This window comes from Cajanus cajan, chromosome 11 (genome assembly GCF_000230855.2).
Source record: "Cajanus cajan strain Asha chromosome 11, NIPB_CcT2T_4, whole genome shotgun sequence".
Classification (NCBI taxonomy): domain Eukaryota; kingdom Viridiplantae; phylum Streptophyta; class Magnoliopsida; order Fabales; family Fabaceae; genus Cajanus; species Cajanus cajan.
In genome coordinates this window covers 9,410,665-9,542,451 of record NC_138527.1, presented here as the reverse complement: position 1 = coordinate 9,542,451, position 131,787 = coordinate 9,410,665, and the positions used below count along the sequence as shown (strand labels likewise).

General features: G+C 34.7%; 6 protein-coding genes across 6 annotated transcripts; all 6 read right to left on the bottom strand.

Annotated features, from left to right (window-relative positions):
• Nucleotides 1-21,248: 21,248 nt before the first annotated feature.
• On the bottom strand, nt 21,249-24,673 carry LOC145953351 (heparanase-like protein 2). The gene is made up of 9 exons (XM_083067289.1): nt 24,670-24,673; nt 23,842-23,987; nt 23,696-23,732; nt 23,286-23,440; nt 23,069-23,138; nt 22,612-22,845; nt 22,284-22,473; nt 22,062-22,187; nt 21,249-21,594 (listed from the first exon to the last, which is right to left on the bottom strand). Exons 1-9 carry the CDS (start codon nt 24,671-24,673, stop codon nt 21,249-21,251), a joined length of 1,308 nt encoding a protein of 435 aa, XP_082923415.1.
• A 19,532-nt stretch (nt 24,674-44,205) lies between these two features.
• Nucleotides 44,206-45,579, bottom strand: LOC145953350 (galactokinase-like). The gene is made up of 2 exons (XM_083067288.1): nt 45,201-45,579; nt 44,206-44,457 (listed from the first exon to the last, which is right to left on the bottom strand). The coding sequence occupies exons 1-2, from the start codon at nt 45,478-45,480 to the stop codon at nt 44,207-44,209; spliced, it is 531 nt and encodes a 176-aa protein (XP_082923414.1). The 5' UTR covers nt 45,481-45,579; the 3' UTR covers nt 44,206.
• Nucleotides 45,580-51,099: 5,520 nt separating this feature from the next.
• On the bottom strand, nt 51,100-54,976 carry LOC145949229 (heparanase-like protein 2). The gene is made up of 9 exons (XM_083067064.1): nt 53,866-54,976; nt 53,720-53,756; nt 53,283-53,463; nt 53,007-53,161; nt 52,637-52,868; nt 52,307-52,498; nt 52,085-52,210; nt 51,774-51,873; nt 51,100-51,499 (listed from the first exon to the last, which is right to left on the bottom strand). Exons 1-9 carry the CDS (start codon nt 54,067-54,069, stop codon nt 51,173-51,175), a joined length of 1,554 nt encoding a protein of 517 aa, XP_082923190.1. The 5' UTR covers nt 54,070-54,976; the 3' UTR covers nt 51,100-51,172.
• Nucleotides 54,977-56,485: 1,509 nt separating this feature from the next.
• LOC145953349 (galactokinase-like) lies at nt 56,486-58,371 on the bottom strand. The gene is made up of 4 exons (XM_083067287.1): nt 58,359-58,371; nt 58,024-58,233; nt 57,166-57,248; nt 56,486-56,554 (listed from the first exon to the last, which is right to left on the bottom strand). Exons 1-4 carry the CDS (start codon nt 58,369-58,371, stop codon nt 56,486-56,488), a joined length of 375 nt encoding a protein of 124 aa, XP_082923413.1.
• Nucleotides 58,372-75,945: 17,574 nt separating this feature from the next.
• On the bottom strand, nt 75,946-83,144 carry LOC145953348 (heparanase-like protein 2). The gene is made up of 14 exons (XM_083067286.1): nt 83,114-83,144; nt 82,797-83,006; nt 81,939-82,021; nt 81,275-81,327; nt 80,614-80,701; nt 79,261-79,264; nt 78,638-78,783; nt 78,492-78,528; nt 78,170-78,236; nt 77,780-77,934; nt 77,408-77,641; nt 77,080-77,269; nt 76,858-76,983; nt 75,946-76,291 (listed from the first exon to the last, which is right to left on the bottom strand). Exons 1-14 carry the CDS (start codon nt 83,142-83,144, stop codon nt 75,946-75,948), a joined length of 1,770 nt encoding a protein of 589 aa, XP_082923412.1.
• A 16,596-nt stretch (nt 83,145-99,740) lies between these two features.
• LOC145953347 (heparanase-like protein 2) lies at nt 99,741-106,938 on the bottom strand. Its single transcript, XM_083067285.1, has 12 exons — nt 106,926-106,938; nt 106,591-106,800; nt 105,733-105,815; nt 105,069-105,121; nt 102,849-102,903; nt 102,285-102,321; nt 101,849-102,029; nt 101,573-101,727; nt 101,201-101,434; nt 100,873-101,062; nt 100,651-100,776; nt 99,741-100,086 (listed from the first exon to the last, which is right to left on the bottom strand). Exons 1-12 carry the CDS (start codon nt 106,936-106,938, stop codon nt 99,741-99,743), a joined length of 1,683 nt encoding a protein of 560 aa, XP_082923411.1.
• Nucleotides 106,939-131,787: the final 24,849 nt, after the last annotated feature.

The following is a 131,787-nucleotide window of genomic DNA, read 5'->3' as shown; positions in this document are numbered from 1 at the left end:
ATATCACCCTAGGTGATCTGTCAACCCTCTGTGCTAGGACAGCCCCTAGTGCATAATTTGAAGCATCACACATCAGCTCAAAGGGAACTGTCCAGTCTGGTGCCTGAATGATAGGCGTGGTGGTCAAGGCTCTCTTGAGGCAATCAAATGCCTCCTTGCACCTGTCATCAAAATCAAATTCAATATCCTTCTGAAGCAATCTGGACAGTGGAAGGGCTTTCTTGCTGAAGTCCTTAATGAAGCGCCTGTAGAAACCTGCATGGCCAAGAAAAGATCGCACCTCTCGCACGCAAGAGGGGTAAGGCAATTATGCAATGATAGATATCTTTGCAGGGTCTACCTGAATGCCCCAACTAGAAATGATATGCCCTAAAACTATACCCTGTTCTACCATGAAATGACATTTCTCAAAATTAAGAACAAGGTTAGTCTCAATGCATCTATTCAGAACTCTATCCAAACTATCCAAACATGCATCAAAAGAGGATCCATAAACAGTAAAATCATCCATAAACACCTCTATGCAATTTTCCAGAAAATCACTAAAAATACTGAGCATGCACCGCTGGAATGTGCCAGGGGCATTGCATAGGCCAAAAGGCATCCTCCTATAGGCAAAAGTACCAAAAGGGCAGGTGAATGTGGTCTTTTCCTGATCCTCAGGAGCAATATGAATATGAAAATAACCAGAGAACCCATCAAGAAAACAGTAATGAGATTTACCTGCCAGACGTTCAAGCATCTGATCAATGAAGGGTAGAGGAAAATGATCCTTCCTTGTTGCTTGGTTGAGCCTCCGGTAGTCAATACAGACCCTCCAACTATTTTGCACTCTAGTGGGGATGAGCTCATCGCTCTCATTTTTCACAACAGTGAGGCCTGTCTTCTTGGGGACCACCTGGACCAAACTCACCCACTGACTATCTAATATAGGATAAATGATCCCAGCTTGAAGAAGCTTGGTCACCTCCTTCTTCACTACATCCAAAATGACGGGGTTGAGTCGCCTCTGGGGCTGTCTCACTGGTTTAGCTCCATCCTCCAGTAATATCCTGTGCATGCATGTGGATGGACTGATACCAGGAATGTCCGCCAGGGTCCAACCGATGGATTTCTTATGCTTTTTTAGAACCTGCAACAATTTCTCCTCTTGAACAGCATCAAGGGAGGTGGAAATGATCACTGGCAACTTCTCATTATCCTCCAAGTAAGCATACTTGAGGTTCTCTGGAAGAGGCTTCAACTCTGGTGTGGGTGCTGGCTGAACATCAGAAGGAACCAAAGAAGGGAGAAGTGGCTCCGCAGCCTGTACCTCAACCTGCAAGTCAGATTCTTTTGTACTTCCTGCAACATGGTTAGTGCATTCTGACTGTATAAAATCAAGAGCAAGAGGTATAGCACCCAAAGTGTAAAATTCAGATGCCTCATAATCAGTTTCACATTCAGATTGATATTCAGATTCGGACTCAGACTCAATGTATGGAAGACAACTATGCAAATCAAGTGAAAATGAATGCTTCTTAGCATGAGAAGAATCAAAATCATGAATATGCTCATCAACTAGATCATCAATCAATTCAGCACGAAAAACAGAATGAGCTTCAGAAGGAAATTTCATGGCATCCAAAATATTAAAATGAACAACAGTATCACCAAATTCCATAGACAAGGTGCCAACATAAACATCAATCTTAGTCCGGGCTGTTTTCAAAAATGGTCTACCCAAAATGATTGGGGCAGAACCATGGGAGAATCCCTCCTCCATATCAAGAACATAAAAATCAGCGGGAAAAATTAGTTCACCAACCCGAACCAAGACATCCTCTATAAAACCTGTGGGGTTGGCAACACTCCTATTGGCCAACTAAATGACCACACCCGTAGGTTGCAAAGTGCCAAGAGACAAAGAATTAAAAATAGACAGAGGCATGACATTAATTGAAGCTCCTAAATCAAGCATGGCATTTTCGAATTTATTGTTACCAATAATGCAAGGTACACAAAATGTACCTGGGTCCTTACACTTTTCAGGAATATGTGGAACAGATTTACCTATGAGTGCTGAGACATTTCTGCCCATGCTGATTCGCTCATTGCCCTTCAGCTTCCTCTTGTGGGTGCACAAGTCTTTCAGGAACTTAGCATACTTGGGAATTTGCTTGATGGCATCCAGCAAAGGTATGTTCACCTCCACCTTCCTGAAAGTCTCCAAGATCTCCTTATCCACCTCTTCCATCTTTTTGCTTGGAATTGATTTTGGTGGAAATGGAAGAGGGATAGGAGGCTGATGTAGATCATCACTATGTGCACTGGAAGAAGGTCCACCTGCATGAAAATTTTTGCTACTACCTGTATGGCCCTCTTTCTCAACTATAGGCTCAGGTGGGGGTACAACAGCTGTAGGTGGTGCTGGTATGTCAATTTGTTTGCCAGACCTCAAGGTGATGGCACTCACATTTTTCGGATTTTGCACAGTCTGTGAAGGCAACTTGTCTGAATTTTGAGACTGTGCCTGATTCAACTGAGTAGCCATCTGACCCATTTGATTTGTCAAACTCTGAATGGAAGCTCTTGTCTCTTGCTGGAACTGCATGTTTTGCAGAGTCATCTGCCTGACCAGCTCCTCCAATGAAGGCTCAGAAGTAGAAGGTTGAGGAGCTGGTGGTGCAGGAGCTTCATGTTGTCTCTGTTGGTGCTGTTGGATAGGAGGAGGTACATATCTGCTAGGACCAACATTGTTTTGGAAGGAAGGGGATGGCTGTTGGAACTGTTGTTGTTGTTGCTGCTGCTGCTGGTTAGACCATTTGAGATTAGGATGATTTCTCCAACCTGGATTGTACCTATTGCTGGAGAGGTCATAACTCTGCTGCTGTTGTTGCGCTGGTATGTTATTATAGATATTTGCAGCATAGGCTTGTGGGGCATCAGGGCCTGTAGAAGAGTCTTGCAAGGAGGGACAAGCATCTGTTGGATGATTCATTGAAGTGCAGATGCCACATACTTTTGCTGGTGGTGGAGCTGATTTTTGATTTGCAGCCAGTTGTGAAACCAAGGTGGTGAGAGCATCAATCTTAGTCTATAGCTTTTTGTGTTCAGTGGAATTTGGGGCTACCACATCATGCACACCCCTCACAACTATGGCATCACTCCTCATATTGAATTGTTGTGAGTTGGACGCCATTTTTTCAATCAACCCTCTAGTAGAAGCAGGTGTCATATCTCCTAAAGCTCCTCCACTAGCTGCATCAATCATGCTTCTATCCATCATTTTCAACCCCTCATAGAAATATTGCAATAATAGCTGCTCAGAAATTTGATGGTGAGGGCAGCTAGCACACAACCTCTTGAATCTTTCCCAGTACTCGTATAAGCTCTCCCCTGTGAGTTGCCTAATTCCAGATATGTCTTTCCGGATTGCAGTGGTCCTGGATGCAGGGAAGAATTTTTCGAGGAACACTCTCTTCAAGTCATCCCAGCCTGTTATTGAACTAGGAGCCAGATAGTACAACCAGTCCTTGGCAAGATCCTCCAATGAAAAAGGGAATGCCTTTAGGTAGATGTGATCTTCAGGGACATTAGGAGGCCTCATGGTGGAACAAACTATGTGGAACTCCTTGAGATGCTTGTGTGGATCCTCACCTGCACGACCATGAAACTTAGGCAACAAATGGATTAGTCCAGTTTTAAGCACAAAAAGAACATCTTCCTCAGGATATTGAATGCATAGACTCTCATATGTGAAATCAGGTGCAGCCATCTCCCTAAGAGTCCTCTCATGAGGTCCATTATGTTCACCCATGTTTTGTGGTTGACTTGAATCAAGTTCAGATGCAACACTTACACTAAGACTATCACTAACACTATCACTATGGCTATGACTAAAACTATCTAAAGATGGAATGATATGCTCTCTAATTAATCTATGGAATGTCCTATCAATCTCAGGATCAAATGGATGCAAAAAATCAGGACTACTCCTAGTCATGCACTACATGCAACACATGCATCAGGACACGTGAACAGTAGGGGTAAAAAGGGAATTTCCATGAAAACTCAGAAAAAATCCAATCTAATGCACCAATATCATCCTAAAATCATAAGACACTACCACAAAAATTTTGAAAACAAAATTCAAAACCTAACTATTTTAAAAAAAATATAAAAGTTTGGAAAAATAGTGAAATAAAACTTCAAAAATAAAAAAGAAATAGTAAATGACGTTTTTTTGAAGATCTGGCTGGGGCCACACAGCATAGCTGTGTGGGTTGGATAGATCTTTTTTTCTACAAAAAATGAAAAAAACGTTTGCCTAATTCCAAAACCAGAACGGCCCGTTCTGGTGTGCATTAATTACACCCAACGACCATAATTTTGGGAACGCCCCGTTCCAAGCCCGTTCCCATTTAGGGTTAATGGCATATTTAATAGTCCGGAACGGCCCATTCCATCTTGAGAACGGCCCGTTCTGGGCTATTAACTCACATTCAATTTGGTAGTTTGGAACGGCCCGTTCCAATTCCGGCACAGCCCATTCCAAGCTACTAAATCACCCCTATCTCCTTTATAAAATTACCAAAATACCCTCAATTAAAATAAATAAATAAAAAGTGAAATAAAAACTGGGATGTTACAATTCTCCCCTCCTTTAAGAAATTTCGTCCTCAAAATTACCTGAAGCAAATAAAAATGGATATGAAGCTTTCATCTTCTCCTCTAGCTCCCAAGTAGCACTTTCAGGTGTAGCTCTTCCCCAAATAACTTTTACCAAAGGAATTTCCTTTCCCCTAAGTTGCTTCACCATTCGATACTCGACTCTCACCGGGGTAGCTTCCACAGTTAGGTTCTCCTTAACCTCAAGATGATCCGACTCAATCACATGCGAAGGATCATAGATGTATTTCCGATGTTGGGAAATGTGGAAAACGTCATGGAAATTTGACAGATTAGGAGGCAAAGCAATTTGGTAGGCAACACTACCGACTCTTTTTAGAATTTGGAAAGGACCAATAAATCGAGGAGTAAGTTTTCTGGATTTCAATGCCCTGCCAACCCCAGTCCACGGAGTGACTTTCAAGAACACATGGTCACCTTCTTGAAATTCCAAGTCCTTCCTTCTCTTGTCAGCATAACTTTTCTGTCTACTCTGAGCTGTCCTCATCCTCTCTTGTATCAATCTAACCTTATCAGTGGTTTGTTGCACAATCTCAGGTCCTAAGATAACATTATCACCAGGCTCGCACCAACACAAAGGGGTCCTACATCTCCTACCATACAAGGCTTCATAAGGTGCCATACCTATACTAGAGTGGTAACTATTATTATAGGTAAACTCTATCAAAGGTAAAAGACTATCCCAACTACCCCCTTGGTCCAACACACAGGCTCTAAGTAAATCCTCTAAAGATTGAATAGTCCTCTCAGTCTGACCATCAGTTTGAGGATGGTAAGCTGAACTAAGTCTAAGTTGGGTCCCCAAAGCTTGTTGTAGGCTCTCCCAAAACCTAGAGGTAAATCTAGGGTCTCTGTCTGTCACTATACTAGATGGTATCCCATGCAATCTCACAATCTCATCAATATATAGTCCAGCCAATCTCTCAAGAGAATACCTAATGTTAATAGGTAAGAAATGTGCACTCTTAGTCAACCTATCAATTATAACCCAAATGGAATCATGCCCTCTCCTAGTCCTAGGCAAAGCAACTACAAAATTCATAGAAATGCTATCCCACTTCCACTCGGGTATACTCAAAAGCTGAAGTAGTCCTGAAGGTTTTTGATGTTCTATCTTAGCCTTCTGACACACTAAACAGGCACTCACAAATTCAGCTATATCTTTCTTCATCCTAGGCCACCAAAATATCTTTCTAAGGTCTTGATACATCTTATTTGCCCCTGGGTGAAAACTAAGCTTGCTCCTATGACCTTCCTCTAGGATCAAACGTCTAAGTGTAGGGTCACTAGGCACGCACACTCGGTCTTTAAATCTTAACACTCCATCTACACCCAAGGTAAATTCTCCTCCAACACCTTGTCCTATAGCATCACGTCTAGCCACTAGAAATGAATCCACTAACTGTGCTTCTCCAATTTCCCTCAACAACTCACTAGTCACCCGAGTCATACCTAATCTCACACTTCTGGGGGTCACCTCACAAGTCAAACTCAAGTCTCTAAATTGAGCCAAAAGGTCCATCTCTCTAATCATAAGAGAAGACAAATGCAAAGATTTCCTACTTAAAGCATCAACCACCACATTGGCTTTGCCCGGATGATAACTAAGATTAAAATCATAATCCTTAAGGAACTCTAACCATCTCCTTTGCCTCATATTTAATTCCTTTTGGTCAAATAAATACCTAAGACTCTTATGATCACTAAACACCTCAAATTTTGAACCATACAAATAATGTCTCCAAATCTTAAGTGTGAATACCACAGCTACTAATTCAAGATCATGGGTGGGGTAATTCTTCTCATGTATTTTCAATTGCCTAGATGCATAAGATACGACCTTTCCCTCTTGCATTAACACTCCACCCAAACCCATCTTAGAAGCGTCACAATAAACCACAAAAGTCTTACTAAGGTCAGGCAACACTAAAATAGGTGCACTAGTCAACTTCTCCTTAAGGGCTCGAAAACTATTCTCGCATTTACTATCCCATACAAACACAACTCCTTTCCTAGTTAAACTTGTCAAGGGTAATGCTAACTTAGAGAATCCCTCTATGAATCTTCTATAGTATCCAGCCAATCCAAGGAAACTCCTAATCTCACTAACTGACTTAGGTGTCTCCCACTTAAGCACCGCCTCAACTTTAGATGGATCTACTGCTATACCCCCACTTGAAATCACGTGTCCTAAGAAACTGATCACCTCCTCTAGCCAAAAGTCACACTTAGACAACTTAGCATAAAGTTGTCTCTCCTTGAGGGTTTGAAGTACTACCTTTAAGTGTTCCTCATGTTCCTCTTTAGTCTTGGAATAAACTAGTATGTCATCTATGAAGACAACCACAAATTTATCCAAGTACGGATGAAAAATTGGGTTCATGTAATCCATAAAAATTGCAGGAGCATTCGTTACACCAAAAGGCATTACTAGATACTCATAATGTCCATAACGAGTCCTAAATGCTGTCTCAGGTACATCCTCACCCTTAACTCTAATTTGATGGTACCCCGATCTAAGATCAATTTTACTAAATACACAAGCACCCACCAACTGGTCCATAAGATCATCTATCCTAGGCAATGGATATTTATTCTTAATGGTCACCTTGTTCAACTGGCGATAATCTACACACAATCTCATGCTACCATCCTTCTTCTTAACTAATAGTACGGGTGCTCCCCAAGGTGATACACTAGGCCTCACAAACCCCTTCTCTAACAAGCCTTCTATTTGTTTCTTAAGCTCCACTAACTCTACGGGTGACATCCTATAAGGTGCAATAGAAATAGGTCCTGCTCCTGGTACTAAGTCTATGGAAAATTCTACTTCTCTTCTAGGTGGTAAGCTAGACATATCATCAGAGAAGACATTCGAAAAGTCACATACAACAGGCAGTTCATTCACCAAAATATTACTCTTAGAATTCAAAGAAGCTAACAACATGTACACTTGAGCATCCTCTTGTAAAGATACCTTAACTTGGTTGGCAGTCAAATAATCCTTACTCACTTTTTCAACAGGCTCACCGAAGACAATAGATTTATCAGCACAATTCAAAAGGACATGATTGGAAGATAACCAGTCCATACCCAGAATAACATCTAGCTGACTTAGAGACAAACAAATTAAGTCAACCATGAAATCTCTACCCTGAATAATCAAAGGACATTTTAAACAGACATCAGAAGTAGACACTGAACCACTAGTTGGTGTCTCTACTATTAACTCAAAAGACAAGGAAGAAACATGAAATTTTAATTTGGACACACACGCATGTGATATAAAAGAGTGAGTCACACCAGAGTCATACAAAACAATTAGAGGAGTTCCATTGATGAAACACATACCCTGGATTAAGTCTTTGGATTGTGAAGCTTCAGCACCTCTCAAGGCAAATACCCTTCCTGTTGCTCGAGGTTTGCTAGCACTCCCTCCAACCTCTATTATCTTGTTCTTGGGGCAATCACGAGCTCTGTGTCCCTTCTCTTGACATTTGAAGCACGTTATTTCTCTAGGCAACGGACATTCATATGCCCTATGACCTGGCTTCCCACAATTGTAGCAGTTGTTGTGTGAAACAGAACCCACACTTCCTCCTCTAGAAGTTTGGCTAGCCATGGGAACTTGGCTTCTTTGTTGCACAGAACCTTGATTATTCACCTTAGAACTCGAATTCCCGGCAAACTTGGTGTAAGGTTTACCCTTACTAGATGACCCAAACTCATTATACCTCATGGGTCCTCCACTCTTATAATGAGTTACCCTAGCACGGTTATCCTCATCATATACTCGGCACTTGTTTACCAATTCGTGATAGTGAGTAATCCCTTGATAATTGAAAACTTGTTTAATCTCAGGGCGAAGACCACTCACAAACTTCACACATTTGTCCTCTTCATTGGCCACACCATCATACATAGGGTAGAATCTAACCAAGTCTTCAAACTTAGTCACATAATCAGCCACATAATCTTCTCCTTGCTTCAATTCAAGGAATTCCACCTGTTTCTTATGTCTCACATCTCGGGGAAAGTATTTCTCCAAGAATAGCCGCTTGAAATTTTCCTAGTTCACTTGGGTACCTACAGCTATCATTCTTTGTAAAGCACCTTGCCACTAGATGCCAGCCTCTCCAGAAAGCATGAAGGCAACCAAAGTTACCTTCTGTATCAAAGGACATCCCATAGCTTGGAATATCTTTTCAACTTCAAAAATCCAGTCAGTAGCTCCATCAGGATTATAACCCCCACAGAAGCTTGGTGGATTATTTCGCTGGAATCTCTCCAGCCAATCTATCTCTGGTTGTTGGTTCATATTACCAAGAGCCTGAGCCATCGCTTGCAAAGCATCAGCGATTGCACGGTCGTTCCTACCTCCTGCCATTACTTTTCTGATCACCAAAAAAGTTAACAATTATACTATAAGTAAACAATAAACTTAATCAATCATAACACTAACATATCAACAAATTCCACAATCAATCATTCCATCAATTATCTACCAAACAAGCATAGTAGACTGATAACTCACGGCCGATTGGATCGACCTGCTTTGATACCACTAAATGTGACACCCTTACTACCCCAACATATATAATGTAATAATAAAAAAACTTATAAATAATTTTATCAATTTCGATAAAAGGGTTCACATGAGAATCTTAAAAATTATCCTTCAATAACCACAATAACAAAAATGAAACGCAAGAGTTTTCAAATTATTTTCAAAAATAACATTTACAATAAAAACCTATGTTCTAAAAAAAATCCTTTGCCCCGATGTCACAATATCAGAGCATCCCAACAATTCAACCGTTGGCATTCTAGATACCACTCGTAGCCAGATCTTCCTCACCTAAAATGTCCACAAATCGCACGGTGAGAAAAGAAAACATCTATATATAGCACATAAGAAAACACGATATATTATCTCATTATAATTTAATATTCATAAATATTTCAACATATCGTATTTCAATCAATCATGCATTGTCATCACGCCATAATTCTCAATCACACCAATCATCACCAATCTTACACTTCACACTATGCCAAGGTCACGCTACCCATTTAACAATCTCGGGCCGTGCTCACCCCTGATATAACACTGTGCCAAGGTCACGTTATCCCTATTCTAGGGCCGTGCTCACCCCTGACATGTTAACCAAGGTCACGATACCCACGTAACAATCCAGAGCCGTGCTCACCCCTGATATAACATTGTGCCAAGGTCACGTTACCCCTAACCTAGGGCCGTGCTCACCCCTGGTCATAGGTGTGAAGAACCACAACCACATCTCATTCACATTCCACACAACATCTCATAGTTCAATTCCATACACATATCAAATAAGTCCAAAATAATGAGTTTCATACATATCAAGCAATTCACATTTAAATCATCAATTTTCTTTATCAAACAATGATATTCATAAATTAATATAATACTCAATAGAATTAGCAATTTAATATAATTTCAGCATAAATAGTAAAACCCCCCAATTGTTACAAAACTTAGCTCACAGGCACTTTTCTACAATTTCATTCTCTCTCCCGGATCATCATTCTTACAATTTAAATACATATTTCTAATCCTCAACACATACGGAATCTAATGGTATAATTAATTCCTCAAATAGAAATAATCCAATTTTTCCAAAACCTAACCTACAGGCACTTTTCTATAATTTCGTTCTCTCTCCTAGAGCATCATTTTTACAAACAAATCATATATTTGTTGTCCTAAATATATACAGAATCAAATAATGTCAATAATTCTTCAAACAGAAATAATTCTAAAATTACTCATAATCCTAAAGGGTTCTTCCTCTACCCAATTCCCTCATGTAACTCTATATATAAATAATTCCCTTTTCCCCCGTACCTGGATAAGAAGAAGCTGAATCTAGATATGTAGAAGCTGAATCTACACTAGATCTGGTTGATCTCCCTCGCTGGGTTCCCCTCGGTTTGAAGCAGAAAGTAGAGGAAAGAAGAGAGAGAGCAGAAGAAAAGAAATCAGAAATGAGAGGTGTGCTTTTTGGGAGTGGCAAACAGCTCTATTTATAGGTTTTTTACGCTAGAACGACCCGTTCCAAATCCGGAACGGCCCGTTCCGGACCCTTAAAAGATGGCTAAAAATCACATCCAGAACGGCCCGTTCCAAAACCAGAACGGCCCGTTCTGGTGTGCATTAATTACACCCAACGACCATAATTTTGGGAACGCCCCGTTCCAAGCCCGTTCCCATTTAGGGTTAATGGCATATTTAATAGTCCGGAACGGCCCGTTCCATCTTGAGAATGACCCGTTCTGGGCTATTAACTCACATTCAATTTGGTAGTTTGGAACGGCCCGTTCCAATTCCGGAACAGCCCGTTCCAAGCTACTAAATCACCCCTATCTCCTTTATAAAATTACCAAAATACCCTCAATTAAAATAAATAAATAAAAAGTGAAATAAAAAATGGGATGTTACATTGATCATATTATATGTTAGATACATCATGGAAGAGGGTGTAAAGAGTTTAGAAAAGTCATAGAATCTAATTTGGTCTTGAAGGGAAGTAGTAAAGTTAAGTTCAAAGAAGTTTGAACTTCCCTTAAGATCAAAAATAGAAAATAAGACACCATGAGATGTATCTAGTAAACAATATAAATCAAAGGTTGGGTGCTTTATTAGAACAACTAAAGTAAGAGAAGTCCTAAATAGACAATGGATGTCTACTTTGGGCACCACCAAAGTAGTAGCATAAGAAGTAGAACTAGGTGAAGTCCACTTCTTCTTCACTAGACTAAGAACTTGAGATCCTTTCTTTTCAAAATTATTTAGGTTGTGGATCTTAAGCTCTAAGTCCGTGGCAGCAATAGAAAAAGAGCTAAAATCTTTGTGAAAAAGAAAAGTCTTTTTGCAATCATTTTTAATAGAAAAGTGACTTTCCTTTATCCCAAGATTTTTGGAGGAGACACTATCCTCCTTACTCTTTTTCAAGAGTAGTGTCTCTTTACCATTGAGAAGGTAAAGAGGTTTTTCAACAAGAAGACATTTTTTAATAGAATGTTCTATTAAAAACTGACTTCTAGGAACAACTTCCTTGGAGGAGACACTACCCTCCAACTCTAGAACCTTCTTTTTCTTTTCCTCTTTTCTTTTTTTTGATTTCATAAATACTTGATCCTCCAACACTTGTGAAGGTGAAAGAGGAGTCAAGGTGTGTTTCTTGCCTAGGTGGACTAGGCGAATTTTGTTTGTAACACCATCATGAATGGCCTTCCTATCATGTTGCCAAGGCCTTCCAAGTAAAATGTGGCTTGCATCCATTGGAATTATATCACATAAAATTTCATCTTTATATTTTCCAATGGAGAAAGGAACATTTACTTGATCCTTAACTTCTATAGGTCCATCCTCATTAAGCCATTGAAGTTTATAAGATTTAGGATGGGCTATAGTAGTTAGGTTAAGCTTATCAACCAACCTTTGGCTTACAAAGTCATTACAAGATCCACTATCAACAACGAGAGAACAAGTTTTCTTAAAAATTTTGCATCTAGAATGGAAAAGGTTCTCTCTTTGTGATTGGTCTTGATCATTGGGTTGGTTGGTAAGTAACCTTTGAGCAATGAATAGGTCACCTTCACATGGTGCTTCCTCACTAGAACTAAGGCTTTCATATTCTTCATTTGAGAAGGATGAAGAAGATGAAGTGCTTTCCTCACTTAGGATCTCATTGCCCCTAATGATCATGGTCTTTTTTGTGGGGCATTGGGAAGCTATGTGTCCCCTCCCTAAGCACTTAAAGCACTTTATAGAACTAGTCCTAGTTTCATTGGAAGGTTTTTCTTTTTCTTTTTCTTTTAGTGGCCTTTCTTTTGAATAGGAGGGTTGACCCTCCTTCTTGAAGTCCTTTCTAGGGTATGAGGTAGATTCCTTCCTAAGGGTAGGCTTTCTCCTAATTTGTTGATCTACTCTCACACAAAGTTGAACTAGCTCATTTAGATCTCTATAGGGTAATAGTTCAACTTTATCCCTAATCCTTAGGTTTAGGCCACTTTGAAACCTAGCTATGGTGGTTCTTTCTTCCTTTCTAATGCCAGCCCTCATCATAAGCAACTCCATTTGTTGCCTATATTCCTCAACACTAAGGTTTCTTTGTTGGAGTCTTTGGAGCTTGTCCATCAACTCCCTCTCAAAATATGGAGGAATGTGCCTTCTCCTTAAGGCACTTATAAGCTCATTCCAATATTGAATTGGAGGCTCATGATGAGTTCTTCTTTCCCTTTCAAGGGAAGTCCACCAATACATGGCATACCCTTGAAAGCTTAGGGTAGCCATGGGAACCTTTCTCTCTTCACTCACATTGTGGCAAGTGAAGAGTTGTTCAACCTTCATCTCCCAATCTAGATAATCATTAACATTGTCTTTTCCATGGAAGGGAGGAAGGTCAAACCTAGGTTCTCTAGAAGATGTTGTTTCATGCCTAGGCCTATGTTTCCTAGGGGGTCTTTGATAGTAGCCATCATCATGGTGACTACTATAAAACCCTTCACTTGAGGATGAGTGAGTGTGTGAATGGTGACTATTGGACCTAGATGTTTCTTCTTCATGTTTATGCCTATGGGACCTAGAAGGCCCTTCACCATCATGTCTTTTGGGCTTAGAAGGCCCATGACCCTCATTGGCATGGGGTTTGCTAGTCTCACCCCCCACCACAAGCTTACTCAACAACTCTCTTATTGTCTCATTATTTTTTTCATTTTCTATCTCTTTTTTCCTAATATAATTCCTAAGTTCTCTAAGTTCATCTTTAGTGCTTTTATGACTCCTAGGAGAATGATGACCATGCACACTACTTTCATGAGAATGATCACTCATTTTTGCAAGAGAAAGGTTTTCACAAATCTTAAAGAATTTTGCAAAGTGAGTGATAAAGATTTTCACAAAAGATTTTTCTCTTTTTGGTACAACACTAAGTACTTGGAGGTCTAAGTATACAAGTTGCACTATCAAGGGAGGTGAGCTACAAGGAGCCACTTAATAACCAAGCCTTTTCAAGTGGAAATTACTAAACCCCCTTATACCTTTCTTACAAAACAAATTTTTCACACAAGCAAGTAAAGTAGTTGTGTGTGTGTGTGCACGAAACCCCTATTAGGCAAAGGAAGCCTTCTAAACGAGCTTAGAAATTAAAACAAGTAAAGGAAATCAAGTAAAGCATACACTAGTCGAATTGTCCTAGGGTGGAAGTCCAAGTGACACTTGAAGCCTTTTGGGACACTCCCACAAGTCCTAAACGTACTATGAAAGCAAGTAAACTAGGCGTATCCTAGTGGAAGCCCAAATGACACTTGAAGCCTTTGGGGACCCTTCCACAAGTACTAAACGTATCTAGGAATCTTTATTTGGAACTATTTAGGAAGTGGTGGGACTTAATCAAAGAGTTTTCCCAAACAACCACTCCTAAATGTAAGTTTGTTTTCAACAAAAGGAAGTTAAAAAGTAACCCAAGGGTAGGGTTAAGGAATTACAACAGGAAATTAATACAAATCAAAAGAAATTGGAGAGCCTCTTCAAAGGTCTTGAGGGCTGAGTTTGGAACAGCTTTTGCAACAAGTTTAGTGACCAAAATGTTTGAAAATGAGGATCTCCACAAATCCGTCACAACCTTCCAAATCTGTCTCTAATTCCCTTCCAAAATCCGTCTCCAATCTTCAACCTAAAATAAGAAAAATGTCTTGGCTGCAAAATGAACAAACAAGTGACCCTTTCCAAGGTGTTTCACTCAAGTAATATGTAACTCAATCTCCTTCAAGTGTTGACCCCTTTGAGATTAACCCAATATATCTCAATTAGCCCTTCCTTCCAAGTGTAATGGCTTGAAAAAGTATTATATCTCACCAAGGCTTAACAATCAATCAAGAGAGAGTAGAGGCCAAGAAATTAAAACTGAAAAGCACAATTAGAAAAGGCTACACTCTTGTAGGAATTTATGTGACAAAACAAAGAGAGCCAAGAAGACACAAAGCAACAATTAAAGGCTAATTTCAAAAGCTAGCACACAAAAGATTAATCCTAGGAATGACTCTAGAATTGATTACAAAAACCAAAACAAAATTTGTGGAATTGTTTTGAGTGTATAAAAGTCTTTTTCCAACCACTGGACAGCAAGCAAACCTCAAGAAAAATCACACAAAATTTCAAGGCCAAGTGCTACTAGTAATGTTTTGTTTTCACCTTTCTTTTTCTAGGTTTTTTCTCTTTTGTTTTCTTTTATTTTTCTTGTATTTTTGTCTCTTTTCTTTCTTTCTTTTCTTTGAATACAGAGAGTAAGCACTTAAAACAGAGGCCACACAATTAATAAAGAGGTTTCCAAGTGGTGGAGAAAAGAGAAGTAAGAAGAGTAGAAGTGTAAGTGTACTAGTCAAAAATTTCAACCACAAAATGTTACTAGTTTTGATACTAGTTTGTTCTTATCTTTTGTACACTTTGATTTTCGTTTTTAATACACTTCTAACTCTGTTTTCTTTTTTCAAAACAAGCACAAGACACACAAGGAATTGCTAGTCACAAATTGCTAAGAAACAAATAGCAATTGAAGTTCACAAAAAATTGACTCTAGAACATGTTAGGTCTAACAACATGCATTGGAATCATTTTATGAGCACTCTAAGAATTATTAATGTTCAACCAGAAATGACACCATATATGAACAGAGGTTAACACATTTAGATTCAAAAATAAAAAGGCACAACAAGGATTTAATGACAAGTAAAACAACTACACATGACTCTAAGACAAAACTAGTAGATTAAGAAATGTAAAATGCTTGTATTCTTGTTTCTTTTTAGGAGTTTCTTTTTAGTCCGAAATTATAGGAGTCGAATGGAAGATAAAAGCAATCCTAAAACATTTAAAAAGACATACAAAGAATACCTAAGGCACACACAAAGATTGATTCAAAAGAATTTAGAAGATGAACCAAAAACAAGCAAGACAAAGTGAGTGTGTTCTATAGATTTATAGTTGTGACACAAGAACCACTCAAGGCACACAAACTCAAGACAATGAAAGGAAACAAATATAGGAACAGTTTAGACACAACATAAGATGATTTGAACCGAACAAAACAAGACAAGAAAGATTAAGAACGAATTTACCAAGGAGACCAAGCTCTTGATACCAAATGATGGAAACTTGCTTGGAGAATCCGGATTGATGTGAATCCTCTTCAAGTTTCTCCCCTAGATCTTCGGCTCCTTGATCCTTCCGAAGCTTGGCTAAGGTCTCCAATGGAGGAGGAGACCTTAGAACCACCAAGGCTTGGTGGAGAGCTCTCCCAAGAGGCGCCACTCCTTGATGAAGAGATAAGCCTCTTCAATTCTCACCACACTCTTCTATGAACGGATAAGAGAATTGGATGAATATCAAAGAGGTTTAGGGACTTTTAGAAGAGAGTAATCTGAACAATATTTTCAGAAATCAAATATCAATACATCCAAAAGTGTTTTACAATGAAGGAAAAACGAAAATATAGGAGTAGGAAGCTTGGAGAGCAAGCTAGCCTTAACCATGGTTCACTAGGAACCATGGTAAGGTCTAGCTAACCATCCATGGTCTAGAGGCTTGGAGATCAAGCTACTCACTTAGTTTTCTTGGTAAGCAAGCTAAGGAGAAACTTGTGCTTCAAGCTTCTAAGCTTGAGTGTGAACAAGCAATGTGAACACAAATCAAGGTGGGCGGCTCATGGACTTTATTTTACTCCAACCGGTTTTAAAAAAATGTTGATTTGGTTTAGTTAGGTTCATCCAATGTGAATTAAACCTAGCTAAATCAAATCTATGAAAAATTAGGAGTAAAATGAGTCTAATATGTAAAATTTTGCCTAGGCCCATCTCTAGGCCCAATTGCTAGTAACACTCTCTAGCTTGCTAATGCCACTCCCAATCCTACTACTAGAAAAATAAGGAAAAAGTGTATTTCTAGATTAGGTTAAATGGAGTCAAAGTGCCCAAGTAACCTACCCTAGAAACAATATACAATACCTACTAAAAGGAAATAAAGTGCCTCTCAAATACAAAGGCAAAAATACATCTATACAAGTATCTACTATATACAAGATACAAGAAAACAAACTATACAATGTATGTACAATGGAAACTCAAAAACTAATAAGAGGAATCATACTCAATACTCATATTGAGCATAGGTCTAAGAAGCACCTCCTCTGTAGAAGCCTCCTCTAGCCTCCTAACCATGGTCCTAGTTAAAGGCCCAATGGTCTTCAAGTGTGAGCCTCCTTGGATCAACCTTCACCCTTCTTGGTCTTACCTCTTCCAAAGGGATCCTTGGGGATTAGATTTCCATCACCGAGTCTAGACACTTAATAGTTGAATTCACAGGGTGAATCGTAGGCGATTTCTCCATAGCAACTCCAACCTCCTTCAAGTTTCTTCCATGAAACCAAAAATCAAACATTAAGAAGATTGGGAGGGTGAGGCATGCCACTCTCAAGGGAAAGATAAACAAGAATGATGTTCTTACCACAAGGAGAATTTTAATGATGAAAGAAGTTAAGGAGAAATTTTGCTTTTAAATATTTAGTATTTTCATTCGTTGTGTTGTTATGTTATATTTCGATTGACCATTTGCACTTTTTGAATGGTGTATTAGTAGAAAAGGAGGTGTAGAAGCAAACATGCAAAAAGCGTGACTAGTGTGTGGAACATGTGACTTGGTTGGCTTGTGTGAACTTATAAGAGAGACAATCCTACGAGGGAGTGGAGGTCCACTACTTGGAGAAAATTATCCACTCTCTCATGGCCCAAACATGCCCAATTGGCACATCTCTGAAACAATAGTTGCATCCCTTTTGAAATACTAAATACACTCGTAGAGAGAAAATCACAAGGAATTAAATTTAGTAACAATTTGATCCAAAAATAAAAGAAAATATATACAAAGAAATATTTTCAAAGAGAAAATGGACTACTCAAAGTAACCGAAAGCTCAAAATGAGCTTGACCCTTCTTCCTTCAAGTATTCCCCACTTTTCTTGGCTTCATTTGCATTTGAACCCTGGGCATAATTAAATCATTCCACTACAATTCAAATGTTTTACATTCTCGGTTGAAACTATCACACCCAAGTTTTCTAAAACTATTAAAAGTATATTTTGATTAATTAAAGGATTTAATAAGATATTTTATAGGCTTTTAATATTTATGAGCATTTTAATTAAATAATAAATAATTGAAAATATTGTTTTGCATACTATTTATTAGAGAAATGTGTATGATATTTTGTAATAATAAGTATTTAGAGAAAATCTTGTTTTTGCTAAGTATATTGGTATATTTTATTTTAATTATAATGGTACGAGGAGAAATGTATTTATTTTATGAAATTAAGGTTGGATTTGAGTAATTGAGGGTATAATAAACTAATATTAGGCTTTAATTTATGTTTTTACCTATTGGAAATGAGAAGAGACTTTGGGTATTAGTTGTGCCTTGTTCTGAATTCTTGTATGATTATACTTTGATATTGATGGGATTTCTTTGTGTGTGATTAATAAAATTGAGTTTTTGGTGTTGGGTTAGAAATTAGATATTTGGGCTATAGTTTAGACTCAAGAATCATCTAAAAATGTTAAGGAATGATCGAGTTATGTGAGTTAAAAGATGAACCTCATATTCTGTGGGCGAAATGTAACATGTGTATATTATAAGCCTTTAGAGTAGACATGAATGAAATAATTAGGATTTCTAATCTACATGAAAGTTGTATCCTTGGATATAAGCTTTCAAATACCATTGGAATAACTTAAAAAGGAGGTCTAGAAATCGAGTTATGGTCAAGTTAGTGAGAGGAGGTCAGGTTGTCAGATTTAGGTTGAAATGTTGAGATTTTGTAATTTTTAAAAATAGTTGATGGTAGAACTAGCTCTTAATATAAGCATAGAAGTTGTACAAAATTGCCTTATATTTCAAGGAACATTAATATAAAATTGATACCATATGTATGTCTGTAGATAAGGTGTTTAGACAACACAATGTCTTAGAAGATTAAGTTATGAAAATATAGTGTGTGAAAGACGATAATGAATAGCTTTACTATTTAGGTGTTTGATCTTATGAATAATTTGAGGTACCTATAACAATATTTAGGAAAGAGAAATCATGAAAGAGAACAATTGTGAATATTTATGATGTGATTTGATTGTTAATGACTTGAGGTGTATCGAGCTAATGTATGTAAATGTGTGTTTGAAATGTGAACTTATGACTCTTGTGTGATACAATGTATTATGTGTTGGTTATCTTGTCCAAGGAATCATTCTTGTACTAATTGTTTGAGATGATTGAATATGAAATGCGAAGTTATGACAATTGAATGTTGTAAATGAAATGTGTACAACAAATCATTAAACGATAAATTGTTTGAGTATTTACATTGATATCTTGGTAAAGTGAATGAGGTTTTGCCTTTGTATATAGATGAGGCTATTGTGAAAGTAAATTGACATGCATTTATGATGCATATTATTATAATATGATAATGTTGTGAGTCCTGTTCGACATCCATCATACGCTTAGACTTAGCCTTCGGGTGGTGGCCTTCAAGCAAAAATTGACAATCGTGAGCATTCGGGCAATAATTGACAATTGATTTTATCGGTGCTAAATGCATATGCATTATGAGGTCCATGTCAATTGAATCATATGTACATGTATACAAGTGAATTTATGTGATGAATTATATTGGTTATATGATTTATTTATTATTAGTTGAATTGTATTTTGTTGTATCAATATCTTTTTCTGTAATCTGTTATGATATATATTTTTACTTTTTTATTGTGTTTGGTTATCCAATTATATTCTACCTCGTGAGCCAGGTGAGATGTTTCTCACTCTCCTTGTTTTGTGTTATCTCTATTATATGTTCTTGTAAGTGATTTACATCATGAGGTTAAGGATGTTGTTGGTGCGACCTGGTCCTTGTAGTTGGGTTTCTGCTCTGATACGATGTGATATCGGGACTTAGAGAGAGATTATCTTCTTTTGTCAAGTTTTAAGATAATTGTTTGTTTTGTTGTAGTGGATTTAATTGAGATTTTAGTTGGTTTTGTTTGGTTAAAAATGTGATACCTTCTATGTTGAACACGTTAGATTTTATTTATGAAAGAGTCTTGTATTCAGTTTTATTTATTCGCGAGATAGAAGGTGTCACAAAAATGAAATCAAGAAATAGAAAATAGAAAATTATAGCTGCTAAATCTTTGTTTACTTTTTTCCTTCATCGCATTGCTGGCTATTTAGATTTTTTTTTCAAAAAAATAAGACTCTTTTCTTTCATCTCACTCTACCTAAGTGCATGTTAATGAACATAATAATGCTTGAGTATTCCCTCTTATGTGAATTTATTAATTTTATTTTAAACTCTAAATTTTAATAATAACAATTTAAACTAATTATTTTTTATCATGCAAATTCAAAAAACACATGCACGAGTATTGAAAAATAGATTTGTTGACTTATTTAAATTTGCGTTTACTGGCTTATTTAACGTAGATAACGTAAGATAGGATATTAAATAGGCTAATAGGTCATACCATGCTTTTAAAAGAGTCAGGCTAGGCTTATAAAAAAAGTCTATGACAAATAATAGACCAAACTTGGGCTTTAATTTAATAAACTTGGTGTTTGCCTGCCTTGCTTGTCCTGGACTTTTCTTATCCCCAATTTCATGTGCTTTTACGGTTTAGAATGACACGTAAGAAAATACCTAACCCTTATTTTTTTTGTCTTTAATAAGCTTTTAGGTTAATTGGTCACATAGTCCAACCCAATAGTCTTTTTATCCTCTATATCCTTTTTTAATTTTATTTAATAAATATTTTAATTATGTTACTAACCCAATTAATTTAATTAATTACGTTAGAAACTATAATTATTTTATCAAGAAATATTTTATTTATTTTGTGAAAAATGGGATTTTACTTTTAGCAGGCATTTCAACATTATTTTTTAATTGAATTTAAAAAAAAACTAAATTATTTTTCTCTATAATATTCTAAATCTTTAATAAAACCTCTCAAATAATATAATACAACAGTTATATAAATTGCATAATCATTCTAATAAATCAACTACGGATTGGTCAATAAAATTTGTCGATCAGCTACTAATTAGAATACAAATTAGTTACCGACATTGTTGATTAATATTATGTGGACGTGATGAAACAGTAAAGTTCTAAATATGTACAAATTGTTGTCTTGTATGTTGCTAATTAACATTTTGTGCTTATTATCCACATGCTGGTGCATTGAAGTTCTTGGTATATACAAATATAAATGCGTAATCATTCTAATAAATCAACTACGAATTTTTCATTAAAATTTTATTAATGTTCTAGTAATTAGAATTAGAAAAAGTTTCCCACACTAACATTTTAATATTTTATTGTCATATTGCATATTGATATCATGTGTATGTGTTGGAACAATGAAACTCTAGATATGTATAAATTCTTGTATTGTAAGTTTCTAATTAACAGTTTGTACTTGCTATCAACATGTTGGTGCATTGAAGCTCTTGGTATAGACAAATACAATTGAGTCAGGGTCTGCTTTGATTGGAGAAGAAGCATCAACCAACCGTGGTTTCATTTCTGGTATGTCTAGTGAATTTGTCAATTGTAGTGGAGTTCCATTCAATAATACCACATCACTTCGAATGTTTCCATCTTTGGGTGTCAGATGGTATTCTTCCCTAGTAGTCGTTGGTACTTTTCCTGGTATCGTCTCCAAGACGGGATCCAAATTCATGTCATCAACGAGGGATACATTGAAAGTAGTGGAATTGGACATGTTTATGAGTAGCACAGTGATTCCAGGCTGAGAGTAAGGAAAGCAACTAGTAGTGATTAATTAGAAAGAGAAATAAGATTAAGAACAAATGGCACACATTGTCTTTAGACGTTATAGAAACTTGTTTGATTTAATCTATATAATTACTTTTTCCCAAATAATTGTAACACTTTATGATATGCTAATTATTAAATGAGCTTACCCCTTTCTTTGAGCAATGAGCGTATGCACGCAAAAATGGTGATCCTTCGTGGGAAACCGAAAGCACTTTGCTTCCCATAAGTCGATGCCATAAAAGCGCTCTAGTTGATCAAAATACGTTTTGATTAGAATGACATGTGAATCCATAATTAAGTCTTGATCACTTAGGTTGTTTGATAAATTTTTGTAGAATATTAACTTAGAAATATAACAGATAAAGAATGTTGGTTGTGCATGCTAGGGTAAGTTTTAAATGAATTAGACATTCATTAGTAGCGAGTGCCTCTACCACACAAATGAAACACGACTTACCCATAATAATCCGGGTTAGGAATGAAGCTTGTTGTGTTTAGCAAACCATAGTTTCCTCCAACTAGAGTTTGTCCACAATAAACCTTGTGGTTTAAGGTTGATGTCATGCCCAACTGGTCCAAGTGCCTATTTATATTAAGTTAAGAGATCTTAACATATATAGTTGCGGAATTTTGAAAAAGAAACAAAAAAGATCTCAATTCATTGGCATATTAGACCGACCAAAACCCATTAACAAAAGTGTGAGACACATCTTTGCTACCACTGTTATAGGCTCCACCAGCTTCCCCAACCCATGGTGCTGCCCACGGTGTGAATTCCTTGACTGCTTGAGCAACATTTTTGAATGTTTCAGCAACTTGACTCAAGAAATATGGGTCTTGAATCTTGTTGATAACATCCTTGTCAACACCTTAATTCATTTGGAATAAATATTGTTAGAAGCAAAACAATCACTAAGAGCTAAGTAGTAAAGTGCATGCTATTGCTATTGACAAAAAAGAAAAAACAATATAAATATATATACATACACTCACACACACATACATACCGGCACCAAGGTTGTAAATGTGGTGGGTCACTCCATCAACCACGCCAGGCCCAACATTTAGTAAGAAGCTTTGAAACCATTCCTTACTGTAGAAACCACTGGGGCCTAACACTTTAGGCCTTCTAGAAGCATCTGGGTATAGTAGATTAACTATACGTCTGAGCATAGTGATGTCTTTAGCATATTGAACACTGTCTACTCTGGCTCCTATCCCCTCAGCACATAGCGCATTTCCTATTAAGCATCATAAATCATAATGCACATGGGATCAATCGGAGAAAATAAAAAAAATAACATACGTAGAGATATATATGCATGTAATTCAAATATCGAAGGTTGAATCAAAATTATTTGAAGATTTAATTTAGCTACCCAATTCATATGAATCTATTTTGTATCCTTTTGATATTGTGTACTTCATGAGACATATGGCATTTTTTGGATTCCAGTTTCCAACCCAGTTCAACTTGTCTTGTATGGAATTTTTCTTTCCAGTGAGAGCATTCAACCCAAAAATTTATTTCACTCTGCAAAATACGCAAATAAAGAAAACCAAAAAAATGCATGTCAGAATTGAATGTAGCACGCTACTAACATATATCATAGTACCTCGTGCTGAAAAAAGAATGGTAAAAACTAAACAAGTACCCAGTTTTGTTAAAAAACTCATGTACTTCATCCCATCTCATTCTGGGAAGGCATGCTGTGCTGAAACCAAAAAGACCACCTTCTCTCTTCTTGAAATGAGGGCATTTCTTTTGCTTCCCAAATTGGTAAACAATCTGATCTTCCACTGAACCTCCTAATCTGATCCTCAGGGGATTAAATGCTGCAAAAGTTTGGAATGATAGGTAATGTGAAATTCATAGACTAATATTGTCTACACATGATCATATGATATATGCTATAGACATTTGACAATTAAAATGTCACATCTTGCCTCCACTGAACTAAAGAACGAGGATGACAAAAAATGATTGATACAAAAGCAAACAACCTAGAAGGGCCAACAATACTTTTTCTTGTAAGTTTTTTTTCTTTTTAAAATGATCATACGATTAGACCTGAGAAAAATAGAACCTACCCTTGATTGCATTTGATAGAACTTTGTTACTCAAGTCCTGCAAAAGTTGCAACAACAAACACATGGGAAACTAGTTATATTCTTTTTCTATTGAAATTATGTACCATGAAAATATACATGGTGCATTGGTGCCTAATGGTAAATACCAAATTCAGAATGCCCGTTTTTCCCCATGGACAATTGTTGTAGTTGCACTTATTAGCCGGCCACCAGTCCAAAGTTGCACAAACAAAATTATTATCTGTCGTAGCAATGGATGTGACCCCATTCACTATGAGTTTCACATATTCTGCTGAAGATAAGGAAAATAATAAAAGAGTAGCATAACATAGAGTTATTTTCACATACATTATGAAAAGTGATTGAAAAGAAACTATGGAAAACCACACCAAGTCTTCAAGATTTATGAAAATTTTATATTCTTGCTACTTGCCAATATTAGTCGACCTAATTACTTCTTTTACGCAAGTTATTAGCTGTTTTTGCTTGTCTTCAATACTTTTAAGGATCATGTATCTAGTCATTAGTTTTTAGTAATTCAATCATTTTGTTCTTTAATCTACCTGTATTTTTGTTTGCCACAATATTCCCATATCAATTTTGTCTTCTACACGAAACCTTTTTCATTATCAAAAGTCAAATTTCAGTTTGACATATGTCACGTGAGACTTTATTGGCAAAAATTGTTGGCTAATAGTTGATTTTTTCAATAACAGTTTTTCTCATATATATGTTCTGGAATACTTTAGGATAAGCCCAATGAGTTACCTTCCTTAAAAAAATAGTCACTTAAAGAGTCAACTAATTTAAGGGTATTAATTTTTGTTACTAGCTTGCTTAATTATTACTATTTTTTGACACTGCTTAATTATTATGTTGACAAATTAAACTTGCTGCCTAAAATCAAATCATATATGAAATATGAATTTTAGGATAGTTGTTACAATAACATTAAAAAAACTCATCATACATACACATATAGTAATATGTGATTGAACACACAAGCATAAAAACTTTTAATTATTGCCTTATTAAATTTTAATTAAATTCGTTGTTCTCTCTTACAACACGTTTCTCTCAAAGAAATTAATTTCTATGTTGATGATGTAAATATTAGTTTTTACACCGTGACCCAACCCGCATTAGAATCATAAGTGGTATGTTGATTGACATTTATAATAATCAACCTAAAAGTCATATTTAATTTATCATCAATTATAATTATTTGGCATTGTAATTTTCTTTTTGGATCAATTTGTTTCATACATTAAATAAAACAAATTCTAACAAATGCTTTAGATATTGCAAAATGAAATAATTAAGAGCAAACACAAAATACTTGTGAGATGGGAATAAAATCATTGAAACCAATTATAAATAATTTTAGATATGTTTTAAAATTTTCACATTAGAACTACAATATGAACATTTTTCATATTAGGATATATTTTAATGAAGAAATTTGAATGTTTAGAAAAGAAGTTTAGAAAATTGTCATTTATATATTATTTTATTTTCAAATTATAATTAGTGTGTATATCATTTTTAAATTAGAATTGATTACAAGTTTTGATCTATAATAATTATATAAAAAAAATATTTATTATTCCCCCAAAGTGTATCATCTTTCCATTTCATTTTTTATTTATGGGTTGTCTCTCTATATTTTCAAATTTTGTACATATTTGCTGAGTTTTTAAATTGTACAACTATTTTTGTCACATTCCATTTCTTCTTTCTTATTATCCCATGTGTGGTAAACCATCTCTATTTCTTCACTACAAGAAAATGACGATTTTGCGACGGTTATATGGCCTACATTGCGACGGTTAGAACTGCCGCAAAGACAACATTGCGACGGTTTGGGAACCGTCGCAGAATCGTCCGTCACCAGGCAATTTTGCGACGGTTATCAAAACCGTTGCACAAACCGTCACAAAATTGGAATTGCGACCGTTTCATCAACTGTCGCACCAAATGCCTCTATATTAACATTGCGACCCTTTCATCAACTGTCGCACCAACTGCCTCTAAATTAATATTACAACCCTTTTTTTACCCATCAGAAATTATAATTTTTTTATTTTAATAAATTTATTAATGTAACAATCCTCATATTTGGTCTTTCAAGGATTTTATTTCACGATATTTCACTGTTTAGCATGTTTTATCCTTACTTGTGCAATTTCTAGGAAACTTCCCAGAAGGTCACCCATCCCTGTAGTACTCCAAGTCAAGCACGCTTAACTGTGAAGTTCTGATGAGTAAGCTACCGAAATGTATATGTATGTTGTCAGTATTGTGACACCCTTCTACCCCATAATAGATAAGTAACAACAATAAGAATAATTCAATAAATATAACATCAAGAAGGGTTCCACATATTTTAATAAAAACTCATAGGTTCACAAGTCTTGAAATAAATAGAAATAATAATAATAATGATAATAAAGTTTTACTCTTAAAAGAAAATTATCAAGGTCTCTAAAGAAAAATGAAAGGGATCCAGAATTTACAAATATAAGGTGAATATAAAACTCCTAAAAATAAGTCTCCTCAAACGACAAATAACAATTCATAACTAAAACATCCTAAATTCATGCCCCAATGTCACATCCTATCAGAGCAGAACCCTTTCCCTTTAGAACTCAACACTATGAGTGCCTTCATCTTCACCTAAAAGAAAACCACATAAAAACAGGACGGTGAGAGATAGATAACATCATATATGAACATAGAGCTACCCAATTCCCACCCCACACCGTGCACCAAAATATCATCATTAACTATAAACAACAAATACATCTCATATAATTACCAAACATCATTTTTTTTTTATCATACAAGCTTTCATACACATGCTCACTATATGCTCATACACATCTCCTCTCCTAAGAGTCTCAACTTGGCACTCCGCACAATGGGCGTACCTCGTCAATTCCCTTAGTTGTTGCCAATGCGGGCATACCGTTCTCACACCCTCCCAGGGCCGATATGTTGCACGGTTAAACACCCAGCGGCCCGTGCAAAGGCAATCCACCCACCGTTAAACCCTCTGTGGCCAGTGAGCTGCGCAGTTAAACACCCAACGGCCCACGCATGGAATGCCTCCCGTCATGGTCCCCCCTGTCTCAACCCCTCTCTGGGCCCAGGGTCCAATGCAATATAGTCACGTCTGGCTTCTCAAGCACCACATGCAACTCATAAGTCTCATGCAACTCATGCATCCCACGTAACTCATAATTAATGCATCTCCATTATATAACATCATCACATGTCAATAACAATCCATGCAATATCATCCTCACATGCTAGGTACCTATCATTAAGTTATCAACATCATAGATCACAAATTTCACATAATTCTTCACACACATCACAATATCTATGACATTCAGTTAATAATTTAACCATAACTCGAGATATACATATCCTTTCTAAGTGATCCCAACTCCATTAGAATCCTAACATCAATATCTACAACTTTCATGAAGAACACAAATCCTAATAAAGTCGTTTAGGTTACCATTCAGGGCTCACAAAAATTGATGTTGTGGTTCGCACACAGATTGGAAGGCTCAAATTGAAACTCACATAACTTGATCAAATATTAATATTTTTACACGATTCTTGTGTCTAAATGGTATCCCCAGATGTCTAGTTTCTAACAAAACAAACGGCACTCGATTTGGATAACTACACAGAAAGATATCGCAAAATTACAAACGTATGTCGGGGTCCCGACGCTCGACGCCCAAAACTGGCGCTGAGCGCCCAAATCTCTGCCCAGACTCCCCTCTGTGAAATTAAATCTGCGTTTTACGAGTTCCAACAAGGTTTTTACCAATTTTCACTACTTCTACACCCCGTTGGTTCAGTTTAACTCCATTTATATTCTTCATACGTTCCAAATCAATCCATACACATCTCAAGCCTCAAAAATTGGTTTCCATTGGTTTTACAAAAAAAAATCTAAACTCTTCTTAACACATAAAATTCAAGTCATCAAATTTAAGGATAAAGAATTAACAAGAAAGCCCCAATGGAATTCAAAGACAATTCAAGAAATAAGTTCTTCCAAATGAATTAAGAATTTAGAACATCAATTGCACAAATAATTGTTCAGAATTTTAAATAGAGTTCCTAGAGGGACTTAGGGATTGCCCTCACTACCCGAACACCCCTATATTCACATATGAAGAAACCCATCTCCCCCGTACCTGGATGAGCAGAAGATGAATGGTCTTGGTGTGATCTAAGATCGTTCCTGAGTACTCTTCCTTAGAGCTCTTTGTTTCTCCTCTTTTTTTTCCCTAACCCTTCAGAACGCAAATGAGGCAGATAGGGTTAACACCACCTGACTCCTTTCTTAAAATTAATCCATTGGACTGGGTCAACCCAACCCATTTTCCTTCTCTTCTAACCCACTTCTAATTTTCCTCAAAATAATTAAATAAAATAAATACATGTATATTATAAAATATTTTTTCTCTATAATAATAATATATTTCTGACCCTAAATATAATAATATAATTTCAATAACAAAATATCATATAAAATCAACCTTCTCTTAAAACATATAAATATTTATTTAAAAATGCTAATAAAAATACTTATTTAGTATGTACAAAATAATTGTCCAAAATAATAATTATTTAAAACGTACAAAATAATATTCCTCTATAATTATTAAAATAATTATGACCAAATATCATCTAATAATAATAATAATAATAACCTTTTTGAAAATTGGGGTGTTACAAGTATAACTTGTACAAATTAATTCATTTAAGTCATCCTCAAATATATAATCTCATATTTGTACTATAATAATAATATATAATAATTTTAAATTACAAATAATAATATTAATAATAATAATAATATATTTAATTATTCTTTATTTATATGTACTTACTTTTATAATTAACATCTACTTATTTTGATTTAAAATTATAATTTAAATTATTTAAAATTTTTAATTTATAATGACAATATAATTTATAAAATTATAAATATTTATTTATTACATACTTATAAATTAAATTTTAATATTTTAAATAAATTATTAATTAATTTAATATATTTATTTACCTTAAATCAAACATATAAAATTAAAAAATGTATTTATCCTTGTTTTATTTTCTAATTATCAACTATTAATAAAATACTAACTTAAAATCTTATCTAATTATATATAATATTCTCATATCAAATTTAAAACCAGATATTAGTTATACAAAAATATTAAGATCATATAGTAAATTGTCAATAAGATTTTAGTTAAATAATTTAAAATAATTAATGTTTCAATTATATTGTTAATTAGAAAATAATTTATTCCAAAACTAATTAATTTTTTTATATTAATTATTAGTAAAATTTAATAATTTTTAAATTAACAATTAATTGGATCGATGAAATTCAACACACACGATGAGTTATTGAGCGGAATAACTTTACCAAGAGTTATTTTGTAAGTTATCTTAAATCAAACATATAAAATTCAAAAAATGTATTCATCCTTGTTTTATTTTTTAATTATCAACCATTAATAAAATACTAACTTAAAATCTTATCTAATTATATCATAATATTTTCATATCAAATTTAAAACCAATTCTTACATTTTCGACAAATATAAATTTTTCTGAAATATTCCATCAATAATATAGTTTTTCCAACAAAAATTTTCTCATAGAAAATATAAATTTTTTGACAGATTTAATTTTGTTTTTATAAGAAATCATCTTCGATTAATATAACATTTTGTATATATGATATAACAGTAAAAGATTTTCAATTTAACGGTTAAATTTACAAAATTGACATTTAATATAAAGTTATTGAGTGGTGTAACACTTAGTAAAATTTACACTGATGTAATTATAAACCCCCTCATATATATATATATATATATATATATATATATATATATATATTAAATGTGACTTTTACTAAGTATTACACCGCTCAATAACTTTATATTAAATGTGAATTTGGTAAATCCAACTGTTAGATTGAAAGTTCATATCTCTCATAGATTATATATACAAAACTTTATATTAACCCAAGATGATTTGATACTTCATTTTTATAAAACAAAATTGATGTAATATATTCATTTCAAAATATACTAAAATATAAACAATTTGATTACCTTCCAGTTGTTGTTCAATTTTAACAAAATTTGATATACACTTATAAAATGATATGAACTTTCAATTTAACGGTTGGATTTACAAAATACACATTTAATATAAAGTTATTGAGCAGCATAATACTTAATAAAAGTTACATTGGTATAATTATAATCCCCTATATTATATATATATATATACAGGGACGGATGTACGTTTGGAATAGTGGGCACTTGCCCCACTACTATTTGACATATACATAATTTTTTATCTAAAAAAATAATATATTTTAAAAAATAAAAATTATATTCTAATAAAATAAAAATATAGATTCAGAAAAAATGTTTATTTATTTTATATCTGTCAAATTTTTGAAAGAAATTAATTCTCATGTAATAAAAAAAATTCTTAATAATTAATTAATTTTTTAAAAAAGTTTAATTATAATATATATATGTATATATATATATATATGTCTTAATATTCACATATATAATGTAATATATTAAAATAAAAAGTTTTTTGATAAAATAAAATTTTTACCATGCATGTTTATCTTTTGTGTTTTTTATTTATTGTATACGTTGATTGAAAAAATCAAAATAGTAAAATTGTATATATTGATTAAAAAAATCAAAATAAGAAAAATCAGAAGATTTATGTTCCATTTAGAATTGTTATTATAAGATATATTTTAAAATAAGTTATCATCTAAAAATATATATTAGACATGAAAAACATATTTATATCATAAATAAATTAAACTGGATTTTTATAAAATTTAACATATTTTTTATATATATTTTTAATAGTGTTAAAAAGATGGGCATTTAAAATAAAACTTATAAAATTTAACATTGTAAATTATTCAATAATATGTGATGTGATAACTCAAAAATTAAGTTATAAAATGATAATTATACTTATTTATATACTCTAACACATCTTACATACAAGATAAATTCATAAGTTTGTTGAAAGATAAATTTATATTCTAGTCACGATTTTGAAATTATATAAAGAAAAAAAATCGTGTACCTCATGTTAAAGAAAGTATATATAAAATTGTTAATAAAATATAAGTTCATTAAGATAATATACATAATACTTCAAAAAAAAAAACTTTTAAATTCTAATAAAAAAAATGCTGAAAATTTTGCGACAGTTTATGACTAACTGTCGCAATGTTAAATTTGCGACGGTTTATGATTAACTGTCGCAATGTTAAACTTGCGACGGTTTATCATAAACCGTCGCAATGTTAAACAAATTTTGCGACAGTTTATAATAAACCGTCGCAATGTTAAACAAATTTTGCGACGGTTTACGATAAACCGTCGCAATGTTGTACAATTTTGCGACGGTTTTGAAAAACTGTCGTATGAAGGGTCGCAACATCAAAGCGATGACGGTTTCTAGATAACCGTCGCAATTTGTCCGTCGCAATTTATCATTTTTCTTGTAGTGGTTGTTATCCTCATGATATATATAAACATGTGGTAGTATATAGGTGACTATAAAGATCCGGCCTTTACAATTTCTTATTTATTGTCTTGTTGTGTTATATTTAGATTGATCTTTTACACTTTTTGAATGCTGAAGAATTTTTGCTTTTGCACTCTTGACATTCTTTAGGATTATATTTCAGCTTTAGAGTTTCCTTTGAAGTCTTGTCCTAGATAGAGAGATTTGAGAATAAATAAAAGAATTTTCCTCAACATAAAAATGCATGAAGTCGGATAAATGAATTAAATAAATAAGATTAAACAAATAACAAAAAATTTAATGTCTAGTTCCTATTAGAAAAATACAATCATCGAGTCTAGGCACTTAACGGTTGAATTCACAGGGTGAATCGTAGGCGATTTCTCCATAGCAACTCCAACCTCCTTCAAGTTTCTTCCATGAAACCAAAAATCAAACATCAAGAAGATTGGGAGGGTGAGGCGTGCCACTCTCAAGGGAAAGATAAGCAAGAATGATGTTCTTACCATAAGGAGAATTTCAATGATGAAAGAAGTTAAGGAGAAATTTCCCTTTTAAATATTTAGTATTTTTATTCGTTGTGTTGTTATGTTATATTTCGATTGACCATTTGCACTTTTTGAATGGTGTATTGTCGCCACCGGCCCGAAACGGGCTTTCGGCATTCGCGAAGGATGGTTGGACTCTTTTATTTGTTTAAAAATATGGATTGCTAGAATGACTTATTCTCAAACTGAGACCTCGTCAAACGAGCAATTTTATTAAAAGGCTCACCAATCCATGTTAATCCCAAGCGGGACCCTCCATGGATTAGCGGTTTTCATAAAAAAGAAGGGTTCATGGAGTCGCCACCAATGTTTTACTCAAAACATTGGAAAAAGAGATTTAAGGCAATCGATTCAAAAATCGACTTCGGCCATTACAACCAGAGTCGGGTAAGGGAGTCGGTTACGCGTGGGGAAGGTGTTAGCACCCCACAACGCCCCTTTCGGGTTCCCTATGACAGATTATTTAAAAATAATAGTGCGAAATTACTAAATTACCCCTATTTATTCTAAGCAATTATAAATTAACTATCTACATGATGACAGTTTAAATATGTACACACAGAAAGCGGTAAAAGAAGGGACTTTAAAGAGATAAACCTTTGAAGCGTGCTTTCTTATATATCTTTGACAGAAATTGGGAAGCGTTTTGGCGTTCCCTCCCTCTACAAGATCGCTCGCTTCCTCCTAAAAAATAATTTTTGACTTGGAAATCCGATAGATTTCCCTTCGACTTAGTTTGAGACTCAAGCAAAATGCTCAGAACTCAAAAACTTCGTCGGATCAACTCTCCGAGTGATTTCTAGGCAGAGCACTGCTCAAAAAAACCCAGAATACTCAAGAAGAGGGTTAAAACTCAGTCCAAAAGTGTGGAATGACGTCCCATTGACGTCATATTTATAGGGGTGAGGCTCAATACGGTCTCTGGGGGTCAATACGGTCAAAATTGAAATTTTGAACTACAATACGGCCGTATTGAATTCAATACAGCCGTATTGAAGTTCAAAAAACCTCAATACGGCCGTATTGAAGTTCAGTGCAGCCGTATTGAAGTTCAGTGCAGCCGTATTGAATTCAATGCAGCCGTATTGAAGTTCAGTGCAGCCGTATTGACTTCAATGCAGCCGTATTGAAGCTCAGAAACTTCAATACGGCCGTATTGAGTTCAGTGCGGCCGTATTGTAGTTCAAAATGTGCAGTACGGCCGTACTGAACTCCAAGGAGACCGTATTGAGCTCCAAACCTCCCACTTTCTTATTTTTGGCTACTCTAAGACCTCTAAACCTAAAGATAGTCATCCTATGGTCTTCTGGGAGTCCTTCTGGCTGACTTTCCTTCGATCTTTGAGGGTCTTCGAGTCTTATTTCCGACCCGGACAATTTTGGGGGTCTACAGCTGCCCCCCCTTTACTTAGTCAAACGGCCTTTTAGTGTACCGGTTGATAAGTAAAGGAGTTGACCCAATTGTCCGGGGAATAAGGCCATCCTTCCGACTTGTAGTGTCTTCCGGTGGAAAATTTGCTGAGTAGCCTCTCCAGGTTTTGCTTCGCTCGTCGCCCGAGCCGGAAGCTGCATACCTCCGTGCTTCTGAACACTCTGGTAGCGTGAGTACCGCCTCTCCAGGCTCAACTTCACTCGACGCCCGAGTTGGAAGTTGTGAGTACCGCCTCTCCAGGCTCTGCTTCGGTGCTTCTGACATCCTAGGCAGTTGAGTTTGCCCTCTCCAGGGTTAGCTTCGCTTGCCGCCCAAGCTGGAAGCTGTGAGTACCGCCTCTCCAGGCTCAACCTCACTCGACGCCCGAGCTGGAAGTTGTGAGTATCGCCTCTCCAGGCTTTGCTTCGCTCGCCGCCCGAGCTGGAAGCTGCATACCTCCGTGCTTCTGAACACTTTGGTAGCGTGAGTGCCGCCTCTCCAGGCTCTGCTTTGGTGTTTCTGACAACCTAGGCAGTTGAGTTTGCCCTCTCCAGGGTCTGCGGTTTGCCCTCCCCAGGGTCTGCCTCCGTGTTCTTGACGACGTTGGCAATGTGAGTTTGCCCTCTCCAGGGATCTGTGATGGTTTTGTCTCCACAGTCCACGATGCTGCTTTGACGATTTGTTTTTGATTTTGGTGCCGCTGAGGGCTGGATAACGCAGGGATCCGTCTAGGGGATGTGCAGTTACTCATAGGTTCTTGTGTCCCAATTTTGCATTGCGTAATTGGTGCCCATTGAGGAATTTCTGTTTCCTTGGGGGTGCAGACACAAAGATGCTCTTTCTGATGTGAGCGGTGCCTTATGATTGGCTGTCGTCCTTTCGACGTTGTGGAGTATCCCGGCTATCCTTATTCGGGTGACTCTTTTGGATTTTCTGATTTTTGCTGCCTCTGTTATCCGCTGGGGATTCTGGATGTTGATTTTTGATTAGCCTCTTCTGTTAGGCGGATCATCTTGACGCTTGATTTTTTTTTTTTGGCTGAGAGCCGATTTCCACTTGGGGAATGGTTTATTGATTTTGTTCTTTTTTTGATTTTCCTTTTTGTAGGAATGCCTCTTGAGTAGGCGACTGGGGATTTAGGGATCTTATGTATCCCAGAGTATTATTTAGGAAGCCTCTACAGGCTTAGCTTCACTCTTTGTTTGAGTTGGAAAGTTATCTTCCACTGAAGAAGTTTAAGTCCTTTGACTTGGATATTTTGTTTGGATCATGCTTCCGTTGGGGAATTTTGCTGATCTTGGTTTGATAGCTTTCGCTGGGGAATTTGGCCCATGAGCTTAAGCTGAGGTTTCTCTGGGGAGTATTATTTCTGCGAGCCTCTCCAGGCTCAATTATTCTGTATGATGAATTGGTTTTTTTGTTCAGCCCGAGAATGCGAACTGAGACATCTTTTGGAGAGTATTATTTCGGCAAGCCTCTCCAGGCTTAATTATTCTGTGGGAGTATTGTTTCAGCAAGCCTCTCCAGGCTCAATTATTTTGTGAGAGTATTATTTTGGCAAGCCTCTCCAGGCTCAATTATTCTGTATGGTGAGAGAGTATTGTTTCGGCGAGCCTCTCCAGGCTCATTTTTTCTAAGAGTATTATTTCGGCAAGCCTCTCCAGGCTCAGTTATTCTGTATGATGCTGTTGATTTTCTGAATCTTTGCCTTTTTTGTCGAATTTTGGCTTTTTCTGTATTTTGCCTTTTTGTGATTTTGGCTTTTTTCTGTATTTTGCCTTTTTTGTTGATTTTGGCTTTTGTTGTACAGAAATAAAAGTGTTAAAAGATTTAGACTCAAAGAGTGAAAAATTTCATTCATTAAATAAACATGAAATTTTGTACAAGGGAAATGATGGGACGCAGCCCATTCAAACAAATACAAAAAAATAGGAAAAAGAAAGCCGGTCTTCATTCTTCTGCCGGCGGGTCCTGTGGAGGAGCGGGGAACTGGCGGTGCATCCAGACCGAGAGGTTGTCGAACCCCTGCACCAAAGTGTCCAGTCGAGTATCGGTGCTCTGCTGCCATGCGCCGATACTGTGCTGAAAAGCATCGAATTGAGTATCGATGCTTTGCTGTAAAGCGTCAAAGCGGGCATCAAAGTAGGCCCTATCCGACTGTGAGGTGCTGGCCTCTGGCTGTGGGCTGCCGTCGCCCTGAAGATCAACGTCATTGAAGAGCTCGGCGAAGGCGTCGGGGCCGTCCGCTCGTACATACCTCCCTCCTGACCTTGCTATGATCTTCATACTGATCAAGGTGGAGGCATTAATTGGCTTCGGTGCCAATGGCCCTGGCTCTACGCCGTCTGGGCATCCCCAAGTCTCCGCAAGCCGTGAGAGGAGTGGGGCAACCAGGATGTATCCCTGCCTAGATCCTCCCTCTCGTGCCCCCAAGTTCTTAACGTGCTCGAGGAAGAAGTATCCGGGGTTGGCCCTCCGACTGGTGGCCATGCAGTATAATGCTAATAAATCCGGCCGTGTCACCGACTCGGGGCTCTTCCACCTGCCATGGATGGTGCTGGTGAGGATCTTGTGACAGATCCGAAGAGCGGTCGGGAGCCGGGTGCCCTTCACTCCGGCATGATAGTCTTCGTGGCCTGTGATCGCTCTCCACATGTCGACCGGGGTCCACTGATCAGGCCACTCGCATATAGCATCTCGATATGCGAGCTGATCAGTCCTGCTGAAAAATCCTGCCTGGACGTTGAACTCGTCCAACGTCAGTGAGCGGTACCCCTGGTTTATCCAGAAGTCAACTGAGCAGACAGCCTCCCCAAAACTATTTGTCGACTCAGTAACGCCGACAGTGGCCAGAAACTCCTTCGTCGCCGTCAAGTACAGGTGAGAAGGGGGATCAAGGAGGAATCCCCATCCTATACTGTCGAAGTAGCCTCGGACTTCATCCTCCAAGCCCACAGTACGGAGAATGTCGAAGTCGAGCGCCCTCGACGGCTCGAAGGTGAATGACTCTACGAGCTGCAGCTGTTCCTGATGTCTGTCTGTCATCTCACGTCGAGCTGGGGCCCTCTGCCTCTTTCTAGATGATTCTGCCATTTCTGGGGTTTCTTCTTGGGGTTCACTCACAAGCAGGATGCAGAGGAATGAAGATTGGAATGCAAAAATGAGAAGGAAAACGCTTATTTATAGACAAATTTTCGCCAATACGTCCCGTATTGATTCAATGCGGCCGTATTGGTGTAGCCGTTATTGGGCAATTTTGGCGACCAATACGGCCCGTATTGAATTCAATACGGGTGTATTGGAGGTCAATACGGGCGTATTGGATTTAATACACCCGTATTGAAGCTGAAAGGTTGCTTCAACGGTCGTCTTAATACGGCCGTATTGAATTCAATACGGGCGTATTTAATTAAAATTTTTTTTTTTTTTTAAATAAACAGAGAATAAGTGATCTTCTAGTACACCTATCATCTGTATGCATGTATGCAGTATGATGCACCTAATTCTATTTGATTCACTTTTCAAAAGAATTAACCGATGCGTTTTTTGCTTGGATTTTGCCATTCCTCCAGATGGACTGTGCGCTGCCGACTTTTATGACCGGGGAATGATGCATATTTGTTTTTTGTGTCATCAACCCAATGATCTTTCCCTTCCTTTAGAAGATGTGTCAACCCTCCTATTGACCACTATATCTCCATGTTTCCACTAGATTAAAAAAAAATCGCTGGGACAAGAGAGAAAAGAAGGAAAGGATATATTTTCAAAAGTTTGTGTTTTAGAAGGGATTATTTATTATTTTTTTTTGAAAAATGGATTTTGTAAGAATGGCTTGGCCAATGGTAGGCTTAAGTGTTTAGGTTTGTTTGATTAAACACTTATGAAGTTAAGCACGTCTTGGTTATTTAACATTTGTGATTTGATAACTTGGATAGCTTTTCTTGAGCCCCTTTGTTGAATTCAGTTGGTGGTACCATCATGGATTTATTCTGTTTTTCGATTGCCCTAACTTTTGCCTAAAACACCCATTTGTGGAGTTTTAGCGGGCTTTTGTTTTTGTTCATTGTTTTGTAACCCTAATTTTTGCCTAGGTCACCCTTTTGTGGGATTCCTAGCGGGTCTTTTGCTCTTATTTTTGCGCAGTCCCCTTTTTGGGTTTCCTGCCGAGCTTTTTGTTTTTTAGGATTTTTGTCCTGAATGGATTTCTTTTTATCCATGACGGCACTTATTGAGGCCAAGGAAAGGTGCTCCAAGTTGTCACACACTTCCACATAAAAAAGATGCGGGTTTATTTTTATTAAGACGATTTTAACCTCATTTATGTTTATTCAAACAGGGTTAAATAATGCGGTCTAGAGATTTATTGCAAGCAAGAAAAGAAGCAATAAGAAATAATAAAGAATGATTTTATTATAATCATAGTGGAAAACATGTGCCCTATCGAGGCTCGGGGGTCGGGCTGTCCTCGAGGAGTAATCTCTAATAGTCATCGAGTTTATACATCCCTATCGGAAGAAGAAAAACACTTGATGACGACAGCCGGCCTTGATATTTGTGAACCAGCCTTCCTAAAGATCTGGCTTAAAGAACGTCGAGAAGGATCTTGATTCCTCTTCGTTCTTTGATCTTTAACGGGGTTGTATCCTAACCCTTGTTTCCCCGGATTATCCTTGATAATGGGTAGCTCCGGGATTCCTTGGGAGTCCTTGCCTAATCCTTGTCCTGGCAAGTATCCGTTCTTAGTGAGCATATGGGCTACCTTCTTCATTTCTCGGGGAAACGTCTCAACATTGGCAATTTCCAATGCTTGGAAGGCGGTTTCCAAAGCTTCCTCTGCTGCATCCACATAAGGTATGGTGGATGGCTTGCTGATGAGTATGTCATCTTCAGCTTGTACAGTCACCAGCTTGTCACCCACTATGAACTTGACTTTCTGGTGGAGCGTAGAGGGTACAGCTTTCGCATCATGAATCCAAGGTCGGCCGAGGAGACAGCTGTATGCAGGAGTAATATCCATTACTTGGAATTCGACATTAAAGATAGTGGGCCCAATTTGGATTGGAAGACTGATTTCTCCCACTACTTCTCTTTTAGAGCCGTCGAAAGCTCGAACGATCATGTTACTTGGGCGCATTTGGACTCCCTTGATTGTCATTTGGTCGAACGTTCTCTTTGGCATTACGTTCAAGGAAGATCCATTATCCACCAAGACCTTTGCGATGTGATACTCCTTGCACTTTACAGAGATGTGCAAGGGCTTATTGTGGTTCGGTCCCTCAGCGGGGATCTCTTCATCGGTGAAAGAGAGGTGATCATTAGCCGTGATGTGACTAACAATCCCCTCAAACTTGTCTTGGGAGATGGTATGCGACACATATGCCTCGTTCAAGACTTTCAACAGAGCTTGCCGATGCGGTTCGGAGCTTAGGATCAACGACAACAGCGTAATCTTTGCTGGCGTCCTATGAAGTTGATCCACGATGGAGTACTCGCTTTGTTTGATGAATTTTAACAGCTCATCAGTCTCCTCCTCGGATTCTCTATCTTCCTCGGTTTTCTCCTTTTCTTTTCCTTTATTCTTGGGAGCTTTGTCGTGCAGATCTTCGGGAGTGTAGATCCTTCCACTCCTAGTCATGCCCCCAAGTCCAGCGATGTTGGAGATATCGCTATCGGCAGAAGAATGGACGTCGTATATCCATGGCACAGCCTTATTTGATTCGTAGGGGAAAGGCCTTGGAGCGATGATCCTTAACGGTGTCGGACCTTTCCCTTTGTCTGTCTTGATTACCAACAACGGAGTTGCCGTGTGCTTGCTTGGTGCAGTTGTTGGTTTGCATTTAATTACCAATGGCGTGCGATCCATTCTGAACATACGCATCGATTAATTCTTTCTTTTTATTAATATTTATTATTAAATTACCGGGAGAGATAAATGCAAATGAATGACTAATGAGATGCAAAGGAAATAAATCTCAAAAATACAATTTTCATTAATTGAAGAAAGTGTACAACTTTTATACAATGCTTTGAAGCAACTTTTTACAAAAAGAGAAAAGCCGGTAAAAACCCACAGGCGGGTTCATATGTCTTTGCCATTCATCTTCGGCTTCCTCCACATGGCGGCCCATTGCTTCAATCTGAGTATGGACCACTTGGCTCATATCATCACTGATTTTCTGAGCATCTTTTGCTTTTTGTATATGATAGTTGATCATGGCCTGCAGCTCATTAAGCTCATCCTCGGCCCGATCCTTCTCCTCTTGGAGTTTGGCCATTTGTGCCAATCCTTCCCTTTCCTTTTTGCGGAAGTCGGAAAGGTTTGCGGCTTGTCGTTGAACAACTTCCCGCCATTGTTGCGCATCGGATCGAGTCATAAGCAGATCGTCTTGCATATCCTTGATCAACTGTGCCTGCTTTGAATACTCGGCCTCAAGGTGTGCTATCTTCATGTTGACTTCTTGGAGTTGACTACTCGGTTCAACCTTTGGCATTTTGGGTGCCCGAGTAGCCTCCTCATTGAGGTTAGCACAATCATCCTTGAGCCGCTCTATCTCGTGGTCTTTCTTCTTGCATTGCCTTTGAAGACCATCAATAGTAAAACTGGATTCTTCATTTTTCTCTTCAAGAACTCTCATCTGAGCTCCCATGACTTCCAGTTTCTTGGTTAAGGCGTCGACTTGCTCTTGCAACACCTTCCTTGTTGCTGAGGTTGCACAAGAAGTGGATGGTTGAGGCACCCCCCTCTCGCTCCTCCATTCCTCATAATCAATGGAGACGGATACCCGAGGCTTTCCAAGCTCGAGATCTCCCTCATAGGTTGGTCTCTCCCACGCTCTCATGACAGCGTGCATGTCCTTCTGATGCTCGGAATCGAAGGAGAAACACAAACCTCCAAGCTCCTCTATAGTAGGAATGGTCTGAGTCCTCATCAGTTGCCTCATAGCCAATCTAGGTGAGTAGGCTATGCAACCTCTGAGGCCCATCAATGGTATGCTCGGATAACTGCCGCATCTCATCAATACATGGCTTGGACGGAACCAAGGGCAAACCCACGTGAAGTGCTCGATACTCCACTGTTCCATCTCTTCCTTCCACTCAGAAGCATATCGGCGGCGTACGGGAATTTTCGAAAAACTCCTCAAAGGGTCGGGCAAGGTCCCCATATGACTAGAGGCATAGAAATGAGTGACGCTCCACACATACAGCAAGGAGGTGCAGCATCGGATGATTTTTCCTTGCTTCTGTTGAGACAGATGAACAGAGAGCAAGGTGTCGGCAAGAATAGCAGGCACGGGACTCTTCATATGTACGTCCCAAGCGAAGAAAGCGTCCATCGCAGCATGGTCCACTGTGTTAGCGTGAAAGGGGAATAGGATCATCCCAAACACAGCTAATGCTAGAGTCTTGTTGAAAGCTAACCAATCTCCCTCACCAGCCAAGGAAGAAAGGTGGTCCTCAATCATAGCAAGCTTCCAACCTTTAATACTGCCATTCCCCATTAAGGCAGCTGATCGTGATGGTAATTTGACCTGAGTGGCAACTCTCTCTACGGCCACATGGTTGTCATGAAAGATATAGACCCCGGCTGATTTGGGCCATCGTAGCATGAGTTCGTACTCCTCGAGAGTAGGAACTAGGCCAAACTGGGGGAACTCGAAGCAGCGCAAATCGATACTCCAGAAGTGAACCAGTGCTCTCAGAAATGCTGGATCCACACAAATCTTCATCAAGTCGAGGACTCGTCCATATGATTTCTCAAACTTGACGCGAGCCTCTCTTGGCATCAAAGTACAGAGGTGATCCAACCTCTCAGCATGGTATAACAAGAAGTCTACTTTCTTCAACTGCCCATGCATCTCCTTAGACCTCTCCATATTCTACAATACAATGCATGATATGAGATGATGGAGATGAATATGCATGCATAGTGTTTATTCAACTAAGCATTATCATGTTTTGGGATTTTCCTAAGATGATGCATGATATTGCTTGGTTTGGATAAATACATATTTTTTCTTTTGGATATTTTGAATCTTTTTGTATTTTTTTGGGTGAAAAGGGAAACTACCTATATGAATGCAATGAAGGTAGATGTTAACACCATGTATTAGAAGATCTTTATTTCTATTTATTCTTTTTATTTAAAAAAAAGAACGTTGTATGTTTAAAAGGTGCAATGTATGCTCATACAATGTCACATAAAAATGCACACACAATTCACTCATCCACGAACAGTCACGAGCGAATCACGAGGTAGGGGTATCCTGCAGAAAAGTGCATATTCAAGGTGGTTCTAACTGTTCTCACCGGTCTGAGGCCCCCAAGGTGCCCCCATTATAGGGACCCAATTCCTCTCGTCGTAAGTCGATGGAAAGCTCCAACGCACTGTCGGACTCGAGTTCATGGTTATCACCTTGAGTGATGCTTTTCCGACAACGGTCTACGGGCACCTATAGACCCATTCGACAACCGGCCGTACTAACATCCACTCCCTATGGTTTACCACTCATGCCCCCGGGTATAGAGGGAACTGTTGTGTGCAAAGGTTTGTGTGCAGTTTTTATTTCAAACAATTGCAAAAATTTAAACATACAACAGTTATTTAAAGCCAAATAGATAAACATGTTATCATACAAACAAGGGGTAATGAAGTAATTTTAACTATTATTTGTTAAAAATAATCTGTCACTAAATGGGACTGACTCTCGATGGGTCCCCAGTGGAGTCGCCATCTGTCGCCACCGGCCCGAAACGGGCTTTCGGCATTCGCGAAGGATGGTTGGACTCTTTTATTTGTTTAAAAATATGGATTGCTAGAATGACTTATTCTCAAACTGAGACCTCGTCAAACGAGCAATTTTATTAAAAGGCTCACCAATCCATGTTAATCCCAAGCGGGACCCTCCATGGATTAGCGGTTTTCATAAAAAAGAAGGGTTCATGGAGTCGCCACCAATGTTTTACTCAAAACATTGGAAAAAGAGATTTAAGGCAATTGATTCAAAAATCGACTTCGGCCATTACAACCAGAGTCGGGTAAGGGAGTCGGTTACGCGTGGGGAAGGTGTTAGCACCCCACAGCGCCCCTTTCGGGTTCCCTATGACAGATTATTTAAAAATAATAGTGCGAAATTACTAAATTACCCCTATTTATTCTAAGCAATTATAAATTAACTATCTACATGATGACAGTTTAAATATGTACACACAGAAAGCGGTAAAAGAAGGGACTTTAAAGAGATAAACCTTTGAAGCGTGCTTTCTTATATATCTTTGACAAAAATTGGGAAGCGTTTTGGCGTTCCCTCCCTCTACAAGATCGCTCGCTTCCTCCTAAAAAATAATTTTTGACTTGGAAATCCGATAGATTTCCCTTCGACTTAGTTTGAGACTCAAGCAAAATGCTCAGAACTCAAAAACTTCGTCGGATCAACTCTCCGAGTGATTTCTAGGCAGAGCACTGCTCAAAAAAAACCCAGAATACTCAAGAAGAGGGTTAAAACTCAGTCCAAAAGTGTGGAATGACGTCCCATTGACGTCATATTTATAGGGGTGAGGCTCAATACGGTCTCTGGGGGTCAATACGGTCAAAATTGAAATTTTGAACTACAATACGGCCGTATTGAATTCAATACGGCCGTATTGAAGTTCAAAAAACCTCAATACGGCCGTATTGAAGTTCAGTGCAGCCGTATTGAAGTTCAGTGCAGCCGTATTGAATTCAATGCAGCCGTATTGAAGTTCAGTGCAGCCGTATTGACTTCAATGCAGCCGTATTGAAGCTCAGAAACTTCAATACGGCCGTATTGAGTTCAGTGCGGCCGTATTGTAGTTCAAAATGTGCAGTACGACCGTACTGAACTCCAAGGAGACCGTATTGAGCTCCAAACCTCCCACTTTCTTATTTTTGGCTACTCTAAGACCTCTAAACCTAAAGATAGTCATCCTATGGTCTTCTGGGAGTCCTTCTGGCTGACTTTCCTTCGATCTTTGAGGGTCTTCGAGTCTTATTTCCGACCCGGACAATTTTGGGGGTCTACATGTATTAGTAGAAAAGGAGGTGTAGAAGCAAACATGCAAAAAACGTGACTAGTGTGTGGAACATGTGACTTGGTTGGCTTGTGTGAACTTATAAGAGAGACAATCCTACGAGGGAGTGGAGGTCCACTACTTGGAGAAAATTATCCACTCTCTCATGGCCCAAACACGCCCAATAGGCACATCTTTGAAACAATAGTTGAACCCCTTTTGAAATACGAAATACACTCCTAGAGGGAAAATCACAAGGAATTAAATTTAGAAACAATTTGATCCAAAAATAAAAGAAAATATATACAAACAAATATTTCCAAAGAGAAAATGGACTACTCAAAGTAACCGAAAGCTCAAAATGAGCTTGACACTTCTTCCTTCAAGTATACCCCACTCTTCTTGGCTTCATTTGCATTTGAACCCTGGGCATAATTAAATCATTCCACTACAATTCAAATGTTTTACATTCTCGGTTGAAACTATAAAACCCAAGTTTTCTAAAACTATTAATAGTATATTTTGATTAATTAAAGGATTTAATAAGATATTTTATAGGCTTTTAATAATTATGAGCATTTTAATTAAATAATAAATAATTGAAAATATTGTTTTGCATACTATTTATTAGAGAAATGTGTATGATATTTTGTAATAATAAGTATTTAGAGAAAAACTTGTTTTTGCTAAGAATATTGGTATATTTTATTTTAATTATAATGGGACGAGGAGAAATGTATTTATTTTATGTATTATATATTTGTTAATTATTAATTATTATTTTTTGTTAGGGGTGTGCATAGTTTGGTTTTTTAAAAAAACCGCACCAAACTACATTACACCATTTTAATAAAATAAATTGGTTTCTAAATTATGTAAACCGCTTTAATAAACTAGTTTAAAACTGAATTACTTTAATAAACAAGTTTATAATCGGTTTAAAACCAGTTTCATAATAAAACGAGTTTTTGAACCGGTTTGAAGAAATAAACCACAAACTATTACACACACATGAATTCCAGCCCGAAAGGCATACCTTTGGGAAGTTCACATCAAAAGCAGCCATAATAGCAATTGTGGATGAACAAACAAACGCTGCAGAGCTTGATAGTCCAGAACCTGTAAAAAAGATGCCCTTTTTCCTTTTAATTTAAAGCCATCAACAGAAAAATTGTAATCTCTAATAGAAAACCAGAGATAATGATCAACATTCACTTGGAGGTAAACTACAGATTGCATTATCAATCAATACTGAATTAAACAACAATTCTACACTCTTTCTTTTTCATCCAAAAAACAAAACCACTGTATCTATTATATTATTCAACGCTCCTTCATTCATACATAGCATATCATTTCAAATTTTACAGTACAGATTGTAAATATATCATTAAAATAAAATTGCAAGCACTCTTTTTTATAAAGTAACCAGAATGCGCACTAGTCTAGGACCAGGACTAATAGTTCGAATGACCAATACTCTGCATCATCTTGGCAGCGTTAAGCAAGGTTCATTAAGGAGAACAAACACAAAGCACATACATCTAACTGAGCTAGCCATTATACCTCAGAATAAAACGAGGAAACGATAAGAGAAATATGAAATAAACTCACCCACAAATAAAATAATGGCCCCATTTGTGATTCTTCAAGTCGATTTCCTGCATGAAAAACACAGCCAATGAATATCAACAAAACAGAACAATTTTATTGACAAAAAATGAATAGCAAACAAACATTCTTAGAAGATATGTGTTATTAATACATCAATTTACACACCAATATTTTATATTTTTCTCTTTCTCTTGATCGTAAAATTTGTTATACGAATAAATAATAATAGTAACAATAATCCTCTTCTTAAAGCTGTTTTAAGCTTCACATTATTATACAGTGCTTGACCAAAAGGATTCGAGGATCCACCTGGAGAGGATCAGCAGGATAAGTGCAAACAGAATATTTTCCACCATTCACGTTAGCGATCTTAAGAACCTTTTCAGACTCGTTTCTCCGAATGGCCATGATTGTGTCTTGCCGAATAGCCATAGGCAACACCGAATAACCTTCATAATCAATGTGCTCCCCGATCAAGTTCACTCTCCCTGCACCGCAAAACACCTTACAACAATCACACATCCATACAATAGCATACACGTGCCGACAATAACACATTCAATTACTAGGTGAAATAGTTAATTCCGTTTGAAATCCGCATCAAACCCACTACCTCCACTGGCCATCTATCAAAAGCGTGGCTGAGCAATGAAATGTGGTTTATTTGTTGTGCGTATGCGAGATAGAGTGAGTGAGAGGGCTGTTCCGCTTTCCGATTTTAGTGAACCAAAGCTTTTTAAAAAAATAAGTTCAGTTTTTTAGTTTCATTTTAAAAATTAAAACCAGTTCAATTTATTATAATTGGTTCCGTTTTTTTTTAAATAGTTTGGTTTAGTTTTAAATTCAATGTGGTTTTTTTGGTTTTTTTGAACAGCCCTATTTTTTGTTATAATTATTTGGGTTGGGAGAAATATGTTTATTTGATATATTATTTATTTATAAGTGTTAATATTTGATGGAAAGGAAATGAGAACTATTTGTTCAAGTATTTTTACTGAAGAGTTAAGTGTGAGTTAAGTTTGTAAAAAGTAGGTTATGAGAGTTATTTTATTTACGCTTTTCATTTTTCATATTATGCATATGCTCATAGGAAGGAGATCCATACCTCATACGAGAACACCCCGGAGATGGGATAATTGCGAGGTAGTGAGATTGGACCCCAATCTCTTTTCTGTTGAATGCATTGTACGAGGGGGAAACTCAATTTGTATCAGTTCCTTTGTCTTCTATATGATTCTTCATTGCTTTAATTGATGCTATTTATTTTTAATTTTGTGTATTGAACTAATCTTGTGGCTCTTGAATTGTTCGTGAGTTCCTATTGTGACATCCTTACTACCCCAACACATATAAATAAATCTTGTAATTAACTAAAGAATAAAATATTCAACAATGGTAAAAAGGGTTCACATAAAACCTTCATAAATAACTAAAATAATTAAAAATGAAATTTAGAAAGTAAAACTTGAGAGTTTACAAATTGTTTTCAAAAGAGAAGGTATAACTCTAAATACATATAAAAATTTATCCTAGAATCCTCTGTCCCGATGTCACAATATCAGAGCACATCCATAACTCAATGGTTGGCATTCTAGATGCCACTAAAAGCCGGATCTTCCTCACCTAAAACATCCACAAATTATACGGTGAGAAAAGAAAACATCTATATGGAAAGCACACAAGAAAGAGAACACAACATAATCCATCATAACTCCTTACTGAATGAAATATTCACAAGAATTTATATATATCATAATTTATCAATCATTCATCATCTTCACATCTTAATTACATCAATCCATCACAATCCATACAAATCTTACAATTAACACTATGCCAAGGCCACGCCACATCTGACACAAGTGATACGGGTTAATTGCCTCATTCATCCCACACCATGCCAGGGGCACGCTCATCCTCGTAGCATCACTTACCCAAGGTTCGTCTCATCCCTGGTCATTAGTGTGAGGAACCACAGTCACATTCTAATCCACACAAGTCTTGCAATTAACCCTATGACAGGGCTGCCATATTTGACATAAGTGATGCGTGTTAATTGCCTCACTCATCCCACACTATGCCAGGGGCACGCTCGTCCTTGAAGCATCACTACTCAAGGTTCGTCTCATCCCTGGTCATTAGTGTGAGGTACCGCAATCACAATCATAATCATATCCACACAACATCTCATCTCATATCTCAATTCCATATTACATACACAATTCCATATCACATACACAACAGATAAATCCAACAAAAATAAGGGTTTACACACCCCTCAAGCAATTCACATCTAGATCATCAATTCTTATCAATTAACATAATAATAACATTCATAAATTAATAAAATAATCAATAGAATTATCAATTTAATATAATTTAACATAAACGGTAAAACTCACAATTATTCTAAAACCTAGCTCACATGCACTTTTCTATAATTTTGTTCTCTCTCCCAAATCGTCATTCTTACAAATTAAATATATATTTCTAATCCTCAACACATACAGAATCTAATGGTATCATTAATTCCTCAAACAGAAATAATCTAATTTTTCCAAAACCTAACTTACAGGCACTTTTCTATAATTTCGTTCTCTCTCCTAGAGCATCATTTTTACAAATAAATCATATATTCGTAATCCTAAATACATACAGAATCACATAAGACCAATAATTCTCCAAACAGAAATAATTATAAAATTACTCATAATCATAAGGGACTCTTCCTCTACCCAATTCCCTCATGTAACTCTACATATAAATAATCCCCTTTTCCCCCGTACCTGGATAAACAGCAGTTGAAACCAAAACAGAGATCTCTTGATCTCCTCCTCTAAGTGCCCCTCAATCTTCAGAGAGTGTAGAAAGGAAAGAAGAGAATGTAGAAGAAAGAAGTCAGAACTGAAAGAAGTCAGAACTGAAAAATATGATTTTAGGAGTGCCAGAGCACTCAATTTATAGGCATCAGGATTCGCGAAACGGCCTGTTTCAAATCTGGAATGGCCCGTTCTGAAATCTCACGTCATGTGTAAAATTCACATCCAGAACGACCCCATCTGGGGTTTGCATTAAAACTCTCAACGGTCATATTTTGAAACGGCCCGTTCTCAAATAAGGTTCAAAGGCCATTTCTGAAATCCGGAACGACCCGTTCCCAACTAAGAATCATAGACAAATTTTATGGTTTTGAACGGGCCGTTCCAAATCTGGAACGGCCCGTTCCGGCTCCCAAAAGTAGGTCTATTTAGTAATTTGGAATGGCCCGTTCCGTGTTACTAAACCACCTTAATTGGGCTCTTGACCTAGTGAAAATTGGGTTGTTACACCTATGGGAACCCTAAGAGAATGCATTTTTGGTGATTGAATGAAAAGTTTAATAACTATGTAATTATGAGCATTATATGTCATGTTTGAACTATACATATAATTTATTTCATGTAATTTAAATTGTTTGAGAACTTGTGAATGCATGTAGTTCCTATAAGTAACCATTGCTTATAGAGAAAAGTGAAGATTGATGTTATATGCTCGAATATATGAAATTAAGGTTGGATTTGAGTAATTGAGTGTATAATAAACTAATATTAGGCTTTAATTTATGTTTTTACCTATTGGAAATGAGAAGAGAGTTTGGGTATTAGTTGTGCCTTGTTCTGAATTCTTGTATGATTATTCTTTGATATTGATGGGATTTCTTTGTGTGTGATTAATAAAATTGAGTTTTTGGTGTTGGGTTAGAAATTAGATATTTGGGCTATAGTTTAGACTCAAGAATCATCTAAAAATGTTAAGGAATGATCAAGTTATGTGAGTTAAAAATGAATATTTAGGAAAGAGAAATCATGAAAGAGAACAATTGTGAATATTTATGATGTGATTTGATTGTTAATGACTTGAGGTGTATCGAGCTAATGTATGTAAATGTGTGTTTGAAATGTGAACTTATGACTCTTGTGTGATACAATGTATTATGTGTTGGTTATCTTGTCCAAGGAATGATTCTTGTACTAATTGTTTGAGATGATTGAATATGAAATGTGAAGTTATGACAATTGAATGTTGTAAATGAAATGTGTACAACAAATCATTAAACGATAAATTGTTTGAGTATTTACATCGATATCTTGATAAAGTGAATGAGGTTTTTCCTTTGTATATAGATGAGGCTATTGTGAAAGTAAATTGACATGAATTTATGATGCATATTATTATAATATGATAATGTTGTGAGTCCTGTTTGACATGCATCATACGCTTAATTGAGACTTAGCCTTCGGGTGGTGGCCTTCAAGCAAAAATTGACAATCGTGAGCATTCGGGCAATAATTGACAATTGATTTTATCGGTGCTAAATGCATATGCATTATGTGGTCCATGTCAATTGAATCATATGTACATGTATACAAGTGAATTTATGTGATGAATTATATTGGTTATATGATTTATTTATTATTAGTTGAATTGTATTTTGTTGTATCAATATCTTTTTCAGTAATCTGTTATGATATATATTTTTACTTTTTTTATTGTGTTTGGTTATCCAATTATATTCTACCTCGTGAGCCAGGTGAGATGTTTCTCACTCTCCTTGTTTTGTGTTATCTCTATTATATGTTCTTGTAAGTGATTTACATCATGAGGTTAAGGATGTTGTTGGTGCGACCTGGTCCTTGTAGTTGGGTTTCTGCTCTGATACGATGTGATATCGGGACTTAGAGAGAGATTATCTTCTTTTGTCAAGTTTTCAAATAATTGTTTGTTTTGTTGTAGTGGATTTAATTGAGATTTCAGTTGGTTTTGTTTGGTTAAAAATGTGATACCTTCTATGTTGAACACGTTAGATTTTATTTATGAAAGAGTCTTGTATTCAGTTTTATTTATTCGCGAGATAGAAGGTGTCACAAAAATGAAATCAAGAAATAGAAAATAGAAAATTTTAGCAGCTAAATCTTTGTCTACTTTTTTCCTTCATCGTCATTGCTGGCTATTTAGATTTTTCTTCAAAAAAATAAGACTCTCTTCTTTTATCTCACTCTACCTGAGTGCATGTTAATGAACATAATAATGATTGAGTATTCCCTCTTATGTGAATTTATTAATTTTATTTTAAACTCTAAATTTTAATAATAACAATTTAAACTAATTATTTATTATCATGCAAATTCAAAAAACACATGCACGAGTATTGAAAAATAGATTTGTTGACTTATTTGAATTGGCGTTTACTGGCTTATTTAACGTAGATAACGTAAGATAGGATATTAAATAGGCTAATAGGTCATACCATGCTTTTAAAAGAGTCAGGCTAGGCTTATAAAAAAAGTCTATGACAAATAATAGACCAAACTTGGGCTTTAATTTAATAAACTTGGTGTTTGCCTGCCTTGCTTGTCCTGGCCTTTTCTTATCCCCAATTTCATGTGCTTTTACGGTTTAGAATGACACGTAAGAAAATACCTAACCCTTATTTTTTTTTGTTTTTAATAAGCTTTTAGGTTAATTGGTCACATAGTCCAACCCAATAGTCTTTTTATCCTCTATAGCCTTTTTTTTATTTTATTTAATAAATATTTTAATTATGTTACTAACCCAATTAATTTAATTAATTACGTTAGAAACTATAATTATTTTATCAAGAAATATTTTATTTATTTTGTGAAAAATGGGATTTTACTTTTAGCAGGCATTTCAACATTATTTTTTAATTGAATTTAAAAAAAAAACTAAATTATTTTTCTCTATAATATTCTAAATCTTTAATAAAACCTCTCAAATAATATAATACAATAGTTATATAAATTGCATAATCATTCTAATAAATCAACTACGGATTGGTCAATAAAATTTGTCGATCAGCTACTAATTAGAATACAAATTAGTTACCGACATTGTTGATTAATATTATGTGGACGTGATGAAACTGTAAAGTTCTAAATATGTACAAATTGTTGTCTTGTATGTTGCTAATTAACATTTTGTGCTTATTATCCACATGCTGGTGCATTGAAGTTCTTGGTATATACAAATATAAATGCGTAATCATTCTAATAAATCAACTACGAATTTTTCATTAAAATTTTATTAATGTTCTAGTAATTAGAATTAGAAAAACTTTCCCACACTAACATTTTAATATTTTATAGTCATATTGCAGATTGATATCATGTGTATGTGTTGGAACAATGAAACTCTAGATATGTATAAATTCTTGTATTGTAAGTTTCTAATTAACAGTTTGTACTTGCTATCAACATGTTGGTGCATTGAAGCTCTTGGTATAGACAAATACAATTGAGTCAGGGTCTGCTTTGATTGGAGAAGAAGCATCAACCAACCGTGGTTTCATTTCTGGTATGTCTAGTGAATTTGTCAATTGTAGTGGAGTTCCATTCAATAATACCACATCACTTCGAATGTTTCCATCTTTGGGTGTCAGATGGTATTCTTCCCTAGTAGTCGTTGGTACTTTTCCTGGCATCGTCTCCAAGACGGGATCCAAATTCATGTCATCAACGAGGGATACGTTGAAAGTAGTGGAATTGGACATGTTTATGAGTAGCACAGTGATTCCAGGCTTAGAGTAAGGAAAGCAACTAGTAGTGATTAATTAGAAAGAGAAATAAGATTAAGAACAAATGGCACACATTGTCTTTAGACTTTATAGAAACTTGTTTGATTTAATCTACATAATTACCTTTTCCCAAATAATTGTAACACTTTATGATATGCTAATTATTTTTCTATAGAATGGTGTTGTTAACCTCTATATGAATAGTTTTTTTTTGTGAAGACAAAATAAGGGGAGAAAAAAAAGAAAAAAAAAGACATTTTGAGATAAATGAGCTTACCCCTTTCTTTGAGCAATGAGCGTATGCACGCAAAAATGGTGATCCTTCGTGGGAAACCGAAAGCACTTTGCTTCCCATAAGTCGATGCCATAAAAGCGCTCTAGTTGATCAAAATACGTTTTGATTAGAATGACATGTGAATCCATAATTAAGTCTTGATCACTTAGGTTGTTTGATAAATTTTTGTAGAATATTAACTTAGAAATATAACAGATAAAGAATGTTGGTTGTGCATGCTAGGGTAAGTTTTAAATGAATTAGACATTCATTAGTAGCGAGTGCCTCTCCCACACAAATGAAACACGACTTACCCATAATAATCCGGGTTAGGAATGAAGCTTGTTGTGTTTAGCAAACCATAGTTTCCTCCAACTAGAGTTTGTCTACAATAAACCTTGTGGTTTAAGGTTGATGTCATGCCCAACTGGTCCAAGTACCTATTTATATTAAGTTAAGAGATCTTAACATATATAGTTGCGGAATTTTGAAAAAGAAACAAAAAAGAACTCAATTCATTGGCATATTAGACCGACCAAAACCCATTAACAAAAGTGTGAGACACATCTTTGCTACCACTGTTATAGGCTCCACCAGCTTCCCCAACCCATGGTGCTGCCCACGGTGTGAATTCCTTGACTGCTTGAGCAACATTTTTGAAAGTTTCAGCAACTTGACTCAAGAAATATGGGTCTTGAATCTTGTTGATAACATCCTTGTCAACACCTTAATTCATTTGGAATAAATATTGTTAGAAGCAAAACAATCACTAAGAGCTAAGTAGTAAAGTGCATGCTATTGCTATTGACAAAAAAGAAAAAACAATATAAATATATATACATACACTGACACACACATACATATCGGCACCAAGGTTGTAAATGTGGTGGGTCACTCCACCAACCACGCCAGGCCCAACATTTAGTAAGAAGCTTTGAAACCATTCCTTACCGTAGAAACCACCGGGACCTAACACTTTAGGCCTTCTAGAAGCATCTGGGTATAGTAGATTAACTATACGTCTTAGCATAGTGATGTCTTTAGCATATTGAACACTGTCTACTCTGGCTCCTATCCCCTTAGCACATAGCTCATTTCTTATTAAGCATCATAAATCATAATGCACATGGGATCAATTGGAGAAAATAAAAAAAATAACATACGTAGAGATATATATGCATGTAATTCAAATATCGAAGGTTGAATCAAAATTAATTGAAGATTTAATTTAGCTACCCAATTGATATGAATCTATTTTGTATCCTTTTGATATTGTGTACTTCATGAGACTTATGGCATTTTTTGGATTCCAGTTTCCAACCCAGTTCAACTTGTCTTGTATGGAATTTTTCTTTCCAGTGAGAGCACTCAACCCAAAAATTAATTTCACTCTGCAAAATACGCAAATAAAGAAAACCAAAAACAAGGAAGTCAGAATTGAATGTAGCACGCTACTAACATATATCATAGTACCTCGTGCTGAAAAAAGAATGGTAAAAACTAAACAAGTACCCAGTTTTGTTAAAAAACTCATGTACTTCATCCCATCTCATTCTGGGAAGGCATGTTGTGCTGAAACCAAAAAGACCACCTTCTCTCTTCTTGAAATGAGGGCATTTCTTTTGCTTCCCAAATTGGTAAACAATCTGATCTTCCACTGAACCTCCTAATCTGATCCTCAGGGGATTAAATGCTGCAAAAGTTTGGAATGATAGGTAATGTGAAATTCATAGACTAATATTGTCTACACATGATCATATGATATATGCTATAGACATTTGACAATTAAAATGTCACATCTTGCCTCCACTGAACTAAAGAACGAGGATGACCAAAAATGATTGATACAAAAGCAAACAACCTAGAAGGGCCAACAATACTTTTTCTTGTAAGTTTTTTTTTCTTTTTAAAATGATCATACGATTAGACCTGAGAAAAATAGAACCTACCCTTGATTGCATTTGATAGAAATTTGTTACTCAAGTCCTGCAAAAGTTGCAACAACAAACACATGGGAAACTAGTTATATTCTTTTTCTATTGAAATTATGTACGATGAAAATATACATGGTGCATTGGTGCCTAATGGTAAATACCAAATTCAGAATGCCCGTTTGTCCCCAGGGACAATCGTTGTAGTTGCACTTATTAGCAGGCCACCAGTCCAAAGTTGCACAAACAAAATTATTATCTGTCGTAGCAATGGATGTGACCCCATTCACTATGAGTTTCACATATTCTGCTGAAGATAAGGAAAATAATAAAAGAGTAGCATAACATAGAGTTATTTTCACATACATTATGAAAAGTGATTGAAAAGAAACTATGGAAAACCACACCAAGTCTTCAAGATTTATGCAAATTTTATATTCTTGCTACTTGCCAATATTAGTCGACCTAATTACTTCTTTTACGCAAGTTATTAGCTGTTTTTGCTTGTCTTCAATACTTTTAAGGATCATGTATCTAGTCATTAGTTTTTTAGAAATTCAATCATTTTGTTCTTTAATCTACCTGTATTTTTGTTTGCCACAGTATTCCCATATCAATTTTGTCTTTTACACGAAACCTTTTTCATTATCAAAAGTCAAATTTCAGTTTGACATATGTCACGTGAGACTTTATTGGCAAAAATTGTTGGCTAATAGTTGATTTTTTCAATAACAGTTTTTCTCATATATATGTTCTGGAATACTTTAGGATAAGCCCGATGAGTTACCTTCCTTAAAAAAATAGTCACTTAAAGAGTCAACTAATTTAAGGGTATTAATTTTTGTTACTAGCTTGCTTAATTATTACTATTTTTTGACACTGCTTAATTATTATGTTGACAAATTAAACTTGCTGCCTAAAATCAAATCATATATGAAATATGAATTTTAGGATAGTTGTTACAATAACATTAAAAAAACTCATCATACATACACATATAGTAATATGTGATTGAACACACAAGCATAAAAACTTTTAATTATTGCCTTATTAAATTTTAATTAAATTCGTTGTTCTCTCTTACAACACGTTTCTCTCAAAGAAATTAATTTCTATGTTGATGATGTAAATATTAGTTTTTACATCGTGACCCAACCCGCATTAGAATCATAAGTGGTATGTTGATTGACATTTATAATAATCAACCTAAAAGTCATATTTAATTTATCATCAATTCTAATTATTTGGCATTGTAATTTTCTTTTTGGATCAATTTGTTTCATACATTAAATAAAACAAATACTAACAAATGCTTTAGATATTGCAAAATGAAATAATTAAGAGCAAACACAAAATACTTGTGAGATGGGAATAAAATCATTGAAAGCAATTATAAATAATTTTAGATATGTTTGAAAATTTTCACATTAGAACTACAATATAAACATTTTTCATATTAGGATATACTTTAATGATGAAATTTGAATGTTTAGTAAAGAAGTTTAGAAAATTGTCATTTATATATTATTTTATTTTCAAATTATAATTAGTGTGCATATCATTTTTAAATTAGAATTGATTACAAGTTTTGATCTATAATAATTATATAAAAAAACATTTATTATTCCCCCAAAGTGTATCATCTTTCCATTTCATTTTTTATTTATGGGTTGTCTCTCTATATTTTCAAATTTTGTACATATTTGCTGAGTTTTTAAATTGTACAACTATTTTTGTCACATTCCATTTCTTCTTTCTTATTATCCCATGTGTGGTAAACCATCTCTATTTTTATGTTGTTATCCTCATGATATATATAAACATGTGTTAGTATATAGGTGACTATAAAGATCCGGCCTTTACAATTTCTTATTCATTGTCTTGTTGTGTTATATTTAGATTGATCTTTTACACTTTTTGAATGCTGAAGAATTTTTGCTTTTGCACTCTTGATATTCTTTAGGATTATATTTCAACTTTAGAGTTTCCTTTGAAGTCTTGTCCTAGATAGAGAGATTTGAGAATAAACAAAAGAATTTTCCTCAACATAAAAATGCATGAAGTCGGATAAATGAATTAAATAAATAAGATTAAACAAATAACAAAAAAATTAATGTCTAGTTCCTATTAGAAAAATACAATCACCGAGTCTAGGCACTTAACGGTTGAATTCACAGGGTGAATCGTAGGCGATTTCTCCATAGCAACTCCAACCTCCTTCAAGTTTCTTCCATGAAACCAAAAATCAAACATCAAGAAGATTGGGAGGGTGAGGCGTGCCACTCTCAAGGGAAAGATAAGCAAGAATGATGTTCTTACCATAAGGAGAATTTCAATGATGAAAGAAGTTAAGGAGAAATTTCCCTTTTAAATATTTAGTATTTTTATTCGTTGTGTTGTTATGTTATATTTAGATTGACCATTTGCACTTTTTGAATGGTGTATTAGTAGAAAAGGAGGTGTAGAAGCAAACATGCAAAAAGCGTGACTAGTGTGTGGAACATGAGACTTGGTTGGCTTGTGTGAACTTATAAGAGAGACAATCCTACGAGGGAGTGGAGGTCCACTACTTGGAGAAAATTATCCACTCTCTCATGGCCCAAACACGCCCAATAGGCACATCTCTGAAACAATAGTTGAACCCCTTTTGAAATACTAAATACCCTCCTAGAGGGAAAATCACAAGGAATTAAATTTAGAAACAATTTGATCCAAAAATAAAAGAAAATATATACAAACAAATATTTCCAAAGAGAAAATGGACTACTCAAAGTAACCGAAAGCTCAAAATGAGCTTGACACTTCTTCCTTCAGGTATACCCCACTCTTCTTGGCTTCATTTGCATTTGAACCCTGGGCATAATTAAATCATTCCACTACAATTCAAATGTTTTACATTCTCGGTTGAAACTATAACACCCAAGTTTTCTAAAACTATTAATAGTATATTTTGATTAATTAAAGGATTTAATAAGATATTTTATAGGCTTTTAATAATTATGAGCATTTTAATTAAATAATAAATAATTGAAAATATTGTTTTGCATACTATTTATTAGAGAAATGTGTATGATATTTTGTAATAATAAGTATTTAGAGAAAAACTCGTTTTTGCTAAGAATATTGGTATATTTTATTTTAATTATAATGGTACGAGGAGAAATGTATTTATTTTATGTATTATATATTTGTTAATTATTAATTATTATTTTTTGTTAGGGGTGTGCATAGTTTGGTTTTTTAAAAAAACCGCACCAAACTGCATTACACCATTTTAATAAAATAAACTGGTTTATAAATTATGTAAACCACTTTAATAAACCAGTTTAAAACTGAATTACTTTAATAAACAAGTTTATAATCGGTTTAAAACCAGTTTCATAATAAAACCAGTTTTTGAACCGGTTTGAAGAAATAAACCACAAACTATTACACACACATGAATTCCAGCCCGAAAGGCATACCTTTGGGAAGTTCACATCAAAAGCAGCCATAATAGCAATTGTGGATGAACAAACAAACGCTGCAGAGCTTGATAGTCCAGAACCTGTAAAAAAGATGCCCCTTTTCCTTTTAATTTAAAGCCATCAACAAACAAATTGTAATCTCTAATAGAAAACCAGAGATAATGATCAACATTCACTTGGAGGTAAACTACAGATTGCATTATCAATTAATACTGAATTAAACAACAATTCTACACTCTTTCTTTTTCATCCAAAAAACAAAACCACTGTATCTATTATATTATTCAACGCTCCTTCATTCATACATAGCATATCGTTTCAAATTTTACAGTACAGATTGTAAATATATCATTAAAATAAAATTGCAAGCACTCTTTTTTATAAAGTAACCAGAACGCGCACTAGTCTAGGACCAGGACTAATAGTTTGAATGACCAATACTCTGCATCATCTTGGCAGCGTTAAGCAAGGTTCATTAAGGAGAACAAACACAAAGCACATACATCTAACTGAGCTAGCCATTATACCTCAGAATAAAACGAGGAAACGACAAGAGAAATATGAAATAAACTCACCCACAAATAAAATAATGGCCCCATTTGTGATTCTTCAAGTCGATTTCCTGCATGAAAAACACAGCCAATGAATATCAACAAAACAGAACAATTTTATTGACAAAAAATGAATAGCAAACAAACATTCTTAGAAGATATGTGTTATTAATACATCAATTTACACACCAATATTTTATATTTTTCTCTCTTTCTCTTGATCGTAAAATTTGTTATACGAATAAATAATAATAGTAACAATAATCCTCTTCTTAAAGCTGTTTTAAGCTTCACATTATTATACAGTGCTTGACCAAAAGGATTCGAGGATCCACCTGGAGAGGATCAGCATGATAAGTGCAAACAGAATATTTTCCACCATTCACGTTAGCGATCTTAAGAACCTTTTCAGACTCGTTTCTCCGAATGGCCATGATTGTGTCTTGCCGAATAGCCATAGGCAACACCGAATAACCTTCATAATCAATGTGCTCCCCGATCAAGTTCACTCTCCCTGCACCGCAAAACACCTTACAACAATCACACATCCATACAATAGCATACACGTGCCGACAATAACACATTCAATTACTAGGTGAAATAGTTAATTCCGTTCGAAATCCGCATCAAACCCACTACCTCCACTGGCCATCTATCAAAAGCGTGGCTGAGCAATGAAATGTGGTTTATTTGTTGTGCGTATGCGAGATAGAGTGAGTGAGAGGGTTGTTCCGCTTTCCGGTTTTAGTGAACCAAAGCTTTTTAAAAAAATAAGTTCAATTTTTTAGTTTCATTTTAAAAATTAAAACCGGTTCAATTTATTATAATTGGTTCCGGTTTTTTTTAAATAGTTTGGTTTGTTTTTAAATTCAATGTGGTTTTTTTGGTTTTTTTGAACAGCCCTATTTTTTGTTATAATTATTTGGGTTGGGAGAAATATGTTTATTTGATATATTATTTATTTATAAGTGTTAATATTTGATGGAAAGGAAATGAGAACTATGGTTCAAGTATTTTTACTGAAGAGTTAAGTGTGAGTTAAGTTTGTAAAAAGTAGGTTATGAGAGTTATTTTATTTACGCTTTTCATTTTTCATATTATGCATATGCTCATAGGAAGGAGATCCATACCTCATACGAGAACACCCCGGAGATCAATGTCCTTCATCAACCGTTCATCGAGGTAAAAGGGAGTGCGTAATCTCCCTTTGGACATGGGATAATTGCGAGGTAGTGAGATTGGACCCCAATCTCTTTTCTGTTGAATGCATTGTACGAGGGGGAAACTCAATTTGTATGAGTTCCTTTGTCTTCTATATGATTCTTCATTGCTTTAATTGATGCTATTTATTTTTAATTTTGTGTATTGAACTAATCTTGTGGCTCTTGAATTGTTCGTGAGTTCCTATTGTGACACCCTTACTACCCCAACACATATAAATAAATCTTGTAATTAACTAAAGAATAAAATATTCAACAATGGTAAAAAAGGTTCACATAAAACCTTCATAAATAACTAAAATAATTAAAAATGAAATTTAGAAAGTAAAACTTGAGAGTTTACAAATTGTTTTCAAAAGAGAAGGTATAACTCTAAATAAATATAAAAATTTATCCTAGAATCCTCTGTCCCGATGTCATAATATCAGAGCACATCCATAACTCAATGGTTGGCATTCTAGATGCCACTAAAAGCCGGATCTTCCTCACCTAAAACATCCACAAATTATACGGTGAGAAAAGAAAACATCTATATGGAAAGCACACAAGAAAAAAAAACACAACATAATCCATCATAACTCCTTACTGAATGAAATATTCACAAGAATTTATATATATCATAATTTATCAATCATTCATCATCTTCACATCTCAATTACATCAATCCATCACAATCCACACAAATCTTACAATTAACACTATGCCAAGGCCACGCCACATCTGACACAAGTGATACGAGTTAATTGCCTCATTCATCCCACACCATGCCAGGGGCACGCTCATCCTCGTAGCATCACTTACCCAAGGTATAACACCCCAATTTTCAAAAAGGTTATTATTATTATTATTAGATGGTATTTGGTCATAATTATTTTAATAATTATAGAGGAATATTATTTTGTACGTTTCAAATAATTATTATTTTGGATAATTATTTTGTACGTATTAAATAAGTATTTTTATTAGCATTTTTAAATAAATATTTATATGTTTTAAGAGAAGGTTGATTTTATATGATATTTTGTTATTGAAATTATATTATTATATTTAGGGTCAGAAATATATTATTATTATAGAGAAAAAATATTTTATAATATACATGTATTTATTTTATTTAATTATTTTGAGGAAAATTAGAAGTGGGTTAGAAGAGAAGGAAAATGGGTTGGGTTGACCCAGTCCAATGGATTAATTTTAAGAAAGGAGTCGGGTGGTGTTAACCCTATCTGCCTCATTTGCGTTCTGAAGGGTTAGGGAAAAAAAGAGGAGAAACAAAGAGCTCTAAGGAAGAGTACTCAGGAACGATCTTAGATCACACCAAGACCATTCATCTTCTGCTCATCCAGGTACGGGGGAGATGGGTTTCTTCATATGTGAATATAGGGGTGTTCGGGTAGTGAGGGCAATCCCTAAGTCCCTCAAGGAACTCTATTTAAAATTCTGAACGATTCGATGTTCTAAATTCTTAATTCATTCGGAAGAACTTATTTCTTGAATTGTCTTTGAATTCCATTGGGGCTTTCTTGTTAATTCTTTATCCTTAAATTTGATGACTTGAATTTTATGTGTTAAGAAGAGTTTAGATTTTTTTTTGTAAAACCAATAGAAACCAATTTTTGAGGCTTGAGATGTGTATGGATTGATTTGGAACGTATGAAGAATATAAATGGAGTTAAACTGAACCAACGGGGTGTAGAAGTAGTGAAAATTGTAAAAACCTTGTTGAAACTCGTAAAACGCAGGTTTAATTTCACAGAGGAGAGTCTGGGCAGAGATTTGGGCGCTCAGCGCCAGTTTTGGGCATCGGGCGTCGGGACCCCGACATACGTTTGTAATTTTGCGATATCTTTCTGTGTAGTTATCCAAATTGAGTGCTGTTTGTTTTGTTAGAAACTAGACATCTGGGGCTATAATTTAGACACAAGAATCGTGTAAAAATATTAATATTTGATCAAGTTATTTGAGTTGCAATTTGAGCCTTCCAATCTGTGTGCGAACCACAACATCAATTTTTGTGAGCTCTGAATGGTAACCTAAACGACTTTATTAGGATTTGTGTTCTTCATGAAAGTTGTAGATATTGATGTTAGTATTCTAATGGAGTTGGGATCACTTAGAAAGGATATGTATATCTCGAGTTATGGTTAAATTATTAACTGAATGTCATAGATATTGTGATGTGTGTGAAGAATTATGTGAAATTTGTGGTCTATGATGTTGATAACTTAATGATAGGTACCTAGCATGTGAGGATGATATTGCATGGATTGTTATTGACATGTGATGATGTTATATAATGGAGATGCATTAATTATGAGTTACGTGGGATGCATGAGTTGCATGAGACTTATGAGTTGCGTGTGGTGCTTGAGAAGCCAGACGTGGCTATATTGCATTGGACCTTGGGCCCAGAGAGGGGTTGAGACAGGGGGGACCATGACGGGAGGCATTCCATGCGTGGGCCGTTGGGTGTTTAACTGCGCAACTCACTGGCCACAGAGGGTTTAACGGTGGGTGGACTGCCTTTGCACGGGCCGCTGGGTGTTTAACCGTGCAACATACCGGCCCTGGGAGGGTGTGAGAACGGTATGCCCGCATTGGCAACAACTAAGGGAATTGACGAGGTACGCCCATTGTGCGGAGTGCCAAGTTGAGACTCTTAGGAGAGGAGATGTGTATGAGCATATAGTGAGCATGTGTATGAAAGCTTGTATGATTGAAAAAAAATGATGTTTGGTAATTATATGAGATGTATTTGTTGTTTATAGTTAATGATGATATTTTGGTGCACGGTGTGGGGTGGGAATTGGGTAGCTTTATGTTCATATATGATGTTATCTATCTCTCACCGTCCTGTTTTTATGTGGTTTTCTTTTAGGTGAAGATGAAGGCACTCATAGTGTTGAGTTCTAAATGGAAAGGGTTCTGCTCTGATAGGATGTGACATTGGGGCATGAATTTAGGATGCTTTAGTTATGAATTGTTATTTGTCGTTTGAGGAGACTTATTTTTAGGAGTTTTATATTCACCTTATATTTGTAAATTCTGGATCCCTTTCATTTTTCTTTAGAGACCTTGATAATTTTCTTTTAAGAGTAAAAATTTATTATTATTATTATTATTATTTCTATTTATTTCAAGACTTGTGAACCTATGAGTTTTTATTAAAATATGTGGACCCTTCTTGATGTTATATTTATTGAATTATTCTTATTGTTGTTACTTATCTATTATGGGGTAGAAGGGTTTAGTGGTATCAGAGCAGGTCGATCCAATTGGCCGTGAGTTATGAGTCTACTATGCTTGTTTGGTAGATGAATGATGGAATATGTTTTGCTTTATGATGAGGATAATGATGATGATGATGATGTTTCCCTTGTGTTGTTAGTGTTGTGCTTACACTTATATTGTTTTCTCAGAATTTGGCTGAAAGACATGATATAGCTTAGTTGAGGCTATTCATGATTGCTTATTTGTTTTGATACTTCTTTCTTACGTAAGAAGTAGTGGTTGAGTGGTATCGCTCGTATTGCAAGCATATGTGCCAGTAGTAGTGGACGAAGCCTTGCTAATCAACTAGAAATTATTGGGACCTTAGATTTGGGTGAGACATTGATTTGTCGAGAGTTTACGGTTAATGGAGTTTCTAGAATCTATAGTTGTAGCGATTGAATCCAAGGAGGTTGTATATGAGAATTGGAGTTCTGGTATCCTTGATGAGAGATTGAAATGTTGGTAATTCCCTTGAGTGTTGGTGTTGGCATGTTTACCGTTTATGGTTTAGGTAGCATGTGAGTTTTATTTTCTAAGTCTGTTGTGCTAAATATGTGAGTTGTTTGGTTTAGGATTGTAGTGGGAAGCTTGAATATGAAGTTGAGGTGTGAGTTTGGAAGGGTTGATGTATTTTTGTGGCCTTAGATATATTGATATACTATTGCTGTTTGGTGTAGAGGATATTTTCGCTGCAGTTTTGTTGTGCCATTATGACTACCATATTGACAGATTTAGATTTTATGATCTTCATAAAAGTTGTAGCCTTAGACGTTATCTTTCCAATGGAATTGGAATCAGGTAAAACGGAGGTCTAGAACTCCAGTTATAGATACTTTGGTGATCAAAGGTCTAGCTGTAAGCGCCAAATATATCTGCTGCGGTTTTTGAAATTTTTAGCTAAATAGAGGATCTTTTAGAATTTTATGTCTTCATAAGAGTTTTAACTTATTCTCTTAGATTTCTTTTGAGATAGGTTTGAGATCATTTGGATGAGTATAACTCTCTAGGTATCATTTTCTTTGATCATTGTTGAAGGGATATGTATGGTGTCATGATATTTTTGAATCGTTAGACAATGCAAGGATAAAAATTGATTTTTGTCATGATTCTAAGATGTTAGGTGGATTGAGAGGTTGTTTAAGATTGTATGATGTTATGTGGTAAAGTTGATTCATGCTTTATGGTGTAAACGATGATTGATTCGTATATGCTTAGGGATAGTATATATGAAGATTTTAAAGTAGGTATTCTAATATGATTTGATATGCATGTATGTATATATGAGGATAGATGACTTTATGGATCAATTAGTGGATGTTTGTGTATTAATGAGATTGATCTTAGGATGTGATATCACCATATTAAGAGTTAAGTGTGAAGATATATCCAAGATAAATTTAGGATAGATTATCTAAGTATGATTTTTGACTGTATGAGATGAGTGTTCTAGGCCATGTAATTTTCTTGCAGAGGTATAACGTAGATCTATCTAAGATAGAAGTTGTGCTTAAGTGAGAGATACATGAGTCTATTAGCGAGGTTATGAGTTTCTTGGATTAGCTCATTGTTGTTGGATATTTATTGAGTAACTTTCTAAGATAACATTACCTTTGAACATATTGAGTAAGAAGAGTGTTATTTTTGTGTGAGATAGTAAGTGTGATAGTAGTTTCCAAATTCTTAAGGAAAGATCGACTAGTGCGCTAGTGTGAGCATTGGCCGATTTTAGTAAGCCTTTTGTGATATATAGTTATGCTTCTAAAGATATGTTTGGGAGGAGTATTGTGACAAGAAGGAAAGGTAGTAGGTTATGATTTTAGGCAATTGAAAATTCATGAGAGGAATTTTCTTATCTATGACCTTGAGTTAGTAGCTTTAATATTTATACTAAGATTTGGAGACATTATGTATATGATTCTAAGCTTGAAGTATTTTTTGATCGTTAGAGCCTTAATTATCTGTTGACTGAGTAGTTAATTATGTGACTAAAGAGATAGTTTAATTTCTAGAGGACTAATATTTCAAACTTAGTTGTTAATTGAGTAAAGCTATTGTGGTGACCGATGTTTTGTGTAGGAAACCTTTATATTTATCTTCTCTTATGATTAGAGAGATGAATCCTTTTGGCTCAAATTAGAGATTTAAGTTTGGCTTATAAGGTTACTCTTAGTAGTGTGAGACTAAGTATGACTTGAGTAACGAATGGATTGTTGAAGGAAATTGGAGAAGCACAATTTTGGTGACAAGATATGAGGCTATAGGATAAGGTGATGGATAAGAGTTTGACTTGGGTGTAGATGGAGTGGTGAAATTAGAGATCTGATATGTATACCTAGTGAACTTACGCTTAGGTGCTTAATCTTTAGAGATGATCATAGAAGTAAAACCAATGTTGTAGCAGATGCCTTGATTATGATAACCTCTGGTATATCGTTTATGATGATTTAAGGGTTGGATTTGATTGAAGAATTTAGAGACTTATGCTTTGTGTGTGAGATTATCCTTAGGAGCATTGAATTGATTATGTTGAAAGTGACTAGTGAATTAATGGATGAGATTAGAGAAGCCTAGGAGTTAGAGCCTTTCTTAGAGAACCAAGTGGAAAAGATTGGTAGGAGTGTAGATAATTTTTTTGAGTAGAATCGATGTTATTTTGAGGTGCAAGAACAAATTTGGCTGCTTAGTAACCTTCAATTAAGAAAGATGATTTTAGAGGAAGGACATTCATTTAGGAGCTACTGAGATGTATCGGGACCTTAGGAGGATGTATCAGAGTGGTGCAGCGGAAGCATGGTGGCCTAAGGTGAAGAGAGGAGTAGAGAAATTGTATGCTCGTGTTTAGTATGCAAGAAGTCTTTTGGAATTTTGTAGCACTTAGACGTCCCATTTTGGAACTGTAATGGTGAGTGAATAGACCTTAATTGTAGGTTTGTCTGAGATACTTAAGAGATCGATTCTATTTGTGTTTTAGTGAATTGACTCGCCAAGTTTACTTGTTTTACCTTTAGATATCCTTTGGTGAAATTGATAGAGTTGTACATCAATAAGGTAGTGAAGTTGCATAAGGATTAGAAAGTAAGAAGAGAGAAGTCTACCATTACAAAAATTTCGGGGACGAAATTTCTTAAAGGCGGGAAGTATTGTAACACCCCAATTTTCAAAAAGGTTATTATTATTATTATTAGATGGTATTTGGTCATAATTATTTTAATAATTATAGAGGAATATTATTTTGTACATTTTAAATAATTATTATTTTGGACAATTATTTTGTACGTATTAAATAAGTATTTTTATTAGCATTTTTAAATAAATATTTATATGTTTTAAGAGAATGTTGATTTTATATGATATTTTGTTATTGAAATTATATTATTATATTTAGGGTCAGAAATATATTATTATTATAGAGAAAAAATATTTTATAATATACATGTATTTATTTTATTTAATTATTTTGAGGAAAATTAGAAGTGGGTTAGAAGAGAAGGAAAATGGGTTGGGTTGACCCAGTCCAATGGATTAATTTTAAGAAAGGAGTCAGGTGTTAACCCTATCTGCCTCATTTGCGTTCTGAAGGGTTAGGGAAAAAAAGAGGAGAAACAAAGAGCTCTAAGGAAGAGTACTCAGGAACGATCTTAGATCACACCAAGACCATTCATCTTCTGCTCATCCAGGTACGGGGGAGATGGGTTTCTTCATATGTGAATATAGGGGTGTTCGGGTAGTGAGGGCAATCCCTAAGTCCCTCAAGGAACTCTATTTAAAATTCTGAACGATTCGATGTTCTAAATTCTTAATTCATTCGGAAGAACTTATTTCTTGAATTGTCTTTGAATTCCATTGGGGCTTTCTTGTTAATTCTTTATCCTTAAATTTGATGACTTGAATTTTATGTGTTAAGAAGAGTTTAGATTTTTTTTTGTAAAACCAATGGAAACCAATTTTTGAGGCTTGAGATGTGTATGGATTGATTTGGAACGTATGAAGAATATAAATGGAGTTAAACTGAACCAACGGGGTGTAGAAGTAGTGAAAATTGTAAAAACCTTGTTGAAACTCGTAAAACGCAGGTTTAATTTCACAGAGGGGAGTCTGGGCAGAGATTTGGGCGCTCAGCGCCAGTTTTGGGCGTCGGGCGTCGGGACCCCGACATACGTTTGTAATTTTGCGATATCTTTCTTTGTATTTATCCAAATTGAGTGCCGTTTGTTCTGTTAGAAACTAGACATCTGGGGCTACTATTTAGACACAAGAATCGTGTAAAAATATTAATATTTGATCAAGTTATGTGAGTTGCAATTTGAGCCTTCCAATCTGTGTGCGAACCACAACATCAATTTTTGTGAGCTCTGAATGGTAACCTAAACGACTTTATTAGGATTTTTGTTCTTCAGGAAAGTTGTAGATATTGATGTTAATATTCTAATGGAGTTGGGATCACTTAGAAAGGATATGTATATCTCGAGTTATGGTTAAATTATTAACTGAATATCATAGATATTGTGATGTGTGTGAAGAATTATGTGAAATTTGTGGTCTATGATGTTGATAACTTAATGATAGGTACCTAGCATGTGAGGATGATATTGCATGGATTGTTATTGACATGTGATGATGTTATATAATGGAGATGCATTAATTATGAGTTACGTGGGATGCATGAGTTGCATGAGACTTATGAGTTGCGTGTGGTGCTTGAGAAGCCAGACGTGGCTATATTGCATTGGACCCTGGGCCCAGAGAGGGGTTGAGACAGGGGGGACCATGACGGGAGGCATTCCATGCGTGGGTCGTTGGGTGTTTAACTGCGCAGCTCACTGGCCACAGAGGGTTTAACGGTGGGTGGATTGCCTTTGCACGGGCCGCTGGGTGTTTAACCGTGCAACATACCGGCCCTGGGAGGGTGTGAGAACGGTATGCCCGCATTGTTGTTACTTATCTATTATGGGGTAGAAGGGTGTCACACAAGGTTCGTCTCATCCCTGTTCATTAGTGTGAGGAACCACAGTCACATTCCAATCCACACAAGTCTTGCAATTAACCCTATGACAGGGCTGCCATATTTGACATAAGTGATGCGTGTTAATTGCCTCACTCATCCCACACTATGCCAGGGGCACGCTCGTCCTTGAAGCATCACTACTCAAGGTTCGTCTCATCCCTGGTCATTAGTGTGAGGTACCACAATCACAATCATAATCATATCCACACAACATCTCATCTCATATCTCAATTCCATATTACATACACAATTCCATATCACATACACAACAGATAAATCCAACAAAAATAAGGGTTTACACACCCCTAATGCAATTCACATCTAGATCATCAATTCTTATCAATTAACATAATAATAACATTCATAAATTAATAAAATAATCAATAGAATTATCAATTTAATATAATTTAACATAAACGGTAAAACCCACAATTATTCTAAAACCTAGCTCACATGCACTTTTCTACAATTTCGTTCTCTCTCCCAAATCGTTATTCTTACAAATTAAATATATATTTCTAATCCTCAACACATACAGAATCTAATGGTATCATTAATTCCTTAAACAGAAATAATCTAATTTTTCCAAAACCTAACTTACAGGCACTTTTCTATAATTTCGTTCTCTCTCCCAGAGCATCATTTTTACAAATAAATCATATATTCGTAATCCTAAATACATACAGAATCACATAAGACCAATAATTCTCCAAACAGAAATAATTATAAAATTACTCATAATCATAAGGGACTCTTCCTCTACCCAATTCCCTCATGTAACTCTACATATAAATAATCCCCTTTTCCCCCGTACCTGGATAAACAGCAGTTGAAACCAAAACAGAGATCTCTTGATCTCCTCGTCTAAGTGCCCCTCAATCTTCAGAGAGTGTAGAAAGGAAAGAAGAGAATGTAGAAGAAAGAAGTCAGAACTAAAAGAAGTCAAAACTGAAAAATATGATTTTAGGAGTGCGAGAGCACTCAATTTATAGGCATCAGGATTCGCGAAACGGCTCGTTTCAAATCCGGAACGGCCCGTTCTGAAATCTCACGTCATGTGTAAAATTCACATCCAGAACGGCCCCTTCTGGGGTTTGCATTAAAACTCTCAACGGTCATATTTTGAAACGGCCCGTTCTCAAATAAGGTTCAAAGGCCATTTCTGAAGTCCGGAACGGCCCGTTCCCAACTAAGAATCATAGACAAATTTTATGGTTTTGAACGGGCCGTTCCAAATCCGGAACGGCCCGTTCCGGCTCCCAAAAGTAGGTCTATTTAGTAATTTGGAATGGCCTGTTCCGTGCTACTAAACCACCTTAATTGGGCTCTTGACCTAGTGGAAATTGGGTTGTTACACCTATGGGAACCCTAAGAGAATGCATTTTTGGTGATTGAATGAAAAGTTTAATAACTATGTAATTATGTGCATTATATGTCATGTTTGAACAATACATATAATTTATTTCATGTAATTTAAATTGTTTGAGAACTTGTGAATGCATGTAGTTCCTATAAGTAACCATTGCTTATAGAGAAAAGTGAAGATTGATGTTATATGCTCGAATATATGAAATTAAGGTTGGATTTGAGTAATTGAGGGTATAATAAACTAATATTAGGCTTTAATTTATGTTTTTACCCATTGGAAATGAGAAGAGAGTTTGGGTATTAGTTGTGCCTTGTTCTGAATTCTTGTATGATTATACTTTGATATTGATGGGATTTCTTTGTGTGTGATTAATAAAATTGAGTTTTTGGTGTTGGGTTAGAAATTAGATATTTGGGCTATAGTTTAGACTCAAGAATCATCTAAAAATGTTAAGGAATGATCGAGTTATGTGAGTTAAAAGATGAACCTCATATTCTGTAGGCGAAATGTAACATGTGTATATTATAAGCCTTTAGAGTAGACATGAATGAAATAATTAGGATTTCTAATCTACATGAAAGTTGTATACTTGGATATAAGCTTTCAAATACCATTGGAATAACTTAAAAAGGAGGTCTAGAACTCGAGTTATGGTCAAGTTAGTGAGAGGAGGTCAGGCTGTCAGATTTAGGTTGAAATGTTGAGATTTTGTAATTTTTAAAAATAGTTGATGGTAGAACTAGCTCTTAATATAAGCATAGAAGTTGTACAAAATTGCCTTATATTTCAAGGAACATTAATATCAAATTGATACCATATGTATGTCTGTAGATAAGGTGTTTAGACAACACAATGTCATAGAAGATTAAGTTATGAAAATATAGTGTGTGAAAGACGATAATGAATAACTTTACTGTTTAGGTGTTTGATCTTATGAATAATTTGAGGTACCTATAACAATATTTAGGAAAGAGAAATCATGAAAGAGAATAATTGTGAATATTTATGATGTGATTTGATTGTTAATGACTTGAGGTGTATCGAGCTAATGTATGTAAATGTGTGTTTGAAATGTGAACTTATGACTTTTGTGTGATACAATGTATTATGTGTTGGTTATCTTGTCCAAGGAATGATTCTTGTACTAATTGTTTGAGATGATTGAATATGAAATGTGAAGTAATGACAATTGAATGTTGTAAATGAAATGTGTACAACAAATCATTAAATGATAAATTGTTTGAGTATTTATATCGATATCTTGATAAAGTGAATGAGGTTTTTCCTTTGTATATAGATGAGGCTATTGTGAAAGTAAATTGACATGCATTTATGATGCATATTATTATAATATGATAATGTTGTGAGTCCTGTTCGACATGCATCGTACGCTTAATTGAGACTTAGCCTTCGGGTGGTGGCCTTCTGTAACACCCCAGTTTTCAATAAAGTTGTTATTATTATTATAATAATAATAATTATTATTATATGATATTTGGTCATAATTATTTTAATAATTATAGAAGAATATTATTTTGTACGTTTTAAATAATTATTGTTTTGGACAATTATTTTGTACGTTTTAAATAAGTATTTTTTATTAGCATATTTAAATAAATATTTATATGTTTTAAGAGAAGGTTGATTTTATATGATATTTTGTTATTGAAATTATATTATTATATTTGGCTAAAACACTAATTTGGTCCCTTATAATAATTGTTTGTTTCAATTTAGTCCCACTTTTATTTTTGGTTTCAATTTGGTCCCAAAATAATTAATTGGTTTCAATTTGGTCCCTTAAAAATTAATTGGTTTCAATTTGGGACTTCCGTCCAAATTATTTAAACGGAGTTAACTTTTGTCCACGTGGATGCCATGTGGATGCCACGTGGATGACAATTTTTTTTAAAATACCTGGACCCAGAACGGCCCGTTCTGAAACCGGAACGGGCCGTTCTGGTTTCTTTTTTGGTGTATGAATTTTGCATTCAGAACGGCCCGTTCCAAATGCAAAATTAACACACAAAAAGTGAAACCAGAACGGCCCGTTCCGGTTTCAGAACGGGCCGTTCCGGTTTTAACTTTTTAAAAAAATATATAATATATTAATAATTTTACAAAATATATATTATTAATTATATTTTAATTATGTTGTTATATCTAATAAAATAAATATTTTAATAAAATAAGTAATTTTAAAATTTTTACCATAAAAAAATACTTTTCAAAATTATTACATTTTTTAATAAAATTAATAAAGAATATCATAACATTACGATTTTAGTTTCTCCCATTAAAAATTAATAATTTTAATATATATATATATATATATATATTGCGGAAAAATATAATGTATATTTCTCTGATTTGGGAAAAATACAAAAGTGGTATAAATAGAATACAAGGGAATAAATCTACACACTAATCTATCCCTAAAAATCTGGGAAATAATTCTCCCTATAAATGCTGTATCTAAATAATTAAAGGAGGGGAAATAAAATTGATCTTATTAACATTAAATCTTTACAAATCAGAATTGAATATTCTGATTGATATATGCTGATTTCCAACAGATTCTGATTGATATGTGCTGATATCCAACATATATATATAATGTTTTAAAATTAAACAATTATTTATCTATTCAAATTAACATATGTTATAATTTTTGATATTATATCAATAATATTATTAATATATTTATAGATAAACTAATATACTTTTACAAAAATATAAGTATATTAATTAGAAATATATATCTGATCTTATATATTTATATTTTTGTAAAAATATATTAATATATATTAATATATATTTATCAAATTATTAGTTTATTTATAAATATAGGAAAATTATTATTGATATTAATTTATTAATAATATTAAAATATTAATAATATATAAATTTTATTTATTTAGTAATAATAAATATATATCATTTGATACATTACAAAAAATTATAATATATGTTAATTTAAATAAGCAAACAATTATATAGTTTTAAAACATTATATATATATATTAAAATTTTAAAATTATTATATTTTTAATAAGAAAGAATAAAATTGCACAATCATGATATTTGAGAGATTAAAATTATTCAATTAAAAATGGTGAGACTAAAATTACACAATTATAATCTTTTAAAGACTGAAATTACTCAATTAAAACCTTAGGGATCAAAATTGCATAATTACCAAAAAATACAATGAAGGCACTATTCTCAGTTTTGGAACGGACCGTTCTGAAACCAGAACGGGCCATTCTGAAACCAGAACGCCCCGTTCTGATGCACTTTTTGTGTGTTAATTTTGCACCTGGAACGGGCCGTTCCGGATGCAAAACTAAACACCAAAAGTGCAACCAGAACGACCCGTTCCGGTTTCAGAACGGGCCGTTATGGGTCCAGGTGTTTTAAAAAAATTTGGCATCCATGTGGCATCCACGTATGCATCTACGTGGCATGCACGTGGTTAAAAGTTAACTCCGTTTAAATAATTTAGACGGAAGTCCCACATTGAAACCAATTAATTAATTTGGGACTAAATTGAAACCAATTAATTAGTTTGAGACCAAATTGAAACCAAAAATTAAAATGGGACTAAATTGAAACAAACAATTAATATAAGGGACCAAATTAGTGTTTTAGCCATTATATTTTGGGTCAGAAATATAATATTATTATAGAGGAAAAATATTTTATAATATACATGTATTTATTTTATTTAATTATTTTGAGGAAAAAGAGAAGTGGGTTAGAAGAGAAGGAAAATGGGTTGGGTTGACCCAGCCCAATGGATTAATTTTAAGGAGTCAGGTAGCGTTAACCCTATCTACCTCATTTGCGTTCTGAAGGGTTAGGAAAAAAAAACGAGAAACAAAGAGCTCTAAGGAAGAGTACTCAGGAACGAGCTTAGATCACACCTTTGTCTTCTGCTCATCCAGGTAAGGGGGGAGTGAGAAACCTCGCTCTGGGTGTGGGATTGTATGCTGGGTAGTGGGATTGGTCCCCAATCCTGTGTTTGCTATATTTTTATGTATGCTCATGTATGAGGGGTTTCTCCCAATTGTATCTGTTTTGCTTATTATTTTTCTTATATGCAATTAATTGTATGACTTGAGATCTCTATGGGTTCCTATGGGAAACCCTATGAGAAAACGGGCAAAATATGAATGTTTTCTATTTTGCCTTCTGATTACTTTGTTGTGTTCTTTGTTGGATGTGATGCATGAGTATGTGGTTAATTTTGAAAATAAATATGTTTTAATATGATCTAGAGTGCTTTATGGGTTCCTGCGGGAAACCCTATGAGAAATAGGCAAAATATGAAATATTTTCTGTTTTGATTTCTGATTTTTCTGTTATATTCCTTGTTTGATGAGATGTAAAAATATGTATTTAATTTTATAAATAAACGAGTTTTGATATAAATCAAAGTGCTCTGTGGAGGCTTTGTGAATATGATGATGTAAAGTGAAATGTGATTGAGACATGGGATATGAAATGTGATAATGAAATATGATGACGAAATGCGATGATGTGATATGACCATGGGAAATGATAATGTGATATGAGAATGCATAGAGTCGTGATTGACATGCATTATTTTCATAAGTGTTTTAAGGGTACGATATGGAATACACCGCCAGAGAAGGCCCCCTAGTGTAAAAGCTTTGGGGATTAGTCCTTGGGGATAGCTCGGTTTGGAAGTCCCAGTCTCGCCCATTGTGTGCATGGGATGTATCTTGCGCGGCTTAGCTATCCCGACGAGACTCTGGTAGTATATCCTTCTAGTGAGAGTGCGCAGAGGGTGTGACCCGGCATGTACTCCTAGACTACTCTTCGTGTATTGCTAGCGGCAATATGCCATGTGATGTTTTACTGGCGCCACATGCATGATAATATGTAGTCCGTGTCCATACTTATGCATTTTTAATGTTATGTGATAAAGTGATGGTTTATGTCTTGGATGAGTGTGATGTTATTATTAATTTATCTATGTTATACCTGTTTTGTTTGTGTTTGGCTATTCGGCGTACATTTCTACACTATGAGCCAGAGTGAGATGTTTCTCACTCCCTTTTCTCGTGTTGTTTTGCTGTGACTATTATACAGGTGATCATCAGTGTGAGGCTGAGGATGTTGGTGATGAAATTTAGGCTTCTATGTTGGGTTTTGCTCTGATAGGACATGTGACATCGGGACATAGATAGGATTAATTTAAGATGTTCTTATTAAATTATTTTGGAAAATTCAGTTTTATTTCTTTGTAATTTTACCGTCATGTTATTTGGATTAAGTTTATGAATGTGAACTCTTTACCCTTACGTAGTTGGAAATTTGATTTTTATTGATGTAAAATTATATATTTTTTTTATAATTACTGTATATGTATGTTGGGATAGAGGGTGTCACACCTTCAAGCAAAAAATGACAATCGTGAGCATTCGGGCAATAATTGACAATTGATTTTATTGGTGCTAAATGCATATGCATTATGAGGTCCATGTCAATTGAATCATATGTACATGTATACAAGTGAATTTATGTGATGAATTATATTGGTTATATGATTTATTTATTATTAGTTGAATTGTATTTTGTTGTATCAATATCTTTTTCTGTAATCTGTTATGATATATATTTTTACTTTTTTATTGTGTTTGGTTATCCAATTATATTCTACCTCGTGAGCCAGGTGAGATGTTTCTCACTCTCCTTGTTTTGTGTTATCTCTATTATATGTTCTTGTAAGTGATTTACATCATGAGGTTAAGGATGTTGTTGGTGTGACCTGGTCCTTGTAGTTGGGTTTCTGCTCTGATACGATGTGATATCGGGACGTAGAGAGAGATTATCTTCTTTTGTCAAGTTTTAAGATAATTGTTTGTTTTGTTGTAGTGGATTTAATTGAGATTTCAGTTGGTTTTGTTTGGTTAAAAATGTGATACCTTCTATGTTGAACACGTTAGATTTTATTTATGAAAGAGTCTTGTATTCAGTTTTATTTATTCGCGAGATAGAAGGTGTCACAAAAATGAAATCAAGAAATAGAAAATAGAAAATTTTAGCAGCTAAATCTTTGTCTACTTTTTTCCTTCATCGTCATTGCTGGCTATTTAGATTTTTTTTCAAAAAAATAAGACTCTCTTCTTTCATCTCACTCTACCTGAGTGCATGTTAATGAACATAATAATGCTTGAGTATTCCCTCTTATGTGAATTTATTAATTTTATTTTAAACTCTAAATTTTAATAATAACAATTTAAACTAATTATTTTTTATCATGCAAATTCAAAAAACACATGCACGAGTATTGAAAAATAGATTTGTTGACTTATTTAAATTTGCGTTTACTGGCTTATTTAACGTAGATAACGTAAGATAGGATATTAAATAGGCTAATAGGTCATACCATGCTTTTAAAAAAGTCAGGCTAGGCTTATAAAAAAAGTCTATGACAAATAATAGACCAAACTTGGGCTTTAATTTAATAAACTTGGTGTTTGCCTGCCTTGCTTGTCCTGGCCTTTTCTTATCCCCAATTTCATGTGCTTTTACGGTTTAGAATGACACGTAAGAAAATACCTAACCCTTATTTTTTTGTTTTTAATAAGCTTTTAGGTTAATTGGTCACATAGTCCAACCCAATAGTCTTTTTATCCTCTATAGCCTTTTTTATTTTATTTAATAAATATTTTAATTATGTTACTAACCCAATTAATTTAATTAATTACGTTAGAAACTATAATTATTTTATCAAGAAATATTTTATTTATTTTGTGAAAAATGGGATTTTACTTTTAGCAGGCATTTCAACATTATTTTTTAATTGAATTTTAAAAAAAAACTAATTTATTTTTCTCTATAATATTCTAAATCTTTAATAAAACCTCTCAAATAATATAATACAACAGTTATATAAATTGCATAATCATTCTAATAAATCAACTACGGATTGGTCAATAAAATTTAGAATACAAATTAGTTACCAACATTGTTGATTAATATTATGTGGACGTGATGAAACAGTAAAGTTCTAAATATGTACAAATTGTAGTCTTGTATGTTGCTAATTAACATTTTGTGCTTATTATCCACATGCTGGTGCATTGAAGTTCTTGGTATATACAAATATAAATGTGTAATCATTCTAATAAATCAACTACGAATTTTTCATTAAAATTTTATTAATGTTCTAGTAATTAGAATTAGAAATAGTTTCCCACACTAACATTTTAATATTTTATTGTCATATTGCAGATTGATATCATGTGTATGTGTTGGAACAATGAAACTATAGATATGTATAAATTCTTGTATTGTAAGTTTCTAATTAACAGTTTGTACTTGCTATCAACATGTTGGAGCATTGAAGCTCTTGGTATAGACAAATACAATTGAGTCAGGGTCTGCTTTGATTGGAGAAGAAGCATCAACCAACCGTGGTTTCATTTCTGGTATGTCTAGTGAATTTGTCAATTGTAGTGGAGTTCCATTCAATAATACCACATCACTTCGAATGTTTCCATCTTTGGGTGTCAGATGGTATTCTTCCCTAGTAGTCGTTGGTACTTTTCCTGGTATCGTCTCCAAGACGGGATCCAAATTCATGTCATCAACGAGGGATACATTGAAAGTAGTGGAATTGGACATGTTTATGAGTAGCACAGTGATTCCAGGCTGAGAGTAAGGAAAGCAACTAGTAGTGATTAATTAGAAAGAGAAATAAGATTAAGAACAAATGGCACACATTGTCTTTAGACGTTATAGAAACTTGTTTGATTTAATCTATATAATTACTTTTTCCCAAATAATTGTAACACTTTATGATATGCTAATTATTTTTCTATAGAATGGTGTTGTTAACCTCTATATGAATAGTTTTTTTTTGTGAAGACAAAATAAGGGGAGAAAAAAAAGAAAAAAAAAGACATTTTGAGATAAATGAGCTTACCCCTTTCTTTGAGCAATGAGCGTATGCACGCAAAAATGGTGATCCTTCGTGGGAAACCGAAAGCACTTTGCTTCCCATAAGTCGATGCCATAAAATCGCTCTAATTGATCAAAATACGTTTTGATTAGAATGACATGTGAATCCATAATTAAGTCTTGATCACTTAGGTTGTTTGATAAATTTTTGTAGAATATTAACTTAGAAATATAACAGATAAAGAATGTTGGTTGTGCATGCTAGGGTAAGTTTTAAATGAATTAGACATTCATTAGTAGCGAGTGCCTCTCCCACACAAATGAAACACGACTTACCCATAATAATCCGGGTTAGGAATGAAGCTTGTTGTGTTTAGCAAACCATAGTTTCCTCCAACTAGAGTTTGTCTACAATAAACCTTGTGGTTTAAGGTTGATGTCATGCCTAACTGGTCCAAGTACCTATTTATATTAAGTTAAGAGATCTTAACATATATAGTTGCGGAATTTTGAAAAAGAAACAAAAAAGAACTCAATTCATTGGCATATTAGACCAACCAAAACCCATTAACAAAAGTGTGAGACACATCTTTGCTATCACTGTTATAGGCTCCACCAGCTTCCCCAACCCATGGTGCTGCCCACGGTGTGAATTCCTTGACTGCTTGAGCAACATTTTTGAAAGTTTCAGCAACTTGACTCAAGAAATATGGGTCTTGAATCTTGTTGATAACATCATTGTCAACACCTTAATTTATTTGGAATAAATATTGTTAGAAGCAAAACAATCACTAAGAGCTAAGTAGTAAAGTGCATGCTATTGCTATTGACAAAAAATAAAAAACAATATAAATATATCTACATACACTCACACACACATACATACCGGCACCAAGGTTGTAAATGTGGTGGGTCACTCCATCAACCACGCCAGGCCCAACATTTAGTAAGAAGCTTTGAAACCATTCCTTACCATAGAAACCACCGGGGCCTAACACTTTAGGCCTTCTAGAAGCATTTGGGTATAGTAGATTAACTATACGTCTGAGCATAGTGATGTCTTTAGCATATTGAACACTGTCTACTCTGGCTCCTATCCCATCAGCACATAGCTCATTTCCTATTAAGCATCATAAATCATAATGCACATGGGATCAATCGGAGAAAATAAAAAAAATAACATACGTAGAGATATATATGCATGTAATTCAAATATCGAAGGTTGAATCAAAATTAATTGAAGATTTAATTTAGCTACCCAATTCATATGAATCTATTTTGTATCCTTTTGATATTGTGTACTTCATGAGACTTATGGCATTTTTTGGATTCCAGTTTCCAACCCAGTTCAACTTGTCTTGTATGGAATTTTTCTTTCCAGTGAGAGCATTCAACCCAAAAATTAATTTCACTCTGCAAAATACGCAAATAAAGAAAACAAAAAAAATGCATGTCAGAATTGAATGTAGCACGCTACTAACATATATCATAGTACCTCGTGCTGAAAAAATAATGGTAAAAACTAAACAAGTACCCAGTTTTGTTAAAAAACTCATGTACTTCATCCCATCTCATTTTGGGAAGGCATGCTGTGCTGAAACCAAAAAGACCACCTTCTCTCTTCTTGAAATGAGGGCATTTCTTTTACTTCCCAAATTGGTAAACAATCTGATCTTCCACTGAACCTCCTAATCTGATCCTCAGGGGATTAAATGCTGCAAAATTTTGGAATGATAGGTAATGTGAAATTCATAGACTAATATTGTCTACACATGATCATATAATATATACTATAGACATTTGACAATTAAAATGTCACATCTTGCCTCCACTGAACTAAAGAACGAGGATGACCAAAAATGATTGATACAAAAGCAAACAACCTAGAAGGGCCAACAATACTTTTTCTTGTAAGTTTTTTTTCTTTTTAAAATGATCATACGATTAGACCTGAGAAAAATAGAACCTACCCTTGATTGCATTTGATAGAACTTTGTTACTCAAGTCCTGCAAAAGTTGCAACAACAAACACATGGGAAACTAGTTATATTCTTTTTCTATTGAAATTATGTACGATGAAAATATACATGGTGCATTGGTGCCTAATGGTAAATACCAAATTCAGAATGCCCGTTTGTCCCCAGGGACAATCGTTGTAGTTGCACTTATTAGCAGGCCACCAGTCCAAAGTTGCACAAACAAAATTATTATCTGTCGTAGCAATGGATGTGACCCCATTCACTATGAGTTTCACATATTCTGCTGAAGATAAGGAAAATAATAAAAGAGTAGCATAACATAGAGTTATTTTCACATACATTATGAAAAGTGATTGAAAAGAAACTATGGAAAACCACACCAAGTCTTCAAGATTTATGCAAATTTTATATTCTTGCTACTTGCCAATATTAGTCGACCTAATTACTTCTTTTACGCAAGTTATTAGCTGTTTTTGCTTGTCTTCAATACTTTTAAGGATCATGTATCTAGTCATTAGTTTTTTAGAAATTCAATCATTTTGTTCTTTAATCTACCTGTATTTTTGTTTGCCACAGTATTCCCATATCAATTTTGTCTTTTACACGAAACCTTTTTCATTATCAAAAGTCAAATTTCAGTTTGACATATGTCACGTGAGACTTTATTGGCAAAAATTGTTGGCTAATAGTTGATTTTTTCAATAACAGTTTTTCTCATATATATGTTCTGGAATACTTTAGGATAAGCCCGATGAGTTACCTTCCTTAAAAAAATAGTCACTTAAAGAGTCAACTAATTTAAGGGTATTAATTTTTGTTACTAGCTTGCTTAATTATTACTATTTTTTGACACTGCTTAATTATTATGTTGACAAATTAAACTTGCTGCCTAAAATCAAATCATATATGAAATATGAATTTTAGGATAGTTGTTACAATAACATTAAAAAAACTCATCATACATACACATATAGTAATATGTGATTGAACACACAAGCATAAAAACTTTTAATTATTGCCTTATTAAATTTTAATTAAATTCGTTGTTCTCTCTTACAACACGTTTCTCTCAAAGAAATTAATTTCTATGTTGATGATGTAAATATTAGTTTTTACACCGTGACCCAACCCGCATTAGAATCATAAGTGGTATGTTGATTGACATGTATAATAATCAACCTAAAAGTCATATTTAATTTATCATCAATTCTAATTATTTGGCATTGTAATTTTCTTTTTCCATCAATTTGTTTCATACATTAAATAAAACAAATACTAACAAATGCTTTAGATATTGCAAAATGAAATAATTAAGAGCAAACACAAAATACTTGTGAGATGGGAATAAAATCATTGAAACCAATTATAAATAATTTTAGATATGTTTAAAAATTTTCACATTAGAACTACAATATAAACATTTTTCATATTAGGATATATTTTAATGATGAAATTTGAATGTTTAGAAAAGAAGTTTAGAAAATTGTCATTTATATATTATTTTATTTTCAAATTAAAATTAGTGTGCATATGATTTTTAAATTAGAATTGATTACAAGTTTTGATCTATAATAATTATATAAAAAAAACATTTATTATTCCCCCAAAGTGTATCATCTTTCCATTTCATTTTTTATTTATGGGTTGTCTCTCTATATTTTTAAATTTTGTACATATTTGCTGAGTTTTTAAATTGTACAACTATTTTTGTCACATTCCATTTCTTCTTTCTTATTATCCCATGTGTGGTAAACCATCTCTATTTTTATGTTGTTATCCTCATGATATATATAAACATGTGTTAGTATATAGGTGACTATAAAGATCCGGCCTTTACAATTTCTTATTCATTGTCTTGTTGTGTTATATTTAGATTGATCTTTTACACTTTTTGAATGCTGAAGAATTTTTGCTTTTGCACTCTTGACATTCTTTAGGATTATATTTCAGCTTTAGAGTTTCCTTTGAAGTCTTCTCCTAGATAGAGAGATTTGAGAATAAATAAAAGAATTTTCCTCAACATAAAAATGCATGAAGTCGGATAAATGAATTAAATAAATAAGATTAAACAAATAACAAAAAAATTAATGTCTAGTTCCTATTAGAAAAATACAATCACCGAGTCTAGGCACTTAACGGTTGAATTCACAGGGTGAATCGTAGGGGATTTCTCCATAGCAACTCCAACCTCCTTCAAGTTTCTTCCATGAAACCAAAAATCAAACATCAAGAAGATTGGGAGGGTGAGGCGTGCCACTCTCAAGGGAAAGATAAGCAAGAATGATGTTCTTACCATAAGGAGAATTTCAATGATGAAAGAAGTTAAGGAGAAATTTCCCTTTTAAATATTTAGTATTTTTATTCGTTGTGTTGTTATGTTATATTTAGATTGACCATTTGCACTTTTTGAATGGTGTATTAGTAGAAAATGAGGTGTAGAAGCAAACATGCAAAAAGCGTGACTAGTGTGTGGAACATGTGACTTGGTTGGCTTGTGTGAACTTATAAGAGAGACAATCCTACGAGGGAGTGGAGGTCCACTACTTGAAGAAAATTATCCACTCTCTCATGGCCCAAACACGCCCAATAGGCACATCTCTGAAACAATAGTTGAACCCCTTTTGAAATACTAAATACACTCCTAGAGGGAAAATCACAAGGAATTAAATTTAGAAACAATTTGATCCAAAAATAAAAGAAAATATATACAAACAAATATTTCCAAAGAGAAAATGGACTACTCAAAGTAACCGAAAGCTCAAAATGAGCTTGACCCTTCTTCCTTCAAGTATACCCCACTCTTCTTGGCTTCATTTGCATTTGAACCCTGGGCATAATTAAATCATTCCACTACAATTCAAATGTTTTACATTCTCGGTTGAAACTATAACACCCAAGTTTTCTAAAACTATTAATAGTATATTTTGATTAATTAAAGGATTTAATGAGATATTTTATAGGCTTTTAATAATTATGAGCATTTTAATTAAATAATAAATAATTGAAAATATTGTTTTGCATACTATTTATTAGAGAAATGTGTATGATATTTTGTAATAATAAGTATTTAGAGAAAAACTCGTTTTTGCTAAGAATATTGGTATATTTTATTTTAATTATAATGGTACGAGGAGAAATGTATTTATTTTATATATTATATATTTGTTAATTATTAATTATTATTTTTTGTTAGGGGTGTGCATAGTTGGGTTTTTTAAAAAAACCGCACCAAACTGCATTACACCATTTTAATAAAATAAACTGGTTTATAAATTATGTAAACCACTTTAATAAACCAGTTTAAAACTGAATTACTTTAATAAACAAGTTTATAATCGGTTTAAAACCAGTTTCATAATAAAACCAGTTTTTGAACCGGTTTGAAGAAATAAACCACAAACTATTACACACACATGAATTCCAGCCCGAAAGGCATACCTTTGGGAAGTTCACATCAAAAGCAGCCATAATAGCAATTGTGGATGAACAAACAAACGCTGCAGAGCTTGATAGTCCAGAACCTGTAAAAAAGATGCCCTTTTTCCTTTTAATTTAAAGCCATCAACAGACAAATTGTAATATCTAATAGAAAACCAGAGATAATGATCAACATTCACTTGGAGGTAAACTACAGATTGCATTATCAATTAATACTGAATTAAACAACAATTCTACACTCTTTCTTTTTCATCCAAAAAACAAAACCACTGTATCTATTATATTATTCAACGCTCCTTCATTCATACATAGCATATCGTTTCAAATTTTACAGTACAGATTGTAAATATATCATTAAAATAAAATTGCAAGCACTCTTTTTTATAAAGTAACCAGAACGCGCACTAGTCTAGGACCAGGACTAATAGTTTGAATGACCAATACTCTGCATCATCTTGGCAGCGTTAAGCAAGGTTCATTAAGGAGAACAAACACAAAGCACATACATCTAACTGAGCTAGCCATTATACCTCAGAATAAAACGAGGAAACGACAAGAGAAATATGAAATAAACTCACCCACAAATAAAATAATGGCCCCATTTGTGATTCTTCAAGTCGATTTCCTGCATGAAAAACACAGCCAATGAATATCAACAAAACAGAACAATTTTATTGACAAAAAATGAATAGCAAACAAACATTCTTAGAAGATATGTGTTATTAATACATCAATTTACACACCAATATTTTATATTTTTCTCTCTTTCTCTTGATCGTAAAATTTGTTATACGAATAAATAATAATAGTAACAATAATCCTCTTCTTAAAGCTGTTTTAAGCTTCACATTATTATACAGTGCTTGACCAAAAGGATTCGAGGATCCACCTGGAGAGGATCAGCATGATAAGTGCAAACAGAATATTTTCCACCATTCACGTTAGCGATCTTAAGAACCTTTTCAGACTCGTTTCTCCGAATGGCCATGATTGTGTCTTGCCGAATAGCCATAGGCAACACCGAATAACCTTCATAATCAATGTGCTCCACGATCAAGTTCACTCTCCCTGCACCGCAAAACACCTTACAACAATCACACATCCACACAATAGCATACACGTGCCGACAATAACACATTCAATTACTAGGTGAAATAGTTAATTCCGTTCGAAACCCGCATCAAACCCACTACCTCCACTGGCCATCTATCAAAAGCGTGGCTGAGCAATGAAATGTGGTTTATTTGTTGTGCGTATGCGAGATAGAGTGAGTGAGAGGGTTGTTCCGCTTTCCGGTTTTAGTGAACCAAAGCTTTTTAAAAAAATAAGTTCAATTTTTTAGTTTCATTTTAAAAATTAAAACCGGTTCAATTTATTATAATTGGTTCCGGTTTTTTTTAAATAGTTTGGTTTGGTTTTAAATTCAATGTGGTTTTTTTGGTTTTTTTGAACAGCCCTATTTTTTGTTATAATTATTTGGGTTGGGAGAAATATGTTTATTTGATATATTATTTATTTATAAGTGTTAATATTTGATGGAAAGGAAATGAGAACTATGGTTCAAGTATTTTTACTGAAGAGTTAAGTGTGAGTTAAGTTTGTAAAAAGTAGGTTATGAGAGTTATTTTATTTACGCTTTTCATTTTTCATATTATGCATATGCTCATAGGAAGGAGATCCATACCTCATACGAGAACACCCCGGAGATCAATGTCCTTCATCAACCGTTCATCGAGGTAAAGGGGAGTGCGTAATCTCCCTTTGGACATGGGATAATTGCGAGGTAGTGAGATTGGACCCCAATCTCTTTTCTGTTGAATGCATTGTACGAGGGGGAAACTCAATTTGTATGAGTTCCTTTGTCTTCTATATGATTCTTCATTGCTTTAATTGATGCTATTTATTTTTAATTTTGTGTATTGAACTAATCTTGTGGCTCTTGAATTGTTCATGAGTTCCTATTGTGACACCCTTACTACCCCAACACATATAAATAAATCTTGTAATTAACTAAAGAATAAAATATTCAACAATGGTAAAAAAGGTTCACATAAAACCTTCATAAATAACTAAAATAATTAAAAATGAAATTTAGAAAGTAAAACTTGAGAGTTTACAAATTGTTTTCAAAAGAGAAGGTATAACTCTAAATAAATATAAAAATTTATCCTAGAATCCTCTGTCCCGATGTCATAATATCAGAGCACATCCATAACTCATTGGATTGATTTGGAACGTATGAAGAATATAAATGGAGTTAAACTGAACCAACGGGGTGTAGAAGTAGTGAAAATTGGTAAAAACCTTGTTGAAACTCGTAAAACGCAGGTTTAATTTCACAGAGGGGAGTCTGGGCAGAGATTTGGGCACTCAGCGCCAGTTTTGGGCGTCGGGCGTCGGGACCCCGACATACGTTTGTAATTTTGCGATATCTTTCTGTGTAGTTATTCAAATCGAGTGCCGTTTGTTTTGTTAGAAACTAGACATCTGGGGCTACTATTTAGACACACGATTCGTGTAAAAATATTAATATTTGATCAATTTATGTGAGTTTCAATTTGAGTCTTCCAATCTGTGTGCGAACCACAACATCAATTTTTGTGAGCCCTGAATGGTAACCTAAACGAATTTATTAGGATTTGTGTTCTTCATGAAAGTTTTAGATATTGATGTTAGTATTCTTATGGAGTTTGGATCACTTAGAAAGGATATGTATATCTCGAGTTATAGTTAAATTATTAACTGAATGTCATAGATATTGTGATGTGTGTGAAGAATTATGTGAAATTTGTGGTCTATGATGTTGATAACTTAATGATAGGTACCTAGCATGTGAGGATGATATTGCATGGATTGTTATTGACATGTGATGATGTTATATAATGGAGATGCATTAATTATGAGTTACGTGGGATGCATGAGTTGCATGAGACTTATGAGTTGCGTGTGGTGCTTGAGAAGCCAGACGTGGCTATATTGCATTGGACACTGGGCCCAGAGAGGGGTTGAGACAGGGGGGACCATGACGGGAGGCATTCCATGCGTGGGCCGTTGGGTGTTTAACTGCGCAACTCACTGGCCACAGAGGGTTTTACGGTGGGTGGATTGCCTTTGCACGGGCCGCTGGGTGTTTAACCGTGCAACATACCGGCCTTGGGAGGGTGTGAGAACGGTATGCCCGCATTGGCAACAACTAAGGGAATTGACGAGGTACGCCCATTGTGCGGAGTGCCAAGTTGAGACTCTTAGGAGAGGAGATGTGTATGAGCATATAGTGAGCATGTGTGTGAAAGCTTGTATGATTGAAAAAAAATGATGTTTGGTAATTATATGAGATGTATTTGTTGTTTATAGTTAATGATGATATTTTGGTGCACGGTGTGGGGTGGGAATTGGGTAGCTCTATGTTCATATATGATGTTATCTATCTCTCACCGTCCTGTTTTTATGTGGTTTTCTTTTAGGTGAAGATGAAGACACTCATAGTGTTGAGTTCTAAATGGAAAGGGTTCTGCTCTGATAGGATGTGACATTGGGGCATGAATTTAGGATGCTTTAGTTATGAATTGTTATTTGTCGTTTGAGGAGACTTATTTTTAGGAGTTTTATATTCACCTTATATTTGTAAATTCTGGATCCCTTTCATTTTTCTTTAGAGACCTTGATAATTTTCTTTTAAGAGTAAAACTTTATTATTATTATTATTATTATTTCTATTTATTTCAAGACTTGTGAACCTATGAGTTTTTATTAAAATATGTGGACCCTTCTTGATATTATATTTATTGAATTATTCTTATTGTTGTTACTTATCTATTATGGGGTAAAAGGGTTTAGTGGTATCAGAGCAGGTCGATCCAATCGGCCGTGAGTTATGAGTCTACTATGCTTGTTTGGTAGATGAATGATGGAATATGTTTTGCTTTATGATGAGGATAATGATGATGATGATGATGTTTCCCTTGTGTTGTTAGTGTTGTGCTTACACTTATATTGTTTTCTCAGAATTTGGCTGAAAGACATGATATAGCTTAGTTGAGGCTATTCATGATTGCTTATTTGTTTTGATACTTCTTGCTTACGTAAGAAGTAGTGGTTGAGTGGTATCGCTCGTATTGCAAGCATATGTGCCAATAGTAGTGGACGAAGCCTTGCTAATCAACTAGAAATTATTGGGACCTTAGATTTGGGTGAGACATTGATTTGTCGAGAGTTTACGGTTAATGGAGTTTCTAGAATCTATAGTTGTAGCGATTGAATCCAAGGAGGTTGTATATGAGAATTGGAGTTCTGGTATCCTTGATGAGAGATTGAAATGTTGGTAATTCCCTTGAGTGTTGGTGTTGGCATGTTTACCGTTTATGGTTTAGGTAGCATGTGAGTTTTATTTTCTAAGTCTGTTGTGCTAAATATGTGAGTTGTTTGGTTTAGGATTGTAGTGGGAAGCTTGAATATGAAGTTGAGGTGTGAGTTTGGAAGGGTTGATGTATTTTTGTGGCCTTAGATATATTGATATACTATTGCTGTTTGGTGTAGAGGATATTTTCGCTGCAGTTTTGTTGTGCCATTATGACTACCATATTGACAGATTTAGATTTTATAATCTTCATAAAAGTTGTAGCCTTAGACGTTATCTTTCCAATGGAATTAGAATCAGGTAAAACGGAGGTCTAGAACTCCAGTTATAGATACTTTGGTGATCAAAGGTCTAGCTGTAAGCGCCGAATATATCTGCTGCGGTTTTTGAAATTTTTAGCTAAATAGAGGATCTTTTAGAATTTTATGTCTTCATAAGAGTTTTAACTTATTCTCTTAGATTTCTTTTGAGATAGGTTTGAGATCATTTGGATGAGTATAACTCTCTAGGTATCATTTTCTTTGATCATTGTTGAAGGGATATGTATGGTGTCATGATATTTTTGAATCGTTAGACAATGCAAGGATAAAAATTGATTTTTGTCATGATTCTAAGATGTTAGGTGGATTGAGAGGTTGTTTAAGATTGTATGATGTTATGTGGTAAAGTTGATTCATGCTTTATGGTGTAAACGATGATTGATTCGTATATGCTTAGGGATAGTATATATGAAGATTTTAAAGTAGGTATTCTAATATGATTTGATATGCATGTATGTATATATGAGGATAGATGACTTTATGGATCAATTAGTGGATGTTTGTGTATTAATGAGATTGATCTTAGGATGTGATATCACCATATTAAGAGTTAAGTGTGAAGATATATCCAAGATAAATTTAGGATAGATTATCTAAGTATGATTTTTGACTGTATGAGATGAGTGTTCTAGGCCATGTAATTTTCTTGCGGAGGTATAACGTAGATCTATCTAAGATAGAATTTGTGCTTAAGTGAGAGATACATGAGTCTATTAGCGAGGTTATGAGTTTCTTGGATTAGCTCATTGTTGTTGGATATTTATTGAGTAACTTTCTAAGATAGCATTACCTTTGAACATATTGAGTAAGAAGAGTGTTATTTTTGTGTGAGATAGTAAGTGTGATAGTAGTTTCCAAATTCTTAAGGAAAGATCGACTAGTGCGCTAGTGTGAGCATTGGCCGATCTTAGTAAGTCTTTTGTGATATATAGTTATGCTTCTAAAGATATGTTTGGGAGGAGTATTGTGACAAGAAGGAAAGGTAGTAGGTTATGATTTTAGGCAATTGAAAATTCATGAGAGGAATTTTCTTATCTATGACCTTGAGTTAGTAGCTTTAATATTTATACTAAGATTTGGAGACATTATGTATATGATTCTAAGCTTGAAGTATTTTTTGATCGTTAGAGCCTTAATTATCTGTTGACTGAGTAGTTAATTATGTGACTAAAGAGATAGTTTAATTTCTAGAGGACTAATATTTCAAACTTAGTTGTTAATTGAGTAAAGCTATTGTGGTGACCGATGTTTTGTGTAGGAAACCTTTATATTTATCTTCTCTTATGATTAGAGAGATGAATCCTTTTGGCTCAAATTAGAGATTTAAGTTTGGCTTATAAGGTTACTCTTAGTAGTGTGAGACTAAGTATGACTTGAGTAACGAATGGATTGTTGAAGGAAATTGGAGAAGCACAATTTTGGTGACAAGATATGAGGCTATAGGATAAGGTGATGGATAAGAGTTTGACTTGGATGTAGATGGAGTGGTGAAATTAGAGATCTGATATGTATACCTAGTGAACTTATGCTTAGGTGCTTAATCTTTAGAGATGATCATAGAAGTAAATCCAATGTTGTAGCAGATGCCTTGATTATGATAACCTCTGGTATATCGTTTATGATGATTTAAGGGTTGGATTTGATTGAAGAATTTAGAGACTTATGCTTTGTGTGTGAGATTATCCTTAGGAGCATTGAATTGATTATGTTGAAAGTGACTAGTGAATTAATGGATGAGATTAGAGAAGCCTAGGAGTTAGAGCCTTTCTTAGAGAACCAAGTGGAAAAGATTGGTAGGAGTGTAGATAATTTTTTTGAGTAGAATCGATGTTATTTTGAGGTGCAAGAACAAATTTGGGTGCTTAGTAACCTTCAATTAAGAAAGATGATTTTAGAGGAAGGACATTCATTTAGGAGCTACTGAGATGTATCGGGACCTTAAGAGGATGTATCAGAGTGGTGCAGCGGAAGCATGGTGGCCTAAGGTGAAGAGAGGAGTAGAGAAATTGTATGCTCGTGTTTAGTATGCAAGAAGTCTTTTGGAATTTTGTAGCACTTAGACGTCCCATTTTGGAACTGTAATGGTGAGTGGATAGACCTTAATTATAGGTTTGTCTGAGATACTTAAGAGATCGATTCTATTTGTGTTTTAGTGGATAGACTCGCCAAGTTTACTTGTTTTACCTTTAGATATCCTTTGGTGAAATTGATAGAGTTGTACATCAATAAGGTAGTGAGGTTGCATAAGGATTAGAAAGTAAGAAGAGAGAAGTCTACCATTACAAAAATTTCGGGGACGAAATTTCTTAAAGGAGGGGAGTATTGTAACACCCCAATTTTCAAAAAGGTTATTATTATTATTATTAGATGGTATTTGGTCATAATTATTTTAATAATTATAGAGGAATATTATTTTGTACGTTTTAAATAATTATTATTTTGGATAATTATTTTGTACGTATTAAATAAGTATTTTTATTAGCATTTTTAAATAAATATTTATATGTGTTTAAGAGAAGGTTGATTTTATATGATATTTTGTTATTGAAATTATATTATTATATTTAGGGTCAGAAATATATTATTATTATAGAGAAAAAATATTTTATAATATACATGTGTTTATTTTATTTAATTATTTTGAGGAAAATTAGAAGTGGGTTAGAAGAGAAGGAAAATGGGTTGGGTTGACCCAGTCCAATGGATTAATTTTAAGAAAGGAGTCAGGTGGTGTTAACCCTATCTGCCTCATTTGCGTTCTGAAGGGTTAGGGAAAAAAAGAGGAGAAACAAAGAGCTCTAAGGAAGAGTACTCAGGAACGATCTTAGATCACACCAAGACCATTCATCTTCTGCTCATCCAGGTACGGGGGAGATGGGTTTCTTCATATGTGAATATAAGGGTGTTCGGGTAGTGAGGGCAATCCCTAAGTCCCTCAAGGAACTCTATTTAAAATTCTGAACGATTATCTGTGCAATCGATGTTCTAAATTCTTAATTCATTTGGAAGAACTTATTTCTTGAATTGTCTTTGAATTCCATTGGGGCTTTCTTGTTAATTCTTTATCCTTAAATTTGATGACTTGAATTTTATGTGTTAAGAAGAGTTTGGATTTTTTTTTGTAAAACCAACGGAAACCAATTTTTGAGGCTTGAGATGTGTATGGATTGATTTGGAACGTATGAAGAATATAAATGGAGTTAAACTGAACCAACGGGGTGTAGAAGTAGTGAAAATTGGTAAAAACCTTGTTGAAACTCGTAAAACGCAGGTTTAATTTCACAGAGGGGAGTCTGGGCAGAGATTTGGGCGCTCAGCGCCAGTTTTGGGCGTCTGGCGTCGGGACCCCGACATACGTTTATAATTTTGCGAAATCTTTCTGTGTAGTTATCCAAATCGAGTTCCGTTTGTTTTGTTAGACACTAGACATCTGGGGCTACCATTTAGACACAAGAATCGTGTAAAAATATTAATATTTGATCAAGTTATGTGAGTTGCAATTTGAGCCTTCCAATCTGTGTGCGAACCACAACATCAATATTTGTGAGCCCTAAATGGTAACCTAAACGACTTTATTAGGATTTGTGTTCTTCATGAAAGTTGTAGATATTGATGTTAGGATTCTAATGGAGTTGGGATCACTTAGAAAGGATATGTATATCTCGAGTTATGGTTAAATTTTTAACTGAATGTCATAGATATTGTGATGTGTGTGAAGAATTATGTGAAATTTGTGGTCTATGATGTTGATAACTTAATGATAGGTACCTAGCATGTGAGGATGATATTGCATGGATTGTTATTGACATGTGATGTTGTTATATAATGGAGATGCATTAATTATGAGTTACGTGGGATGCATGAGTTGCATGAGACTTATGAGTTGCGTGTGGTGCTTGAGAAGCCAGACGTGGCTATATTGCATTGGACCCTGGGCCCAGAGAGGGGTTGAGACAGGGGGGACCATGACGGTAGGCATTCCATGCGTGGGCCGTTGGGTGTTTAACTGCGCAGCTCACTGGCCACAGAGGGTTTAACGGTGGGTGGATTGCCTTTGCACGGGCCGCTGGGTGTTTAACCGTGCAACATACCGGCCCTGGGAGGGTGTGAGAACGGTATGCCCGCATTGGCAACAACTAAGGGAATTGACGAGGTACGCCCATTGTGCGGAGTGCCAAGTTGAGACTCTTAGGAGAGGAGATGTGTATGAGCATATAGTGAGCATGTGTATGAAAGCTTGTATGATTGAAAAAAAATGATGTTTGGTAATTATATGAGATGTATTTGTTGTTTATAGTTAATGATGATATTTTGGTGCACGGTGTGGGGTGGGAATTGGGTAGCTCTATGTTCATATATGATGTTATCTATCTCTCACCGTCTTGTTTTTATGTGGTTTTCTTTTAGGTGAAGATGAAGGCACTCATAGTGTTGAGTTCTAAATGGAAAGGGTTCTGCTCTGATAGGATGTGACATTGGGGCATGAATTTAGGATGCTTTAGTTATGAATTGTTATTTGTCGTTTGAGGAGACTTATTTTTAGGAGTTTTATATTCACCTTATATTTGTAAATTCTGGATCCCTTTCATTTTTCTTTAGAGACCTTGATAATTTTCTTTTAAGAGTAAAACTTTATTATTATTATTATTATTATTTCTATTTATTTCAAGACTTGTGAACCTATGAGTTTTTATTAAAATATGTGGACCCTTCTTGATGTTATATTTATTGAATTATTCTTATTGTTGTTACTTATCTATTATGGGGTAGAAGGGTGTCACACAAGGTTCGTCTCATCCCTGTTCATTAGTGTGAGGAACCACAGTCACATTCCAATCCACACAAGTCTTGCAATTAACCCTATGACAGGGCTGCCATATTTGACATAAGTGATGCGTGTTAATTGCCTCACTCATCCCACACTATGCCAGGGGCACGCTCGTCCTTGAAGCATCACTACTCAAGGTTCGTCTCATCCCTGGTCATTAGTGTGAGGTACCACAATCACAATCATAATCATATCCACACAGCATCTCATCTCATATCTCAATTCCATATTACATACACAATTCCATATCACATACACAACAGATAAATCCAACAAAAATAAGGGTTTACACACCCCTCAAGCAATTCACATCTAGATCATCAATTCTTATCAATTAACATAATAATAACATTCATAAATTAATAAAATAATCAACACATACAGAATCTAATGGTATCATTAATTCCTCAAACAGAAATAATCTAATTTTTCCAAAACCTAACTTACAGGCACTTTTCTATAATTTCGTTCTCTCTCCCAGAGCATCATTTTTACAAATAAATCATATATTCGTAATCCTAAATACATACAGAATCACATAAGACCAATAATTCTCCAAATAGAAATAATTATAAAATTACTCATAATCATAAGGGACTCTTCCTCTACCCAATTCCCTCATGTAACTCTACATATAAATAATCCCCTTTTCCCCCGTACCCGGATAAACAGCAGTTGAAACCAAAACAGAGATCTCTTGATCTCCTCCTCTAAGTGCCCCTCAATCTTCAGAGAGTGTAGAAGGGAAAGAAGAGAATGTAGAAGAAAGAAGTCAGAACTAAAAGAAGTCAGAACTGAAAAATATGATTTTAGGAGTGCGAGAGCACTCAATTTATAGGCATCAGGATTCGCGAAACGGCCCGTTTCAAATCCGAAACGGCTCGTTTCAAATCCGGAACGGCCCGTTCTGAAATCTCACGTCATGTGTAAAATTCACATCCAGAACGGCCCCTTCTGGGGTTTGCATTAAAACTCTCAACGGTCATATTTTGAAACGGCCTGTTCTCAAATAAGGTTCAAAGGCCATATCTGAAGTCCGGAACGGCCCGTTCCCAACTAAGAATCATAGACAAATTTTATGGTTTTGAACGGGCCGTTCCAAATCCGGAACGGCCCGTTCCGGCTCCCAAAAGTAGGTCTATTTAGTAATTTGGAATGGCCTGTTCCGTGCTACTAAACCACCTTAATTGGGCTCTTGACCTAGTGGAAATTGGGTTGTTACACCTATGGGAACCCTAAGAGAATGTATTTTTGGTGATTGAATGAAAAGTTTAATAACTATGTAATTATGTGCATTATATGTCATGTTTGAACTATACATATAATTTATTTCATGTAATTTAAATTGTTTGAGAACTTGTGAATGCATGTAGTTCCTATAAGTAACCATTGCTTATAGAGAAAAGTGAAGATTGATGTTATATGCTCGAATATATGAAATTAAGGTTGGATTTGAGTAATTGAGGGTATAATAAACTAATATTAGGCTTTAATTTATGTTTTTACCTATTGGAAATGAGAAGAGAGTTTGGGTATTAGTTGTGCCTTGTTCCGAATTCTTGTATGATTATACTTTGATATTGATGGGATTTCTTTGTGTGTGATTACTAAAATTGAGTTTTTGGTGTTGGGTTAGAAATTAGATATTTGGGCTATAGTTTAGACTCAAGAATCATCTAAAAATGTTAAGGAATGATCGAGTTATGTGAGTTAAAAGATGAACCTCATATTCTGTAGGCGAAATGTAACATGTGTATATTATAAGCCTTTAGAGTAGACATGAATGAAATAATTAGGATTTCTAATCTACATGAAAGTTGTATACTTGGATATAAGCTTTCAAATACCATTGGAATAACTTAAAAAGGAGGTCTAGAACTCGAGTTATGTTCAAGTTAGTGAGAGGAGGTCAGGCTGTCAGATTTAGGTTGAAATGTTGAGATTTTGTAATTTTTAAAAATAGTTGATGGTAGAACTAGCTCTTAATATAAGCATAGAAGTTGTACAAAATTGCCTTATATTTCAAGGAACATTAATATCAAATTGATACCATATGTATGTCTGTAGATAAGGTGTTTAGACAACACAATGTCATAGAAGATTAAGTTATGAAAATATAGTGTGTGAAAGACGATAATGAATAACTTTACTGTTTAGGTGTTTGATCTTATGAATAATTTGAGTACCTATAACAATATTTAGGAAAGAGAAATCATGAAAGAGAATAATTGTGAATATTTATGATGTGATTTGATTGTTAATGACTTGAGGTGTATCGAGCTAATGTATGTAAATGTGTGTTTGAAATGTGAACTTATGACTCTTGTGTGATACAATGTATTATGTGTTGGTTATCTTGTCCAAGGAATGATTCTTGTACTAATTGTTTGAGATGATTGAATATGAAATGTGAAGTTATGACAATTGAATGTTGTAAATGAAATGTGTACAACAAATCATTAAACGATAAATTGTTTGAGTATTTATATCGATATCTTGATAAAGTGAATGAGGTTTTTCCTTTGTATATAGATGAGGCTATAGTGAAAGTAAATTGACATGCATTTATGATGCATATTATTATAATATGATAATGTTGTGAGTCCTGTTCGACATGCATCGTACGCTTAATTGAGACTTAGCCTTCGGGTGGTGGCCTTCTGTAACACCCCAGTTTTCAATAAAGTTATTATTATTATTATAATAATAATTATTTTATTATATGATATTTGGTCATAATTATTTTAATAATTATAGAAGAATATTATTTTGTACGTTTTAAATAATTATTGTTTTGGACAATTATTTTGTACGTATTAAATAAGTATTTTTTATTAGCATATTTAAATAAATATTTATATGTTTTAAGAGAAGGTTGATTTTATATGATATTTTGTTATTGAAATTATATTATTATATTTGGCTAAAACACTAATTTGGTCCCTTATAATAATTGTTTGTTTCAATTTAGTCCCACTTTTATTTTTGGTTTCAATTTGGTCCCAAACTAATTAATTGGTTTCAATTTGGTCCCTTAAAAATTAATTGGTTTCAATTTGGGACTTCTGTCCAAATTATTTAAACGGAGTTAACTTTTGTCCACGTGGATGCCACGTAGATGCATACGTGGATACCACGTGGATGCCATGTGGATGCCACGTGGATGACAATTTTTTTTAAAATACCTGGACCCAGAACGGCCCGTTCTGAAACCGGAACGGGCTGTTCTGGTTTCTTTTTTGGTGTATGAATTTTGCATTCAGAACGGCCCGTTCCAAATGCAAAATTAACACACAAAAAGTGAAACCAGAACGGCCCGTTCTGGTTTTAGAACGGGCCGTTCCGATTTTAACTTTTTTTAAAAAAATATAATATATTAATAATTTTACAAAATATATATTATTAATTATATTTTAATTATGTTGTTATATCTAATAAAATAAATATTTTAATAAAATAAGTAATTTTAAAATTTTTACCATAAAAAAATACTTTTCAAAATTATTATATTTTTTAATAAAATTAATAAAGAATATCATAACATTACGATTTTAGTTTCTCCCATTAAAAATTAATAATTTTAATATATATATATATATATATATATATATATATATATATATATTGCGGAAAAATATAATGTATATTTCTCTGATTTGGGAAAAATACAAAAGTGGTATAAATAGAATACAAGGGAATAAATCTACACACTAATCTATCCCTAAAAATCTGGGAAATAATTCTCCCTATAAATGCTGTATCTAAATAATTAAAGGAGGGGAAATAAAATTGATCTTATTAACATTAAATCTTTACAAATCAGAATTGAATATTCTGATTGATATATGCTGATTTCCAACAGATTCTGATTGATATGTACTGATATCCAACATATATATATAATGTTTTAAAATTAAACAATTATTTATCTATTCAAATTAACATATGTTATAATTTTTGATATTATATCAATAATATTATTAATATATTTATAGATAAACTAATATACTTTTACAAAAATATAAGTATATTAATTAGAAATATATATCTGATCTTATATATTTATATTTTTGTAAAAATATATTAATATATATTAATATATATTTATCAAATTATTAGTTTATTTATAAATATAGGAAAATTATTATTGATATTAATTTATTAATAATATTAAAATATTAATAATATATAAATTTTATTTATTTAGTAATAATAAATATATATCATTTGATACATTACAAAAAATTATAATATATGTTAATTTAAATAAGCAAACAATTATATAGTTTTAAAACATTATATATATATATATATTAAAATTTTAAAATTATTATATTTTTAATAAGAAAGACTAAAATTGCACAATCATGATATTTGAGAGATTAAAATTATTCAATTAAAAATGGTGAGACTAAAATTACACAACTATAATCTTTTAAAGACTGAAATTACTCAATTAAAACCTTAGGGATCAAAATTGCATAATTACCAAAAAATACAATGAAGGCACTATTCTCAGTTTTGGAACGGACCGTTCTGAAACCAGAACTGGCGTTCTGAAACCAGAACGCCCCGTTCTGATGCACTTTTTGTGTGTTAATTTTGCACCTGGAACGGGCCGTTCCGGATGCAAAACTAAACACCAAAAGTGCAACCAGAACGACCCGTTCCGGTTTCAGAATGGGCCGTTCTGGGTCCAGGTGTTTTAAAAAAATTTGGCATCCATGTGGCATCCACGTATGCATCTACGTGGCATGCACGTGGTTAAAAGTTAACTCCGTTTAAATAATTTAGACGGAAGTCCCACATTGAAACCAATTAATTAATTTGGGACTAAATTGAAACCAATTAATTAGTTTGAGACCAAATTGAAACCAAAAATTAAAATGGGACTAAATTGAAACAAACAATTAATATAAGGGACCAAATTAGTGTTTTAGCCATTATATTTTGGGTCAGAAATATAATATTATTATAGAGGAAAAATATTTTATAATATACATGTATTTATTTTATTTAATTATTTTGAGGAAAAAGAGAAGTGGGTTAGAAGAGAAGGAAAATGGGTTGGGTTGACCCAGCCCAATGGATTAATTTTAAGGAGTCAGGTAGCGTTAACCCTATCTACCTCATTTGCGTTCTGAAGGGTTAGGAAAAAAAAACGAGAAACAAAGAGCTCTAAGGAAGAGTACTCAGGAACGACCTTAGATCACACCTTTGTCTTCTGCTCATCCTGGTAAGGGGGGAGTGAGAAACCTCGCTCTGGGTGTGGGATTGTATGCTGGGTAGTGGGATTGGTCCCCAATCCTGTGTTTGCTATATTTTTATGTATGCTCATGTATGAGGGGTTTCTCCCAATTGTATCTGTTTTGCTTATTATTTTTCTTATATGCAATTAATTGTATGACTTGAGATCTCTATTGGTTCCTATGGGAAACCCTATGAGAAAACGAGCAAAATATGAATGTTTTCTATTTTGCCTTCTGATTACTTTGTTGTGTTCTTTGTTGGATGTGATGCATGAGTATGTGGTTAATTTTGAAAATAAATATGTTTTAATATGATCTAGAGTGCTCTATGGGTTCCTGCGGGAAACCCTATGAGAAATAGGCAAAATATGAAATATTTTCTGTTTTGATTTCTGATTTTTCTGTTATATTCCTTGTTTGATGAGATGTAAAAATATGTATTTAATTTTATAAATAAACGAGTTTTGATATAAATTAAAGTGCTCTGTGGAGGCTTTGTGAATATGATGATGTAAAGTGAAATGTGATTGAGACATGGGATATGAAATGTGATAATGAAATATGATGACGAAATGCGATGATGTGATATGACCATGGGAAATGATAATGTGATATGAGAATGCATAGAGTCGTGATTGACATGCATCATTTTCATAAGTGTTTTAAGGGTACGATATGGAATACACCGCCAGAGAAGGCCCCCTAGTGTAAAAGCTTTGGGGATTAGTCCTTGGGGATAGCTCGGTTTGGAAGTCCCAGTCTCGCCCATTGTGTGCATGGGATGTATCTTGCTGTGACTATTATACAGGTGATCATCAGTGTGAGGCTGAGGATGTTGGTGATGAAATTTAGGCTTCTATGTTGGGTTTTGCTCTGATAGGACATGTGACATCGGGACATAGATAGGATTAGTTTAAGATGTTCTTATTAAATTATTTTGGAAAATTTAGTTTTATTTCTTTGTAATTTTACCGTCATGTTATTTGGATTAAGTTTATGAATGTGAACTCTTTACCCTTACGTAGTTGGAAATTTGATTTTTATTGATGTAAAATTATATATTTTTTTATAATTACTGTATATGTATGTTGGGGTAGAGGGTGTCACACCTTCAAGCAAAAAATGACAATCATGAGCATTTGGGCAATAATTGACAATTGATTTTATTAGTGCTAAATGCATATGCATTATGAGGTCCATGTCAATTGAATCATATGTACATGTATACAAGTGAATTTATGTGATGAATTATATTGGTTATATGATTTATTTATTATTAGTTGAATTGTATTTTGTTGTATCAATATCTTTTTCTGTAATCTGTTATGATATATATTTTTACTTTTTTATTGTGTTTGGTTATCCAATTATATTCTACCTCGTGAGCCAGGTGAGATGTTTCTCACTCTCCTTGTTTTGTGTTATCTCTATTATATGTTCTTGTAAGTGATTTACATCATGAGGTTAAGGATGTTGTTGGTGTGACCTGGTCCTTGTAGTTGGGTTTCTGCTCTGATACGATGTGATATCGGGACGTAGAGAGAGATTATCTTTTTTTGTCAAGTTTTAAGATAATTGTTTGTTTTGTTGTAGTGGATTTAATTGAGATTTCAGTTGGTTTTGTTTGGTTAAAAATGTGATACCTTCTATGTTGAACACGTTAGATTTTATTTATGAAAGAGTCTTGTATTCAGTTTTATTTATTCGCGAGATAGAAGGTGTCACAAAAATGAAATCAAGAAATAGAAAATAGAAAATTTTAGCAGCTAAATCTTTGTCTACTTTTTTCCTTCATCGTCATTGCTGGCTATTTAGATTTTTTTTCAAAAAAATAAGACTCTCTTCTTTCATCTCACTCTACCTGAGTGCATGTTAATGAACATAATAATGCTTGAGTATTCCCTCTTATGTGAATTTATTAATTTTATTTTAAACTCTAAATTTTAATAATAACAATTTAAACTAATTATTTTTTATCATGCAAATTCAAAAAACACATGCACTAGTATTGAAAAATAGATTTGTTGACTTATTTAAATTTGCGTTTACTGGCTTATTTAACGTAGATAACGTAAGATAGGATATTAAATAGGCTAATAGGTCATACCATGCTTTTAAAAGAGTCAGGCTAGGCTTATAAAAAAAGTCTATGACAAATAATAGACCAAACTTGGGCTTTAATTTAATAAACTTCGTGTTTGCCTGCCTTGCTTGTCCTGGCCTTTTCTTATCCCCAATTTCATGTGCTTTTACGGTTTAGAATGACACGTAAGAAAATACCTAACCCTTATTTTTTTGTTTTTAATAAGCTTTTAGGTTAATTGGTCACATAGTCCAACCCAATAGTCTTTTTATCCTCTATAGCCTTTTTTATTTTATTTAATAAATATTTTAATTATGTTACTAACCCAATTAATTTAATTAATTACGTTAGAAACTATAATTATTTTATCAAGAAATATTTTATTTATTTTGTGAAAAATGGGATTTTACTTTTAGCAGGCATTTCAACATTATTTTTTAATTGAATTTAAAAAAAAAACTAATTTATTTTTCTCTATAATATTCTAAATCTTTAATAAAACCTCTCAAATAATATAATACAACAGTTATATAAATTGCATAATCATTCTAATAAATCAACTACGGATTGGTCAATAAAATTTAGAATACAAATTAGTTACCAACATTGTTGATTAATATTATGTGGACGTGATGAAACAGTAAAGTTCTAAATATGTACAAATTGTTGTCTTGTATGTTGCTAATTAACATTTTGTGCTTATTATCCACATGCTGGTGCATTGAAGTTCTTGGTATATACAAATATAAATGTGTAATCATTCTAATAAATCAACTACGAATTTTTCATTAAAATTTTATTAATGTTCTAGTAATTAGAATTAGAAATAGTTTCCCACACTAACATTTTAATATTTTATTGTCATATTGCAGATTGATATCATGTGTATGTGTTGGAACAATGAAACTATAGATATGTATAAATTCTTGTATTGTAAGTTTCTAATTAACAGTTTGTACTTGCTATCAACATGTTGGTGCATTGAAGCTCTTGGTATAGACAAATACAATTGAGTCAGGGTCTGCTTTGATTGGAGAAGAAGCATCAACCAACCGTGGTTTCATTTCTGGTATGTCTAGTGAATTTGTCAATTGTAGTGGAGTTCCATTCAATAATACCACATCACTTCGAATGTTTCCATCTTTGGGTGTCAGATGGTATTCTTCCCTAGTAGTCGTTGGTACTTTTCCTGGTATCGTCTCCAAGACGGGATCCAAATTCATGTCATCAACGAGGGATACATTGAAAGTAGTGGAATTGGACATGTTTATGAGTAGCACAGTGATTCCAGGCTGAGAGTAAGGAAAGCAACTAGTAGTGATTAATTAGAAAGAGAAATAAGATTAAGAACAAATGGCACACATTGTCTTTAGACGTTATAGAAACTTGTTTGATTTAATCTATATAATTACTTTTTCCCAAATAATTGTAACACTTTATGATATGCTAATTATTTTTCTATAGAATGGTGTTGTTAACCTCTATATGAATAGTTTTTTTTTGTGAAGACAAAATAAGGGGAGAAAAAAAGAAAAAAAAGACATTTTGAGATAAATGAGCTTACCCCTTTCTTTGAGCAATGAGCGTATGCACGCAAAAATGGTGATCCTTCGTGGGAAACCGAAAGCACTTTGCTTCCCATAAGTCGATGCCATAAAAGCGCTCTAATTGATCAAAATACGTTTTGATTAGAATGACATGTTAATCCATAATTAAGTCTTGATCACTTAGGTTGTTTGATAAATTTTTGTAGAATATTAACTTAGAAATATAACAGATAAAGAATGTTGGTTGTGCATGCTAGGGTAAGTTTTAAATGAATTAGACATTCATTAGTAGCGAGTGCCTCTCCCACACAAATGAAACACGACTTACCCATAATAATCCGGGTTAGGAATGAAGCTTGTTGTGTTTAGCAAACCATAGTTTCCTCCAACTAGAGTTTGTCTACAATAAACCTTGTGGTTTAAGGTTGATGTCATGCCCAACTGGTCCAAGTACCTATTTATATTAAGTTAAGAGATCTTAACATATATAGTTGCGGAATTTTGAAAAAGAAACAAAAAAGAACTCAATTCATTGGCATATTAGACCGACCAAAACCCATTAACAAAAGTGTGAGACACATCTTTGCTACCACTGTTATAGGCTCCACCAGCTTCCCCAACCCATGGTGCTGCCCACGGTGTGAATTCCTTGACTGCTTGAGCAACATTTTTGAAAGTTTCAGCAACTTGACTCAAGAAATATGGGTCTTGAATCTTGTTGATAACATCCTTGTCAACACCTTAATTTATTTGGAATAAATATTGTTAGAAGCAAAACAATCACTAAGAGCTAAGTAGTAAAGTGCATGCTATTGCTATTGACAAAAAAGAAAAAACAATATAAATATATCTACATACACTCACACACACATACATACCGGCACCAAGGTTGTAAATGTGGTGGGTCACTCCATCAACCACGCCAGGCCCAACATTTAGTAAGAAGCTTTGAAACCATTCCTTACCATAGAAACCACCGGGGCCTAACACTTTAGGCCTTCTAGAAGCATCTGGGTATAGTAGATTAACTATACGTCTGAGCATAGTGATGTCTTTAGCATATTGAACACTGTCTACTCTGGCTCCTATCCCCTCAGCACATAGCTCATTTCCTATTAAGCATCATAAATCATAATGCACATGGGATCAATCGGAGAAAATAAAAAAAATAACATACGTAGAGATATATATGCATGTAATTCAAATATCGAAGGTTGAATCAAAATTAATTGAAGATTTAATTTAGCTACCCAATTCATATGAATCTATTTTGTATCCTTTTGATATTGTGTACTTCATGAGACTTATGGCATTTTTTGGATTCCAGTTTCCAACCCAGTTCAACTTGTCTTGTATGGAATTTTTCTTTCCAGTGAGAGCATTCAACCCAAAAATTAATTTCACTCTGCAAAATACGCAAATAAAGAAAACAAAAAAAATGCATGTCAGAATTGAATGTAGCACGCTACTAACATATATCATAGTACCTCGTGCTGAAAAAATAATGGTAAAAACTAAACAAGTACCCAGTTTTGTTAAAAAAATCATGTACTTCATCCCATCTCATTTTGGGAAGGCATGCTGTGCTGAAACCAAAAAGACCACCTTCTCTCTTCTTGAAATGAGGGCATTTCTTTTGCTTCCCAAATTGGTAAACAATCTGATCTTCCACTGAACCTCCTAATCTGATCCTCAGGGGATTAAATGCTGCAAAATTTTGGAATGATAGGTAATGTGAAATTCATAGACTAATATTGTCTACACATGATCATATGATATATGCTGTAGACATTTGACAATTAAAATGTCACATCTTGCCTCCACTGAACTAAAGAACGAGGATGACCAAAAATGATTGATACAAAAGCAAACAACCTAGAAGGGCCAACAATACTTTTTCTTGTAAGTTTTTTTTCTTTTTAAAATGATCATACGATTAGACCTGAGAAAAATAGAACCTACCCTTGATTGCATTTGATAGAACTTTGTTACTCAAGTCCTGCAAAAGTTGCAACAACAAACACATGGGAAACTAGTTATATTCTTTTTCTATTGAAATTATGTACGATGAAAATATACATGGTGCATTGGTGCCTAATGGTAAATACCAAATTCAGAATGCCCGTTTGTCCCCAGGGACAATCGTTGTAGTTGCACTTATTAGCAGGCCACCAGTCCAAAGTTGCACAAACAAAATTATTATCTGTCGTAGCAATGGATGTGACCCCATTCACTATGAGTTTCACATATTCTGCTGAAGATAAGGAAAATAATAAAAGAGTAGCATAACATAGAGTTATTTTCACATACATTATGAAAAGTGATTGAAAAGAAACTATGGAAAACCACACCAAGTCTTCAAGATTTATGCAAATTTTATATTCTTGCTACTTGCCAATATTAGTCGACCTAATTACTTCTTTTACGCAAGTTATTAGCTGTTTTTGCTTGTCTTCAATACTTTTAAGGATCATGTATCTAGTCATTAGTTTTTTAGAAATTCAATCATTTTGTTCTTTAATCTACCTGTATTTTTGTTTGCCACAGTATTCCCATATCAATTTTGTCTTTTACACGAAACCTTTTTCATTATCAAAAGTCAAATTTCAGTTTGACATATGTCACGTGAGACTTTATTGGCAAAAATTGTTGGCTAATAGTTGATTTTTTCAATAACAGTTTTTCTCGTATATATGTTCTGGAATACTTTAGGATAAGCCCGATGAGTTACCTTCCTTGAAAAAATAGTCACTTAAAGAGTCAACTAATTTAAGGGTTTTAATTTTTGTTACTAGCTTGCTTAATTATTACTATTTTTTGACACTGCTTAATTATTATGTTGACAAATTAAACTTGCTGCCTAAAATCAAATCATATATGAAATATGAATTTTAGGATAGTTGTTACAATAACATTAAAAAAACTCATCATACATACACATATAGTAATATGTGATTGAACACACAAGCATAAAATCTTTTAATTATTGCCTTATTAAATTTTAATTAAATTCGTTGTTCTCTCTTACAACACGTTTCTCTCAAAGAAATTAATTTCTATGTTGATGATGTAAATATTTGTTTTTACACCGTGACCCAACCCGCATTAGAATCATAAGTGGTATGTTGATTGACATGTATAATAATCAACCTAAAAGTCATATTTAATTTATCATCAATTCTAATTATTTGGCATTGTAATTTTCTTTTTCGATCAATTTGTTTCATACATTAAATAAAACAAATACTAACAAATGCTTTAGATATTGCAAAATGAAATAATTAAGAGCAAACACAAAATACTTGGGAGATGGGAATAAAATCATTGAAACCAATTATAAATAATTTTAGATATGTTTAAAAATTTTCACATTAGAACTACAATATAAACATTTTTCATATTAGGATATATTTTAATGATGAAATTTGAATGTTTAGAAAAGAAGTTTAGAAAATTGTCATTTATATATTATTTTATTTTCAAATTAAAATTAGTGTGCATATGATTTTTAAATTAGAATTGATTACAAGTTTTGATCTATAATAATTATATAAAAAAAAACATTTATTATTCCCCCAAAGTGTATCATCTTTCCATTTCATTTTTTATTTATGGGTTGTCTCTCTATATTTTTAAATTTTGTACATATTTGGTGAGTTTTTAAATTGTACAACTATTTTTGTCACATTCCATTTCTTCTTTCTTATTATCCCATGTGTGGTAAACCATCTCTATTTTTATGTTGTTATCCTCATGATATATATAAACATGTGTTAGTATATAGGTGACTATAAAGATCCGGCCTTTACAATTTCTTATTCATTGTCTTGTTGTGTTATATTTAGATTGATCTTTTACACTTTTTGAATGCTGAAGAATTTTTGCTTTTGCACTCTTGACATTCTTTAGGATTATATTTCAGCTTTAGAGTTTCCTTTGAAGTCTTCTCCTAGATAGAGAGATTTGAGAATAAATAAAAGAATTTTCCTCAACATAAAAATGCATGAAGTCGGATAAATGAATTAAATAAATAAGATTAAACAAATAACAAAAAAATTAATGTCTAGTTCCTATTAGAAAAATACAATCACCGAGTCTAGGCACTTAACGGTTGAATTCACAGGGTGAATCGTAGGGGATTTCTCCATAGCAACTCCAACCTCCTTCAAATTTCTTCCATGAAACCAAAAATCAAACATCAAGAAGATTGGGAGGGTGAGGCGTGCCACTCTCAAGGGAAAGATAAGCAAGAATGATGTTCTTACCATAAGGAGAATTTCAATGATGAAAGAAGTTAAGGAGAAATTTCCCTTTTAAATATTTAGTATTTTTATTCGTTGTGTTGTTATGTTATATTTAGATTGACCATTTGCACTTTTTGAATGGTGTCTTAGTAGAAAATGAGGTGTAGAAGCAAACATGCAAAAAGCGTGACTAGTGTGTGGAACATGTGACTTGGTTGGCTTGTGTGAACTTATAAGAGAGACAATCCTACGAGGGAGTGGAGGTCCACTACTTGAAGAAAATTATCCACTCTCTCATGGCCCAAACACGCCCAATAGGCACATCTCTGAAACAATAGTTGAACCCCTTTTGAAATACTAAATACACTCCTAGAGGGAAAATCACAAGGAATTAAATTTAGAAACAATTTGATCCAAAAATAAAAGAAAATATATACAAACAAATATTTCCAAAGAGAAAATGGACTACTCAAAGTAACCGAAAGCTCAAAATGAGCTTGACCCTTCTTCCTTCAAGTATACCCCACTCTTCTTGGCTTCATTTGCATTTGAACCCTGGGCATAATTAAATCATTCCACTACAATTCAAATGTTTTACATTCTCGGTTGAAACTATAACACCCAAGTTTTCTAAAACTATTAATAGTATATTTTGATTAATTAAAGGATTTAATGAGATATTTTATAGGCTTTTAATAATTATGAGCATTTTAATTAAATAATAAATAATTGAAAATATTGTTTTGCATACTATTTATTAGAGAAATGTGTATGATATTTTGTAATAATAAGTATTTAGAGAAAAACTCGTTTTTGCTAAGAATATTGGTATATTTTATTTTAATTATAATGGTACGAGGAGAAATGTATTTATTTTATGTATTATATATTTTTTAATTATTAATTATTAGTTTTTGTTAGGGGTGTGCATAGTTTGGTTTTTTAAAAAAACCGCACCAAACTGCATTACACCATTTTAATAAAATAAACTGGTTTATAAATTATTTAAACCACTTTAATAAACCAGTTTAAAACTGAATTACTTTAGTAAACAAGTTTATAATCGGTTTAAAACCAGTTTCATAATAAAACCAGTTTTTGAACCGGTTTGAAGAAATAAACCACAAACTATTACACACACATGAATTCCAGCCCGAAAGGCATACCTTTGGGAAGTTCACATCAAAAGCAGCCATAATAGCAATTGTGGATGAACAAACAAACGCTGCAGAGCTTGATAGTCCAGAACCTGTAAAAAAGATGCCCTTTTTCCTTTTAATTTAAAGCCATCAACAGACAAATTGTTATCTCTAATAGAAAACCAGAGATAATGATCAACATTCACTTGGAGGTAAACTACAGATTGCATTATCAATTAATACTGAATTAAACAACAATTCTACACTCTTTCTTTTTCATCCAAAAAACAAAACCACTGTATCTATTATATTATTCAACGCTCCTTCATTCATACATAGCATATCGTTTCAAATTTTACAGTACAGATTGTAAATATATCATTAAAATAAAATTGCAAGCACTCTTTTTTATAAAGTAACCAGAACGCGCACTAGTCTAGGACCAGGACTAATAGTTTGAATGACCAATACTCTGCATCATCTTGGCAGCGTTAAGCAAGGTTCATTAAGGAGAACAAACACAAAGCACATACATCTAACTGAGCTAGCCATTATACCTCAGAATAAAACGAGGAAACGACAAGAGAAATATGAAATAAACTCACCCACAAATAAAATAATGGCCCCATTTGTGATTCTTCAAGTCGATTTCCTGCATGAAAAACACAGCCAATGAATATCAACAAAACAGAAGAATTTGATTGACAAAAAATGAATAGCAAACAAACATTCTTAGAAGATATGTGTTAATAATACATCAATTTACACACCAATATTTTATATTTTTCTCTCTTTCTCTTGATCGTAAAATTTTTTATACGAATAAATAATAATAGTAACAATAATCCTCTTCTTAAAGCTGTTTTAAGCTTCACATTATTATACGGTGCTTGACCAAAAGGATTCGAGGATCCACCTGGAGAGGATCAGCATGATAAGTGCAAACAGAATATTTTCCACCATTCACGTTAGCGATCTTAAGAACCTTTTCAGACTCGTTTCTCCGAATGGCCATGATTGTGTCTTGCCGAATAGCCATAGGCAACACCGAATAACCTTCATAATCAATGTGCTCCCCGATCAAGTTCACTCTCCCTGCACCGCAAAACACCTTACAACAATCACACATCCATACAATAGCATACACGTGCCGACAATAACACATTCAATTACTAGGTGAAATAGTTAATTCCGTTCGAAATCCGCATCAAACCCACTACCTCCACTGGCCATCTATCAAAAGCGTGGCTGAGCAATGAAATGTGGTTTATTTGTTGTGCGTATGCGAGATAGAGTGAGTGAGAGGGTTGTTCCGCTTTCCAGTTTTAGTGAACCAAAGCTTTTTAAAAAAATAAGTTCAATTTTTTAGTTTCATTTTAAAAATTAAAACCGGTTCAATTTATTATAATTGGTTCCGGTTTTTTTTAAATAGTTTGGTTTGGTTTTAAATTCAATGTGGTTTTTTTGGTTTTTTTGAACAGCCCTATTTTTTGTTATAATTATTTGGGTTGGGAGAAATATGTTTATTTGATATATTATTTATTTATAAGTGTTAATATTTGATGGAAAGGAAATGAGAACTATGGTTCAAGTATTTTTACTGAAGAGTTAAGTGTGAGTTAAGTTTGTAAAAAGTAGGTTATGAGAGTTATTTTATTTACGCTTTTCATTTTTCATATTATGCATATGCTCATAGGAAGGAGATCCATACCTCATACGAGAACACCCCGGAGATCAATGTCCTTCATCAACCGTTCATCGAGGTAAAGGGGAGTGCGTAATCTCCCTTTGGACATGGGATAATTGCGAGGTAGTGAGATTGGACCCCAATCTCTTTTCTGTTGAATGCATTGTACGAGGGGGAAACTCAATTTGTATGAGTTCCTTTGTCTTCTATATGATTCTTCATTGCTTTAATTGATGCTATTTATTTTTAATTTTGTGTATTGAACTAATCTTGTGGCTCTTGAATTGTTCGTGAGTTCCTATTGTGACACCCTTACTACCCCAACACATATAAATAAATCTTGTAATTAACTAAAGAATAAAATATTCAACAATGGTAAAAAAGGTTCACATAAAACCTTCATAAATAACTAAAATAATTAAAAATGAAATTTAGAAAGTAAAACTTGAGAGTTTACAAATTGTTTTCAAAAGAGAAGGTATAACTCTAAATAAATATAAAAATTTATCCTAGAATCCTCTGTCCCGATGTCATAATATCAGAGCACATCCATAACTCAATGGTTGGCATTCTAGATGCCACTAAAAGCCGGATCTTCTTCACCTAAAACATCCACAAATTATACGGTGAGAAAAAAAAACATCTATATGGAAAGCACACAAGAAAAAAAAACACAACATAATCCATCATAACTCCTTACTGAATGAAATATTCACAAGAATTTATATATATCATAATTTATCAATCATTCATCATCTTCACATCTCAATTACATCAATCCATCACAATCCACACAAATCTTACAATTAACACTATGCCAAGGCCACGCCACATCTGACACAAGTGATACGAGTTAATTGCCTCATTCATCCCACACCATGCCAGGGGCACGCTCATCCTCGTAGCATCACTTACCCAAGGTGTAACACCCCAATTTTCAAAAAGGTTATTATTATTATTATTAGATGGTATTTGGTCATAATTATTTTAATAATTATAGAGGAATATTATTTTGTACGTTTTAAATAATTATTATTTTGGATAATTATTTTGTACGTATTAAATAAGTATTTTTATTAGCATTTTTAAATAAATATTTATATGTTTTAAGAGAAGGTTGATTTTATATGATATTTTGTTATTGAAATTATATTATTATATTTAGGGTCAGAAATATATTATTATTATAGAGAAAAAATATTTTATAATATACATGTATTTATTTTATTTAATTATTTTGAGGAAAATTAGAAGTGGGTTAGAAGAGAAGGAAAATGGGTTGGGTTGACCCAGTCCAATGGATTAATTTTAAGAAAGGAGTCAGGTGGTGTTAACCCTATCTGCCTCATTTGCGTTCTGAAGGGTTAGGGAAAAAAAGAGGAGAAACAAAGAGCTCTAAGGAAGAGTACTCAGGAACGATCTTAGATCACACCAAGACCATTCATCTTCTGCTCATCCAGGTACGGGGGAGATGGGTTTCTTCATATGTGAATATAGGGGTGTTCGGGTAGTGCGGGCAATCCCTAAGTCCCTCAAGGAACTCTATTTAAAATTCTGAACGATTATCTGTGCAATCGATGTTCTAAATTCTTAATTCATTTGGAAGAACTTATTTCTTGAATTGTCTTTGAATTCCATTGGGGCTTTCTTGTTATTTCTTTATCCTTAAATTTGATGACTTGAATTTTATGTGTTAAGAAGAGTTTAGATTTTTTTTTGTAAAACCAATGGAAACCAATTTTTGAGGCTTGAGATGTGTATGGATTGATTTGGAACGTATGAAGAATATAAATGGAGTTAAACAGAACCAACGGGGTGTAGAAGTAGTGAAAATTGGTAAAAACCTTGTTGAAACTCGTAAAACGCAGGTTTAATTTCACAGAGGGGAGTCTGGGCAGAGATTTGGGCGCTCAGCGCCAGTTTTGGGCGTTGGGCGTCGGGACCCCGACATACGTTTGTAATTTTGCGATATCTTTCTGTGTAGTTATCCAAATCGCGTTCCGTTTGTTTTGTTAGAAACTAGACATCTGGGGCTACTATTTAGACACAAGATTCGTGTAAAAATATTAATATTTGATCAAGTTATGTGAGTTTCAATTTGAGTCTTCCAATCTGTGTGCGAACCACAACATCAATTTTTGTGAGCCCTGAATGGTAACCTAAAAGACTTTATTAGGATTTGTGTTCTTCATGAAAGTTTTAGATATTGATGTTAGTATTCTAATGGAGTTTGGATCACTTAGAAAGGATATGTATATCTCGAGTTATAGTTAAATTATTAACTGAATGTCATAGATATTGTGATGTGTGTGAAGAATTATGTGAAATTTGTGGTCTATGATGTTGATAACTTAATAATAGGTACCTAGCATGTGAGGATGATATTGCATGGATTGTTATTGACATGTGATGATGTTATATAATGGAGATGCATTAATTATGAGTTACGTGGGATGCATGAGTTGCATGAGACTTATGAGTTGCGTGTGGTGCTTGAGAAGCCAGACGTGGCTATATTGCATTGGACCCTGGGCCCAGAGAGGGGTTGAGACAGGGGGGACCATGATGGGAGGCATTCCATGCGTGGGCCGTTGGGTGTTTAACTGCGCAACTCACTGGCCACAGAGGGTTTAACGGTGGGTGGATTGCCTTTGCACGGGCCGCTGGGTGTTTAACCGTGCAACATACCGGCCCTGGGAGGGTGTGAGAACTGTATGCCCGCATTAGCAAAAACTAAGGGAATTGACGAGGTACGCCCATTGGGCGGAGTGCCAAGTTGAGACTCTTGGAGAGGAGATGTGTATGAGCATATAGTGAGCATGTGTATGAAAGCTTGTATGATTGAAAAAAAATGATGTTTGGTAATTATATGAGATGTATTTGTTGTTTATAGTTAATGATGATATTTTGGTGCACGGTGTGGGGTGGGAATTGGGTAGCTCTATGTTCATATATGATGTTATCTATCTCTCACCGTCCTGTTTTTATGTGGTTTTCTTTTAGGTGAAGATGAAGGCACTCATAGTGTTGAGTTCTAAATGGAAAGGGTTCTGCTCTGATAGGATGTGACATTGGGGCATGAATTTAGGATGCTTTAGTTATGAATTGTTATTTGTCGTTTGAGGAGACTTATTTTTAGGAGTTTTATATTCACCTTATATTTGTAAATTCTGGATCCCTTTCATTTTTCTTTAGAGACCTTGATAATTTTCTTTTAAGAGTAAAACTTTATTATTATTATTATTATTATTTCTATTTATTTCAAGACTTGTGAACCTATGAGTTTTTATTAAAATATGTGGACCCTTCTTGATATTATATTTATTGAATTAGTCTTATTGTTGTTACTTATCTATTATGGGGTAGAAGGGTTTAGTGGTATCAGAGCAGGTCGATCCAATCGGCCGTGAGTTATGAGTCTACTATGCTTGTTTGGTAGATGAATGATGGAATATGTTTTGCTTTATGATGAGGATAATGATGATGATGATGATGTTTCCCTTGTGTTGTTAGTGTTGTGCTTACACTTATATTGTTTTCTCAGAATTTGGCTGAAAGACATGATATAGCTTAGTTGAGGCTATTCATGATTGCTTATTTGTTTTGATACTTCTTGCTTACGTAAGAAGTAGTGGTTGAGTGGTATCGCTCGTATTGCAAGCATATGTGCCAGTAGTAGTGGACGAAGCCTTGCTAATCAACTAGAAATTATTGGGACCTTAGATTTGGGTGAGACATTGATTTTTCGAGAGTTTACGGTTAATGGAGTTTCTAGAATCTATAGTTGTAGCGATTGAATCCAAGGAGGTTGTATATGAGAATTGGAGTTCTAGTATCCTTGATGAGAGATTGAAATGTTGGTAATTCCCTTGAGTGTTGGTGTTGGCATGTTTACCGTTTATGGTTTAGGTAGCATGTGAGTTTTATTTTCTAAGTCTGTTGTGCTAAATATGTGAGTTGTTTGGTTTAGGATTGTAGTGGGAAGCTTGAATATGAAGTTGAGGTGTGAGTTTGGAAGGGTTGATGTATTTTTGTGGCCTTAGATATATTGATATACTATTGCTGTTTGGTGTAGAGGATATTTTCGCTGCAGTTTTGTTGTGCCATTATGACTACCATATTGACAGATTTAGATTTTATGATCTTCATAAAAGTTGTAGCCTTAGACGTTATCTTTCCAATGGAATTGGAATCAGGTAAAACGGAGGTCTAGAACTCCAGTTATAGATACTTTTGTGATCAAAGGTCTAGCTGTAAGCGCCGAATATATCTGCTGCGGTTTTTGAAATTTTTAGCTAAGAAGAGGATCTTTTAGAATTTTATGTCTTCATAAGAGTTTTAACTTATTCTCTTAGATTTCTTTTGAGATAGGTTTGAGATCATTTGGATGAGTATAACTCTCTAGGTATCATTTTCTTTGATCATTGTTGAAGGGATATGTATGGTGTCATGATATTTTTGAATCGTTAGACAATGCAAGGATAAAAATTGATTTTTGTCATGATTCTAAGATGTTAGGTGGATTGAGAGGTTGTTTAAGATTGTATGATGTTATGTGGTAAAGTTGATTCATGCTTTATGGTGTAAACGATGATTGATTCGTATATGCTTAGGGATAGTATATATGAAGATTTTAAAGTAGGTATTCTAATATGATTTGATATGCATGTATGTATATATGAGGATAGATGACTTTATGGATCAATTAGTGGATGTTTGTGTATTAATGAGATTGATCTTAGGATGTGATATCACCATATTAAGAGTTAAGTGTGAAGATATATCCAAGATAAATTTAGGATAGATTATCTAAGTATGATTTTTGACTGTATGAGATGAGTGTTCTAGGCCATGTAATTTTCTTGCGGAGGTATAACGTAGATCTATCTAAGATAGAAGTTGTGCTTAAGTGAGAGATACATGAGTCTATTAGCGAGGTTATGAGTTTCTTGGATTAGCTCATTGTTGTTGGATATTTATTGAGTAACTTTCTAAGATAGCATTACCTTTGAACATATTGAGTAAGAAGAGTGTTATTTTTGTGTGAGATAGTAAGTGTGATAGTAGTTTCCAAATTCTTAAGGAAAGATCGACTAGTGCGCTAGTGTGAGCATTGGCCGATCTTAGTAAGTCTTTTGTGATATATAGTTATGCTTCTAAAGATATGTTTGGGAGGAGTATTGTGACAAGAAGGAAAGGTAGTAGGTTATGATTTTAGGCAATTGAAAATTCATGAGAGGAATTTTCTTATCTATGACCTTGAGTTAGTAGCTTTAATATTTATACTAAGATTTGGAGACATTATGTATATGATTCTAAGCTTGAAGTATTTTTTGATCGTTAGAGCCTTAATTATCTGTTGACTGAGTAGTTAATTATGTGACTAAAGAGATAGTTTAATTTCTAGAGGACTAATATTTCAAACTTAGTTGTTAATTGAGTAAAGCTATTGTGGTGACCGATGTTTTGTGTAGGAAACCTTTATATTTATCTTCTCTTATGATTAGAGAGATGAATCCTTTTGGCTCAAATTAGAGATTTAAGTTTGGCTTATAAGGTTACTCTTAGTAGTGTGAGACTAAGTATGACTTGAGTAACGAATGGATTTTGAAGGAAATTGGAGAAGCACAATTTTGGTGACAAGATATGAGGCTATAGGATAAGGTGATGGATAAGAGTTTGACTTGGGTGTAGATGGAGTGGTGAAATTAGAGATCTGATATGTATACCTAGTGAACTTACGCTTAGGTGCTTAATCTTTAGAGATGATCATAGAAGTAAAACCAATGTTGTAGCAGATGCCTTGATTATGATAACCTCTGGTATATCGTTTATGATGATTTAAGGGTTGGATTTGATTGAAGAATTTAGAGACTTATGCTTTGTGTGTGAGATTATCCTTAGGAGCATTGAATTGATTATGTTGAAAGTGACTAGTGAATTAATGGATGAGATTAGAGAAGCCTAGGAGTTAGAGCCTTTCTTAGAGAACCAAGTGGAAAAGATTGGTAGGAGTGTAGATAATTTTTTTGAGTAGAATCGATGTTATTTTGAGGTGCAAGAACAAATTTGGGTGCTTAGTAACCTTCAATTAAGAAAGATGATTTTAGAGGAAGGACATTCATTTAGGAGCTACTGAGATGTATCGGGACCTTAAGAGGATGTATCAGAGTGGTGCAGCGGAAGCATGGTGGCCTAAGGTGAAGAGAGGAGTAGAGAAATTGTATGCTCGTGTTTAGTATGCAAGAAGTCTTTTGGAATTTTGTAGCACTTAGACGTCCCATTTTGGAACTGTAATGGTGAGTGGATAGACCTTAATTATAGGTTTGTCTGAGATAATTAAGAGATCGATTCTATTTGTGTTTTAGTGGATAGACTAGCCAAGTTTACTTGTTTTACCTTTAGATATCCTTTGGTGAAATTGATAGAGTTGTACATCAATAAGGTAGTGAGGTTGCAAAGGATTAGAAAGTAAGAAGAGAGAAGTCTACCATTACAAAAATTTCGGGGACGAAATTTCTTAAAGGAGGGGAGTATTGTAACACCCCAATTTTCAAAAAGGTTATTATTATTATTATTAGATGGTATTTGGTCATAATTATTTTAATAATTATAGAGGAATATTATTTTGTACGTTTTAAATAATTATTATTTTGGATAATTATTTTGTACGTATTAAATAAGTATTTTTATTAGCATTTTTAAATAAATATTTATATGTTTTAAGAGAAGGTTGATTTTATATGATATTTTGTTATTGAAATTATATTATTATATTTAGGGTCAGAAATATATTATTATTATAAAGAAAAAATATTTTATAATATACATGTATTTATTTTATTTAATTATTTTGAGGAAAATTAGAAGTGGGTTAGAAGAGAAGGAAAATGGGTTGGGTTGACCCAGTCCAATGGATTAATTTTAAGAAAGGAGTCAGGTGGTGTTAACCCTATCTGCCTCATTTGCGTTCTGAAGGGTTAGGGAAAAAAAGAGGAGAAACAAAGAGCTCTAAGGAAGAGTACTCAGGAACGATCTTAGATCACACCAAGACCATTCATCTTCTGCTCATCCAGGTACGGGGGAGATGGGTTTCTTCATATGTGAATATAAGGGTGTTCGGGTAGTGAGGGCAATCCCTAAGTCCCTCAAGGAACTCTATTTAAAATTCTGAACGATTATCTGTGCAATCGATGTTCTAAATTCTTAATTCATTTGGAAGAACTTATTTCTTGAATTGTCTTTGAATTCCATTGGGGCTTTCTTGTTAATTCTTTATCCTTAAATTTGATGACTTGAATTTTATGTGTTAAGAAGAGTTTGGATTTTTTTTTGTAAAACCAATGGAAACCAATTTTTGAGGCTTGAGATGTGTATGGATTGATTTGGAACGTATGAAGAATATAAATGGAGTTAAACTGAACCAACGGGGTGTAGAAGTAGTGAAAATTGGTAAAAACCTTGTTGAAACTCGTAAAACGCAGGTTTAATTTCACAGAGGGGAGTCTGGGCAGAGATTTGGGCGCTCAGCGCCAGTTTTGGGCGTCTGGCGTCGGGACCCCGACATACGTTTGTAATTTTGCGATATCTTTCTGTGTAGTTATCCAACTCGAGTGCTGTTTGTTTTGTTAGAAACTAGACATCTGGGGTTACCATTTAGACACAAGATTCGTTTAAAAATATTAATATTTGATCAAGTTATGTGAGTTGAAATTTGAGCCTTCCAATCTGTGTGTGAACCACAACATCAATATTTGTGAGCCCTGAATGGTAACCTAAAAGACTTTATTAGGATTTGTGTTCTTCATGAAAGTTGTAGATATTGATGTTAGGATTCTAATGGAGTTGGTATCACTTAGAAAGGATATGTATATCTCTAGTTATGGTTAAATTATTAACTGAATGTCATAGATATTGTGATGTATGTTAAGAATTATGTGAAATTTGTGGTCTATGATGTTGATAACTTAATGATAGGTACCTAGCATGTGAGGATGATATTGCATGGATTGTTATTGACATGTGATGATGTTATATAATGGAGATGCATTAATTATGAGTTACGTGGGATGCATGAGTTGCATGAGACTTATGAGTTGCGTGTGGTGCTTGAGAAGCCAGACGTGGCTATATTGCATTGGACCCTGGGCCCAGAGAGGGGTTGAGACAGGGGGGACCATGACGGGAGGCATTCCATGCGTGGGCCGTTGGGTGTTTAACTGCGCAACTCACTGGCCACAAAGGGTTTAACGGTGGGTGGATTGCCTTTGCACGGGCCGCTGGGTGTTTAACCGTGCAACATACCGGCCCTGGGAGGGTGTGAGAACGGTATGCCCGCATTGGATACAACTAAGGGAATTGACGAGGTACGCCCATTGTGCGGAGTGCCAAGTTGAGACTCTTAGGAGAGGAGATGTGTATGAGCATATAGTGAGCATGTGTATGAAAGCTTGTATGATTGAAAAAAAATGATGTTTGGTAATTATATGAGATGTATTTGTTGTTTATAGTTAATGATGATATTTTGGTGCACGGTGTGGGGTGGGAATTGGGTAGCTCTATGTTCATATATGATGTTATCTATCTCTCACCGTCCTGTTTTTATGTGGTTTTCTTTTAGGTGAAGATGAAGGCACTCATAGTGTTGAGTTCTAAATGGAAAGGGTTCTGCTCTGATAGGATGTGACATTGGGGCATGAATTTAGGATGCTTTAGTTATGAATTGTTATTTGTCGTTTGAGGAGACTTATTTTTAGGAGTTTTATATTCACCTTATATTTGTAAATTCTGGATCCCTTTCATTTTTCTTTAGAGACCTTGATAATTTTCTTTTAAGAGTAAAACTTTATTATTATTATTATTATTATTTCTATTTATTTCAAGACTTGTGAACCTATGAGTTTTTATTAAAATATGTGGACCCTTCTTGATGTTATATTTATTGAATTATTCTTATTGTTGTTACTTATCTATTATGGGGTAGAAGGGTGTCACACAAGGTTCGTCTCATCCCTGTTCATTAGTGTGAGGAACCACAGTCACATTCCAATCCACACAAGTCTTGCAATTAACCCTATGACAGGGCTGCCATATTTGACATAAGTGATGCGTGTTAATTGCCTCACTCATCCCACACTATGCCAGGGGCACGCTCGTCCTTGAAGCATCACTACTCAAGGTTCGTCTCATCCCTGGTCATTAGTGTGAGGTACCACAATCACAATCATAATCATATCCACACAACATCTCATCTCATATCTCAATTCCATATTACATACACAATTCCATATCACATACACAACAGATAAATCCAACAAAAATAAGGGTTTACACACCCCTAATGCAATTCACATCTAGATCATCAATTCTTATCAATTAACATAATAATAACATTCATAAATTAATAAAATAATCAATAGAATTATCAATTTAATATAATTTAACATAAACGGTAAAACCCACAATTATTCTAAAACCTAGCTCACATGCACTTTTCTACAATTTCGTTCTCTCTCCCAAATCGTTATTCTTACAAATTAAATATATATTTCTAATCCTCAACACATACAGAATCTAATGGTATCATTAATTCCTCAAACAGAAATAATCTAATTTTTCCAAAACCTAACTTACAGGCACTTTTCTATAATTTCGTTCTCTCTCCCAGAGCATCATTTTTACAAATAAATCATATATTCGTAATCCTAAATACATACAGAATCACATAAGACCAATAATTCTCCAAACAGAAATAATTATAAAATTACTCATAATCATAAGGGACTCTTCCTCTACCCAATTCCCTCATGTAACTCTACATATAAATAATCCCCTTTTCCCCCGTACCTGGATAAACAGCAGTTGAAACCAAAACAGAGATCTCTTGATCTCCTCCTCTAAGTGCCCCTCAATCTTCAGAGAGTGTAGAAGGGAAAGAAGAGAATGTAGAAGAAAGAAGTCAGAACTAAAAGAAGTCAGAACTGAAAAATATGATTTTAGGAGTGCGAGAGCACTCAATTTATAGGCATCAAGATTCGCGAAACGGCCCGTTTCAAATCCGAAATGGCTCGTTTCAAATCCGGAACGGCCCGTTCTGAAATCTCACGTCATGTGTAAAATTCACATCCAAAACGGCCCCGTCTGGGGTTTGCATTAAAACTCTCAACGGTCATATTTTGAAACGGTCCGTTCTCAAATAAGGTTCAAAGGCCATTTCTGAAGTCCGGAACGGCCCTGTAGACCCCTAAAATTGTCCGGGTCGGAAATAAAGCTTGAAGACTCTCGAAGACTGAAGGAAGATCAGCCAGAAGGACTCCTGGAAGGCCCTAGGAGGGTTCTCTGTAGGTCTAGAGGTCTTAGAATAGCTCAAAATAAGGAAGTGGAGGGAATGAAGCCCAATACGGCCGTACTGAACTTAATACGGCCGTATTGAAGCTTCAATACGGCCGCAGTGAACTCAATACGGCGTATTGAAGTTTCAGAAACTTCAATACGGCCGTACTGAAATCAATACGGCCGTATTGAAGCTTCAATACAGCCGTATTGAACTCAATACGGCCGTATTGAAGTTCAAAAATTTCAATACGGCCGTATTGCTTCTGTAGGCCGTATTGCGCCTATTCCCTATAAATATGACGTCAATTGGACGTCATTCCACACTTTTTCACATAGTTTTAACCCTCTCCTTGAGTATTCTGGGGTTTTTGAGCAGTGTTCTGTCCTAGAAATCACTCGGAGAGTTGATCCGACGAAGTTCTTGAGCCCCGAGCCATTTTGCTTGAGGATCGAACCTAGTCGAAGGGAAATCCTCCGGATTTCCATAGTTAAAAGTTTTTAGAAGGAGCGAGCGAGCTTGTAGAGCGAGGGAACGCCAAAAAGCTTCCCAGTTTTACTCAATATATAAAAGCACGCTTCAAGAGGTTTCTTCTTAAATCCTTCCTTTTACTGCTTTCTGTGTGCATATTTAAACTGTCATCATGTAGATAGTTAATTTATAATTGCTTAGAATAAATAGGGGTAATTTAGTAATTTTACGCTGTTATTTTAGAAAATAATCTGTCATAGGGAACCCGAAAGGGGCGCTGTGGGGTGCTAACACCTTCCCCACGCGTAACCGACTCCCTTACCCAACTCTGGTTGTAATGGCCAAAGTTGATTTATAAAATCAATTGCCTTATCCCTTTTTCCAATGTTTTGAGTAAAACATTGGTGGCGACTCCACGAACCCTCCTTTTACGAAAACCACTAATCCATGGAGGGTCCCGCTTGGGATTAATATGGATTGGTGAGACGTTTTAATAAATAAATTGGATAGGATCGACAAGGTCTCAGTTTGAGAACAAGTCGTTCTAATAATCCAATACATTTTCAAAACTAAAATAATAAGCGAGCTCGACCGTCTTCGCGACCGCCGAGGCCCGTTTGGGCCGGTGGCGACAGATGGCGACTTCACTGGGGAAGCTTCGAGAGTCAGTCCCATTTAGTGACAGATTATTTTTAACAAATAATAGTTAAAATTACTTCATTACCCCTTGCTTGTATGATAACATGCTTTATATATTTGGCTTTAAATAACTGTTGTATTTTTAAAATTTACGCAATTGTTTGAAATAAAAACTGCACACAAACCTTTGCACACAACAGTTCCCTCTATACCCGGGGGCATGAGTGATTAACCATAGGGAGTGGATGTTAGTACGGCCGGTTGTCGAATGGGTCTATAGGTGCCCGTAGACCGTTGTCGGAAAACATCACTCAAGGTGATAACCATGAACTTGAGTCCGACGGTGCGTTGGAGCTTTCCATCGACCTACGATGAGAGGAATTGGGTCCCTATAATGGGGGCACCTTGGGGACCTCAGACCGGTGAGAACAGTTAGATCCACCTTGAATATGCACTTTTCTGCAGGATACCCCTACCTCGTGACTCGCTCGTGACTGTTCGTGGATGAGTGAATTGTTTGTGCATTTTTATGTGACATTGTATGAGCATACATTGCACCTTTTAAACATACAACATTCCTTTTAAAATAAAAAGAATAAATAGAAATAAAGATCTTCTAGTACATGGTGTTAACATCTACCTTCATCACATTCATATAGGTAGTTTCCCTTTTCACCCAAAAAAAATAATAATAATACAAAAGAAAAATACCTAAAGAAAAAAAAGAAGAAGAATACGTATTTATCCAAACCAAGTAATATCATGCATCATTTTAGGAACATCCCAAAAACATGATAATGCTTAGTTGAATAAACACAATGCATGCATATTCATCGTCATCATCTCATATCATGCATATAGATCATGGAGGGATCTAGGAGTCATTCATTTCATACATCCCTCCTAGTAATTCATTAATAAACATTAATAAAAAGAAAGAAATAATCGATGCGTATGTTCAAGATGGATCGCACGCCATTTGTTATTAAGTGTAAGCCAACAACCGTGCCAAGCGAGCGCACATCAACTCCGTTGTTGGTAATCAAGAGAAATAAAGGGGAAGGTCCGACACCGTTAAGGATCATCGCTCCAAGGCCTTTTCCCTACGAATCAAATAAGGCTGTGCCATGGATATACGACATCCACTTTTCTGCCGACAGCGATATCTCTAACATCGCTGGACTTGGGGGCATGAATAGGAGTGGCAGGATCTACACTCCCGATGATCTTCATAACAAAGCCCCCAAGAATAAAGAAAAAAAAAAGAAAACCGAGGAAAAAGAATCCGAGGAGGAGACAGACGAGCTGTTAAAGTTTATCCGACAGAGCGAGTACTCCATCGTGGATCAACTTCATAGGACGCCAGCAAAGATTACGCTGTTGTCGTTGATCCTATGCTCCGAACCGCATCGGCAAGCTCTGTTGAAAGTCTTGAACGAGGCATACGTGTCGCACACTATCTCCCAAGACGAGTTTGAGGGGATTGTTAGTCACATCAAGGCTAATGATCACCTCACCTTCATCGATGAAGAAATCCCCGCCGAGGGATCAAACCACAACAAGCCCTTGCACATCTCTATAAAGTGCAAGGAGTATCACATCGCTAAAGTCTTGGTAGATAATGGATCTTCCTTGAACGTAATGCCAAAAAGAGCGCTCAAGCAAGTGGCAATCAAGGGAATCCAAATGCGCCCGAGCAACATGATCGTTCGAGCCTTCGATGGATCTAAAAGAGAAGTGGTGGGAGAGATCAATCTTCCAATCCAAATTGGACCCACTATCTTCAACGTCGAATTTCAAGTGATGGACATCACTCCCGCATACAGCTGTCTCCTCGGCCGACCTTGGATTCATGATGCGAAAGTTGTTCCTTCTACGCTCCACCAGAAAGTCAAGTTCATAATGGGTGACAAGCTGGTGACCGTGCAAGCTGAAGATGACATACTCATCAGCAAGCCATCCACCATACCTTATGTGGATGCAGCAGAGGAAGCTTTGGAAACCGCCTTCCAAGCATTGGAAATTGCCAATGTTGAAACGTTTCCCCGAGAAATGAAGAAGGTAGCTCATATGCTCACAAAGAACGGATACTTGCCAGGACAAGGATTAGGCAAGGACTCCCAAGGAATCCCGGAGCTACCCATTATCAAGGACAATCCGGGAAAACAAGGGTTAGGATACAACCCTGTTAAAGATCAAAGAACGAAGAGGAATCAAGATCCTTCTCGACGTTCTTTAAGCCAGATCTTTAGGAAGGCCGGTTCACAAGCGTCAAGGCCGGTCGTCGTCGTCAAAATGTTTTTCTCCTTCCGATAGGGATGTATAGACTCAGTGACTATTAGAGATCACTCCTCGGGGACAGCCCGACCCCCGAGCCTCGATAGGGCACATGTTTCCGCTGCGATTATAATAAAATCATTCTTCATTAATTCTTTATTGCTTCTTTTCTTGCTTGCAATAAAATTCTAGACCACATTATTTTAACCCTGTTTGAATAAGCATAAATGAGGTTAAAATCATCTTAATAATAATAAACCCACATCATTTTTATGTGGAAGTGTGTGTGTCAACTTGGAGCACCTTTTCTTGGCCTCAATAAGTGCCATCATAAAGAAATCCTAAAGAGCAAAAGACCCGCTAGGAATCCCACAAAAGGGTGACCTAGGCAAAAGTTAGGGTTACAAAATAAGAACAAGAGACCCGCTAGGAATCCCACGAAAAGGGTGACCTAGGCAAAAGTTAGGGTTACAAAATAATGAACAAAAACAAAAGCCCGCTAAGACATCACAAAAGGGTGTTTTAGGCAAAAGTTAGGGCCGTCAAAAAAAGAAAAAAACAAAATAAATCCATGATGGTACCATCAATTGAATTCAACAAGGGGCTCAAGAAAAGCTATCCAAGTTGTCAAAGCACAATCATTAATAACAAAGATGTGCTTAACCTCATAAGTGTTTAATCGAACAAGCCTAAACACATAAGCCTACCATGGCCAGCCATTCTTACAAAAACCATTTTTTAAAAATAAAATAATCCCCTCTAAAACACAAACCTTTGAAAATATATCCTTTCCTTCTTTTCTCTCTTGTCCCAACGATTTTTGAATAATCTAGTGGAAACATGGAGATATAGTGGTCAATAGGAGGGTTGACATATCTTTTAAAGGAAGGGAAGGATCATTTGGTTGATGACACCAAAATCAAATACGCATCATTCCTCGGTAACAGAAATCGGCAGCGCACAGCCCGTCTAGAGGAATGGCAAAAATCCAAACAGAAAAAACGCATCGGTTAATTCTTTTGAAAAATGAATCAAATAGAATTAGGTGCATCATATACTGCATACATGCATACAGATGATAGGTGTACTGGAAGATCACTTATTCTCTGTTTATTGAAAAAACAAAAAATATATAAACTTCAGAAAAACAATACGCCCGTATCATGTTCAGTACGCCCGTACCAAAATTAGGATTATGAACAAATTTTCAATTCAATACGGGCATACTGAAATGGATACGGCCGTATTGGCCATAAAGAAATTTTCAAAGACCTCGTCATGAGGCAATTGCATAAAATAGAAAAAATAGAAAAATTGCTTGTGTATGACAGCAGCAAACAAAATGCAAAGATTCAGAAAATCAACAGCGTCATACAGAATAACTGAGCCTGGAGAGGCTTGCCGAAAGAATACTCTCAGAATAACTGAGCCTGGAGAGGCTTGCCGAAAGAATACTCTCAGAATAATTGAGCCTGGAGAGGCTTGCCGAAATAATACTCCTTCAGAATAATTGAGCCTGGAGAGGCTCGCCGAAATAATACTCTCTCAGAATAATTGAGCCTGGAGAGGCTCGCCAAAATAATACTCCTCAGAGACATTTCTGTACAGAAAAAGCCGAAAAACAACAGAAAAGGCAAAAATACAGAAAAAGCCAAAAAATGACAAAAAAGGCAAAAATACAGAAAAAGCCAAAAAATGACAAAAAAGGCAAACATACAGAAAAAGTCAAAAGTCGACAAAAAAAAAAAAAAGACAAAGATTTCACATCTTTCAGAATAACTGAGCCTGGAGAGGCTCGCCGAAATAATACTCTCAGAATAATTGAGCCTGGAGAGGCTTGCTGAAATAATACTCTCATCAGAATAACTGAGCCTGGAGAGGCTTACTGAAATAATACTCTCTCAGAAATAACTGAGCCTGGAGAGGCTTGCCGAAATAATACTCTCATCAGAATAACTGAGCCTGGAGAGGCTCGCCAAAATAATACTCCACATCAAAGAATAATTGAGCCTGGAGAGGCTCGCAGAAATAATACTCCCCAGAGGGAACCTCAACTCATGCTCTTGGATTCAAAATCCCCAGCGAGAGCTATCAAAGCAAGATCGACGACATTCCCAATGGAAGCACGATCACCCAAGCAGTATATCTAGTCAAAGGACTTAAAACTTCCTCAGTGGAAGATAGCTCTCTGACTCAAGTGTTGAGTGAGGCTAAGCCTGCAGAGGCTTCCTAAATAATACTCTGGGATACATAAGATCCCTCATTCCCCAATCGCCTACTCAAGAGGCACTCCTTCAAAAAGAGGAAAAATAAAAAAGATCAATAACCATTCCCCAAGCGGAATTTGGCACTCAGCCGAACACTGAACTTCAAATCCCCAGTCGCCTACTCAAGAGGCACCCCTTCAAAAAGAAAAAAAAAAAAAAAAATCAAAAAGATCAATAACCATTCCCCAAGAGGAATTCGGCATTCAGCCAATCATCAAACATCAAGATAATTCGCCTATTCAGAGGCACTCTTTCAAAAAAGAGAAAAAATCGAAAAGATCAATAATCATTCCCCAAACGGAATCCGGCTCTCAGCCTATCATTGAACATCAAGATGATCTGCCTAACAGAAGAGGCCAATCACAACCAATGACAAAATCCCCTGGCGGATAACAGCCTACACAGAGGCAACAAAATCCAAAAATTAAAAAGAGTTACCCGAATAAGGATAACCGGGATACTCCACCTACGTCAAAAGGACGTCAGCCAAACATAAGGCATTGCTCAACTCAGAGAGAAAGAGCATCTGTGTCTATACCCCAAGGAGTCAGAAATTCCCCAAGGGTACCAACAATGCAATGCAAGTTGGGGCACAGGAACCTGTGAATGACTGCACATCCCCTAGACGGATCCCTGCGTTATCCAGCCCTCAGTGGCACAAAAATCAAAAACAATCGTCGAAGCAGCATCGTGGACTGTGGAGACAAAATCAACATCCAGAATCCCCAGCGGATAACAGCCTACACAGAGGCAGCAAAAAATCAGAAAATCAAAAAAGAGTTACCCGAACAAGGATAACCGGGATACTCCACCAACGTCGAAAGGACGTCAGCCAATCATAAGGCACCGCTCACATCAGAAAGAGCATCTTTGTGTCTATACCCCAAGGAGTCAGAAATTCCCCAAGGGTACCAACAATGCAATGCAAGTTGGGGCACAGGAACCTGTGAATGACTGCACATCCCCTAGACGGATCCCTGCGTTATCCAGCCCTCAGTGGCACAAAATCAAAAAACAACCGTTGAAGCAGCATCGTGGACTGTGGAGACAAAATCATCACAAATCCCTGAAAAGGAGATATTCACGCTACCCCGTCGTCACAAACACGGAGGTATGCAGCTTCCGGCTCGAGCAATGAGCGAAGCTATCTCTGGAAAGGAGGTACTCACTGCTTACCGTTGTCACAAGGGTACTTAGCTTCCGGCTCGAACAAAGAGTGAAGCTAAGCCTGGAGAGGCGGTACTCACAGCTTCCAGCTTGGGCAGCAAGCAAAGCAAAGCCTGGAGAGGCGAAACTCACACTGCTCACCGTCGTCACAAAGGTGCTTAGTTTCCGGCTCGAACAAAGAGCGAGACTAAGCCTGGAGAGGCGAAACTCACACTGCTACCGTTGTCACAAGGGTACTTAGCTTCCGGCTCGAACAAAGAGTGAAGCTAAGCCTGGAGAGGCGGTACTCACAGCTTCCAGCTTGGGCAGCAAGCAAAGCAAAGCCTGGAGAGGCGAAACTCTCACTGCTCACCATCGTCACAAAAGTGCTTAGTTTCCGGCTCGAACAAAGAGCGAGACTAAGCCTGGAGAGGCGAAACTCACACTGCTACCGTTGTCACAAGGGTACTTAGCTTCCGGCTCGAACAAAGAGTGAAGCTAAGCCTGGAGAGGCGGTACTCACAGCTTCCAGCTTGGGCAGCAAGCAAAGCAAAACCTGGAGAGGCTACTCGACAATTTTCCACCGGAAGACGCTACAAGTCAGAAGGTCGGCGCATCACCCGGACAATTGGGTCAACTCCTTTACTTGTCAGCCGATACACCAAAAGGCCGTCCGACTAAGTAAAGGGGGGGCAGCTGTAGACCCCTAAAATTGTCCGGGTCGGAAATAAAGCTTGAAGACTCTCGAAGACTGAAGGAAGATCAGCCAGAAGGACTCCTGGAAGGCCCTAGGAGGGTTCTCTGTAGGTCTAGAGGTCTTAGAATAGCTCAAAATAAGGAAGTGGAGGGAATGAAGCCCAATACGGCCGTACTGAACTTAATACGGCCGTATTGAAGCTTCAATACGGCCGCAGTGAACTCAATACGGCGTATTGAAGTTTCAGAAACTTCAATACGGCCGTACTGAAATCAATACGGCCGTATTGAAGCTTCAATACAGCCGTATTGAACTCAATACGGCCGTATTGAAATTTCTGAATTTCAATACGGCCGTATTGAACTCAATACGGCCGTATTGAAGTTCAAAAATTTCAATACGGCCGTATTGCTTCTGTAGGCCGTATTGCGCCTATTCCCTATAAATATGACGTCAATTGGACGTCATTCCACACTTTTTCACATAGTTTTAACCCTCTCCTTGAGTATTCTGGGGTTTTTGAGCAGTGTTCTGTCCTAGAAATCACTCGGAGAGTTGATCCGACGAAGTTCTTGAGCCCCGAGCCATTTTGCTTGAGGATCGAACCTAGTCGAAGGGAAATCCTCCGGATTTCCATAGTTAAAAGTTTTTAGAAGGAGCGAGCGAGCTTGTAGAGCAAGGGAACGCCAAAAAGCTTCCCAGTTTTACTCAATATATAAAAGCACGCTTCAAGAGGTTTCTTCTTAAATCCTTCCTTTTACTGCTTTCTGTGTGCATATTTAAACTGTCATCATGTAGATAGTTAATTTATAATTGCTTAGAATAAATAGGGGTAATTTAGTAATTTTACGCTGTTATTTTAGAAAATAATCTGTCATAGGGAACCCGAAAGGGGCGCTGTGGGGTGCTAACACCTTCCCCACGCGTAACCGACTCCCTTACCCAACTCTGGTTGTAATGGCCAAAGTTGATTTATAAAATCAATTGCCTTATCCCTTTTTCCAATGTTTTGAGTAAAACATTGGTGGCGACTCCACGAACCCTCCTTTTACGAAAACCACTAATCCATGGAGGGTCCCGCTTGGGATTAATATGGATTGGTGAGACGTTTTAATAAATAAATTGGATAGGATCGACAAGGTCTCAGTTTGAGAACAAGTCGTTCTAATAATCCAATACATTTTCAAAACTAAAATAATAAGCGAGCTCGACCGTCTTCGCGACCGCCGAGGCCCGTTTGGGCCGGTGCTAAGAATCATAGACAAATTTTATGGTTTTGAACGGGCCGTTCCAAATCCGGAACGGCCCGTTCCGGCTCCCAAAAGTAGGTCTATTTAGTAATTTGGAATGGCCTGTTCCGTGCTACTAAACCACCTTAATTGGGCTCTTGACCTAGTGGAAATTGGGTTGTTACACCTATGGGAACCCTAAGAGAATGCATTTTTGGTGATTGAATGAAAAGTTTAATAACTATGTAATTATGTGCATTATATGTCATGTTTGAACTATACATATAATTTATTTCATGTAATTTAAATTGTTTGAGAACTTGTGAATGCATGTAGTTCCTATAAGTAACCATTGCTTATAGAGAAAAGTGAAGATTGATGTTATATGCTCGAATATATGAAATTAAGGTTGGATTTGAGTAATTGAGGGTATAATAAACTAATATTAGGCTTTAATTTATGTTTTTACCTATTGGAAATGAGAAGAGAGTTTGGGTATTAGTTGTGCCTTGTTCTGAATTCTTGTATGATTATACTTTGATATTGATGGGATTTCTTTGTGTGTGATTAATAAAATTGAGTTTTTGGTGTTGGGTTAGAAATTAGATATTTGGGCTATAGTTTAGACTCAAGAATCATCTAAAAATGTTAAGGAATGATCGAGTTATGTGAGTTAAAAGATGAACCTCATATTCTATAGGCGAAATGTAACATGTGTATATTATAAGCCTTTAGAGTAGACATGAATGAAATAATTAGGATTTCTAATCTACATGAAAGTTGTATACTTGGATATAAGCTTTCAAATACCATTGGAATAACTTAAAAAGGAGGTCTAGAACTCGAGTTATGTTCAAGTTAGTGAGAGGAGGTCAGGCTGTCAGATTTAGGTTGAAATGTTGAGATTTTGTAATTTTTAAAAATAGTTGATGGTAGAACTAGCTCTTAATATAAGCATAGAAGTTGTACAAAATTGCCTTATATTTCAAGGAACATTAATATCAAATTGATACCATATGTATGTCTGTAGATAAGGTGTTTAGACAACACAATGTCATAGAAGATTAAGTTATGAAAATATAGTGTGTGAAAGACGATAATGAATAACTTTACTGTTTAGGTGTTTCATCTTATGAATAATTTGAGGTACCTATAACAATATTTAGGAAAGAGAAATCATGAAAGAGAATAATTGTGAATATTTATGATGTGATTTGATTGTTAATGACTTGAGGTGTATCGAGCTAATGTATGTAAATGTGTGTTTGAAATGTGAACTTATGACTCTTGTGTGATACAATGTATTATGTGTTGGTTATCTTGTCCAAGGAATGATTCTTGTACTAATTGTTTGAGATGATTGAATATGAAATGTGAAGTTATGACAATTGAATGTTGTAAATGAAATGTGTACAACAAATCATTAAACAATAAATTGTTTGAGTATTTATATCGATATCTTGATAAAGTGAATGAGGTTTTTCCTTTGTATATAGATGAGGCTATTGTGAAAGTAAATTGACATGCATTTATGATGCATATTATTATAATATGATAATGTTGTGAGTCCTGTTCGACATGCATCGTACGCTTAATTGAGACTTAGCCTTCGGGTGGTGGCCTTCTGTAACACCCCAGTTTTCAATAAAGTTATTATTATTATTATAATAATAATAATTATTATTATATGATATTTGGTCATAATTATTTTAATAATTATAGAAGAATATTATTTTGTACGTTTTAAATAATTATTGTTTTGGACAATTATTTTGTACGTATTAAATAAGTATTTTTTATTAGCATATTTAAATAAATATTTATATGTTTTAAGAGAAGGTTGATTTTATATGATATTTTGTTATTGAAATTATATTATTATATTCGGCTAAAACACTAATTTGGTCCCTTATAATAATTGTTTGTTTCAATTTAGTCTCACTTTTATTTTTGGTTTCAATTTGGTCCCAAACTAATTAATTGGTTTCAATTTGGTCCCTTAAAAATTAATTGGTTTCAATTTGGGACTTCCGTCCAAATTATTTAAACGGAGTTAACTTTTGTCCACGTGGATGCCACGTAGATGCATACGTGGATACCACGTGGATGCCATGTGGATGCCACGTGGATGACAATTTTTTTTAAAATACCTGGACCCAGAACGGCCCGTTCTGAAACTGGAACGGGCCGTTCTGGTTTCTTTTTTGGTGTATGAATTTTGCATTCAGAACGGCCCGTTCCAAATGCAAAATTAACACACAAAAAGTGAAACCAGAACGGCCCGTTCCGGTTTCAGAACGGGCCGTTCCGGTTTTAACTTTTTTTTAAAAAATATAATATATTAATAATTTTACAAAATATATATTATTAATTATATTTTAATTATGTTGTTATATATAATAAAATAAATATTTTAATAAAATAAGTAATTTTAAAATTTTTACCATAAAAAATACTTTTCAAAATTATTACATTTTTTAATAAAATTAATAAAGAATATCATAACATTACGATTTTAGTTTCTCCCATTAAAAATTAATAATTTTAATATATATACATATATATATATATATATATATATATATATATATTGCGGAAAAATATAATGTATATTTCTCTGATTTGGGAAAAATACAAAAGTGGTATAAATAGAATACAAGGGAATAAATCTTCACACTAATCTATCCCTAAAAATATGGGAAATAATTCTCCCTATAAATGCTGTATCTAAATAATTAAAGGATGGGAAATAAAATTGATCTTATTAACATTAAATTTTTACAAATCAGAATTGAATATTCTGATTGATATATGCTGATTTCCAACAGATTCTGATTGATATGTGCTGATATCCAACATATATATATAATGTTTTAAAATTAAACAATTATTTATCTATTCAAATTAACATATGTTATAATTTTTGATATTATATCAATAATATTATTAATATATTTATAGATAAACTAATATACTTTTACAAAAATATAAGTATATTAATTAGAAATATATATCTGATCTTATATATTTATATTTTTGTAAAAATATATTAATATATATTTATCAAATTATTAGCTTATTTATAAATATAGGAAAATTATTATTGATATTAATTTATTAATAATATTAAAATATTAATAATATATAAATTTTATTTATTTAGTAATAATAAATATATATCATTTGATACATTACAAAAAATTATAATATATGTTAATTTAAATAAGCAAACAATTATATAGTTTTAAAACATTATATATATATATATATTAAAATTTTAAAATTATTATATTTTTAATAAGAAAGACTAAAATTGCACAATCATGATATTTGAGAGATTAAAATTATTCAATTAAAAATGGTGAGACTAAAATTACACAACTATAATCTTTTAAAGACTGAAATTACTCAATTAAAACCTTAGGGATCAAAATTGCATAATTACCAAAAAATACAATGAAGGCACTATTCTCAGTTTTGGAACGGACCGTTCTGAAACCAGAACGGGCGTTCTGAAACCAGAACGGGCCGTTCTGAAACCAGAACGCCCCGTTCTGATGCACTTTTTGTGTGTTAATTTTGCACCTGGAACGGGCCGTTCCGGATGCAAAACTAAACACCAAAAGTGCAACCAGAACGACCCGTTCCGGTTTCAGAACGGGCCGTTCTGGGTCCAGGTGTTTTAAAAAAATTTGGCATCCGTGTGGCATCCACGTATGCATCTACGTGGCATGCACGTGGTTAAAAGTTAACTCCGTTTAAATAATTTAGACGGAAGTCCCACATTGAAACCAATTAATTAATTTGGGACTAAATTGAAACCAATTAATTAGTTTGAGACCAAATTGAAACCAAAAATTAAAATGGGACTAAATTGAAGCAAACAATTAATATAAGGGACCAAATTAGTGTTTTAGCCATTATATTTTGGGTCAGAAATATAATATTATTATAGAGGAAAAATATTTTCTAATATACATGTATTTATTTTATTTAATTATTTTGAGGAAAAAGAGAAGTGGGTTAGAAGAGAAGGAAAATGGGTTGGGTTGACCCAGCCAAATGGATTAATTTTAAGGAGTCAGGTAGCGTTAACCCTATCTACCTCATTTGCGTTCTGAAGGGTTAGGAAAAAAAACGAGAAACAAAGAGCTCTAAGGAAGAGTACTCAGGAACGACCTTAGATCACACCTTTGTCTTCTGCTCATCCAGGTAAGGGGGGAGTGAGAAACCTCGCTCTGGGTGTGGGATTGTATGCTGGGTAGTGGGATTGGTCCCCAATCCTGTGTTTGCTATATTTTTATGTATGCTCATGTATGAGGGGTTTCTCCCAATTGTATCTGTTTTGCTTATTATTTTTCTTATATGCAATTAATTGTATGACTTGAGATCTCTATGGGTTCCTATGGGAAACCCTATGAGAAAACGGGCAAAATATGAATGTTTTCTATTTTGCCTTCTGATTACTTTGTTGTGTTCTTTGTTGGATGTGATGCATGAGTATGTGGTTAATTTTGAAAATAAATATGTTTTAATATGATCTAGAGTGCTCTATGGGTTCCTGCGGGAAACCCTATGAGAAATAGGCAAAATATGAAATATTTTCTGTTTTGATTTCTGATTTTTCTGTTATATTCCTTGTTTGATGAGATGTAAAAATATGTATTTAATTTTATAAATAAACGAGTTTTGATATAAATTAAAGTGCTCTGTAGAGGCTTTGTGAATATGATGATGTAAAGTGAAATGTGATTGAGACATGGGATATGAAATGTGATAATGAAATATGATGACGAAATGCGATGATGTGATATGACCATGGGAAATGATAATGTGATATGAGAATGCATAGAGTCGTGATTGACATGCATCATTTTCATAAGTGTTTTAAGGGTACGATATGGAATACACCGCCAGAGAAGGCCCCCTAGTGTAAAAGCTTTGGGGATTAGTCCTTGGAGATAGCTCGGTTTGGAAGTCCCAGTCTCGCCCATTGTGTGCATGGGATGTATCTTGCGCGGCTTAGCTATCCCGACGAGACTCTGGTAGTATATCCTTCTAGTGAGAGTGCGCAGAGGGTGTGACCCGGCATGTACTCCTAGACTACTCTTCGTGTATTGCTAGCGGCAATATGCCATGTGATGTTTTACTGGCGCCACATGCATGATAATATGTAGTCCGTGTCCATACTTATGCATTTTTAATGTTATGTGATAAAGTGATGGTTTATGTCTTGGATGAGTGTGATGTTATTATTAATTTATCTATGTTATACCTGTTTTGTTTGTGTTTGGCTATTCGGCGTACATTTCTACACTATGAGCCAGAGTGAGATG

Excerpts from the sequence above, each read along its gene's own strand:
- LOC145953351 (XM_083067289.1), bottom strand. Across the intron at positions 22,188-22,283 it reads ACTTTTGTTAATGGGTTTTG|GCACTTGGACCAGTTGGGCA; the intron begins GTCGGTCTAATA and ends TAATATAAATAG. Across the intron at positions 21,595-22,061 it reads CCTAACCCGGATTATTATGG|TTGCTTTCCTTACTCTCAGC; the intron begins GTAAGTCGTGTT and ends AATCACTACTAG.
- LOC145953350 (XM_083067288.1), bottom strand. The coding sequence starts at position 45,480 with ATGTGTTATTGTCGGCACGTGTATGCTATTGTATGGATGTGTGATTGT. Across the intron at positions 44,458-45,200 it reads AATCCTTTTGGTCAAGCACT|TTAAAAGGAAAAAGGGCATC; the intron begins GTATAATAATGT and ends GATGGCTTTAAA.
- LOC145949229 (XM_083067064.1), bottom strand. The coding sequence starts at position 54,069 with ATGTATGTGAAAATAACTCTATGTTATGCTACTCTTTTATTATTTTCC. Across the intron at positions 53,464-53,719 it reads TCTATCAAATGCAATCAAGG|CATTTAATCCCCTGAGGATC; the intron begins GTAGGTTCTATT and ends AAACTTTTGCAG. Across the intron at positions 52,869-53,006 it reads AATAGATTCATATCAATTGG|GAAATGAGCTATGTGCTAAG; the intron begins GTAGCTAAATTA and ends GATGCTTAATAA.
- LOC145953349 (XM_083067287.1), bottom strand. Across the intron at positions 57,249-58,023 it reads AATCCTTTTGGTCAAGCACT|GTTCTGGACTATCAAGCTCT; the intron begins GTATAATAATGT and ends TCTTTTTTACAG. Across the intron at positions 56,555-57,165 it reads TTGATGTGAACTTCCCAAAG|GGTTCAAATGCAAATGAAGC; the intron begins GTATGCCTTTCG and ends AATTATGCCCAG.
- LOC145953348 (XM_083067286.1), bottom strand. The coding sequence starts at position 83,144 with ATGGCCAGTGGAGGTAGTGGGTTTGATGCGG. Across the intron at positions 78,237-78,491 it reads TCTATCAAATGCAATCAAGG|CATTTAATCCCCTGAGGATC; the intron begins GTAGGTTCTATT and ends AAAATTTTGCAG. Across the intron at positions 77,270-77,407 it reads CATTTACAACCTTGGTGCCG|GTGTTGACAATGATGTTATC; the intron begins GTATGTATGTGT and ends AAATAAATTAAG.
- LOC145953347 (XM_083067285.1), bottom strand. Across the intron at positions 102,322-102,848 it reads TGTGGCAAACAAAAATACAG|GACTTGAGTAACAAAGTTCT; the intron begins GTAGATTAAAGA and ends CAACTTTTGCAG. Across the intron at positions 101,435-101,572 it reads AATAGATTCATATGAATTGG|GAAATGAGCTATGTGCTGAG; the intron begins GTAGCTAAATTA and ends GATGCTTAATAG.